Source organism: Musa acuminata, chromosome BXJ1-10, assembly GCF_036884655.1.
Source record: "Musa acuminata AAA Group cultivar baxijiao chromosome BXJ1-10, Cavendish_Baxijiao_AAA, whole genome shotgun sequence".
NCBI lineage: Eukaryota > Viridiplantae > Streptophyta > Magnoliopsida > Zingiberales > Musaceae > Musa > Musa acuminata.
Window position 1 is genome coordinate 24,482,710 of NC_088336.1, and position 136,846 is coordinate 24,619,555.

The 136,846-nt window shown below is 40.0% G+C and overlaps 19 protein-coding genes, 1 long non-coding RNA gene and 1 pseudogene across 33 annotated transcripts; 13 read left to right on the forward strand and 8 right to left on the reverse strand.

Moving 5' to 3' along the window:
* Positions 1–639: 639 nt before the first annotated feature.
* LOC135595649 (probable purine permease 11) lies at positions 640–2,461 on the forward strand. Its single transcript, XM_065086895.1, has 2 exons — positions 640–947; positions 1,157–2,461. Exons 1-2 carry the CDS (start codon positions 911–913, stop codon positions 2,239–2,241), a joined length of 1,122 nt encoding a protein of 373 aa, XP_064942967.1. The 5' UTR covers positions 640–910; the 3' UTR covers positions 2,242–2,461.
* A 781-nt stretch (positions 2,462–3,242) lies between these two features.
* LOC104000810 (uncharacterized) lies at positions 3,243–9,851 on the forward strand. Of its 5 annotated transcripts, none has more exons than XM_009422944.3 (10): positions 3,243–3,315; positions 3,390–3,494; positions 5,257–5,384; positions 5,899–5,971; positions 7,181–7,263; positions 7,696–7,734; positions 8,522–8,592; positions 8,676–8,790; positions 8,862–8,945; positions 9,478–9,851. In XM_009422944.3, exons 1-9 carry the CDS (start codon positions 3,258–3,260, stop codon positions 8,928–8,930), a joined length of 741 nt encoding a protein of 246 aa, XP_009421219.3. In that variant the 5' UTR covers positions 3,243–3,257; the 3' UTR covers positions 8,931–8,945; positions 9,478–9,851. The 5 variants fall into 5 exon arrangements, with proteins under 5 accessions (XP_009421219.3, XP_009421218.3, XP_009421220.3 ...); XM_009422943.3 differs by having other exon boundaries at positions 9,482–9,851; XM_009422945.3 differs by having other exon boundaries at positions 8,874–8,945.
* Positions 9,852–10,461: 610 nt separating this feature from the next.
* Positions 10,462–12,173, forward strand: LOC135595648 (acyl transferase 4-like). The gene is made up of 2 exons (XM_065086894.1): positions 10,462–10,928; positions 11,168–12,173. The coding sequence occupies exons 1-2, from the start codon at positions 10,509–10,511 to the stop codon at positions 12,002–12,004; spliced, it is 1,257 nt and encodes a 418-aa protein (XP_064942966.1). The 5' UTR covers positions 10,462–10,508; the 3' UTR covers positions 12,005–12,173.
* Positions 12,174–13,217: 1,044 nt separating this feature from the next.
* On the reverse strand, positions 13,218–16,127 carry LOC135583497 (N-(5'-phosphoribosyl)anthranilate isomerase 1, chloroplastic-like). 2 transcript variants are annotated; one of them, XM_065086900.1, is made up of 5 exons: positions 15,925–16,127; positions 15,448–15,509; positions 14,310–14,662; positions 14,039–14,202; positions 13,218–13,579 (listed from the first exon to the last, which is right to left on the reverse strand). In XM_065086900.1, exons 2-5 carry the CDS (start codon positions 15,503–15,505, stop codon positions 13,354–13,356), a joined length of 801 nt encoding a protein of 266 aa, XP_064942972.1. In that variant the 5' UTR covers positions 15,506–15,509; positions 15,925–16,127; the 3' UTR covers positions 13,218–13,353. The 2 variants fall into 2 exon arrangements, with proteins under 2 accessions (XP_064942972.1, XP_064942973.1); XM_065086901.1 differs by lacking the exon at positions 15,925–16,127 and adding an exon at positions 15,725–15,914.
* Positions 16,128–16,347: 220 nt separating this feature from the next.
* LOC135595647 (protein CfxQ homolog) lies at positions 16,348–20,412 on the reverse strand. 3 transcript variants are annotated; one of them, XM_065086892.1, is made up of 8 exons: positions 20,209–20,412; positions 18,984–19,094; positions 18,782–18,880; positions 18,527–18,637; positions 18,138–18,441; positions 17,503–17,642; positions 16,984–17,190; positions 16,348–16,905 (listed from the first exon to the last, which is right to left on the reverse strand). In XM_065086892.1, exons 1-8 carry the CDS (start codon positions 20,344–20,346, stop codon positions 16,657–16,659), a joined length of 1,359 nt encoding a protein of 452 aa, XP_064942964.1. In that variant the 5' UTR covers positions 20,347–20,412; the 3' UTR covers positions 16,348–16,656. The 3 variants fall into 3 exon arrangements, with proteins under 3 accessions (XP_064942964.1, XP_064942963.1, XP_064942965.1); XM_065086891.1 differs by having other exon boundaries at positions 16,348–17,190; positions 20,209–20,411; XM_065086893.1 differs by having other exon boundaries at positions 16,348–17,190; positions 18,808–18,880; positions 20,209–20,376.
* Positions 20,413–21,989: 1,577 nt separating this feature from the next.
* LOC135594784 (proline-rich receptor-like protein kinase PERK1) lies at positions 21,990–23,937 on the forward strand. The gene is made up of 8 exons (XM_065085293.1): positions 21,990–22,026; positions 22,072–22,473; positions 22,574–22,660; positions 22,735–22,805; positions 23,031–23,107; positions 23,200–23,344; positions 23,426–23,587; positions 23,698–23,937. The coding sequence occupies exons 1-8, from the start codon at positions 21,990–21,992 to the stop codon at positions 23,935–23,937; spliced, it is 1,221 nt and encodes a 406-aa protein (XP_064941365.1).
* Positions 23,938–24,275: 338 nt separating this feature from the next.
* On the forward strand, positions 24,276–28,661 carry LOC104000805 (pentatricopeptide repeat-containing protein At5g25630). Of its 2 annotated transcripts, XM_009422938.3 has the most exons (5): positions 24,288–24,483; positions 25,158–25,298; positions 26,549–26,761; positions 26,837–27,454; positions 27,541–28,661. In XM_009422938.3, exons 2-5 carry the CDS (start codon positions 25,185–25,187, stop codon positions 28,405–28,407), a joined length of 1,812 nt encoding a protein of 603 aa, XP_009421213.2. In that variant the 5' UTR covers positions 24,288–24,483; positions 25,158–25,184; the 3' UTR covers positions 28,408–28,661. The 2 variants fall into 2 exon arrangements, with proteins under 2 accessions (XP_009421212.2, XP_009421213.2); XM_009422937.3 differs by having other exon boundaries at positions 24,276–24,483; positions 26,549–27,454.
* A 478-nt stretch (positions 28,662–29,139) lies between these two features.
* On the reverse strand, positions 29,140–38,085 carry LOC135595651 (protein disulfide isomerase-like 1-5). Of its 2 annotated transcripts, XM_065086905.1 has the most exons (12): positions 37,258–38,079; positions 36,395–36,524; positions 34,951–35,116; positions 34,228–34,346; positions 32,685–32,765; positions 32,533–32,619; positions 31,710–31,781; positions 31,541–31,609; positions 30,571–30,648; positions 30,295–30,429; positions 29,530–29,583; positions 29,140–29,445 (listed from the first exon to the last, which is right to left on the reverse strand). In XM_065086905.1, the coding sequence occupies exons 1-12, from the start codon at positions 37,767–37,769 to the stop codon at positions 29,326–29,328; spliced, it is 1,623 nt and encodes a 540-aa protein (XP_064942977.1). In that variant the 5' UTR covers positions 37,770–38,079; the 3' UTR covers positions 29,140–29,325. The 2 variants fall into 2 exon arrangements, with proteins under 2 accessions (XP_064942977.1, XP_064942978.1); XM_065086906.1 differs by lacking the exon at positions 30,295–30,429 and having other exon boundaries at positions 37,258–38,085.
* A 433-nt stretch (positions 38,086–38,518) lies between these two features.
* On the reverse strand, positions 38,519–44,252 carry LOC135595652 (protein LIKE COV 1-like). The gene is made up of 7 exons (XM_065086907.1): positions 43,859–44,252; positions 42,064–42,116; positions 41,268–41,377; positions 40,927–41,094; positions 40,755–40,852; positions 39,016–39,142; positions 38,519–38,884 (listed from the first exon to the last, which is right to left on the reverse strand). The coding sequence occupies exons 1-7, from the start codon at positions 44,027–44,029 to the stop codon at positions 38,793–38,795; spliced, it is 819 nt and encodes a 272-aa protein (XP_064942979.1). The 5' UTR covers positions 44,030–44,252; the 3' UTR covers positions 38,519–38,792.
* Positions 44,253–44,532: 280 nt separating this feature from the next.
* LOC135595654 (uncharacterized) lies at positions 44,533–48,070 on the forward strand. 2 transcript variants are annotated; one of them, XM_065086913.1, is made up of 4 exons: positions 44,533–45,013; positions 45,348–45,426; positions 46,112–47,616; positions 47,691–48,070. In XM_065086913.1, exons 3-4 carry the CDS (start codon positions 47,479–47,481, stop codon positions 47,859–47,861), a joined length of 309 nt encoding a protein of 102 aa, XP_064942985.1. In that variant the 5' UTR covers positions 44,533–45,013; positions 45,348–45,426; positions 46,112–47,478; the 3' UTR covers positions 47,862–48,070. The 2 variants fall into 2 exon arrangements, with proteins under 2 accessions (XP_064942985.1, XP_064942986.1); XM_065086914.1 differs by having other exon boundaries at positions 44,533–44,994.
* A 758-nt stretch (positions 48,071–48,828) lies between these two features.
* On the forward strand, positions 48,829–62,064 carry LOC135595653 (transcription factor MYB3R-1-like). 4 transcript variants are annotated; one of them, XM_065086911.1, is made up of 13 exons: positions 48,829–48,944; positions 49,530–49,733; positions 49,937–49,991; positions 51,635–51,692; positions 52,876–52,970; positions 53,076–53,179; positions 54,453–54,581; positions 54,999–56,524; positions 56,633–56,856; positions 58,326–58,663; positions 59,622–59,739; positions 61,139–61,372; positions 61,708–62,064. In XM_065086911.1, exons 2-13 carry the CDS (start codon positions 49,627–49,629, stop codon positions 61,843–61,845), a joined length of 3,126 nt encoding a protein of 1,041 aa, XP_064942983.1. In that variant the 5' UTR covers positions 48,829–48,944; positions 49,530–49,626; the 3' UTR covers positions 61,846–62,064. The 4 variants fall into 4 exon arrangements, with proteins under 4 accessions (XP_064942983.1, XP_064942981.1, XP_064942982.1 ...); XM_065086909.1 differs by having other exon boundaries at positions 54,999–56,856; XM_065086910.1 differs by lacking the exon at positions 48,829–48,944 and having other exon boundaries at positions 48,992–49,733; positions 54,999–56,856.
* A 1,332-nt stretch (positions 62,065–63,396) lies between these two features.
* Positions 63,397–67,130, reverse strand: LOC135595655 (uncharacterized). The gene is made up of 4 exons (XM_065086915.1): positions 66,418–67,130; positions 66,241–66,321; positions 63,675–64,086; positions 63,397–63,595 (listed from the first exon to the last, which is right to left on the reverse strand). The coding sequence occupies exons 1-4, from the start codon at positions 66,797–66,799 to the stop codon at positions 63,592–63,594; spliced, it is 879 nt and encodes a 292-aa protein (XP_064942987.1). The 5' UTR covers positions 66,800–67,130; the 3' UTR covers positions 63,397–63,591.
* A 637-nt stretch (positions 67,131–67,767) lies between these two features.
* Positions 67,768–77,037, forward strand: LOC135595661 (TOM1-like protein 9). The gene is made up of 10 exons (XM_065086923.1): positions 67,768–68,232; positions 69,691–69,769; positions 71,843–71,941; positions 72,027–72,143; positions 72,343–72,500; positions 72,588–72,669; positions 73,272–73,357; positions 73,718–73,885; positions 74,271–74,797; positions 76,114–77,037. Exons 1-10 carry the CDS (start codon positions 68,132–68,134, stop codon positions 76,767–76,769), a joined length of 2,073 nt encoding a protein of 690 aa, XP_064942995.1. The 5' UTR covers positions 67,768–68,131; the 3' UTR covers positions 76,770–77,037.
* Positions 77,038–78,142: 1,105 nt separating this feature from the next.
* LOC104000977 (glucan endo-1,3-beta-glucosidase 9-like) lies at positions 78,143–81,640 on the forward strand (annotated as a pseudogene).
* A 739-nt stretch (positions 81,641–82,379) lies between these two features.
* LOC135594785 (LOB domain-containing protein 12-like) lies at positions 82,380–82,918 on the forward strand. Its single transcript, XM_065085294.1, has 2 exons — positions 82,380–82,535; positions 82,598–82,918. Exons 1-2 carry the CDS (start codon positions 82,380–82,382, stop codon positions 82,916–82,918), a joined length of 477 nt encoding a protein of 158 aa, XP_064941366.1.
* Positions 82,919–89,268: 6,350 nt separating this feature from the next.
* Positions 89,269–90,360, forward strand: LOC135595670 (protein phosphatase 2C and cyclic nucleotide-binding/kinase domain-containing protein-like). The gene is made up of 3 exons (XM_065086938.1): positions 89,269–89,296; positions 89,476–89,632; positions 89,747–90,360. The coding sequence occupies exons 2-3, from the start codon at positions 89,504–89,506 to the stop codon at positions 89,990–89,992; spliced, it is 375 nt and encodes a 124-aa protein (XP_064943010.1). The 5' UTR covers positions 89,269–89,296; positions 89,476–89,503; the 3' UTR covers positions 89,993–90,360.
* Positions 90,361–96,053: 5,693 nt separating this feature from the next.
* On the reverse strand, positions 96,054–98,366 carry LOC135594786 (uncharacterized). The gene has a single exon (XM_065085295.1). The coding sequence runs from the start codon at positions 98,364–98,366 to the stop codon at positions 96,054–96,056; it is 2,313 nt and encodes a 770-aa protein (XP_064941367.1).
* Positions 98,367–99,738: 1,372 nt separating this feature from the next.
* On the reverse strand, positions 99,739–103,778 carry LOC135595660 (protein REDUCED CHLOROPLAST COVERAGE 1-like). The gene is made up of 2 exons (XM_065086922.1): positions 101,234–103,778; positions 99,739–100,016 (listed from the first exon to the last, which is right to left on the reverse strand). Exon 1 carries the CDS (start codon positions 103,636–103,638, stop codon positions 101,443–101,445), a length of 2,196 nt encoding a protein of 731 aa, XP_064942994.1. The 5' UTR covers positions 103,639–103,778; the 3' UTR covers positions 99,739–100,016; positions 101,234–101,442.
* Positions 103,779–104,005: 227 nt separating this feature from the next.
* Positions 104,006–116,120, forward strand: LOC104000975 (protein REDUCED CHLOROPLAST COVERAGE 1). Its single transcript, XM_065086940.1, is given in 23 exon segments — positions 104,006–104,097; positions 104,216–104,277; positions 104,912–105,004; positions 105,538–105,610; positions 105,907–106,278; positions 106,397–106,464; positions 106,554–106,685; positions 106,875–106,916; positions 107,600–108,124; positions 108,294–108,451; positions 108,543–109,092; positions 109,435–109,497; positions 109,598–109,699; positions 109,800–110,117; positions 110,189–110,281; positions 110,367–110,435; positions 110,437–110,469; positions 110,565–110,669; positions 111,429–111,562; positions 113,139–113,322; positions 115,331–115,462; positions 115,571–115,683; positions 115,827–116,120. Coding segments are annotated over 23 exon segments (3,495 nt in total). The 5' UTR covers positions 104,006–104,036; the 3' UTR covers positions 115,840–116,120.
* Positions 116,121–116,295: 175 nt separating this feature from the next.
* LOC135595675 (uncharacterized) lies at positions 116,296–117,555 on the reverse strand. Its single transcript, XR_010480593.1, has 2 exons — positions 117,167–117,555; positions 116,296–116,569 (listed from the first exon to the last, which is right to left on the reverse strand). It is a non-coding gene; the product is annotated as an uncharacterized LOC135595675 (long non-coding RNA).
* Positions 117,556–126,289: 8,734 nt separating this feature from the next.
* LOC103969747 (plasma membrane-associated cation-binding protein 1-like) lies at positions 126,290–127,643 on the forward strand. Its single transcript, XM_065086934.1, has 5 exons — positions 126,290–126,428; positions 126,518–126,675; positions 126,762–126,851; positions 126,945–127,029; positions 127,113–127,643. The coding sequence occupies exons 2-5, from the start codon at positions 126,565–126,567 to the stop codon at positions 127,421–127,423; spliced, it is 597 nt and encodes a 198-aa protein (XP_064943006.1). The 5' UTR covers positions 126,290–126,428; positions 126,518–126,564; the 3' UTR covers positions 127,424–127,643.
* The last annotated feature ends 9,203 nt before the right edge of the window (positions 127,644–136,846 follow it).

The window sequence follows — 136,846 nt, forward strand, 5'->3', positions numbered from 1 at the left end:
AAATCTTCATGCTCTTTTGCTGTCTTCCTCAGACAATATCAATGGTTGACTTTTGAGAAAGTGAATTAGAAATATTAATCGAAGTTGCTTGTGATGCTTCGAGACCATAACTTTATGTGACGTTGTCTGTTGACTTACTAACGACTACCTCTCATTGATGCCCACTAACTATGATCACAATGGGTCACATTTTTATTATTTTATTTTATATCTTTTTGATTGAATTTGGATGGAATAAATTAAACATTTTTTTTATAATTACCCTATTCAGTATAATTTTTTATTACTTATTCTTCTATATATTTTTTTATTAAACGTGTGAGGCGTATTTAATGCTTAGAAATTAAATTCGGGTCGGATTCGCATGAATTCAGCACATTGCCAACCACGTGGCCATCCCTTTCGTATGGCACCATAGTTTGGTCGAGGATGAACAGTATACTTATGAGGGGACCCGCCTCAGGTACCCTTTAGGATGATTGGTCAGAAGCAAAAGGGACCCACCTAATGCACCCTCCCTGAGCGAGAGAACCTGTGCTTAGTCAAACTGCCGGAGACTGTGCGAAAGCTACGGGAAGAAGAAGATATCTATGCAGATGAGAAGGTCCAACTGAGAGCAGCAGTCGTAGCCGCTCGCCCGTCTCTCGTTCCTTGTGTTCTCCTACTTCGCTTTAATATCTGAGGACTGTGCGAAAGCTCCGTGAAGAAAACATTGCCACACATGACGGGAAAGTCCAAATGACAGCAGCATGCCCATCTCTTCTTCTTCTTATCCTCCTCCACTGACTTCCTTTCTCCCTTGGGCGTAAGTATGATCTCAAATATCACAGGGGTCAACTAGCATCTCTCTCTCTCTCTCTCTCTCTCTCTCTCTCTCTCTCTCTCATTCCCTTACCTTCCTCGCTGATCAATGGGTGACACTGGAGATGTTCAGCTTCACGTCAGAGGTCAGCTCTCTCTCTCTCTTTTTCGCGTGCAATTTTTGAACTGTTTTAGATGGAGGATAAGATGTTAGAAGATGAATCGAAGATCGATCTCGATATGCATGAGGCACCTTCGGAGGAGTCTCTGTGGCTCGAGATGGTTCCCTGCATAATCTTTATGAAATGTGTTCGATGATCGATGGATCTGATGCTACTTGTTCTGCCTTCATCAGTGGAAGGAGATCAAGGATCAGCAGGGCCAACAAAAGACTCAATTCCCAGTAATGAGACACCACCACCTTCGAAGCTCAGACACTGGCGATGGTGGCTCATGGTGGCCCTTAACATCTGCTTCCTCCTCGCCGGCCAAACCGTGGGCGTGCTGCTGGGAAGGCTCTACTACAACGAAGGTGGCAACAGCAAATGGATGGCCACCGTCGTTCAATCCGCCGGCTTCCCGGTTCTCTTCATTCCTTTACTCCTCTACCCCTCTCCGCCTGCTTCCACCGCCACCGTCGCCCGGCCCTCCATCGTCAAGGTTGCCGTCATATGCATCTGCTTGGGTCTCATCATTGCAGGAGACAACCTGATGTACTCCTACGGCCTCCTGTACCTGCCTGTGTCAACCTACTCGCTCGTTTGCGCTACTCAGCTGGCTTTCAACGTGGTCTTCGCCTACTTCATAAACTCCCAGAAGTTCACCTCCCCGATCCTCAACTCCGTCGTGCTCCTGACCTTCTCCGCGGCCCTCTTGGGATCCCAATCCGATTCCGAGGACTCCGCCAACGTCCCCAAGGGGAAGTACCCGCTGGGCTTCGTGCTGACGCTTGGCGCGTCCGCGACGTACTCGCTCGCCCTCTGCCTGTTGCAGCTCGCCTTCCAAAAGGTCCTCAAGACGGAGACCTTCTCGGTGGTGCTGTGGATACAGATATGCACGTCGTTCGTGGCGACCATCGCCTCCGTGGTCGGGCTGTTCGCCAGCGGGGAGTCGTCGGGGCTGCATGGGGAGATGGAGGTGTACGGGAAGGGGAAGGTGTCCTACCTGATGACGCTGGTTTGGACGGCGGTGGCGTGGCAGGTGTCCTCCGTTGGGGTGGTGGGCTTGGTGTTTGTGGTGTCCTCTCTCTTCTCCAACGCGGTGAGCACCCTGGCTCTGCCGCTGGTGCCCATATTTGCTGTGGTGTTCTTCCATGATAAGATGGAGGGAGTGAAGATTATAGCCATGCTGATCGCGATCTGGGGCTTTGTTTCTTACATTTACCACCACTATCTTGACGACAAGAAGACCAAGAAGGCCATTGCAATCGATGCCGAGTAGACAAATATGGTGCTCTGAAACCGTATCAAACTCATGAAGCTGCAAACCATCGACACAGCCAATGCTCTCTGCTTTTCTCGTCTCTGTTCCAAATTTGGTTAGCTTTTCCTGTCTGTTCTTGTTTCCCTGGAAAAAGGATGAAATTGTATGTCTACTCCACAAGGCATTCATTGTTCATCAATCAGAAATTTAATACAGTTGACTAGAACTGTGTGATTCATTTTTTTCTTTATATAGAAAACAGTAGAACATGAGAACAATCAAACTTCAATGACATCGTACTCATCATCACTCCAATATTCAATTACATCATCAAGTTTCATCTCTAGAAAAAAAAGGAGGTTTTGGGAGAAATAGTACATCCACTATAAAAAAAAAAGGAAATCCTGGAACAGACGCTCACCTTTTCCATCACAATCGGCAGAGATGATGCTATGCGGCTGCTGTTAAGGAAGAAACCCGAAGCATTACAAGCGGCTCCAGCAAAAGGCGCTCATCTTGACATCGAGAGATCGGGAACTTAAGGACTACCGCGACAGTGAGGGCTTGGGAAGGAGAGAGTGGATTACGGGCAAAGATTACAAGGGGAAATAGAAGGCTTCGATGGCGAATTTACAGGCTCACTGTGATGATGGAGCACGCGAAGCACGCCATGGCGGCGGCGGCGGCGAACTGGACCATCAATTTGGCGGCGGCAATCAATGAGGCTGGCCGTTGGTTCATTTCACATTGCTGCCATCACTACCGAAGTCGAGTTGACGGATGTGCCGTCTTGTTGTCTCCGCCGTTATGTTCACCCAGAAACTTTATCTACCTGCTATCTTCTACTCGAAACATACCAATCCTTTTGATTGATTTTGATGAGGGATGATACCTGGGGTCCATGTCTCCACCGATACGTTTGCAGGTGGTAGAGCCGCGTCGACGATGTGAGAGTTACGCATGCTCTCGGTTAAAAACTTTTGGTACCTACTGATTTTTTACTCGCCCGGAAACCTTCCTTCTGATTGGATTCGATGACGAGTAAAATGTGGGTCCGAGTCTCCACCGCTAAGTTTGCAGGTGGAGGTGCCGGTACGTAGGAAAAGTGTCGAATTGGTATGCTATTGGTTACAGTCGAGTTTTTGGATAAAATAGTAATTTTACAGGGATATTTGAGCGCCCCTCTCGGCCGATACCAGCCATAGAGAGGAGAGGCGGGAGTATGGCTATGGCGAGCGTGTTCTTATCGCTTCGGCTCCTCCGCCTTCCAAGTAAGCACTTCCGCTCCTCTGTTTTCCATGTTTCTTGTGTGCATGATCTTTTGAAGAGGAACATGGCCTAGAAGAATTGTGGAGCTCTGGATCAATTCCGATTATGAGACTGGACATTCAGCAGATTTAGGGTTCTTGATACTTTTCTCGCAATTACTAGACATGACTTACGTACATGCACAATTTGTCTTCAGGTTAATGCTGAGATGACGTTAATGCTAAAGATGAAATGGTTGGAATTTTTCAACCTCATTTTCTGGATGTTCAGCACGTTTTCCCTTATAATAATCCACCCAAGGATTTGGTTCAAATTTGATGATAGATCTTAGATATCTTGATGGTTAAAATTTGTGTCCTTGTTATTGGCTTGGAGTCCTTGCTAAACATTAGAGGTCGAAGATTATAAGTAGGATCTTTTCTGTTTCTCCCAAGGAATTCCACACTAATTAACAGGAAGCGGGATACAAAGAATCCCGCGAAAGGTTACTCCTCAGTTTCTCCAATGACAAGAACGTACAGAAGGTTGTTGACATAGCTACTTTCGTTGAATTGTGATCTTAGTCGTCTCATGTTCACTATCCAATCAATAATAAAAAGAGGAATTAATCAATTTTTTTGAAATCTTGGGATATGAATTTCTGATTTCATGCCATGAAGATCCTTAAACGTTTTGCAAATTACTTTTGTTAAGCATCTAGGAATGCAGATGTATTGTTATCCTTGGAAAGTGTGTTCTCTGTCTTTCCTTTAAGTGTCTGGTGTAAGGCTGACTATATTCTTGCACGTTTCTCTATGGTTGAAGCAATAGGCAAAATAGGAACTTGTTAGTAAGCATGGTTGGTGTTCAATTATGAGGTCTTTTACTTTACAGGTATAGGATTTTGAATTTCTCACATGATTTTGGATTTTGGTCAAGTCATGTATCTTGTAGCTTTGAGTCAACTAACCTTTTTAACAAGTTAAGTCTTTTCAAATTGGTCTTGTGATTTTCACATTTTCGTAATTATATTGGTAAATATTTGCCAATGTGTTCCGGTAAGTTTCAGGTCATTTGAAGTTGAAGATAGAATGACTGGTTTAGTTGAAGTTGTACATTCAAAGTCTTATCTAGTTGCACATATTTGTCAACTTTGAGTTGATGGAACTTTGTGTTATTAAATTTCCTATTTGTGATCTCAAATGATATCCCAAATCTATATAGATAAATCGTTTTGTAAATTGAAGAAAATACCAATTAATTCTCTTCCCATCTTCTTCTAGTTGATCAGACTTTATCTTGGTTCCTTCTCCCCTAACTTATTGTCCATATCACCATACACTAGTTGGCATACATATATAGTCATGCAAGTCACATTTAATTGATATACATTCAAGAGATCTTCCATTTTATAATCATGAATCATATGCATCGATTGCATATTACTTAAGTGTTCATTGCCAACAGACACTCTGGAAGTGTATAATGCTCAGTTGCTCTGGTTCTTTTTAGCTGCTGCATGCCTTCTGCAATCAAATGAATCCTGCTAATGCATAGCTAAGCATGATATCATACTAAAGTTGTTGGCAAAGTTAGCTTCTTGATACATTACTTGTTGTACATTAGATGGGTTTGGTTAAACACTATTTTATAGTTAAATTAGCTTATGCAATCAAACAAGAATTGAGTAATTCTTAAAGCAAAATATTGAAGCAATTTCAGATAACGATCTTGCTTTCTTTTGATAGTCTAATTCTCAAAGCTCTGTGTTTGTTGCTTGAGCAGGTAGAGAAGCAGTACCATATGGCACAAGAACCGAGAATCCATTTTGTAGAACAAGATTGTATAACAAAAGCTTCATTTGTAGGAAATCCATCCACATTCATGGAAGTTTTGCTGCTGTTGCATCAATGGTTCTTAAGATAATTTTTCCAAATATATAGTGTTGTTTATCATCCTTTCATTCGTTTACTTCTAATAGATCATCATCATTAGTATTTTATCCAACAGGATATATAAAGTAAACCCCTGATATATAATGAAACATGGGCTGCGGTTTTTGTAAATTCTTTACTGTTTTGTCAGTCATAGTTTTACAGAACTACATAAAACGAGTCTGATGGAATATGAATCTTGTTTTATCTGAATGGTTAAAATATTTATACATTCTCTTATGGACATTGAAAAACAGATCAAGGTTTTGGAAATTTATATGACAATTTCTCTAGAAATCACTTTGATGATTTATGTTGTGCATTGCCCGAAAATTCAAATCAACTCCTTAGGACAGTCCTTCACAGTTTTTTGTAATTGACTAAGATGAAGCTTGGTAAAAATATGTTGCAACACAGTAATATTTTGTCTGTGTTGTAACATTGTCTTTTTTGGAACTGCTATTTGATTGTTTTTTTTCTCTACATTTGGCAGCTTGGAAGAAATGCCAAGAAAAGAGACATTGTAATTCCTGAACCAGACTATAGAATACCAGTTGTGTTACTTGGTAATGCTTCTAGTCAGTTAGAGAGGATATCGAAACATTACTCTTTGTGTTTGATGGAATGCAAATTTTTTCATGCATATTTTCAGTCAAGAAGTTAATATATTAATAACGTGCATATTTTCAAGTTACTATTTGATATGATATATAATATCTACGAATCTACTTCAAGCTAACATCCATAACAAAGATGTCCGTGTTACATGACCATCATAATGAGGAAATACCGTATCAATATCAAGGCTGTAAGAAAGAAGTGAAGTTGCATTAGGCCACAGATGGTCAAAATGAGACTTTGTCAGATCTTATGAGCATTGATCTTATTCATTTTCATTAATTAGGCTAGCTAATAAGCTGAACGTAACATGAGGCCTCTTCACCATTGGGTTCCCTGAAATGCACAAGGTTAACTAAGAGGCTTCTCAAGAACGACCCATCACGTTTGGCTCTTGAATGTATGAGTAAAGAAACTAGTCGAACACCATACAATTAAACTAGCAATCTGGAATATAGGAACACTTTAAGAGAAGAGGCTAGAATTGGTAGATATGATGTTTAGGAGGAGAATTAATATGATACGTTGACAAGAAACTAAATGGGGAGGAAAAAAAATGGAGGGAGACTGATAGAATTAGATGTTAAATGTGGTATACTAGAAAGTTAAACATAGAAAGTATGCAAATAATATTGTAGGGAAGGATGTTTAGGGCAATATTGTGGAGGTTAAACTTGAGACTGATACATATTTCATTCACCATCTAAAGTGATTCAGTGTTGGTAGCCCTAAGTGAAACAGTTTTTTCCTTTTTTGGCCTAATGCAAACTTAGATTTTGGATTCATACTTCTTTCACCAAGTAATCATGGCATTTGGTTGTTGGTTGTCTTGCTTCATTCTTTTCGGAAATAGGTATGACAATTCAATTCTCAAGTCCACATATCAACTAATAGTTCCAAGAATGTTCCTCATCAAATATTTGTTCTTATGCTATAAAAATGATGTTCCAGCAAGTGTAATTAGACTTTATGAAATTATTACTTTAAGGAAAAGAATTCAGAATCCGTAGTTCAATTTTAGCTAAAGGACTGCACAATCCATTTTTGTAGATCGATGACTCTTGTATGTTTTCTCTCTCAGTGTGAAAGTAATATGATAGATGCCGTTTCACAATTTTCAATGTGTGCTAATACTGATTTTGTATTTTGAGCAACAGGAATTGCAGGTGGACTTGTATACCAGGACAATCTACTACCAGCAGCTACGATAGGTCTACTTGGATTCCTTTTACTCATCCAGGTAGAAAAGTTTGGATGGAAACATGTCATGTACATAGATTTTTTTTTTGGCTGCCCACTTCAATTTTTTCAGGCTACCTTGTTTTTATATAGCAGCTGGCATTGTTTGGCATTGACTTCCTAAAAATAGCTACAAACTTGAACCTGCCTTTTCATAATCACAAAGTTGATTTCTTATCCTTTAACCTATAGGTAAGATTTGTGACTAAATTCCATACCTTTTACTCTAATTTCATCAGGTAGATATTTTTGCATACATAGAATGCCATCTTATGAGAAATGAATTCAAAACTACACATGTCAAATGTGCTGTTATACCGCATAGTTGACCATTTGACAATACACTGTTCATTCTAGTCTTATGTCCTGAAACTGTTGTCGTTTAGTCTTCCTACTACTTAATAAAATCTATTTTTTTGTGTTTTCCTTTCAGGCAACTAGAGTACGATTTGTCTTTGATGAAGAGGCTCTGGTTAGTGATTCTAACCTAAGAAATAGCAATGAATTTCATAGTTTGAAACAAAAGCACAATTGTGTAGGTGAACATTCATGAAAGTATTCTAGTTACAACATTTATTGTGTTTAGGATGCCTAGTTTGCAAAGGATGAATGGATCAAATTTATTTTATGTGTGAGGAGCTTTAACCATATATATATATATATATATATATATATGTGTGTGTGTGTGTGTGTGTGTGTGTGCGTATATATATATATATATATATATATATATATATATATATATATATATAGCAAGCTTTCAAACTTGTTCTACTTCGGCACCATTCATAATTATGGCTATAAATAAAGATGGCCAAACCATCCATGTACTAGTGCTAGTTCCAAGCAAGTTGGAAGTCCATACAACAGATGATGGCTGACTTTGCAACCATCACTGACCAAAAAATTTCTCAGTATTGACACTTCTGCTGAAAGAAAAGTGATATGTTGACCATCTAAAACATATATGAAAACGTGTGAAGACATCTAAAACATATATGACCAACAGATCAGGAGCTCTAGCTAGTTAACATAACATCAAGAACAGGTGTCTGCCATCTGATTCATACATACACTACAGCAGAATTTTAATTTGGACCCTTTAGTGGAGTTCTCTAAAGTCAGCTTCACTGGATGTGTTGAGTAATAGTTTCCAAAAGTTAACACAATAGCGCAGATATAATCATCATGTTAACAGGAATTTAAACATTTTTTAAAATTTTCTTGACTTACCTATTCTCTTTGATGATTTATTACAGGAGGTGAAAATTGGGAACCAGCTTGAGGAGTCAGGGGAAAATGTTTTTGTTGGTGGCAAGAACCGTTGGAGGTCAGAGCGATTTGTTCTCCCATCATCTTGTCTCCTTGTGCAAGCTAAAATGATCTGAAATATTGAAATAAAATTTTTCTTAGGTACTCCACTTTTGTAAACTGGGAATTCTGGTGGCCACAGTTCCCAATTCTGATATATTTCAAGGAGACACAGACTAAACCTGAAGGACAAATTCACTTCTTTCCAGTAATTTTTGTGAGTAGATATCAGAAAATTAAAACTACATTTTTGTGTGTGCACTTCTCCCTAAGTTACTTGTTCATCAGAACGGTAAGCAGCTATATGATGTCATGGTGGAGCGTGCCGGGCCGTCAAAGACTAGTGGACCAAAATAGCTGTGAAGCCTTCGTGTAAGTGTCGCTCTTCATTATTACTGTAAGCCCTTCATGTTCTACTAAATTTCATTCGCTGCAGTCATGCGGCCAAAGCTCCCCTCATGGTTTGCCCCGAGGCCGTAAGCAGTTAATATTATTAACAATATGTCGGATGTATTGATATTCAAATGGAAATATTTTTGTAATATAATTATACATTTGGCATGCTTGATTCCTGACACAAATTACATCTTTGTTTCTTACAATTTTCACAGCATAGCAAAACTTCAAGACCATTTTTTTTCTCTCATCTAAGTGGCTATTGTTATAGTATAGCGAAGCTTTGGGAAACTTTTAGTTGGTCTAATAAATGTGACCATCGATATTCCTATTCAGCTGTCGATTTTGGTTAGTGCATCTATTGGCTGCTAACTAAGAGCTTGATCGGTGGTTACTTTCTTCATTGTTTTTGTCCTCAGAACGAATCTGAGTTCTCTTTTCATTCGGTGGAATTTTGATAGATGATATTATCATTTGTGATCCAAAGTAAACTTCTTTCAAACTCAAGGCAGGTGGAAATAAAGAGGAGGAACATCCGGATACCGATCACCTCAGAGTCATCCAGGAAGATACAATGGCTAGTGTCATCGTCACCAACAATCTCCCTGCAGACTTTCTGTAGGAGGAAGTTCACACTGGAGTTATGCCTGCAACATCGAGTGAGTGCCGTCTAGCCAAACTTTTCTCTCTAGTCGAGTCAAAAAGTCTATTTATTTATTTATTTATCTTCTGCTGTGCCTTTATGATGGTATCATAATGGAGTGTTCTACCAGAACCTGTTGACAACTACCATTTACTTCCCAATAGTCAAACTTTTCACATTGTTGATCTTCTTTGTTGTTAGACTTATTATAAGACAACTATCATAAAAGTTTTGTTGTCTGATTGAGGTAGTGGATAGTGTTTATATGTCAAAGTTTCATACGAAAGATGTAATACTCACTATTCGTTCTCAAAAGACGGAATGCTGATTTGCTCGTGATGATGGCATTCGAAAAGGGCACCGAGAAAAAAATTGAGTGATTTTATTGGGAAAAAAAATCTCAATTTTCATTTTTTTCATTGAATTTTCATCTTACTCGTAAAAAATGATCATTGGTTCAATCCAGTTTTCTTTTCATGATTGTAAAAACTGATTCAATCATTGGCTCTCATACGGTGTTAAATTCTTTTTTATCATTATCATTCCATCTAAAAATTCGAGCAAACAAATATAATATATATATATATATATGTATATATGTATATATATATATATGTATATATATATATATAGTTTATATCATTATTTATAAATACATTATAAAATGATATTGGACTTGGATACCGCCTTCTACGACTTCATCTCGTTAGGCCCATCGCCTTCGTAGCCCTAATCAGCTTGGCTATGGGTTGACGACGATCGTCACATGTATGAACTGTGGTACTAAGGAGACGGAAGAATGCACACCAGCAGTTCTCCAAGAGTATTATAAATGGAAGACGAGAAATGCCATGTAACAACACATCGCTGGCAACCACAGGTGACGACGACCCACCATGAGCTCCCCCGTCACGAAGCTGGCCGCGGAGCTCGTCACCCCCCGCGAGCAAACGCCTTGCGCCACCCTCTCCCTCTCCTCCCTGGATCACGCGATGGGCCTCAGGTTCTTGGTCGAGATGATCGCCGCGTACGGCCGCCACGGTCCGGAGGAGGAGCCTCCAGCGAAAGCCATAAAAGGCGCCTTGTCCAAGGCGCTGGTCCCTTACTACCCCGTCGCGGGCCGCCTTGTGGTCACGGGGGAGGGGGAGCTGCAGGTCGCGTGCACCGGCGACGGCGTGTGGTTCGTGGAGGCCACGTCTCGTTACAGCCTCAGCGACCTCAAGGATCTCGAGTTCCCTCTCGCGATTCCCAAGGAAGAGCTCCTCCCATGTCCTCCCCCCAGCATAAACCAACGACAAATGATACTAATGTTGCAGGTCTGTCTCTCTCGTCTTTCTCCAAAGTTTCAGGAGATCTGTAGTTTAGTCAAACCTACTGAAAGCTGTAGTGACGAATTATGGATACGTCCCTGTAAGTTCGCGTCTAACGTGGAAAGGCCATCGAAGACCCAAGTATTGAATGCATCTTTGATAACTTATCGTAAAATCTTGAGCTCGAATCTCGCCTTCCACGAAGCTAAAAGCATCGTCTTTGTCTCCGTGTTTCATGGACTCAGGTTACACAGCTCCGTTGCGGAGGATTCGTCGTTGGAGTCAAGTTCAACCACATGGTTCTCGATGGCGTTGGCGCGGGTCAACTCCTCGGAGCGATAGCAGAGATAGCGAGAGGTGCTGCGTGCCCCGCAGTTGACCCGATCTGGCTTCGAGAGGCCATCCCCTCTCCACCGAGGCTCCCACGGGATCCCCCCACGACCACCTTCAGCTTCGTCCGGTCGCAGTGGGAGTTCCCCTTGGAGAGCATCAACAAGTTCAAGGAGGAATTCGCGAGAGAGACATCCCACAGATGCACCACATTCGACGTCGCCGCCGCCGTTCTCTGGCGATCCCGAGCCCGCGCCATCAACCTGGACCTCCGCGCCGACGTCCACCTCGTGTTCCCCGCGAACGTCCGCTCGTTCCTGCGCCAGCTGCTGCCGCCCGAAGGCGGCTACTACGGCAACTGCGTGTACTGCCTGACGGTCACAGCGACCAGCGAGGAGATCACGCGCGCTCCGCTGGTGGAGATCGTGAGATTGATCAGGGAAGCCAAAGCGAGTCTGCCGGTCAAGTTAGCCGAATGGGCTGTGGGTGATTTCAAGGACGACCCCTTCAGAGTTCCCATCGGCTACGACGCCTTGAACTTGTCAGACTGGCGATCCGTGGGGTTCTATGAGGTGGACTACGGATGGGGACCGCCGCACTGCGTCGCTGCTCTCAACGACCATGCCGTCTTCGCCGGCGGCATCATTCTGAGGCGGCCTGCGCCCAATCAAGGGGGGGTGCGCTTCGTGGGGCAGGTCGTCTCTGAGGAGCACGAAGGTGTCTTCTTGGAGGAAATGGAGAAGTTTACGTAGAAGTGCCATGTAATATCGACCTGTTCGATTACTTGCATTAGTCCGACGGCTTCCCAAACACCAATGATTATTCATGAGGTGGTGGTGCTGGTGAATCCGACGGCGAGATTTAAACGTACTTGGGACTTAAGATAATATTACCACTGAATAATTAGTTCTCGATTAGTGACCTTATGCTTTGATATCATCTTTTAAGTTTTGGATGGCTTATATTGTATCTATAGATTACATGTTGAAGATAAAACCATTCGTTTATCTTCAATTGTTTTATCAATATGATGTGGGATATATCGATGATATATCGAGAGCTCGAGATGTGAGTGATGAATAAAACACTCGCATACGCATTAAACTTGGGTGAAACCGAGAAGGCCTCGAATGCTTGATCAAAAACATGTGTCAAGATCAAGTCGATCTCGGAAAGTAGGAATTTCGAGTAAAGACAATAATTATCCTCGATTAATGTATCATAATAAGCTTTCTATTATGGGATTAATTGAAAAAACATATTTTAATATTTTATATTAGGTTGATTATGTTGTCACGTGTCGAGAGAGGTGAATAAAATATTAAGTATTAGAATCAGATTCTTAAAGTAACCAAACCTTATGCGATTAATGTGCTTTAGAATAAAGTTATCTTTGGAGAGGTGAATTGGTCCACTGATCAATATTGAATTGGGTTGTGGACAAGTGAGGAGTTTGGTGAATACCATTACCATGTTAGAAGTTGATGTCACCACATCGAATCAAGTGTGAGGAATCTGTGCTCGGCATTAGATGAGAGTGGTTTATGAGCATCAACCAAAAGTAATCAACCTAACACAACCATTGACAACAAGTTGATGGTCAACCCAACAGATAATAAATACGCACAATTTTCTTATTTCTATGATGATAAAAAGTCAATTTAGGCCACCCATTGATTTGATCGAGTTCTAAGTTGGAGCTCATGTTGCCAACCCAAGGCTTAAATGGGGAGAGCAAGAGAGAAGGAGAAGATTGTTTATGTTTAAGAAAAAATAAAATAAAGCAAGTAAATGGAAGAATATTGTATAAATGATTTCAAGTCACATTGTAAATAAAAACAAAAAAAATCATTTTCCAGGGAAAGGGTAAAAATACCACAAGAACATTACTTTGATGTCAACCTTCTTGCATGATTAATCACGATACTACTAATTGCGCAAGCTACCGGTCAAACCAAAAAAACAAAAACAAAAAAACGATGATAATTTATTCTGGAATTGTCAAGAATATTATGCAATTAAAGTTAAAATGTAAATTCACCCAAGTTGCTCTTGATAATACAAGAAGGAAGTTGACATATTCTAAAGGTCATTACCAAATTCAATAGCTCAAAGATTTTACTTTGTTCATGAAGGAAGAGATTCTGGAGGGATCCTTTTGGATGCCATCAGAGCCACAAATGCCACTACTAACATCGACTCCATCAGGCATAAGAGCAGTGACTGCTTCGCAAACATTGTCAGCATGAAGTCCTCCAGCTAAAAGCCACCCATATTTGCTTCTCATGGATGGCAGCTGAAACCTTTGCCAATTAAATCCTTTGCCACTGCAAATAAGAGAAAATGTTGTGACTTCATTTGCAGGTCTTTACATGTCAACCAGTACCAATTGAAAGAATTAGGCAAAATGCTTAAGATAGAGTAATTTTTTTCTAGTAAAGATAGCCACAATAAAAATAGAAGGTAGAGTTACATGGGCATTACAACTTAACCTCATTTGAGAGTGTCTGAAAGTGGCACAATGGGTATATGTGACTACTTCTCCATTAAAATATATTTACCTTTTTTTCCCATACACTGTTCATTGCCAACTTATTAATTGTCATTATGAATCAGAGTGCAATTTGATAAACTATTTGTCACATAGATGTCATAGCCTATTCGAATTTCTAATGCCAGGTAATAGAAGTATCCAAATTTGTATCATGTTAACCTCGTAAATTGCATGGAAGTATATATATATATATATATATATAGTGGTAGTATGCACTGAAGTGATTTCAGACCTGCCACCTTGTGCGCTATCTACTAGAAGCCAATCAACTAACGAAGATTCCTCATCGGAGACATGATTGAGAAGGTTTCCATTTTCATCAACATGGAGGACATATATGATTTGGTTTTGCTGTAAGAGGATTGGGAGCGTGGAACGGGAACCATTCCCATGAAGCTGAAAAAAATCCATGAAAGAAAAATTAACAAGAAATATTTATTCAAGATGTCAATTTGGAAAATCATTAGAACTTTGAAAATGAGAAGGGTTATGCTAATTGATACCTGAACAAACTCAAGCTGAGCTGCATCAGAAGCACGTAGTATTGTATCCGCATCATCATCTACAAACACACCAACAGGCTTTGCTCCACAGTCTCGTGCAGCTTTGGATATTTCTTTTGCCACCTTTGGCGAAACAGAACGCTTTGAATTTGGCCAAATGATCATGCCAATGAGGCTAGCACCAGCATTTGCAGCCATTTCAGCATCCTTGGCTGATGTAATACCACACATCTTGACTATAGGCTTAATCATCTTCAGTCCCTCTTCAGTTGATGAACATTCAATAGCATTCACAGGACCAGGACAGTTGGTCTTAAGGCATGATATGCTTAATAGTCCAGATCTTGATTGCCCTGAATAAGAAAATACAAGGTACGGAAGAACCAAAATTAAAAATTTTCTAAATGAGGTAAAGAAGGAAACACTGCTTTAGAGAATAGAAAAAGAAAAGTGTTATTCAAAGAGTATGCTATCAGATAATCTTGTAGATGGTTAGCTCAATTCAATTCTATTTGTAATTAAAAGCAACATTACACGATTGAAAATTGATATATTGATAGAAAAAATCATATGAAAGTTAGTGACCAATCAAACACATTTTTGAAATTTATTTGGAATAAATCAACCCCACCCTCCTACACTAAATTTTGCTTTTGGTAAAGTGCATATTATGTTCAACCGTAGGTAACTGTTGTGTGTGTGTGTGTGTATAAACTAAAAGATTTTCTAAATGAGGTATCTCTAAAGACTAGAGGAAGAAAAATGTTACAACAAAGAGAATATAATTATCATAAAATCAAATCTATATCCAACTGTAACAGATTTTTCTTGAAAACAACATGAATTTTTTCCATTTGAGATAAAATTCATGATTTTATTATTTTGATTTCCACATAGAGAATCAAGAAAAAGTCATTTTAACAAGGGAAATACCAGTATGATATTCATCTTTTGCACTTTGTGATTTTCATCAGATTAAGTTAGTGAAATTTTAGCATCTGAACAGAGGAGCAGCTGTATGCTTAGTAGCCAGATGAAGACAATGAAAATTGACTTGCAGAGCATGTTGTCTAGGGATGAAAAATAAATCTTCGACACAAACACATGAAGAAGACGCAATTAAGCCCACTAAACTTACCACCGCGGTGCAACGAAGGAAGCTGCGAATGTGAACATGCGACAGCAACAGTAGCCATTTTTCTGTAAGCAAGCACGAGATGAGCACAAGAAAAAACAAACGAAAACAAAAACAAAACAAAACTGCCAAGAAGACATGATCTTCTACTCTTTATATCCGACTCGGCTTTTCAACGAACATGTGATGCGCAATGCGTTGGATGCAAAAATGAAACTACCACATGAAAATCGAAACATGAAATCCTTACATGGTTAAAATTATTATATATATTTCTTACCACAAGTCAGAATCCAAAACTCCTATTTGATATGATGTTAAAGGGAGGTGCCAAATCGAACACTCCCGTGATGACAGAAACAAAAGAACTCCTTCAATTCTCAGAACAGCATATGGCTGTCCGCAAAAATTCGAAATCAAAATTCAAGGATCAAGAAACATAGAAAACCATCGATTCGAAAGCTTTAATCTGAATCGCACCACTGTTTGGTCTCTAATCGGCAAAGTCGATCTCTGTTTGGTTTGGCTTCGCCTCTCTCTCTCTCTCTCTCTCTCTCACTTCGACTGACGATTGGATTGCTATCCCAAAGATCCGTTAACATCTGAAGCGGATGATACGATTCTGACAAGAAGCGGATCCGAGATGGATCGACCCTGATCCGATCTCGGTCTCATCCGTTAACACCAACTGCAGCATCAGCCTCCATCTGCCTTCTGTATTATTCGTATTATGGATATGACATGAAGAGCTTGTGAATGTCAATACATTTAGGTTGATGCCAAGAAACAACATTTATTTTCATGGTTTCTGATGTTAATTGCTAAGGAACACATTGAATTCATCAGCAAATGCCAAGCTGGTTTTATGGAACATAAATGAATCTACTATTACAATGTGCAACATTTGAATAATCAGATCAGGAGAAACAACATTTATTTTCATGATTTCTGAGGTTAATTGCTAAGGAACACATTGACTTCACCAATAAATGTCAAGCTGGTTTGATGGAACATAAATGAACCTACTATTACAATGAACTTTATCTAATACAACATGAACTTTACTTCCTCACTGTAGAGGAAGGAATACATCAATGAAAGAAATCATGTCTAATGAACTCTGATAGTGAGCTCAACTCTTGCAATTTAACAACCTGCTATTCTTGGGGCTGACTACAAGAAAGAGAGTTCTAAGTCATCACTAGACCATTGCTAAGAAAGCAGTCTAAGGCCTGCCATTAAATCCTCCATTGTTATCGTCACTAAACCATCAGTGTCACTGCAATCAAAATCGAGTCGAAGATCCAAATTTTCACGAGCATTTGCAAGCAATGGGTCTATGAGACCCCCATTCATCTCTCTCCTCTGCTTCTCCGTGGTCTCTCTATCGATCAGTTTCGCAACAGCCTCAACGCTACAAGTTGGGTGGAGATTGAATCCATGGAGTAAGCTATTCTGATCCTGGTGATTCATTTTAATATGCAGAATTTGAGCAAGTTCAGTTGTGCTGAAGTCATCGAAGTAAAAATACTTGGTTACCCTTCTACGGAAACCTTCGTTTGATTCTATCACTCGTTTCATTGGCTCAGAATATCCAGCAAAAATCACCACCACCTTACCGCTGTCCATCACAGACATTATTTCTTCTAGTGCCTCTAAGCCATAGTCCTTGTCATCTGCTTTTTGCATTGGAATCAATCTGTAGGCTTCGTCGACGAAAAGAATTCCTCCCTCTGCTTCATTTATCTGGGACAAATAATTAATGCCACATTAGGATGTTTGATATAACAAGTTTTTAACATCTCACAGCCACTGAAATAATGCAAGAAAATCATATTTCAACAAACTCTATAGACATTTAAACAAATAACAGGCTACCAGCCAAAATTGTGATAAGCAATATATAGTGTATGGTGCAAATGGAGGGTCCATAAAAGTAAAGAGAAGCAACTCAAGGATTTTCTAGTGCATCTACAACAAAAATCTAACATTTCTTGATGTTGGGTACATAGCCCTGAAGCAGATATCTCTTGCAAAATAAGATATGTACATGTATACCTTGCGCCTTGTCTTTGGTCCAGTGTGACCCACAAATTCGCCAACTAGGTCAGTCCTTTGCACTTCTGTTACATTATCAGTAGGTAGAATGCCTACCATGTGGAGGAGTTTACCAAGAACTCCGGCGACCATAGTTTTACCTAAAATATCATGAACATTCTAAAAATTGATTCATTCAAATCCCAAAAAAATGCAAGGAGCATGGAAGAACAACTGAAGAGAATATTGTGCAGAAAACTTTATTAAGCCTCGATTAGATGCTACCACTAACATGTAACTATAAGAAATTTCTGCAAAAATCCAAGATCAGAATTTCGAAGTATGAGTAGTCAACACAATCAAATGCATATACTTCCCCACTAAATAAGTGTTATGTTCAAGACAAATGAGAATAAGTGTTATGTTTAAGACAAACGAGATCTTGGTATCCTTTTTCTTAATAACCTATAGAACCCCATTTGAGCTAAAATTCACAACAAAGTTACAAGCAAAGGTCAATCTGATAACCAAATTGAAAAAGATAAACTCAATCAGAAGCCTTCAGTGCAGCATACCAATTTCTTGCCAACCTGGAAAATTGCATCACATGTTTTGCAATTTGTGAACAAGAGCCCATCATGTATAGTATCAAATACCTGTTCCAGGATTACCAAGGAAGGCCATATGAGGAGGCCTTCTTGGAGCTATACTTAATCCCAATGCTCGTCGCTTCTCATCAAAAAGCATACCCCTAGCCCATCTACGCAGTTGCATTTTGAGTTCCTGCAATCCCACAACATTTGAAATAGCTGCTTCAAACTCGGCCATTTTTGCTTTTGCCTCACTGCATGACTCAATTGCTTTGCGCTTTCTTTGCTCCTCTATATGCCGAAAAAGGAGTCCTTGAAGTTTCTCATTGCCAGCACCTTCTGAGAGATGACTTAAAGGGGTCATTCCCTCCTATGGTACAAAGAGTATAGTTAGATGTCTCTCTCAAAATGCTCTTTCAAGCTAATCTGATAATGCTACATTAATTAAAGCATACATTATCTTTGACACTACAATCGGCATTGTAATCTAGCAGTGTGCTCACTGTAATGCAATCTTCTGCTCGTAGTGCATGCCAAACAGCCAAATGTAGTGGAGTCATTCCATTCTACAAATAACATGGCAATAAAATAAATGTAAGAGAATGTCAAAGCACAAGGTGTGAATCAGACACATTGCAATGTGATAAACTATAAAGCTTTGCAGTCCATATTTGGGTAACAAAAAGGGCAATTCTCTTTAAAGGACTTGCATTGGCTTTTGCCTCAAGAGAAGCACCATGTGTGAGAAGTAGCCTTGCTGATTCGCTGCAACCATTTTTTGCTGCCATGTGCAGCGGTGTTTCACCATACTGCAAACAGTACACACCAATTCCAGTTAATAAAGCATTAGTTGGGATTTGGGAGGGCAATCTACTTAATACAGATAAGAACATATCATTTCTCTCAGCCTACCATGTTCTTTGCCTCCAACTCAACTTTCTCTGGGCGCTTCCATTCAAGCAGGAACTTGACGATACTGGTATTGTTGTATCCAGCAGCCACATGAAGCGGTGTTTGTGCCATCTACATCAATGGTAAATCTATTAAACATCTTGTTGCAAAAAGAAAGAAAAGTATATAATGAAACCAAAGGTTTGACAAGATCTAAACTAAGTACATCTAACTACAGGAGCAATCTGAATATCACAAATGGCACCAAAAAGGTTAAGTACCATGGCATGGGAAAGAAAAAAGTAAAAGATAAAAAAGAGTCCACGGCCAAAAGTTCATTGATCTAAGAAATGCATATGGTGCCAAAAGTGGTTCCGAATGCTTAAGGTTCCTATTTTGACGAATCAATGTCAGGAAAGGTGCAAATCATCTGAGATTGTAATTAATGGTTTTGAAAAGATATCATATAGACAGTAGCAGTAGGCAGAGGTTAAGACTTCTACCGACAAAAATTCTCTCCCAAGTCAATGATGAATATTGTTTGGAAAAATCATCCACAAAATCCAAATTGCAAACATAAATGTTTCACAATAGAAGATCCCTTTGATTTTGAGCACCTAAAACCAAATTTCATGGAAGATAAAACAGATGGCAGAATAAGAAGGTAACAGAGACAAATTTCTTTTTTCTTTTTTACCCTGGAAAAACCTCGCAAGAGAAGAAATTTCTTCCGCTACTACCTAACTGAGATCATTGACAACGGTTTCAACAACTATAAAAAGAAAGATACTTTCAAATGCAAGTATGTTTCTCGAAAAGAAATGAAGAAGGCAACAAATTTCTGGAGGAGACCTCACAAAGAAAATGCAATTTCCTTAGATCGGGTAAAATAAAGAGAAATATACATGAAAGAGGTAGAAGTATGAATCACACTAAAACCAAATCATTAAAGAAATTGCTAAAAAAAAATAGAGATTAAAGGGAGCTTAAGAACGTCAAAGTGAACCGACAAATTCCTAATGGGCATTACAAATATCTATATCCTATTTGATAATATAAAATCTTGATGAAAAGCGAGAAAAATGAGGAGCGCGACACAATCGAAGACCAAAACGAGTCGGTCGAAAGCAACGGATCTGCCGAAACAAAGAAGAGAGGAGAAGGATTTGTACGACAAGTCAACCGAGAACGACGAGATCGGAACGGGAAATGCTGAAAGTGACGAGGAGGAGAGTCAAGGGCCTACGACGGCGTTCCTCGCATTGAGGAGCGACGGGTTCTCCTGGAGCCGCCTCTGTAGGCCGAGGAGGTCTCCGGCCTGGGCGCAACCGTGGATGGTGGCCGCCCTGGCAGATCTCGACCGTTGATCGTGGTTCCCCGGCATCCCTTCTCCCGCCTCCTCCTCCTCCTCCCTCTTTCCCTCTCGCTACCACCTTTTCTACCACACGGAGCAAGCAGAGAGAGGAGACTGCTTTCTCTACCCTCCGTTTGTTGGGACCCACCACAACAACTGGAAATGAGCATAAAACTGTAGTTATTTTCGTGCAAGACGATGTATACATCGTAGTTATGTATGTCCTCGGACATGGGAGCATCATCATCATTCATACTTCCATCAATACCATCATATCATAAGCTTGGAGTCTTGATATCATGATAAATATAAATATTTGTCATTAAGATTCGGACGATCAAAATGTGCGTCATGAAAATAATTTCTCTGTACACGTAATAGAATACATTATAATATTCTCAAACGACGTCGGTGAAGCGAGTGATGTCGTTAATTTCCCGTAATGGCTTCCTCCGTGGGAGAAAGATTGCATCAATAAACAGTATGATTTCAGTATATTATATATGCGTTCCTTTCATAGACTTATGAGATTTTCTTAAATTAATTGCTTGATTTCATAAGCAAATTCCATGAAATCACTTCAAGTGTTCAAGGAACTATTCCTCCCTAATACCAGAGGAATGTGGTTAGAGTATAACATCAAATGTCTCTATCTATCTATGCCAAGAACTCTTCTACAAGTATAATGTATTGCTTGTGTAAAAGTATAGAAGCTGTATTGATGTGTATATCGCGAATGATGTCTCTAATAATCTTCCTTGATGTGGCCTTTGGCGGACATGAAGGGATGGAATCATCCTAATGAACAAACTAAATAGAATGTTTTTGTTTGATGAAATCAAAGCTATAACTCAGTCAAATGCTCAGTTCTTGCTTGCTCGGAACAATTCCAAAGATGATGCTTACTGAGAACCGATAAAAAATCGATGCTTGTTACCTTTATATCAGGGTGAGTCGGTCTGCTTGCATCTCGCAAGCTCAACATGTCAATTGCACTTCCACCCACGATTTCTTCACCACCACCCCCCACGAAGCACCCAACAGCGGCGACGCCACTGCAGCCATTACCTCCACCGTCATCCTCGTCTCCCACTCGCCAAAGCCAAGGCTTTGATGCCGTTCTCAATCCTTCCGCTTCGTCTCGACGGCTGGCAGAAGGTGTAGCGCCTGCAAATGCACCCGCAGTCCCACCGACGATAGTCGTGCCAGCTCCAATTTCACCACCGCCGCGGCCGCCTCCGTCGCCGCCGCCTTCTCTACCACCGCCGCCGCAAACTCAGCGTTCTTCGTTGGCTCCATCACCGCATGTATATATTGCAGCGCCTGCTCCTTCTTTCTGGCCGCCACCTGCGGGGTCATCGAGTTCAAGCTCTACAGGGCTGGCAGTAGGTTTATCAGTCGGTTTGTCGGTAGTTTTGCTGCTTCTCGGCATACTTTACTACTTCTATCACAAAAGAAAGGGACGTCAGATTGCCCAACCTGCTGCAGCTTCAGAGAAACGTTCGAACCTCTCTTGCATGCAAATCCTGTGCACTTCCTTCTTACCTTCTAAGATAACAAAGACCAATTAGCTTATCTTTCTTATGTGTCTTTAAGCATATACTTTGAATTTTATGATAGTAATATTATAGATACAATTTTACCATATAAATAAGGTTTGAATAATCAATGAAATGAACAAGAAAAAGAATCAAAGATATCTGCTTGGATGTCAACTCTGCAGTTGACCCTTATGTTCACTCACTAAACTGCCAGATGACACCGCCGCAGGAGAGGATCGTGGCACACAGAGGCCACCAAACTCGAGTCAAGGATCCGAACATCCATCAACTCCGCAGCAGCTCACCATCCAAGCTGGTTTCAGCTATGAAGAACTGGCAGTCGCCACGAATTTCTTCTCCGATGCCGATTTCCTCGGGGAAGGTGGCTTCGGGTGCGTGTACAAGGGGATACTTAGGAATGGCCAAGAAGTTGCCGTCAAGCAATTAAAGCCAGATAGCAGACAGGGAGACCATGAGTTCCAGGCAGAAGTCCAGATAATTAGTCGTCTGCATCACAAGCACCTCGTTTCTTTGAAGGGTTGCTGCATTTCCGGCGCCAAGAGGCTACTGGTGTTTGAATATGTTCCTAATAACACTCTAGAGTTCCATCTGCACGGTAATGCTCTCAGTTGCGCAGAAGGGAGTTGCGTGCTGTACTTTAGTTCCAATGAAATTGGCATTGGTGAAAAGAAATACTTTCTATATCGTGTTTGTAGGAAGAGGTCAACCACCCATGGATTGGCCGACAAGACTAAGAGTTGCTTTGGGATCAGCAAGAGGACTGACATATTTGCATGAGGACTGTAAGAATACTTCTCCCTCTGCTCATTTCATCTTCTTGGCTATATTTTTCTATTAATAAATGCAATATACGCAGGCCAACCCAAAATAATCCATCGTGACATCAAAGCAGCAAATATACTTCTCGATCATAACTTTGAAGCAAAGGTAGTATGTCTATACTTCTTTATGGTTTAACTGTACTCGGAAGTTGCTAAATATGATTGTTCAAAGAAAGATGATATATGTTCTAAGCAAGCTCAAGAAGATAGTTCAGCTAGATCCAAAGAACCAGATCTTAATCAACATACCCAGTATAAAGATCTCTCGAGCATAAAATTTATACCCAGTATAAAATGAAGAAGATTACGAAGAGTGTGGCATTTATGACAGGTTGCAGATTTCGGGCTGGCAAAGTTTTTCTTGGATACCAAAACCCATATTTCAACTCGCGTGATTGGAACATTTGGGTAAGAATAGCATGAACCCATCTCTAAGCTTATCTCTTGCACAGGGAATTCACCAAGTCAACTCACAGTTCTTGCTGACGCACTGGCCACAGGTATCTGGCGCCGGAATACGCTTCTACTGGCAGATTAACTGATAAGTCTGATGTTTTCTCCTTTGGAGTGCTGCTGCTGGAGCTGATCACAGGAAGACCGCCAATTTTTTTGATTCGGTCGATCGAAGAAAGCTTAGTTGATTGGGTGAGTTCGATATCGAACACCATTCCAAGGCTTTTGAACTGAGATTCCAAATCATTTTTCCACACATTCTTCGTCTTGCAGGCAAGACCTTTGTTGACTCAAGCATTGAACGATGGCGAGTATGACGCCTTTCTTGATCTGAGGCTGAGGAAGAAGTATGCTCACAATGAGATGGGTCGAATGGTGGCTTGTGCTGCCGTTTGTGTGCGCCACTCAGCGCGACGTCGGCCGCGAATGAGTCAGGCGAGTATGAAGAACCTGTGTTTTCTTCATGGCTGATGACTGTTTCTGAAGACAACTTAGGCTTAGATCATGTGATCCAACTCTTACCTCGTTGATCGAAACATACTCAGATCGTTCGTGCTTTAGAAGGACTTGTATCAATTGAGGATCTCAGTGAAGGAGCAACACCTGGCCATAGCACTCTTTACAGTTATGGCCAGCAGCACTATATGGACATGAGAAGACCAAAGAACACTTTGACAAGTCACTACAATGCTGACAGCGAGTACAGTGCAACCACCACTAGCGAGTATGATATGTACTCATCTGGCACAGCCAGTGAAGGCCGAGAGAAAGGTAGCTCAACTTAGAGTTGTCAGTTGCTTGTAAGCTATCATGAAGCTTCTTCCTTTTCCTATTTGTGCGAGCACAATAATCAATATAAATGATGACACGTAATAATGTAAATAATTCTTGAGAATGCCTACGTAATCATGTGATCAAAGTACGTGGACGCGATGTTGACCGCAACGCCAATTGCGAGATCGGGTTTGGATCAAATGCGTAATTCGGATCAGATAGTGACCCAATCCGCTCAAATTGGCTCTTTTCTTCCATCACATTCGACACCGTCCCACCTCCCTCAATTCTCAGCCCTTGGTGTGGATTTGTGGATAAGAGGGCTGCTACAAAAGGGTGCGGTTTGTGCGAGGCAACACAAGGTGAGGCGGGCAACTGAACCCAATCGATCGGAGCGCCTCTCCTCGCTCCACGCCTTCACTCTCCTCTGCGCCTCAGGATGGTCGCAGAAGGAAAGTAGGAGTTCCTTCTTCGTCAGAACCAGACTCTACTTCCTCGACTCGTCTTTCCTTCCTCAGCCCCGGCACACCTGAGAACTCAATATGGATGGCGAAATGGTATTTTGATAGGTTCTTACGGCGTTTCCGGTGCCGTCGTAGCCTTGTTTGAATGAAAATTTCATGTTGGTGGTCTGTCGTTACCTTGTACTCGATTTATTTGCCGCAAAATTTGATCTTTGTTCCTCTTGAATTCTAGTTAATTTGGGAAACAGAGATTATTGTCTTATTTGTTACCTTCCTCGAGATTGTTTGTGTTCATGGTGATTTTGGTTGCGGCGATTTTTGCTCTATTCTATCCCTGTTGGGTTTCTTAGAATATGCAAACGGATCGTATGTTCGACATATTTGACAGTGTGGCATTAAGATGAAATTTGTAAGTCCTTCCGCGATCCGGAATGAAATGTTTCTTAATGTGATTAGTTCATTTAAATTTCTGCTTGTTAGAAGAGTAACACTATTTGCTCATTGACGTTGCTTGTCGTCTCTTAAAGCTCTGTCCCTAACAGAGCAAGCATCATCTCTCCATTGTGGTGTCAGCTGCAAGAATGTGTTTATTTGTTTTCGAAGTTCCTTATATATTTTTTTCATCTTCAGTGTGGATGTGGTATGATATAAGTAATTTTGTGTATACATATGTTCTTTCCTCCACATGTAATCAGATTTTTAATTTTCAACATTATTTATCTAATCCTAAATGGTATAATAAATGGAACTCACCATGGTATTTGCAGTTTAAGAATCTTTAGAGAGACCAGGCAATGAAGCTTGTGGCAGGATGTTACATGGGGAGTGCTCTCTTAGATGCTTCAGCTAAGAATCTTGACAAACAAAGAATGAAACAAGAACAGTTGTTTGATGGCTTGCCTTCCAAGGTACTCCTCAACTTTCTCCTGCACACCGTTGCAGTTATACTTAGTCACTTTCTTCACTAGTAATAGCATAATACTCAGTTATACTCGGGTACTATGTTGCCATTTTATATATCATTGTAACTTTGGAGACGTACTAAGCTTTTAATCCTTCAGTTCTGTGTCCTCTACTCTGCAGTTGTTGTCAGCAAGTGCTATCCCCTTTTCTATGTTTTTATACACACGGTGGCTAGACTCCCAAGGCATTTCATGTTACTGAACTAGAACACTCATGATCGATCCATTTAATCTCTGTTTACAGCAAATGCAGTAATTTTACTTATGTTTCAGATGGTTTTCCACAGTCAAATCTCTTTTACATTCTTAAGATATAAAAAGCTTTACGAGCAAAAGTGAACCATCACAGCACAAGCCATGCAGATATGAATCTCAAGCATATAGTTCAGGTTATACGTTGACCTAGGTCAACACAAGAGATTGAATATCTTGGCTGGGACCTGATCTGACAAGGCCACCAACCAGTGGGGCCAGATTAATCAGGTTTTCCAAGTCAAACATGGAAGCCTAGATATTTTAACTGTGAGAACGAAGCTTGTGATAGGATGGGTTGTGGTTCTATACATGATTGATACAGGGCCGAGCAAAGAGAAATGTGGTGCATGCATGCATGAGCCAGACCAGATTAAGAGAGAGGTACCCATTTGTCTCAAGGCTCTATTCTGGAGGGAAAAGCCAAATACTAAAGTACTAGCAATAGCAGTCAAATTGCAAGAGCAAGGAGAGAACAATGTTCTTGTTCTCCGATGTTCCCTGGTGAGAGATGAGTGTGAGTAGCAGAATGGAGCACCTAGTGTTGCAAATTTAAGAGATAGGATATTCCAATGAGGAAAGGAAAAGAAGGACAATCTTCTTTTGGTAGCCTGTGGCATGAAATCTTCACCACCAACTATCACCATGTGATGAATCAGTGGGGACAATAATTAATGAAGTTTCAGCTATGATGTGTAATTTAATGTGTAAAGAAATTCATTTTTAACTATCATCTTTACAATCTCTTTGTAAAACCTCATTTCTCAAAAATGCCTTGATCATAAATATATTCTACTATCACCTTTGGATAATAAGATCTGTAAGACAATGATTTTTTTGTTACATATTGTTTCATATGAAATACTATTATGTATGAGCAACATAATTTCTTTGTTCCCAACAAAATTCTATATAGCTTAAAGTTTTCTCCTTTAATATAACAGGAAAGTCGCAGATGGGACACAAATGGACGGCCAATTTCAAGTTCTTCCCACTATGAGAAGCATCAAATGTGTGCTATCTGCTTAAAAGGAAACAGTTGTCGAACAGTTCGTACACGAACAAAGCAGATGGGTACTCTAATTGGTGAAAATAAACCTCATGAAGCGCAAACATTGTTTGATTGCTTGGTAGAAGAGGGCCATAAACCTTCTTTGGTAACATATACAACTCTGTTAACTTCTCTGACAGATCAGCGAAAGTTTAAGTCCATTCCTTCACTTATCTCTCAGGTAGAAAACAGTGGCTTGAAACCCGACTCAATTTTCTTCAATGCCATTATAAATGCATTTTGCGAAGCTGGAAAGATCAATGAGGCTATCAAAATCTTCTGGAAGATGAAGGAAAGTGGATGTAGACCAACAACCAGCACTTTCAACACTCTTATAAAAGGATATGGCATCATAGGCAAGCCTGAAGAATCACAAACTCTTTTGGATATGATGTCTCGTGAGGAAAATGCAAGACCTAGTCAGAAAACATACAATATACTCATCAAAGCATGGTGCGATAAGCAAAATCTGACTGAAGCTTGGAATGTAGTTCATAAGATGCATGCCTCTGGCATTCAGCCTGATGTTGTTACCTATAACACCATCGCAAGAGCTTATACCAAAAATGGAGAAACAAAGAGAGCTGAAGAGCTAATTTTGGAGATGCAGATGAGGTTGCGTCCGAATGAACGCACTTGGGTCATTATTCTTGGTGGCTATTGTAAAGAAGGAAATATGAAAGATGCATTGAGGTGTGTGAATGAAATGAAGGCTGTTGGTATTAGGCCAAATATTGTTGTTTTCAATACTTTGATCAAAGGATTTTTAGATAACCAGGACATGGCTGGGTCAGATGAAGTGAGTAAGAGCATTTATTTCCATAACCTTTCTTTTGTTACAGATTCTCTCAGTAAATAAATTGACATAGACTTTTAATTGAGCAGGTTTTGGCATTAATGGAAGAACTTGGGGTCAGGCCAGATCTTGTAACATATAGCCACCAAATGAATGCTTGGAGTGCAATGGGACTCATGACAAGATGCATGGAAGTCTTCAATAAGATGGTTGAAGCAGGTATCAAACCAGATGCTCAAGTATATAGTATACTTGCTAAAGGTTATGTTCGGGCACGGGAACCTGCTAAAGCTGAGGCCCTTCTGGTGACTATGAATGAACTGGGAATCCAGGCAAATGTTGTGACCTTCACAACAATCATCAGTGGTTGGTGCAGTGCAGCAAGCATGGAAAATGCAATGAGAGTCTATTCGATGATGTCTGAGTCTGGTGTTTCCCCTAATATCAAGACCTTTGAAACACTTATATGGGGATATGGTGAATTGAAACAACCATGGAAAGCAGAAGAACTGCTACAAACAATGAAAGAAACTGGAGTAAGGCCTAGGAAAAACTGCATTCGCCTGGTTGCCGAAGCCTGGAGAGCTGTTGGGCTGCAGAATGAAGCAAATAGAGTACTGGATTCTATAAACGATAGTCATAGAAGCTCTCAACCAGATGATTCATGTATTCTTTTGGAGCGAACAGATGAAGTTAATCAAGGACAAGTTTATGGTTCAATGAACTCAAACCTGCTACGAGCAACCAATGGTTCAGCAACCCATGGGATTAGAAAGGGGCAACGATGTACTGAACCGAGTTCTGCGACCATCCAAATTGCCACTAAATCAGCATTAATCAGCCCCTCCTTCAGATTTGGAGTTAAGAGCCCAGTCATGTGCTGGAAACAATCCCTGCTACAACCCGGAATTTATGGCCAGGTTATGAATTCATGCAGGGCTGTGTTCCTACAGTGAGGAAAGCAGATTCATGCTGTCAAGAGCTGGAAGTCTTCAGTTTTAGTCATTGAGGTATGATGCAAATTGATGAAGGAAGCTATTATCAAGACCATTGTTTAGGAGGAAAGCAACAAGAGATTCTGTGAATTCCGAATCTTAGATTCTCCAAATTTCTTTGATTATTATCATGATGTAATATCTTTCAGTACAGAAGAAACTCTTATCTTCATTAATCAAATTGTGCCTATCGTTCTCATCGTGTCTGGATACCAGCATTTTGTGCTTTCTATCAAATAATTGTTCTTTCATGCAGCATGAGAAAATTTTCTATCAAACCACATTAGAAGCTGCGCATGTTAGATTGAAGGTAAATACTCGAAGTCAGCAATGTACAATAAAGCTTTTTGCTTGCTTCATCCAAATAGAACGCCTGTTTACTTTGTCTTCTGGCAACGCATCACCTTTGTGATTGATTATGTGCTGCTTATAGTCTCTTTCTCCCACCGTCTTCTTCCCGCTGCTCTAATGAATTGTGCTTCTTTAACAGCCATTTTAGTAGTTCTGTTGCTGCTGCAGGTTTCTGAAAACTCTGTTGTCATGGGTGATAACTGTAGCAACAGTTAAGCTATCAAAGATGCCAATCGTTTTCACCGATTGTTAATTAAGCCTCTCCATTACTACGTTGCTCGGAAAATTCAGTCACTCTTTCAGGGCCATTTACCAACAAAAGCAGTAATAAGTCAATATCAATTTCATGAAAAGGCATTCCACATTATGCAGATCAACAGATATGTTTACAAGTCTGTATAAGTCAGGTCCCATTTTTGTCATTGTCGGGGAGAAAAAAAAAAGATGAAGAATACATCACGTACTGATTAGTTTACAATCAAAGCCTCTGGTGAAAGCACTATTCAAAATTTGGATAATTAGCATGTATTATAGTTCATCTTTCTTGTTGTGATCACTATCGGTGATTCCTCTGCCATCGTCAGATCTAATATTCTTGTTGATGAAGGCTATCAATTCCTTCAAGCTCGATTTCTTGGAAACTTTAATCTGTAAAACAAGACGTATTTAGGATAAATACAGAAACCAGTGGCAATCAGAAAAAAGAAAGTGGTCGTGATTGGCTGTACTCACAGGATTTGACTTGTCTCGAGCAGGATAGAATAGAAGTGTTGGGTAGTTGTTTATCTGCAGTATAACAGTAAACCATTGTTAGAATAGCTAAGATAACATACCAATGAATAGCAGAATTTTCTTGCTACGAGCAAAATATATGAATCCCATCTAGTACAAATTTGTTAAGCATGTCCTTGAGCTCATTACTTTTACATGTTTCCATGAACAAAGACATGACCACATTTTATAGTATCAAACAATCACACGATGGTGACCCGGTACATAGCTTAAATTTACAAGCCAGGAAGTTATTTAGATGAGTCAAGCACAATATAACTAACAACGACAAGCTATCATGTCCCGAGTATTACTCAAAGAGTGACTACATAGAATTTTTCCTACTATTGAGCTCCACGAAATGCAATATCACTATCAAGTTAAAGGCGCTCAAGATCAATACAATTGCATATATAGATCAAGAGATATTCCTCCAGAGAACTTTACCGTGAATTCGGCTTAGCACCACTCACTAATAATTTTCTAAGACAAAAATCCAAAATTTGATTTGTTTTTGGTTATTTTGATCAAATTATCAACTTAAATGAAGTGGCGTCAATGCTCTTTATGGAAAGAGAATAAATGTCAAAATTCATTCACTCTTCTAAAATCAGTAGAGGTCGAGGTCATAATCTTTTTTTAAAAATAATAGAAAAAGCAATTACCAACAATTCACCTTTTTATTTTAAGAGTTATTTATTATTGTCCTCAATATAAATACCATACCTGCAGCTTTGGATGCTCATTTGAAGAAGCATCTATTCTGGCAAATTTTAAATTCTCCAGCCCTTTAAAATGCTTGGCTAATTTTTCTATCTGCTTGCTTGTGGCCTCACAGTCAAAGCACCAGGGTGTATACACCTTTAGTTTAAAACAAAGTATTTTACGAGTCACATGCAGATAAAAATTTAACAAGCAACTAAAGAAGAAATGATAAAGCACCAACAAAAACATCTAGCTACAACATCATTTGCTAAATCAATGACCAAATAATCATCGTACCTCTAGAAATATATTTTCTGAACTGTCCAAGACAGAAGCATCGAAAGTCTTACCAACAACTTTCTCAATCAACCCTTTCTGCAATATTCATGAGAAAAAGAGAAAAGAATTCACATAATATGAGTAACAACAAAATTGTTCTGAATATTCATCTCAAATCAACAAATGGCAATGTGTAACAATATTCATCTCGTTGAAGCTTCACAATAATTGAAAAGAAAAATAGTTATATGATAAATTTAATTACTCATTTTACTTAGCAGTTATCATCCTAAAGATTACCTTAGTAGCAGTTGTAAACTTGGCAACAATGAATGTTAGGAATATCACCTATCTCTTGGTAGCCTGTATCCATAGTTATTAATGCTAAGCAGATATCAGCTATCACTGCCATCAAATATGATGATCACCAGTGTGGTGCCATCAATACTGGATCATGCAGTAGTGAACAGTCAAAATCATAAAGAAAAATTATAGAAGAATAAAAACAGCTGCATACAAAGCAACATTAACATTTCACAAAACTGAACACCAATTTCATTATACAATTGTAAATTACTTTCCAAACAATTAATCTCCAAGGAAGTCCTGTGCTGGAAAAACATCAACTATAAATCTGCACCTGGGGTCAATTAAATTGTACACTTAAGTGATGATCACGGATCATGAAGCTATTGTAACAAAATTTGTGTCTCATTAAGCTACTCAAAGATATCATGATGACAAAGATCTCTTTGCAATCAACATTGTCGTGTGCCCCATATTAACAATTAGAAAAACAGATATCATGGACATGTATCATGAGATATGAGATAATGAAAACCAATGATACATTTTATCATGGAGGCTGAGGGTGTAGGTGTAAAATTTTAACCAATAAATCATTAGCCAAGAGTAGCAAATCATTTTTTACCAGGTCATCACAACTTACACAAGTTATCAAACTAACACAATTTAATTGTGTACATACCTCATTTGGTATTGGTTCTGACTTGAAGTAGGGTGGCAAATAACCATGAAGCAGCCCAGAACAAAATTCCTGAAAATATATTAAAGAAAAACAACAATTCCAACCTACAACATTCCAACTATGGATGTTCGTTCATAATTTATGCAGAATTATGCTGAGTAAAACGTACTTCTAGGGTGTTCCTCGTGAGATCTGACTCCAACAAGTACTTGGAACCAATCCTATTATCAAATGCAGTTACCTGTGAATCAAAATAATAATATTATATAGAAAAAAAAAGATGACTACAAGACATGCCTAGATTCACATGAAAAGAGATAAAATACTGTAATAAAGTGGAGAAATGAATGAATAGATGACTGGACATTGTTCAACTGTATTTCACGAGATTTCAACTACAATGCCAAAAATAGATACTGAATTGTAACACACTGTGTATAGTCATAAAATAAAAAATTTAAGTCCTACTGTAAGCATCTAGGACACACGTTATGTGATTTTGAAGGGAGGAGGAAAATATTAAAAAATTGCAAAAGCAAGGGGGGAGACTCCAAAAGCATTCCAAAAGGAAAAGAACACAGTGAAAAGGCAACAGAAGAGAAGGAAATGAATTGGAAATCATATGTTTTAATGCATGTCTTGGTGGAACAAGATCAGATTGCAAACTTCAAGAATGCAAACCAGGAAACACTGAACATAATACTAAACCTGGAAAAGAAAACTCTTGATAATTTTTATTCATAAGATTCAGTTCTGTCTTGATAATTGCATTAGAATTTACATTTCTGCTTCAAACTAGATAAAAAACATTCATTCCTCCTCAAAACCATTAGAAACATAGAGTTCCAACTAAGCTGTTGAAACTATGAAAATTTATCCCATTCATAAAATGACTACCTGATCAATGGTTAAATGCTAGGAAATTACAAAGTTGTTTAGAAATAATGATGATAGAAAATAGAAATAACATAATAAATTACTAGCAAACTTACAATGGGCTTTTCAGCTTCAAGTCCATATAAAGTCAAAAATGGTTTTGCAAGATTGTCTTCAGCATTGTCTACATACACAAACATTATCTGCAAACAATCAAATGTCAGAAACTGCCTAAAAACAGTAGATAACTAAAAGCAGCAGGACTTACATTTGTCTTATAAGGCCTTGCAACATCTTGAAGAAGTGGGTAAAGATCCTTGAACTCATTGGCAGCTGCAAAGATAAAAACCTAAAAAGAAATTTGACTGAGGTTAACATTCTCAGACAAATACAATTGTACACATATGCAGACATATCTTCACTAACTAAAGAAAACCTGTAAAGGGCTGCATGAGCAAGTCTAGGAAAAAGCAAGGCCAGGCAGCATTTAGCTATTTATAGAGATGTCTTGTGGATACTTTAATGTGTGCATGTGATCATGCATTGTTTCTCATTTTTTATTATGCCCTTCTGTTCACTAGGATTTCTCTTTGCTTTTTCTTTTCGTATGAGACATGGTCCTAAGGGGAGTGGAAAATAGCTAAAGAGGGGCCATCTAAATATACAGGGAGCACGGATGCATTGGTGGGAACAAGTATAATTTCTTTTGTAAATGGAAAATTTTTCATAGGACCATCCTTCTTAAAAGAAATTAGATGCAAATCCAATGTTTTCAAGGAATTATATTCAAATGTAAATTCTACAAAGTTAGTAATGCCTCTCGGTACTTCCCTTTCGTCCTTATTATAGCCAAATTTCATACTTTTACTGTCATGAACAGACCCAATGGGAGAATTGGCCCATTAATTTGAGATGCCTAGAACAGGGTGACTAAAATGCTTAAATTGTGGCTATGGTGGTGTAGTTCTATATTGTAGTTGTGGCCGCTGCCACTGTGGCCTTTGTGACATTTTTAAGCCCTAAAATTCACACAACGTATGAGGTGATGCAATATAGCAGAATGAGAGTGATGCAGATGCATTAGCACCACAGTGGCCGATATTGTCAGCTGCAATTTAGCAACCCAAAGCAAGCATTTCAGCTTAATCCTCATTTCCTTGGTGCACACTAAGTCCAGTTCCATTCTTAGACAAAATGAGTTGGTTGGCCAAACTAAGTTGTCCCAAATATTTTATCCTAGAACTGATTGTTTTAACTTCGATGTATTTTACTCACTCATTTCATGACTTTTCACCTTCCAAACTTTTCTCACTTGTTTTACCTTTAGACAAAGGAACAATGTGGAGTATTGCTTTCTCCATTCATCAAGCGCATAACAACTTAACAGCCTTTGTGAGTTTGTTCCTCCTCGAGTACTTGACTTGTTTAATAGTATAGTTTCAATTTAATATTAGTGGTCCGCTTTAAACTCATGGTATCACAGTGGCATACACAACTACAATTGTCCTTAATACCCTCCATGGCACTGTCCTCAATGTGAATCATATATAAGATTGATAATGATGACATCATTACAATATTTTCATCTTTATCCAAAACCACGTTGCTCGACTGCCATATTCCAAAGAAATCAAATCTAAACAAGATAAGGGAACTCAGATTGTGCCTGAATCACAGATAGTTGGGCTTTGAGTGGAGTTTGTTGTCATTGTCATCTTTAATTTGCTTAATGTCAAATACACACATAGAGTTGTTAAGATTTATCACTTACATAAATAAGGAAAAAAATGCAACAATCAATTAGAGATAACCTGGAGTTTGATGGCGCTGGAATAGACTCTAGCCGAATTTAGTTCTGTCAATACAGTAACTAAAGGAAACTTATTATAATCTACAAATTGCAAGATCTTCTGTTCCTCAAAATTGTCCACTGCAAGAGCAAAAAGATACATCACTAGATTTTACTTTAATAAAATATTGTTATGGAACTTCATGGAGCAAAAGCAAGGTAAAGAAACTAAGAGCACCAACAATAAGCAGAATGAACAATACATAAGCTAACAACAGAAACATACAAAAAATAAAGGTTACCAAAATGCTAAATCAGGTGGTTATCAGAATGTGAACTGTTAAATATTCATGCTTCAGAAGGACTTAAAATATCTCTAAAATTAAAGTAAGTACGGTAGAATTAAACTCATCTAGAAGCAGAGACAAGCTTGTGGAAGATGAAACAGGTCCAGTCTGATGTTAAAGATAAGAAATCATCAAAATCATCAATGCTTTAATGAAAATAATGAAGTATAACTAAATAAAAGATCTAACCACCCTTAAATACTAATTAGCACTCATAACTCATGAAGAATATAAATCAAATCTCTAGTAGATACAACCTAGGAACTAATTTGACTGAAACACTAAGCTACTAAATCTGAGCTACATCACATCAAGACAAAAACAAACATATTTCTAAAACCTGAAGTAAATAACTTACCAAGAAGTAAATGCAAGAAGTAAATATAACACCAACTTACCAAATTTCTCATATCTCTCAGGTTCACTTTTAACAAGTCCGATGAACTTCTTTTCAGTTCCAACTTCTGGAAACAAAACCTTAGCTATGTTAATATCATTGGTTTCCACAAACTGGATTTCATTATCTGTAGTAGCTGCTTTTACAAACTCTACATGCTCAGGTCCCTGCAAAAGATAATCGACTTCAAATAGCAAAATTTGTGACAAAAGAGATAAATATGCTCTATGATCACAAAAATGCTTACTAATATATACATCAATTTTTAAGTTCCGAAGGCAGTGGAAATACACCCAACTGGGATAAAAAGGCAAGATTCACTATGATAAAAAAAAATGCTTGTTATACATCAGTAATGGCTATGCCCAGACTGGGAGAAAAATATTTCTAGAGGTACAGTCCTATAAGCCTAAGTGCAACCGGACCAGGAATTGCAAGCAAAGGTGTATAGAAAAAAAGAGAGCCACAAGGTTTCTTTATAAATCATACACATTTTTCTATGGGATCCTGTGTGTTTGGCCTTTCTGTAAACTAGACTTTGATAGGTTGTTGGGAAATCAATTAAGAGGTTAGGAGAGGCACAAGAGAAGGCCTTCTACCTATTACAACCTCGGCTATCTGATCCTTTGCCACCATGAGGTTCCAAGATGATGTGGGAGAACTCATTTAAAATGCCTGAAAATGGAAACTTGAAAAACTTATTTAATCTTAATTGCAACTTCCTTAATACCAGAAGGAAACATTTGCAGCTTTAGTGGTATATTAAGAAAATAAGGAAGTAACTAATTCCTTCTTTATTTGTTTCTTTTTCTGTAAAGTTTTGGACAAGCATTTATGACATAATCAAATAGATTTTTTGGAGGATATTTGCATATTATAAATTCCCCAATATTTTAGTGCAAAATTTGCAGTCCAGCAGAATCTTTTAGTTCCTCTACTTTTACTATTTATACTTTGTTTGAAGATTACAAAAGAAGAGCCTTAATCATGACTTTTAATTTTTTATTATAAAGGAATTTACTTTTAGAACATAAACCATTAAGTTGAGAGTTCTTCGTGTATGCTGTGCATCTGCATGATAATATTTCATGTGACGAGTGAATGACTTTCAAACTGCGGCTCATATAGTCATTATACCTTTATGAAAACATGTTTTAGTTCATTAATTGAAAGAACTAAATGCTTAGCTGGAACTGTATGAGATATAAAATATAAAAAGCAAAACTGGAAAAAATATTTTAGGTGTAGAGAAAATCCACAGCTAAAACCATCTCCAGTCTCCAATTACTTATGCTATATTCAATCATCGTAATACCCCTCTCATTTTGACTCAGACACTATATCATGCCTATAATGCTGGCTCTTCATCACTTGGGCTCTCGAGGTTATTTAGAACCTAAATTTATTTGGTTTATATATTTTAGTTGCATGAATATATCACATACTTCATATTTTTCGAAGAGACCAACGATAAATATCTGGTGCTGTCTCAGGAACTCCTCAGCATCATTTATAGAAGATAGCCTTATGACAGGTACACCAGTCTTTTTTCTTGCCCAAATCACAATCTCCTCCCTGAATATAGAAGAAGACAACGACCATTTTAAGTTAATGAAACAATTATTAAGCACAAGATTTAGATACTTCTTCAATGTAGAGCTACAACAAGTCTGACTTTGTTCAGCAACACTTCCGGAAACAAGAGAGCATAATTAAAATGTGAAACAAATCCAAATGAACTGGAGACTGTGAACGTATCAACTGCATTATGTATTGGGCACATTACATTATGACCTCTCACATCACCCTCTTAGATGGATAAAAAAGGACTACTAATGCGCAGAGAATGTTGCATTCTAAGATCATATGATTACATCAAATTCGGCAAAATCATCCAATCTTCCAGGAAAAAGTTTGGTAAAAAGTATGAAATGGACAAAATGAAGCAAAAAATCTTAATTATGTAAAGCTTATAACACAGTATGGAGAAGTGACAATCATAATCTATCAACGCAAAGAACTAGCAAATCAAGAGATTGGGCAGACTAAGGAGAGATCCAACAATCAAAATGTCAAGGAAAATAACAATGTCATTGAAAAACAACTCAGTCAAACACTTCAATTCTTCAGGACTACAAAGCAAGAACTAAATGTAGAAGATTCATAGTTGTCAACGCTCCCAGTGCTAAACCACATAAAGAACTAGAAGTATGTTTCCCTAATCTGCAGTAACTATCAAGAAAGAAAAGAAGGTAAGAAGATGATATCAAGAAAATAAAAGTAGAAAAAATTGTGAGATTATTTTTACTTCGTAAATCCACCCCTATAAGCCAGCGCGGTCCCGTTGGCGAACAGAAGTATCGTCGGGAAACCCTTAATTCCGAGAAGGGATGCAGCCTTGGCGTGCCTCTCGGCATCGAGTTTCGCCACCACGAGACTGCTCCCCATCTCCCTAAGCGTGGTCGCGGCCTCCGCGAACCGGGGCATCAGCTCGGCACTCCTGGGGCACCAGGGGGTGTAGCCGAGCAGGAGAACGGCCTCGTTGGAGTCGACCACTTTCTTGGCATTCTCATTGCTCAGCTCAAGAACGATCCTCTGGGCTCGGCGGAGGAGCTCGGCCTCCGACGACCTGCTAGAGGCGCCTCCACCGTCGCCGCCGCCGCCCTTCTGCTCCTCCTCTTCGTCAATCGCCAGGAGCTCTTCGAGCCCCTCAAGATCGTCGTCGGCGTCGTCAATTAGGGTTATGGAAGCAACAGAAAGACATCGGACCAGGAGAAAGAGAAGGAGAGTGACTCGCAAAACTCTCCAAGAAGTGGCCATGGCGGAAGGCGGATTGGAACCCAAAAAGGTCCCCTTTTTGCGCAATGATCTGGAGAACAAAGAGAAGGATCTGGTGAATGAAGCGACGGGGCACCCGAGCTTCGATCAAGATTTAAGATTTGAAGGGAGTTCGGAAGGAAAGATGCACCATTGACGGGGCTTTCAGATCGGAATGCAGAGGGCAATGAGATTTATAAGAGGGGAGAGAGGAATCGTGTTTCCTTTTTGTTTCCTTCTTTTATTATTCACAGTGAGATGCCGACGGCCGTCCTTGCCATGTGAAGAGTCTGGACGGGCATGCACTAAAGGACATGTCCTCAGAAATCTTGATGTGGTTGTAATCGATCCATCAAATGATCATCGTGACTGCAAAGCAGAGGCCGACATGTCACGTTGCTCTTCTATAAACAAGGAAGAATCAAAGCAGCGTAATTGGAATTGTTTCAGTGGCTGTGGAAGCTCCGCAACAACGGAACTGCCGGTCTCTTAGTGTGCCAGCGAACTGCAAGGTAAATTGGTCGAACACTTGGTCTGCGGATCCAGTTCTACTACGGCTTGCTATGCTTGTCGAGCCACGCTATCGCACTACATTCCCATGTAATCAAAATAACAACAATAATATCATTAAACAATTGACAAGAAGCAGATGCTCACAAAGTTTGCACATGGAAGAACTTGATGTCAGGAAATGATAAAAAAGAGGAGGAAACAATCGCGTATCTGTGAAATGTCTCAGTGAAAAATGGGCAGAAATGAAAATTTCTGATGCATAAACAATGTCATACTCAACAAAACAGAGTAGAACTATAATCTACATCAATCTTTACATATGACTGTAAAACTGGAAAGGAACACCAAACCATTCTCCAATATCATTCCTCTGAGCTCTTTAAAACTTTACATAGCAGTGTGGAAGTTGAAAACCTAAGAGTGGAAGAAAGTTTCATGACAGCTAAATCTGATCAAACTGCAAATCTAACCATCTGAATGGTTAAGAAAAGAAAAACACCATTGGTCTTAGTTTCAGGGAAATCCGGTTTGATCCAATTGTATTGAATGTGATTCCAGTGTTGACAGATTTTGAGGCATTGACATGCCCCCTGACACCACAATCTCTGCATCAAAAACATTATTGATATTGAAATTGACATAATGGAAGACATAAACTAAGAATATAGAGCTGCAGAGATGAGAAATAGGACTCAGAATCTTGCATGAAATTGAACCCAAGAAGTTTGCAACTAACCGATTCCTTCTCGGACAGAGAGGTTTGGTCTAATAACATCCCTCGAGTTGATCATAAAGACGTCACCAATATAGAGATGGTTGGTAGGAACATAGACACAGAATAGCTCCTCTTCACCAGTGTAATTCTGCAGATTAAGGTGGTAAAAAAACATCATAACAAAAAAAACTCCAGTTAAATAAGAATGAATTTGCAAGAAACTAACATAAAAATGAGAATTCATGATTAATGATACCAATATGAATGTGACGAAATTTCTGCAAGGACATGTATATATGATCAATCATGTAAGAGAACATCAATGTTCTATTTGACTCACAGTAATGACAAGTAGGTTGATGACTGGATTATCTGGCCTATCATTTTCTTTTTTGCTTTTGTTCCTAAAGGCTCACTACAATGGCCATGGAGGAAATGCCAAGCCCACTTCTATGCATAATTAGATGCCTCTAACAATTCTAGCACCTTCACCACATTATCCATGGTAACTTCCCCCTTCCATATGACAAACAAAATTGGTTTTGTATTTGTCATTCTCTAGTCCCAACAAATTGATAGGTCTCATCTGCTCGATGTCTCTAATGTTCCACAGGGCCTCCAGGGAGACTTATTACAAGGGAGCAGAAGCAAGAGACCAACTATGGGAATAATATGTGAGTGCAGAGATAGTTGTTATGGAACCGATTCCACCACATCCAGGAATTTCCTCAAACTGCCAAATAAGTGAAATAACCATTTTTCCAGCTATTCAGAAGCTCTTAGCCATTGACTACATGTATCTGTCAAGTCCCTGCTCTGCTCCTGTCTGATCCTGTCCCCTCTCCCGTTGAAGGACGAATGATTTTAGTGTAGAAAATGGATTTTCTTAGTTGATTGAACATCTGTCTGAGATCCCTTCTCATTCAATTTCCCCAGCTTTTGTCCCATCCAATATATATGCTGCAAGTCTTTTGCATTTTCCAGCCACTGATGCTGACTTTTGATGCAGCAATATGAAAAGCCAATGAAGCATCATCATCCATATAGATTTTTACCAAAACCAATGGAGGACAAAGCATCATTAATATGTGATATAGTCGATGTCTTTCCAAATATGATCTTTGCCAAACCTGATGCACATGCAAAGTATCATCATCCACAAACTTTTTTTTACATCACCTAGTGCAAAATGGAACTCCATAGAACAGTGAGGTCAAAATATTTTTTATCCAAGTCAAAGTCTGTCCTCCCCATATAAGCAAAGTTCATCATGTTTCGCTACACCCAATTAGTTTCCAATATTTGAATTTCTTTAAACTAACCTGCTCCCACCTTGGAAGCCGTTGACAATATACAGAATAATTGGTACTGAGAATGATGCTTATTCTAAAATTGAAACCTTATTTACAAATCTGGTACACCACAAGATAGAAGTATGTTGTTCCATTCAGTCAGTCTCAAATAAAAACCTCCAACATAGCTCTCCATTCTCAGTCTTTGATCTGAACTCAAGCCATCCTCAAAACCTTTGAAAAGAACTTTAGGTTTGTAGAAACAAAAGGCCACTTCTAAAGATTTTATAAGGAATATATTAAATACTGAGCAGCATAACATCAATGCCTAATGAGAACTCAAAAAATAGGAATAGGTTCGTACATAGAGAACCAACAAAAAACATGTAAGAACATAAGCTATTAAGACTAGATGTTTTAAATATTACAAGATTAGGAAAACTGATGGAATGATGTTTGTTTTCAGACCTGAAGAACAACAGTTGAAGTGATGAAACCAAATGCATATTCACCAATTCGAGGGTGCCTTATAATGACCACTTCTTTGAAGGCTTGAGAGTTTTGATCTGTAGATAGACATCGTGAGTAACAAAATATAGTGTGGATTGACAGAACCATCAAGGTAAAAAGAATGTATTACCAGGTGATATGGCAGTACTAATTTGTTTAGATGCATTGTAAATGTGGCGAACAAAAGGCATCCGCTTGATAAGCCACTCACTGAGGCTAAGAACAGATGTCCCTAGCCAAGAAGACATGAAAACTCCAACCAAAAAGATGAATGTGATAGAAGTTATAAAACCAAGCCCTGATAAAAAAGAACAAAAGCAGTGAGCTCCACAGCAGGAGAATGGGAGAAATATAAGTATTTGAAAAAAGATTGATCTCCCTTGGCAGATCAAAGAATACAGAAGAGAAAAATAAACCACATAAGAACATTCTTAAATAAAAAGAACGCTTTTAGAAAACTTTTACGCATACCAAATATGTCAATTCCAAGTTGGGCATAGATTGGAGAGAAAAATCCATCCACAAAACGAATAAACCACCAAGTGATGTAGAAAGTAATTGCTATTGGAAATAGGATAACACTGCAAGAATAAAATTGATGTCAGAACAGCAAAAGACAAAGAAATCTCAATAAATTTACTTAGATCAGAACCAAAACAAAAATGACTTTCTGTATATCTCCAAATGCTCCTTTTATGTGAAAGACTATAAATGCATATGGTGAATGTTCATGAAGGCAATTTTCCTAATTAAAGCCTTTTGTGTTTTTTTTTTTCGAAAACTAAGTTCTCCTATTGCAGAATACTTATCCTAATAACTGGATTGTACAGCATCTTTAACAATATAATGGCATATTGGGGTAACAAGAAAGAAGAGAAAATAGGTAAAAGAACAAGGTTGAAAGATATTGCCAATTTTGAAGAACCAGTTTAAAAAGAAAATTTTGTTTTATAGAACTAATGAGAAACAGATGGTTCTGAATCTCTTCTTGCTTACAGGTCAAAAAAGTTAGTTAACAGAAGCATTCATTCAATAATTCAATACTCTTGTTACCAATATAAACAGTAACTATTACCCTTGTACAGTATCATAAAAATGAGCAAAATAAGCAAAGAAAAATCATGTATTAAAAGGGTCGGTACCAATAACAGGTTCTTACAAATGAAACAACATATAAAATAGCTGAAAATTAAATAGCATCATAACAGTGAACTAATACTTAGCTCAACATTGCGAAGAAAGTGCAAATCATTCAGGAGAAAATTACCATCCGGTCATGAACTTTTTTGAAGCCCAACTACGAACAACTTTGTGAAATGCCTGTTCAAGTAATACTTTTCAATTAAAAGGATATGACAAAGATTCTTATGATATGTCAATCAATGTAAAATAAATTACAGAGTTTAAGAATATCTATGGAGTTGCATGGAAGAGCATCAATCATAAATCAAGTGCAGTATGAAATTACACTGAGAAAAGAGAAAATGAAAAAAGTTGTAGCAAGAAGAAAAGAAAGCAGAAAATTTGTTAAAGCTACTTCAGGTTCCAGCAAACAGAAGTAATAGCAATTACTATAAAACTAGTAAAAGGACATATACCTTCCAATGTAACATATGCTGGCCAGATATATATAATTTCCCACAAAAAATAGATAAAGAAATTAAGTGCACCAGTAGATTGCTTGGGAACTTACTCTGGTGATTTAAAAAAAAGGGGAAAAAAGAAAAAACTAGCCCAAAACAAAGAAAGAAAATAAAACTAATCTGAGGGTCAATTAAGAACCACGACAACAAGTCATATTTGTTCAGTCACAAATATGAGCAGAAAAACCTACAAGCTCCCATAAGTTTGCCGTAACTTCTATTTTAGAATTTCATCCTTCCTTGCAGAAGGAAGATCTGTATTACTTCCTCAAGTAATGCAGACTCAGAACAAACGTAAATGGAGTGGATATGTGAATATACCAGGAAACCATAACAAGGACTTTGGGATGTTTTATCGTGTACATTCTGATGGTCATAGTATAAGGACTTCTTCCTCGATCATGCTTAGTATGTATGAACAAGATCCATCCAGTGGCAACTCTTTAGCACCGAGTTATATAATTTAAATTTTGGGATTTGACCTATAATGTGTTACTTGTATAATTAAAGTTCAGCTTAAAGCTATTTTCACGAAGCCTTGCAAATTTGAATTTCACATCCTATTGAAGATTAATGTTAATTGCTAAAACTATAAGCAAGTTAGAATTTCACATCCTATTGAATATTTATGTAGTTATTTAAACATACAGTCAAAACAAATGCTAGGAGCACATCCAGAAGAAAAGGCAAGCCAAGTCATTTCTGATCCAGTTTCCGAAAAGAAAAGTACTACATACAAAAAGAAGGAAGTTGATACGTCTACTTTATGGTGCCAGCATCTCATCAGCATGGGTTCATAATGGCCCAAAGGGTAGACCATGCTCATTGCCCGGACATTCCTCTCCAAAATATGGAATTTAACCAGATTTAGTGGGTAAAATTAGACTAGTAATCCGGAATTGTGTCCTTCTATCAGACAAAAGCTATTCACATAAAAAAGATCAGATGGATCTCTACAAGGCAGCACAAAGTCTATAGTTGTTTCTCTCGACATAGCCACTGAGTTAGCTAAGAAGACTGACAAAACGTGTATAATTTTCGAGTTCCAGATGCACAGTAAAGCAAATTGTGGAGCAAAAGCCAGAAAGGGTGTTTTTGTAAGAATATATAAAAAATGAAAGAATTTGGTGGCAGAAAAGGAATGACATTAATTTCTCATGCGACTAAAGTTTGACTGGTTGTTAACTAGCCAAAAACCTAAACTTAGTACACTATTGGAAGTTAGTCTCCTCTAATTACTGTTCGATATTACTAGGAAAACCGGAGCCATGTAAACCTACAAGCTCCAAGATAGACGGTTCGAACAAAAAAGAACTTATCTTATAGATCGAGAAGGAGATGTCCAAAATCAATCTTGACGCAACAAAAAATTGAAACCTTTCACGGCCAATTAGATAAATAGAACAGGGCGAGTCTGACCTCTCTGCCGGAGTGGTGGCGGGAGGGGGAGGCGGTGGCCGCAGCGGCGGAGGTCTTGGAGTCACCATCATCGGCGGGATCCTCCCCCACCGGAATCAGCAGCTCCCGATCTCTTTCTCTGCTCCCCATCCCTATTGACGACGGCGACGACTTATCCTCGCCCATCATCATCGCCTTCTCATCTTTCACCTTCGTATCTCTCGATCTTCTCTTCGCGAACAGGGAAATTATTCGCCCTCCTTTTACTATGCGATCGAATCGAAGTAAAAACCTCTCTCGAAATCGATCGCTTGAAGGGCTTCCGTTCGTTTCAGTTTCTCCTCTCTGGCATCTGGAAGGATCATCAATTTATGTAACTACCCCGTCGGGGCTCACCCGTCACAGCGACCTTTTAACCGGGGTCCATCGACCCCTCGGATCACATGGCAGGAAGGATGAGACAGGTAAGACCGCATCGGACGAGTTTGATCAGTGTTCTTCTCTCGGAGAGGTGGACCCAACGAATGTCCAATTGGATTCCAGCGATATCGAGTTGTACATATGATCATTTATTACGACTAATAATCACTATATGTTAATATTAAGATTTGTAAGGGCATATATGATATATTGAGATTGTTAAGGAAAAATATGATGTTTCCAAACGACCTTAAATACGTAAAAATATGAACGGCCCCGCGAGGGTCAACCGGTCACGCTGAGCCACCACCGGCCAAAACACCAACCCCAATTCTCCCGTTCCATTCTCACTTCGACGGCTTCGATTCATTCGATTTCTTGCATTGTCATGGATGCCCCTTTTCGATGAAGAACAAACTCCATCATAAATTCGATCGATTTGGATGCCCCTTTTCGACCAGTGGTCGAATTCGCATCGTCGTGGGAGGGTCGTAGGTAAAAAAAAAAAAACCCTACTTTTATTGGTTCCAAAAACCCTAGATTTTGCTCTGTTGTTGAAATCTCTGCGTGGAGACTCTCCATCGGAGCGCACGAAACCCTAGGTTTCCTGGCCACCGGGTTTTGCGGTCAAGAAGCTAGAGGCGGAGATGATTTTCCTACTTCAAGCCCCTGCCAGGAGCGGGCGACTGACTCATCTTCATGAAGTTGGACAAGCACGAGAACAAGGAGCTTATCAAGTATGGGTTCCCCGAAGATGTCAGTTAATTTCTTTTTCCTTAAAGTTGGTTCCTTTATCTTGACTGGTTCCTTCTGCATCTGTTTCTCCTATTCTAGCCAAATTTGTTGCTGGTTAGCCAAATTTATTGTTTCTCGTCCTAGTCGATGTAAAACCGTTGTAGAAATAATTCTATTGTAGAAATAATTCTATTGTAGAAATAAGAAGTAAGATATGCTCTCCTGGAGGCTTCAGAACAATCGAATGCTTACGTATCGCAGCATGTTAACGTGTTTGCAATAACATGTTCACTTGCTATTATGTCAACTTAGATCACGAAAATTTCTGACGTAACTTCTTTTGGTGTGTTTACAGAGAACAGTCTGCAGCAGATATCAGGAATCCTGAATGGACAAAGGTTTCTCTCGAGGGTGTCAGATCATTATAAAAATAGGTTTGTTTGTCTGTTTACTAGATAATTTGAAGAAGTGACAAGTGAGCACTTTCACATAATTATTTTGTTGTCTAGAATGAGTTGAATCTGCCATTGTCAATGTTTTTCATCTAAAATGTGGTCTGGTCAAATAATTTTGCATGCTTTTAACAATTTTTTTGGGCAATGAGGCTTGTTCCACTGTTATTAAATGAAAGCATCATAAATTTTTAATTTTCTTTGTTGCACTTGTGAGAGAAGCTGTCGATGCAGCAGAAAGAGCAGAGAGGAAGGCCCAGTTAAGAAATGAAGTCCCTTATTTGCCTACCGAAAACATGAGGTTATGAAGCAGACGGACGTGCAAAGTTCAGAAATGATAAAGATATTCAAGACATGTAGTCTCCTTATGAGAAAGAATAGCAGGAACAAGTTTGAAGTAACTCATGTCCAGTTTTCAGTCACCAACTATGCTTATAGTTTCATGACAAGGTTCATTTACATCAGTAGGTTGTCTTATCTGATCTTCTAACATTAGTCAAGTATCATAAGAAGGTTGTGAATCCATCGGAATCTTTGTCGATTGTTTTGAACAGCCTTCTTCCTCTAACTTTGTTCCCCATCAGTCCCTGCTTTTATTAAGGAAAAGCTTGCTATAAACTTGAGTTTCAAGGTGGGCGAACTTTTGTCTCTGAAAGCCTTGGTTTAGATGGTCTTGCAGAAAAAGAGGAAAGAAACGGAGAGGCTCGAAAGGATAAACAGGCAGGGATGAGGAGCTACAAGAGTTTGATGTTCCAGAGAAGATGATGACATCTAATGAACAACTTACTTCCGCTAATAAATCCCTGCAAGAACTTGAAGATGACACAACTTCATGTGAGCATCGGACAAGTTATCTGATGGTTGGTAAAGATGGTCAAGCTTTCAAGAATCTGCTTGGTGATAATGGTAAGATAAAATTGTGATACAGGTTGCTACAGGACCTTTATTCAATTACAAATGATGTTACATTGTGAAATGCGATAAAAAAAAGGAATGGAACCATATATCAGTTATCCACAAATGTATCTCATGATATGAATGTTATATACTGCAATTCAGTCTGCAATTTGTACCTTAATGTAATGTTCAGTTTTCTAACTTATATTAAATGTGAACTGCTGCATCTTTGCCTCGTATCCAGAAGTCAATCTGAGCCTGCATGTTGCTTGGGTTTGGGAAAAAAAAATTCTATATGCTGACTGCAGAGAACATACTGTGGCAAGACTTGGCCTCATATTGGCATGCAGCATTGTTAATGTTCACAGGCAAGAAAAAATTTAATTGAAATAGCATGAGAACAGAGATTTTTTGGAACAATGGAATGGGAGATTGAAAGTCAGATTCTTAGCCAACTCCATCATTTGAGTACTGCAACTTAAACATTGTTGCATTTTATTTAGGATTGAATTTTACTTGGTGATATGTGGAGATTACAAATGTAAACTGCCAACCAGTCAGATTAGAAGTGTGAAGAAAACCTAGTTATGCTTTCCTTTCTAACCTGTATGATAGAGATGAAGTTTTGGATTGGTTCCTCGTTTAGAAGATATCATTCAACGTGGAAATAGCAGCTTCAACCTTGATTTGTGTAGGGGGGAGTCCTCTGTCTTCATTAAGGATGCAGCATCACTCGAGGCATCGGCTTTATCTTCTGGCATAAAAACCAACTCTTTTGCCATCACAATCTTCTCATGCATACAAATGGTGAAAGAGACCCGCCGTCGTGATACCCAGATCGAGCTGGCACGCGGTCTGCACTGGCCTAATTCGCCACCGCTAGAGACCAAAAGCCACGTCTTTGCTTGAATTAGAGATAATAGCAGTGACAACGCCATGACTCGGCGGTCTTACCAGAGGAGAGACAGAGAAGAAGCCAGACTGGTTCTCCCCTCATCGTGTCAGCATACATTAAATAGCAGAAATGAGCTCCGGGGAGAGAGAGAGAGAGAGCTCACATCCAAAGCATCCTTCTATTTGGATTAATTCCGAAGCGATAGAGAAGTAGAACGTAGAGACGACAAGGCTAAGAGCAGAATGTTGGAAGGAAGGGCAATAATCCAGGACACAGACATGCCTGTGAAGATGCAGATGCAAGCCATGTCCTGTGCCTACGAAGCTCTTGACCTCTTTGATGTCCTTGACTGCACGGGAATAGCTGCTCACATCAAAAAGGTTTCCACCCTCTTCTTCTCTCTCTCGTTCTTGTTCCTCCATATCTTCCCATCCTTATGCTTGTGGTGTTCCAGGAATTTGATGTGAGGTATGGCCCTGGATGGCAATGCGTGGTGGGATCCAAGTTTGGGTGCTTCTTCACCCACAGAAAGGGCACCTTCGTCTACTTCTGCCTGGAGAGGCTCAACTTCCTCATCTTCAAAAGACCTTCTGCTATGTCAACTCCAACCACAAACGCAAAATAGCTGTTCTGACCTTGTTCTAATGGTTCCCAACTGTGACCTCCATATACATTCTTCGGTTGTTCTTTGCTCTTTCTGACTCCTCATACTTCGTCTAACGAAATATGGAACATCTCCATACTGATCAACTCCATGCTTGGCTTTCTGATCCAAACTCTATTATGGTTTCTCTGTCTCATGTTCTGAAGATAAAAAGGATGAACTTGTTCTTATCTCTGAAGAGCACATATCTGCAGAAGTATCAGAGTGATTCTTGATAATCCGATCGAGCCACATTAAATAATGGTTCGAAGTGGCCATTAAACCATCGCATCAAGCTGGATATCCAAAGAATTCGAGAATTCATGACCACAATTTTGCATCAAATCGCAATGTGATATCCCACCACCTCATGTTCCAGGTGTATTTGGTTCGTCTGTTCTCCAAGCGATCAATGCTTGGCAATAATGTCGATAATTTTCCTTGGATAAAATCGATCGATTTGGGTGTTTTAATTCATGCAATCACATCAAATTATATGACTTCTATTGTAGGATTTCAGTTATCTTAGAATAAGAATTCGCTATTACATCAGTGCACAGAAAACATTGAATCACAGCCGTTCACTTGCCAATCATGAACAGCGGGATCATGCGTCGGACAGGAAGTTCGGAGTTGCACGTCTCCCTCACCATCGTAGGAGTGGGTCCCGCTGGGGCCCTGTCGCCGTGTCCTTTGCCAAAGAAGGTGGGTGAAACGGTAGGGAGGCAATTGTTCGTCGGTAATAACCACGAGCCGGTGGCCAACCGGCCTATTGACCGGCAATATCCGGTAAACAGCCGTTGGGATTCAAAATGGCGAAGCGGAAGAATGTCTACTGCAAACGGACGGTGATGATCTAGTCCCGATATTCGTACTCGGGCTCTGGCCCGTCGGACCGCCCGATGGTGGCTCGAAGTTTAAACGTAGGGTTCGAAGCCGCTCGCATACGCTACAAAGAAGAAAGAAAAGAACCCAAGAACGCTATAAAACAAATCTCTCTCTCTCTCTCTCTCTCTCTCTCTCTCTGGCAATTTGAAAGAGGAAGCTGGTGGACATCTGAATCAGGTGCGTTATAGCTTCATCGAGTCGTCGACTTTTCGATTATAATAGTTTCTTTTCGGAGCGGCCGTTCTTGATAAGGGTTTCGGTTCGGGCACGAGCTCGTTGTGGATTTTGATCGCTTCTTGATGGAGATTGTGGAATCTCGATTTTTGGATGGGAGATCGGGAATCGGTACTTTGTGGTTCGGTGCTTGCGATCGAGAGGTTGACTGTCGGAAGAGGTTAAGGTTGTAGACGATTAGGCTTCTGATAAGGTGTTGTCTCGCTTCCTTGCGAATTTTTGGAACGGGGTTATTGATGGGTGATTTCGAATTCGTTAGCTCAACACACCACTGGCTTGTCAATTTGAAAATATAATCGGGTGTTCGTAATTAAATTGCTAAAATTATTCTTGTCGTCATCTATTGAGTGAACGTTCTTGAAGTTATTACGCTAGATTGGAAATTTACAATTGAATCTGAATACTCAAGATAGTTTTCCCCTGTTTTCTCTGACAAGAACAGTTGGTTTTCATTTGGTTTATTAACGTTCTTTCTCCATTGCTTCTTCAGTCTATGGTTTTTCCTTTTCTTTACGAATCTCTTTTCAGAGTCTTGGGTGCTTGATGATGCTTTGCAAGTTGTTCCTGAATCAGTGCTTATCGATTTGGGATTGGAACATAAGTCTTCGTTCATCAGTCGGTAAAAATGACAAGTGACAATGGAAAAAGTGCTCCGAAAGGCGAAGCTGTTGCTTCCAGGGCTGCTCACGGAGCAAGTGGCGATGAATTTCTGAGGCAACGATCCTTAAATGGGTAGTAACTCTGATGTTCACTGCTTCTTTGATTTCAACTCTTTTTCTTTATGATCATGGCATTTGGAATCTTATGTTTGAATAAGAGTATTTCAATTAGACTCGTTGTTGAAGTTGCATCTGAACGAATCAATGTCGAAAAGTTAGTCTGAATTGAAACATGCGAAAGCAAATCTGATGTATTACTCTATAAATCAACTGTAGGAGGATCACTGGTCCAACACGCCGTTCAACCAAAGGACAGTGGACGGCTGAGGAGGTAATATTCAGATGCAGATAAAATGAGTCAGATATGCTGCTTTTGTTAATTTAAAACGAGTCATCTGTTGAGTGCTATGGGTAATTGAAGAGACATAACCAAATAAATGTTTTTTTTCTCTCAATTTCTGCAGTATATGGAGTCAAGATTTGAAATTTCTGCAGTATAGTTTTCTTTTGGACCCTATGATTTGATCGTTACCGTTTGCTTCACCTTGTCTTCTTTATCAAATATTAGATAATATTGCAAATGTATATGCTCTTTGTTATATTTCCCATTTGTCTTTGCTCTTTATCACACTAGTCAACTGCTCTGTTCACATTTCATTTCACTTAGATTGTGGCAAATCATCCTAACTGCAGATTCTGATGACTGTAAATTGTTTAACCTTATGGTTAGAATTAATTGTAACATGTGCTTTCAATTTTTTATGTTAATTTTATTCATTGATGCCATATATCATTTTCCATTTTCCCCTGCAACCTCTAAATAAGTATCCTGGAACAGTTTATAAGGATAGAAGCTTTGTCACTTGTTTCATGCTAGCATGTATGTTTTCCTTGATTGATAATGTTCCTCTGTTGAACATAGAGACCGATTTTAATTCATAGTTCACGTAGTTACCTTCGCTTCCTCCTCTTTTGCTTATTATTATCAAATTTTAATTCTTACTCAATGTGTGTGTTGATTCACTTTATTAGTATCTGATTATGATTGATGTGCGTTGGGAAGGATTAATAGGTTATGAGGTTATCGAATCGATAAAAAATAAATAAATGATAGAAAAATTATAAAATAAATATAAAACGATTTAATATAGGAGAAAAAAATTCCCACGAATGAACCTGACAAAGATGGGATTCACAACAGGATGAGAATCTCTCCCGGGTTGAATAAAAACTTGGCCAAATCTAACAAAAACAGAGAATAGTAAAAAATCATAATGAGGTTCGTTGACCAAAAGTGAGACCAAAGTTGACCACTCAACTTTGTCTTCTTCCTCTTCTCCGCAGCTGCTGCAATGAGCACAGTGACCGGCCGGCGACGGAGATCGGCGACCGGACGTCGGAGTCGGGGAGGACGAGAAGCTTTGGTCGGATTTGGGTAGAGAGTGTTCTTCTCCCTCACGACTTCACCCTCACCCCTTTGCTGCCCTTCCCCAAAGCTCCATAGGAGCGAGGGACTCTTTCACCCTGTCTCGCTTCTTCTCCTCAAAGCTCCATTTATAGGAGCGAGGGAAGGAGGATGGCGTGCAGCACGCGGCGGCAGGCGATTGCGGGCGACTGCGGCGAGGGCAGCGGCGGCGCGGTGAGCGGCGAGCGGCTGCAGATTGGGGCCCCCGCGGTGAGGAGCGCGGTGAGAAACCCTCGGGTGATGAGGGCGCTGCGTGGACCGGAGACATGCGGGGGCCACAGTGGGGGCCGATGAGGAGTTGCGTCGGTCAACTTCGCTAATTTATTCGCCCAAATGGGACTCGATTTTGAGTCAGTTCTCACAATGTGCTTTTTGATCTCACCAAACATAATTCCTTTTTTTTTCTCTTTTGCAAACATCAGCATCGTATCTGGCTTTAGGCATCTTAACAATAAATATTTTATGTTGGTTATGCTAGTTCTTGTATATAAAACAGTGTATGTGTGCAGGATGCCATATTGTACAGAGCTGTTCAGAGTTTCAAAGGCAAACACTGGAAAAAGATAGGTACGTCATATCAACAGTTATGCTAGAACCGTGTCTTTTCATTTTACCCTTAAGTTTCTTTAGAGTATTAATGTACTACATTCCAGAATGTGAGTCTCAATCGTGCCCCATGGGATTTGTTAGGCACTTAGAGACATGACATTCTTTTTGACTTCCAATAATGTGATACTTCCCTTGGCAAAGTTCAAAGAATCATCATGGATCTCAGGATCAGTGATGGAATATCTGATTTATTAAGAAGGATTGACCAAATAATATTGTCTGACTAACCTTGCAACCAGAAAAAGTAACATGAGAGATTAAAAGAAAACTAAAAAAGGGGAAAAAAGGAAAATTTTATGAAGATCTAGAAAATAATTTAAATGATATATTTTCCTCAAAACTACAAAGTCGGTAAATAATAAAGTATCCTCCCCATATTTCTTGACCTTTTACCTTGATTATGATGATTGATCACATTTATTCTCTTTGAAATTTTCTAGATTTCATTTTAGCTTCTGGCAATTTGTTCCTTAATTGTTAGTTGACTGGGTCATTCGATAACTAAAGGCCTACTGCTAATCTCCTGAACTGCATCTTGAATTTAGAATCCAGTAAGATCACATGCCATCAAAAGGTGCATATATTCCTTTTTAACCAGCACCACAATTGCAGGGGTCTTAAATTTCTGTACTTCCTTTCTTTGTCTATTTTAAAATTATTTGAACTGTTACATCAGCTTACTTTGCTGATGATATTCAGGTAGCAAGAAACTGAAACAAATCTATCATTGTCCATTCATGTGTGTGCTTTTATTAAGATTTGCTGGTTCTCATTCAAGATGTTTAGCTAAATGGTTTCTCTGACTGTTTGAGACCTTAATGGTGGAATGCTTTTTTGCTTTATTGAAACTTTGTTGGAGATAATTCCCATGACATATTCAACTCTTTTTTTTTTTTTCAGTTTGCTGATCTTCTCATTTTTTCCTCATGTGTTGGCCTTTTTCCTTTGTTTCTGATTTTAATGAGATGACAATGTTCTAATGTTTTTCTTCTCTTTTTTCAAAGTAGGTGGACATAATTCTCATGTCATGACATACTCCACTCTTATATTTGTTCAAGTGTTGTTCTCTTCCTTTTTGTGTTAATATTTGTTCATATATTAAAGCAAACATATGTTTTCTTCTGTTTTTCTTGAGTTGCAGCTGAATGTTTTCCAGACCGGACTGACGTTCAATGCCTACATAGGTGGCAAAAGGTTTTAAATCCAGAACTTGTGAAAGGGCCATGGTCAAAAGAGGTGAGCTTATGTTGAAGTTGAATAATTTAATAATAAAAGTTTCTTTTGTCCTTTTCTTTGAATTTTTCTCTGGGGCCTCATTTGATTTATGCAACTCTTCGATAGGAAGATGAAATCATAATCGACATGGTAAAAAAGTTTGGACCAAAAAAGTGGTCAGCCATTGCACAAGCATTACCTGGGCGCATTGGGAAGCAGTGCAGGGAAAGGTAAATCACTAAGAAACATTGCTAAATTGGTTGATAACTTTATTCTTAGCTTGACATCGATTACAAAGTGTACAATTTATCTTCCAGTACAATAAATTACTAAAATAATTTCCAGCTATTGTGAAGCAAATGAAGAAGTGAAATTCATTACATTTACGAGACCAGCACAATATCTAAAGATTTGGAACACGTGGGTTCCTTGACATAAACTAAGAAGCTATACCAGATAACCAAAAATCACAAACCGTATCTTTGGTGTTAAAATTGTTTCTATTAAATTTATACTGAAGAAGGGATTTGCACTAGCTGCAGGCTAACTATTTGTCGGAACAACATACTTTGAGGTTTCATAGAATATAGCAATTTCATTCAGATAATAATTCTTGGTTTTTGGAGAAGTGGTGCTAACTCATTTCTGCAGCTTTCTTTTTTTTGAACAGAGAGCAGTAACAAATAAAACTCCATTTTATTCTGATGTTTAGATAGTCACACAACATGACAAGTGAACCCTTCAGTGATTGTCAAAGGCAGAATCAGCTTCCTGGTGTCCCATCAGCAGTTTTTAGCAAACAAATTGTTGGAAGTGGGTGACATTTGTCCTAGTAAAGACACATACTAATATTGTTCTAGCATAGGACATTTACTGTCAGTTGTTCAAGAGTTCTCTTGCCTCCTTTGTATCTAAATACATCATGTGAAGAATGTGAACATGATTGTTGTTCTAGCATAGGACTTTTAGTATCAGTTGTTCTAGCATGTGAATTGTGATGTTTGTTACTTGGAAGTAATAAGGTAGTTGTTGTCAACAACTTGTACATGCAAAATTTCTTCTAGTAGTTTTGCTGTCATGATTTCATAAAGATTTAGGCATAACATGAGCTTCACATTTGCCAGTCAAATTAATTTGCAGTACACTTCATACTCACAAGAGACCATTTAGCAAACTTTTTTTTACTAGTCTTTGATTTGTGGTACCAGATGGTTTTAGGATTCTAGCTATAATTGGGTAATTAATTCTTTTGGACTATGAATTTAGTGATATTGTGAAATCACTGATAAACATTTCTTTTGTAACACAACTGATTTTGTCATGATGATACTAGAATAATTGCCTAAACTAATGTTGTCATTTGGTTGATGTTATCAATTTTTAAACTTGTGTTATTATTTAGTTGGCCATTTGTACATATTTCTCTTCTGATATCATGTTCTTATGATTTTGTAATTTGTTATTTATGAAAAAGTTTACAACATTTTAGTGAATATATTGTAGGTGGCATAATCATCTTAATCCTGCCATAAATAAGGAGCCATGGACTCAAGAAGAGGAAATAGCACTGATTCATGCTCATCAAATTTATGGAAACAAATGGGCAGAGTTGACAAAATTTTTACCAGGCAGGTGAGAATAGAATGATATAATGGTTTTTTTAAGTGGCACAATGTCTTCACGTGATTCAACTGCCATGATGGTGCTATATGTATCTGAGTTTTTTGTCTGTCTAATGATGCTTGTTGACAATCAAATGGGTACCTTACCTATCTGGTACCCTTTCAACTGTGTTTGTGTCCATTGAGACAGATTCATAGTACCATGTCTTCTTCTTTTAGACATCAGTATACTTTCTTGAAAAATAACATATCAAAAGAATTGTGATGATTCAATATTCAAACTACAGTACTCATATGCTGCTACAAATTACAATATTATTTTGTTGACGGGGATATTATGGATGATTCTGCCTTTATATACTGTTCTATCACTTAATGGCATTTGCCAACATGATTATTTAGATATTATCATGATTTGAAATATCAGGACAGACAATGCAATAAAGAACCACTGGAACAGCTCAGTAAAGAAGAAAATAAATTTGTACCTAGCATCAGGACTTCTTTCAGAGTTTCAAGGCCTTCCTCATGCTAAAAGTCCTGCTCAGGTAGTCAATAGACAAAATGGCAGTGCTAATGGTTTAAAGGACAGGCTAGAGGTTGAGGATTCAACAGAATGCAGCCAAACTTCAACAGCCAATGTTGGTTGCTCTCAGTCTGATGAAAATGAAAAACTGGCCAATGCGGCTTCAGTGGATGATGACATGAATCTAGATGGGGATATTAGTAGAAAAGATATTCAGGATTCTCATTTGTCAATATGCATGAACGACTATTATGCCTATATGGAGGATTTTGCACGTGCTGTTCCCGAAGAACAATCTAAAGTTTCTGCATCTGCAAACTTACTACTAACTGAGGAGGTATCTGAAAAAATTGCTGAGCAAGCAAGCAAGTATGATTTGCCTAATAATTCTACAGTAGAGATTTCCCAGAAATCACCGGGGTTAACGGAAGCATCGGAGTACCATAGTGTCTGTAGAACAAATAACGAAAATGGATCTGTTTCATGTTCAAAATTTTCAGATCTTAAATTTCCAAATTTTGTGTCAGATAATGATTCAGCATATGAGAAACAGAGTGATCTTTTGGTATGTGAAACTGGTTGCTTCAGCAACTATCTTTCTGGGTTAGATGTTCTTCAAGGAGGTATCGAAGAATGTCCTATTGAATTTGATGATTCAAGCTTTGGGAATTTGGATTATTACTCTGGTACAATTTGCCAAAACTCCTTTAGTTCTGAGGCTTGTAAAAGTCTCACTTCATGTCCAAATCCTGTCAGCTCATCAGGTATGCTTGGAATTTCCTATGATGACAATTTGGTGGCCGTACTTCCTCATTCATGTGGTAGTGATGGAAGATTATACAGAAATTCTACTCTTGAAACTAGAGATATTTCTGTTGAAGCTCATGATTCAGATGTCATTATATGTTCATATGATGGCATTGCTTATTCCAGTTGCTCTTCTCTTTGTCCCAGTGATAGCAGTAAATCTAAATTTTTTCTCCCAGAAGATAAGAGACAGGAAATTGGGGCTCCAAAACAAACAAACACAGTGATGATGGTTTCTGCTACTCCAAACACCAATCACAAGGCTATGTCATCAGATGAAAATCTATCTGTGCAGTCTGCAGACTTGTCAGATTCTGGAGCTCTGTTTTATGAACCTCCATGTTTTCCAAGCTTAGAGATTCCATTTATCAGCTGTGACCTCATATCCTCCGGAGATCCTCAGCAGGCATATAGTCCCCTTGGGATTCGTCAACTGATGATGTCCTCTGTGAATTGTTCTAAACCGTATAGTCTGTGGGATTCACCTTCTCATGATGAGTCACCTAATGCTCATTTAAAAGGTGCTGTCAAAAGTTTCATGTATACACCATCAATTTTGAAGAAACGGCAACGTGAAATGTCATCACCTATACCAGAACAGAGAACTGACAAGAAACCTGGTAAAGATATGGCTCGTGTGTCATTATGCTCATCCCCTGTAAATGATGCTGAGAATTCTTTCATGGTTAATGTGAACGATGAAATCATTTTTAATGAAATTCCTCCAGGTTATGCTGAGGGAGGATTTAGTAATCCTTCAGATAAGCAGCATAAGGTACCTGTTCTTGGGGATGAAGACAAAGAAAATCTATGCCAATCGTCTTGTTATGCAACAGCTGGAAATGTTGTTATGGAAGCAAAGACCCCAGCTAACTCATATGGTAAAATGGCATCCTTTACATCAGCTACTAGTGCAGCAAGCAAAGTTGATACTGGTGCTTCAAAATGGAGAGTAAGTTTTCATTCATCAAATATGTTTGTACCTTATAAGGGATAAGGTGTTTCAAAATGGTGCTTCAAAACGGTGTTCATGGAGTTATCAGTCTTAATTAAAGGAATTTAACTAACAACATTCTTGCTTGAAAAAGATATCCTTTAAACAAATTTCTCAGTTTGATGCAAGTACATTCACCAAAAGCTTGCTCAATTTCCAGGTTGTTTCTATCAAGAACTCATAAATCAAAATTAGAAAAGAATATGATCATAATTTTCTAACTTGTTGACATTTGCCAATGGCTGCAAAGAAAAAAAATATTATTCAGATCAGGCAGTGTAAATTTGCTAATTTTTAAAAATTTCTCGTCTTGTGCTGGTCTCTTAAATTCTTTGATCATTGATGTTTTAGCTTTTAACACTTGGCTTATACATTTACTTCTAAAGTGAAAATATCAATCAACATGTGATGTGATTGTTTTAAATATATCTGTTCCAAGCCTCAGTTTCAGTTTGATTTGTCCAATATATTGATCTTCTTGCTAATGCATGTTCTTATTCAATCCCAGTTCTTGATCTGCTGACAGAATTTGTCGCTGTCTCTAATTTTGTCTAGGTCATTCCATCTGAATTGAGAAATCATCCATATCGCACATCCATTTCTTTCATATATATTTTTTATATTCATGGGTATATGACATAATTCCTTATGTACTCTGGTCAACATAATATCTCTTGCTATATTGCAAGAGTCCCTCATTATGAGGTTATAAAATTGTCATGACTTTGACACTTTGTGCTATTTGCCCAATAACTTGAAATAAATTGGGCCTTCTGTTTGACCAGAAATTTTTAAAGCTGAGTTACTGGTAGAAGGTCATCTAGTTCTATATATCAATCCATTTGGATGTTGGGTTATTCCAGAACCAGAATCTTCCATACTGCTTATCCTAGCCAAACTTCAATACAGCACATTTAGTCCAAAATAAATTGTTAAAAGGCAACATGTGGCAAGAATGATTTGACTTTTGGCTTGACACTATGGCATGCTCCTTTATCACCCATAGGTAGCCCTCCCTTACCTAATCCACTAATTTATATATCCTTTTCAATTTTCATAGGTCCACTCTGGTGTGAGTTGTTATGATTTGGGAGCTGTTAGCCCATACCATTAGAGGAAATGGACGTTAATTATGTGCATTAAAATGCTTAAGCTCAAGCTACCATATGTGGCCCATTTATCTAGTCCTATATATTTATCCAACCTAATACCAAATTTCAGTGTCGTTCTGGTGGGGCATCATAGAAAGTCTTAACCATGACTGTGCATCAATCAATAATATTGCTTTGTTGTGTTAGAGATATAGTTGAAACAGAAATAGTCAGTCTTTTGAAGTGCTAAATGCTAATTGTGCCATTTTAATTTTTTATCGTTTAACTAAATGCTGATAAGAAAATCATTCTTCTTTTGTGGTTATTGTCCCGCAGCCACCTCGGATTCTCGTCGAATGCAATGCTAATAACAAAGTATTCTTTTCTCCACGTGGCACCAGATATCCTACGAATGGGTCATTAAACGTTGGTGCTAAAGCTTTGAAAGTTCACACTCTCAGGAGCTCAGAGAATGCATCAAATTTTGGTCAATTAGATGATTGTGCTGAATCTCTTTTTGATGTCTCTGCCTTCTTTTCTCCTAGAGTCAGTGAAAATAAGGACTCACATTGTGTCTCTATTATATCAGTACAATCTGATCCATCAACACATCCTTCTTTTGCGGTTGAAAAATGCAGTTCAACAGTTGATGATGACATTAGACACTTAAACATGTAAGAAAGTAGATCAAGAGATGATTGTGTTTTGGCTCAGTCATTTAAATTTAATTTCAGTTTTTGGTATGATGGATTTCATAATTAGAGATATATTTTGTTGGCTCTTTACTGCATACATTCTTCATTGTGTTCTTTTCTTACTGTAGTGAACTTTGAAATTTTAATTGGGTTTTTTTTATGTTGCTTGAATTCTAGGATTGAGGATTGCTAATGATTAATCTTCTTTTATTGGGCCCACTATTATCATAGATGAGGATCACCCAAGTGACATTGGATGGCTGGATGTTGGATGGTTTTCCCTACATGCATGCATAGGTGTAGCATCCTTCTGTAGGAATAGCCTCACATGATGTGAATGCTTCTAATGAATTATAATTTTATTTGGACAACAGTCGATTCTATTTTATAATTCCATATGCAGCTATTTTTCTGTGGGATTCTCCTGTTTACACATTCTATTGCTTTTCTCTACCTAGTTGAACCATATCTTGACTTGGCAAAATGGAATTAGCATGTATAAAGTGGCCCTGGATCATATTACACTTCCCATTTGAAATGAAGAGCTAGAACCCAACCTTTTTTATATAGCCTTGTGTTCTAGAACATCCAATTTTGATGCTTTATCCGCATATTTTTTCCAAAATAATTATTTTGTTATTCACTTCTCAATCTTTTGGAAAGTCAAAAAGATGAATGGAAACTCTTATGTAATGAACAAATTTGATATTTTTCCCTTAATCTCAACTTTTATGTTTATACTAAAACTTCTATGTTGGACCAGTTCTTTCAGAAAGAAACCAACAAGATAGAACTTTGATTAAAATGAGTAATTTGGTAAATAAACATCATGATGCAATTCTTGTCCTCAATTTATTCTGCTTTTGTTGTGGAGAACTGAGAACGATTTATTCTTTATCTTGTGTTCTCTCTAACGCTAATATCTTTCTCCTAACAGTTTTGTTGATACCCCTGGTGTTAAAAGGGGAATTGAATCTCCTTCGGCATGGAAGTCACCCTGGTTTGTGAACTCTCTCCTTCCAGTACATGGAATTGGCACTGATACAGCATTTGAGGTTAGACAAAATCATCTTTTTGATAATTATGTATCTACTTTTGTTTTGTTTTTCTTCATACATTCGCATATTCATTTTCCCATGGTACAGTATTTATGCAGGCTTATTTGGATTAACATATGGAGAGTTGATATATATATATTTTTAGTTGGATCAAGCATAAGAAATTTCATATTGTGCATTAGGTAAATTGGTCTCTGTTACCAAGAAAGATATGTTGAACAAAAGTCTTGTTAACAATATGACATTTGCAAACAACTTACACATGAAACTAATTTCAAAATACAAAATGATTTTACAGGCTTTTTAGTGCCAATTTATAAGCTAAAGGTAGATATTCTAAGCTGCCATAATTATAGAGGAATTAAGTTAATGTCACATTATGAAGCATTGTGGAAGGGAGATTGAAAGAAGAATAAGATTCAAAATGAGTATTTCAGAGGATCAATTTGGTTTTGTGCCCATAAGATTAAACATAGATAACAAAGAATATAAAGAGAGAAGAAGACGGAACACATGAAATGTGCTTCTAGTAAAGAATGCGGATGTAGTTGACGTAGACAAGAAGTTTTGTAAATAAAAGGTTTAGGTGTTATGGATCTATTATTTGGTAGAAAAAAGGATTGATGAATATATCATGCATAAAGAAAAAAAATAAGATAATTTAGGTGGAGAGGGGCATTGAGCTTTTCTATGATCATTGTGTCTCCTTGGATAAAAAAACTATAAAACAGTTGTAAGGTGAACTTTGCTTTATCAATTGAAGTGTTGGCAGTTAGAAGTAATAGGCACAAAACTTTAATTAGGATGGACTTGTGGTAGATATGTGCAATTACTATAAGTAATATACTCTGAGAACAATTAGGTGGTGCAATTACTATAAGTAATATACTCTGAGAACAATTAAGTGGTGCCCTGATAGAGAATAAAATGATATAATGTCATTAAAAATTGTACGAACTTGTTCAAAAGAGACTTAAATATTCCACGGATGATTAAGAATAATGGTGTGAGGAGAGATAGAAGGAGACTTAAAAAGAATTTACTGGAAACATTAAGATGAAATTTATGCACTCTTGATTTAACTAGAGATGTTGCATTATATAGTGCTCAATAGCAGAAAAAAATATCTATATAGCTGACCCAAATAGATAGGCCGTTGTAGCTTGTCGTTGTCAGATTGCTCTTGCAAAAGAAAACTTGAGGACTGATAAGTGGGGCAAAAGAAAACTTTATGGAGGCATCATCACATGTCCAGAATGAAATGTCTTTCATGTTTAGATAACAGCCATAGGCAGCCTTCTTAATTGATCAACTTCTAATTTTCTATTATGTGGTCGAGTCTAACTTACATTGTTTAATGCTATGTAGAACAAATTTCTCATTCCTAATTTTACAGGACATGGGATATTTAATGAGCCCTGGCGATCAAAATTATGATGCCATTGGGCTGATGAGGCAGTTAAGTGAGCACACTGCTGCTGCAGTTGCAGAGGCCCAAGAGGTACTGATAAGTGGAAGCCCCGTCAGAGCATGCAATGAACCACAATCTGACAACAAGAAATTCTCAGATGAAAATGCTGATCCTGCTGACAAAGAGCTGGGAAATTATCATATGCCATCAAAAATCATGGTACTTGTCTTTTTTGTCCTCAAAAAAGGGCTTTTAATATGGATCTGTGTTATTTGTTTGTAGACACATACCTGAAAAGCATTTGGCCAAAGTAGACTTCCAATATGCACTTTTGGACATGCAAAATGAAACACGACATTCTTCATGATTCTGAACTTTTAATATCATTCACTTGGTTTGACATTACATACTTCACGGAGAAAAATTCTGTATTTATTACTCAGTTTCTAAATTCAACTAAAATTATATATCTGGAAGCATATTTCATGAAATTATCTACAATTTTCTGCATTGATTATACCCTGCAGTTTCATCACTTTTATCATCCTGTACAGACGGAGGCTCGAGTTCTTGATTTTAGTGGATGTGGCACACCTGTCAACAAGAGATCAGAAAATGTGAAAGCAGGTAACACAGAGACATCCATAAGCTTGTCAAGCCAGTCCTCGTATCTTATGAAGGTTTGCAGATAGAAACTACCAGGCATCACAGTAAAAAAGTTTGCATCTTTGCCATCTTAATATGTAAATGCCCCTCGCTGTGATTGCTTTCCTGATTTATTTTATCTCAGTTTCTTCTTTTAGGTATATTCATTTTTATGGATTGTCAATTTTAATTGCAACCGAAGAATGTCAGTGAATATAAATCCAATACAATCAGTCCATCGAGTCATGTCATTTTGAATTGCGTAAGTTTGTATGTATTTGTTCCTCTCCTGTCAGCTAATTCATATATTCATCAAAAGTAGTGGGAACTTTTTTTGTGTTTGTATAGGGGGGAGGCAGCAGAGTTAGGTATGAGTCTTCATGATTCATGTGAATGGCTGATTCTGATTGTTCTTCTTCTGATGCTTGTAAATACAGCAAGCTTTGACCAAAGAAATCTGGAAGCTTTGCCGATAGATAGATAGATGTCTGCGGTATGTAGCTTCACTATTATATCCCAGATGGAAGTATACATTTTGATGCTCATTCTGCATTGAATACTTTGGAATTCATATACACTCAGTTTCTCTTTTTCCGGTGAATATCTCGGTTTCATAGTTCTGCTCTCTCTCTCTCTCTCTCTCTCTCTCTATTACTTTACCAAATTGTTTGTTAATGCCTTGAAAGAAGCCTTCCTTGTAGCTAAGCTGCGTTGTAGGATAAGTACACTTTATTTCATTGAGAGCAAGATTTCATTTGCACTCTTCAAGAAGAGTGCACCGTACATGGGTACTTATTCTAACTGAATGCCGATTTATCCTCTCAATGTTCTATTATTAATGCGGGGCGGGGGGTTAAAAACGAACTGTAAATAACGAACACGAGAAACGCTTTTGTGGTCTGTCTTGGGATGTATGTCTAATACACAATGCTGACAGACCCATAAAAACATAGACAAATCACAAATATGGGTTGGTTAAAGCCAAAAAGGCTTGAAACTATCCGAGGCCTGAAACTTAAACCTGCAGAGCAACCAGCGTGGATGCCTGAAAACGAGGATGCAATTAGATAATACAGTCAGTTAGATGTTGATGAACACTGCCGTGGGAAATAGAACACTTCAATATCACAAGGATGCAGTTAGGATGGCAGATATAACAACACTTAAATTATCACAAGGATGCAATTATACTGGTCAGGAGTTGCCATCTTCTCTGGACCTAATTTCCTCTCATTATACTGGTCATATTACTCTAACACAAGTGTCATCCTCAAAAACTACACATAAAGCACATTGCAATCTCCCAAAGAAGAATAAGCTTTTGCAAAATCGTAAGAAAATTTTGAGAGACCACTTGCCTCTTGAATAAAACCACACAAGCACAAGGATCAACTTATGCACAAGACAAGTTGGCCTGCCAAACAAGGATGTTTGATGCAGCAAGGGGCATAACTTAAAAGCTTCAACCGGATTTCAAAGAATAAGAATTACTTTTGGATAACATAAATGTTCTACTACAACCATTCGGATACCTTGAACTGAGAATGAATGAATGATCCATCTACAATATCTGAATTTGCAAAGGAAATTAGAGAAAGTGAGAGAAAAAGTACGCGAGTCTTTGCTTAAACATGATGTCTATTTGTTGTGTACTGAAAACAGAAGTTAAGGAAAGAAAATTACAGAAAGACTCACAAGCTTCATGCATACAAAATTTAACTTCCAAACCTGATCATTTATTTACATCGCAAACAATGTAATTCCAAATTCCACCATTAAGCGCCAAAGCGAGTCTACCTGAAAATCAGTAATGTGTACATCTCTTGAGAACGTATAGTTAGAGAGGAGGTTTCGCTACTTCATGAATCAAATTCACCTTCTTTGTTGATCAGCATCTGCTAAAGCTGGATGACCCTCCTCTATATAGTCATCAGGGCCATCTTCTTCGTCGGAGGAAAGGAGGGACGAACCCATCCAAGCCTTGAAGCCTTCATTAAGTCGCCTCTCTATCTCAGGAGACACTTCTGTTGCCGGTTCCAACATCTCCAGCCCAAGGTTGTGGCCGGCATAGTCACCCTCATCAAGGATGACAGCTGCTTTTCTTCTTAAGAAGAAGGCAGTGCCACCATACAAGATGACCAAACCCCATGAAGCAATCTCATAAGACCAAAAGAGTGGAATAAAGCAGCTATTACCCATCGTCAGTAGGCTTGATCCGAGAAACAGCGCCATAAAACCAAATATTAGAGCAAACACAACATTAAGAATGGACAGACAGCGAACTCCACCTGCAAAAATGCATTAAACAATAAGGCAATCTACACACAAAGAAAAACCCTGAAAGAAAAGGGGGAAGAGCCAACGCAATGAAGTCTCATGCTATTAAATGATGAACTGCCAATTGTCAAAACCACTAATCATGCTTTACGATTACTAGCTACAATGGTAGACAAAGATATGACATGCAGTGGTTTTCCTTTGTTACCAGATTTCTGGATTAAAAAAAAGCAATTGATTCAAGTTGCAAAATTACTTTCAACATGCTCAGGTTTTGCCCATTCATTTAAGATCAAAATTTGATTTGTGACAAGCTTGAATCAACTTAACAAATAAAAGTGGAATACAATGACACAAATAAAAGGAATTACATTGATATACATACATGCATATACTGAACATAGACTCGTATAGTTTCTTTTTATTCATATGATCCCTAAACATCATGCGCTTGACTAATGTTTTCATGCGTGCTTGTAATAAGCTTCTACTAAATTTAAGATTGAGCAGGACCTCAAGATTGGTTTGATCTGCAACAATCAATCTAATAAAAGTAGGGTCACATACTTGGCACCACCTCCAGCAATGATTTAATCAGGACTTTTCTTGGAACGGCAAAAAAGAACAACAAGATTTCTGGATATATGGCTGTATTTAGAGGTAACAAATCTTATATTTATAGATAGTTCAAAGTGCTTCAGTTTGTTCACCTACAAGACATCACATGTATATAACACTTTTTAACAGCAAATATCCCACAAGTTATATTGTTTCATATTAGGAAGATTTTGTCATTAGAAGCATTAACTACAAAAGTCCAGAGAAAGATCAATAAAATTCGATTGACTAAGAGAAGCTATAATTCCTTATAAAAGGAAGAATCCCTTTTTTTTTATTTCAATTGAGTTTACTAATTGATTTTAATAGCTTGGAGGTCCTAAAATCTTGTCATAGCAAACTAGCTTTCTAAAAGAGTCTGTTCCGTTGGCCTATTTGATTTTATTAGAGAAATCCTAAAAGCACTCATATTCCTTTCAGAAAATCCAGTGGGGTTATCAAAAAGTTCTAGTCAACCAATACTCTAAAAGTTTCCTGTTCGAATAGTTGTTAAAGAGAACCAGATTGCTCCCAATATAACCTCACTAAAAGATGAGGCACCCCACTACTAAAGTGTTAGTAGAACAATGTACATGATTTCAGTGAAATAAAATGGTCTCTCTTGAATTTGTTGAGTTTTACCCTGGTTCTCTTTCTTTTCTTCATTCTGTCATCTATTATGCTCTTCCTTTATCCTCTTTATTTCTCTGCCGCTGTAGAAGTTAAGAAACAGATTAATCTCTTACATTAGTTTAAGCCGATCTGCATTGAAATGACACTTGTAGCTAACTTTTCCTGAATTGCCAGATAACAAATTTGTACCAGAAACTATCACATATGTCACGTACAAATCAGGAAGCAATCTTTTCACATGTATACTCATCATTTTTCTTCAAGCAAATATTTATCCATGAGTAAGATAATGCAGAAGGTCTTAACATGTTTTTAGTCTATAGCTAGTTCCTACGATCTAGATTTTTCCCTCCAGAATCTTTAAACGCAGTCCATACTCCCAGTACAGGCAAAAAATATACTTAGAACTACCAATTTATCCTCTGTATTGTCACATTAGAGCTTGTGGTGTGGATTCTGTACACAACATGAGGTGCATAACCCACATTACCCTTTTCCTTCCAATGACAAGCATGAGCAAGGTAAAAAGCACATTCACTGGAGACATAATAAAGGTTCTCAAAGCCTTGCAGCCCCATGCCATAGAACTTAATAGAACTAGGAGAAGATACGACATCATTCTTCTTTAAGTCAATTTATTCCACAAAAAATGTTACTACAAGTTCCTGTTTAAGGTACATATCTATCAAGATAATTAATTTGATGTGAAAAACAAGGTTGCATGACTCTTCCCCAACCATCTACACTATGCCTGGTCACTTTTCTTTCTAACATACAATCTTAAATCTTCTGTACTCTACATTGTTCACCTTAATAATGAAAGAACAGCACACAGGAAAAACCAAACTAAACTTCAATCACCACTTCAAACCGGCAAAAGCCTAGCAAATGTACAGGTATCTGAATCTTGTAAGTGAGAAGAGGAATGAACTTACCCCTTTTAGAAGCGCAGAAGTTATTCTCAACAACCTTGAGGCATGGATGTCTTCTCGGAGCAGCATAAGCCACGGCCATTCCTACATCACAACAACTAAGACTTGTTGAAGGCCAAAACTAGGGTAGACAAAGGACTAATACCCTATGCACCACTACTTTCCCTTATCCAGTCAAACCTGCGACGAGGTAAGCAACGGAGACCACGAAGACGACTGCGGAAGGCACGAACACCACCATCCAGTAGTAGTCCACCGCCTCCTGGTCCGTCAGATAGAACGCCCCGCGGTACCGATGCAGCTCCGACTCCTGGCTCACGTTCAGCTGCAAAGCCTGGAGGACCTTCCAATCGCGGCAGAACGGGCGCTGGCTCGCCTCCCTGGGGAACACGATGCTGAGGTTCACGACAACCGCGACGAGGACGGCGAAGCCGACGGCAGCCGCGGCGGACGTGACGAGGGGCCTCTGCAGGCGGCCCCACGCCCGCTCCTCCTCCCGGAGCCTCTCGTACACGCGCTTCGGCATGAACGCCTGGCGAAGGGCGTCGCCAAGGATCGCCATCGAGAAGAACGAGGCTTCGCTTTCTTCGACTCAGATCAAGATCCTTCGGACATCGATTCGACAGAATCGCTAACCCTAATCCTCACCTCGACCCCAACAACTCTAGAAAGGTTCGATCGATCGGAAGACTGACGCGATGAGGAGAATTAGGGAATCGAATCTTGAGAAGAGAAGAGAAGATGAGACGAATTCAGGTGGGAGGTATACCAAACAAACCCTAATTTTAGGGGCACGCAAAGGGAAGGGAGGATCGATAAATCCGGTGCGGTGCGGTGCGGAAAGAGAAGAGTGACAAAACACACTTTTTAGTTTTCGGTTTGCTTTTCGCAATATTAACCCCTCAAATTAGTCGTTTCATCGGACCTCAAATTAATCCTTTTGTAGACGAATACAAAAGTTATTGTTGAAATAGAAAAATATTATATTGTATGACTTCCCATTCGGTTTACCGTTTAGTTTCGATGTGTGTTCAATAATAATGTTGGAGTTATAAATTTTTACTATACTTAATAATAACGTATTGTAAATATGGAAAATATGTTGTTACATTAAAGAAAAAAAGATTAACAAATATAATATATCTATTAACCATCGATTAGCTACTGCGGCAAACAATCCCAATGTCATCCCTAATCTCGTATTAATCGAGACTTCCCTGACCTCCACCTAATTGGTTAATGAGACTATAATTGGTCCATACTTGAACGGATATTAACACATGTGTCATCAAAATATTTGGAAGGTTTTATACATGTCATAATAAAATGTGGAGGAGCAGATATGTTATTTTCGAACTTTGGAAGGACGGATGTGTAAATCCATAAAAGATTCCGAACACGGGCCTGATATGAAAATAAGTGACACGCGAGGGACTCCTACGAAAAAACCCACCGGGGGGTCCACCAACGGTCACGAATGGCAAGATGCCATTTCCTCGCTTGGGAGCGCTCGGCCGCGAAAGTTCAGCCGTTCGCCTAACGTCAACCCGAGCGTTTATACGTGTGATTTCTCTTTGATTCATCCGTCCGCCTTCCGCCGGGGTAGATTTTTAAGAAGCAGGGAAGAGAAAACACGACCGACTCCTCTCTCTCTCTCTCTCTCTCTCTCTCTCTCTCTCTCTTTCTCTCTCTCTCTCGCACACACACACACAGATAAGGGGACGCGAATTCGAGTTGGGCGCACGCGCTTTTCCTCCATTAGGGATTCCCTTTCTTCGCCGACCGTCCAGCTTCGATCTCCCGTGGAGGAGGGCTACCTGTTGTTGCATTCTCTGGAATTGGATCGGAGCTCCCCCGAGGGATCCCATCTTGTTAGGGTTCCGTGCTCGCGGCGATGGCGGGCGCGCTGGTGGAACGTGCCACGAGCAGCATGCTGATTGGTCCCGACTGGGCCATGAACGTCGAGATCTGTGATATCCTCAATCGCGACCCGGGGTATGCGACTCTGCTCTGCCTTCTCCTTCCCTTCTATTTTCACGTTTGTTTCCTGAGCAATGGTGATGCTGCTGCCGATGCTTCTCATTTTGTGATTTACAGCTGAGGTGATTGTTTCACGGGATGTCTTTGTGCGATCATCGCGTCTGATCGCTCATACCTTCTTTTGTTGTTTATGGAGGTTTTACCTCTTTTTTTTTTTTTAGGCAATTGTTAAGCATAAAATGGTCTTTCGTGTTGCAATTAATTATACACGTTGACGAATGTTGCGGAATTCTTATCCTAGAAGGCGAGGTGGGAGCTTTTGGTGAAGTAATTTAACCTGTTTTTGGATCAGGAATATTTTTGGATGAATTAAACCGTGTTAAGCTTTTCCTGGTATCTATCCAATAAGAAATCTTCGGATTCATTCATATAATATTGTAGTTAGCAAGAATGATTTCCTCATTGCACGTAGGTCCACATGTAAGTAAAAGTAAAGGCGAGAAATTAATTAAGCAAGCTAAAAACCTTTAGGCACAAATCATACATTTCAAGGTAGTTCCTTCTTTGTTCGTTTCCTTCACTTGATTGTGAAAAACTTGTCACAGGATCATGGAACATGAATCAATAGTTGGCATGCAATCTGCATCCCGTTGATGAGATATAATGTAAAATGCAGGATATGATCGTCTCAGATTTTTTAAAATTGTGATATTTAAATAATTCCTTTGCAATATTGTTCATGACGACAGAGAATGATATGGAACTATTCACACTGGAAACAAATGAAACCTTATCTGGCCTTGTGAGATTGATCAAAGTAAGGTTCGTCGTACCATACCGTATTGATGTTTCGACCTGGGCTCGGTACGGTACGATACCGGTGTACCGGGTGGTACATCAGGGCGTACCGAGAGGTACACCCTGATGTATCGAATAATTTTATACATTTCATACTGTAGCACTGTAGTAGTGCCATAGTATAATACTGTAGCACTGTAGCGGTACCCGGCGATCCCTGTAGCGGTACCCGGCGATCCGCGTACCGGTAACCTGTCGGACCGGTACATACCGCCCGGTACGGACGGTACGCTTCGGTATGGCAGACCTTGGATCAAACACACTTGGCATGTGATTCATGCCTATATGTCTTATTGTTTCAGAAGTTAACTTGGGGTTTTCGTATCGGTAAATGGCACTATGAAAATCAGAACTATCAGAGGAACCTCGGTCTAAAGAAGAGGCTCAAATAATTGGGGTCAATTATCTATGGGACTTTTACTTCCTTTGCAATTAAGTTATATGGTCTCTTTCTTGTTATATTTTCTCCTAGGGTCTTCATGCCAACTTCATACTTGACCATATTTGTTAATGCAATGACATTTGCATTCTTATATGATGGGCCACATGCAACTTACATGCATTAGTAAGGTTTTTTTTACATTGATTTAATTTTTTGTTTGCTTTGGTTACCAGGCAAGCTAAAGATGTTGTTAGAGCCCTCAAAAAACGTATTGGGCATAAAAGCCCGAAGGTTCAGCTTCTTGCACTTTCAGTAAGTGTATCAAACAGTTTGGCTTCTGGCTGTATGTTATGGCTTTGTCTAGTTGTGTGACTTGTGTCTTATTGGTTTGTTTTCAATTCTTGATGTGACAATTTGTTTAGTGTATTTTTGTTAATCTACTGCACAGTGTATCCTTACCTGAATCTGTTTTTTTATCAGTTCTCTTGTTTTCTAGTGCTTCTTTGTTAAGAAGGATGATGGATTTTCATTTACTTGAAGACATCTTAGATTGCATTTGTTTCTATTTTTTTGTCAATGCTCCATATTTTCTGTTTATGAATTTCATTTTAGTGGCATTATTCAACTTCCATGTTAGATCCTAGTGATTTCTTGAAACTCGATTATTCTACTCGTCTTCTGTGGTAATGTGGCAAAGTGGGGCTTTTAACTTATGATCTTGAAAGCTATATTGCGACTTACATGAATGAATTTTCTCAGGCTTTTTCCTCATGATTATCTTCTTAGGCCTGAACATTTTCTCAAAAACAAGATGCGATTTTTTTAAAGAAGAAAGGGACATTAGATTTGTGCTTGTTGGTCATATGTCAGTGTGCCATTTTATGATTTGCTTCTTTGTAGTTCAGTTAATAAACTAAAAGATAATAAAACATTGGATTTATTTTGTTCTCTCTTCGAATCTGGAGGTTTTTTAATTTGCTCGTATCTCAAAGCCTCTTGATCTACATCCTCTGTCACAAAATATTTTAAACAGAGTGCCAGTGTTGCTTTTGCTAATATTAGCAACATTGAACTGAATTAAATGTGTATCTTATGCACTGAATCACTTTGAAGCTTAAGTCTTAATCTTTAGTTAACTCTGATAATAATATTCAAACTCTCAGCCTATTCTCAGAAAATTTATCTGTGCTTTTGTAGCATCATTTCGATAGAGATTACAGTTTATTTGCCGCATATTATACATTCTGTTGTGCTTTTAGATTGCTTTTTATTTAGGCTTAATTTTTGAAAAAATTTTGGATGTTGGACAATGTTTTTGATGTCATCAAACTGTTAAAGCATACTTTGGTCGCTCTATTCGAGATCCCAGATCCTCTCTTTACAAGCTTATTTGTTGCTTGCCAAAGTACCTCTTGTGGACCTGTTGCTCTATGGTAAGATCAAGGAACCAGTTGTTAGTTGAACTCTGGAGATCTTTATCTTTTTAGATGAGAAAACACATTTTGCAAACCGGTTGCAGTGATTTTTTTTCGAGAAGAGATTAGTTACATGTTATGCTAAGAGGTTGTTGCAGTTATCTTCACTGTTAGAGTTGAAATAAATCTACCAATTTGAAGAGGAAACTGAGAGATGGTAGTTCTAATTTCTACGTTTTGTTCGACAGGATATCTTTCTATGGGTTGCAACTTACAGGGGAAGGTGCACTTCTTAGGCTTGAGCTTAAGTCTGTGTGATTGAACCCAAAATCTGACATGAACAGATCTCCTTTTATTTTGGGCTTAAGTTCACTCTGAATCTTTCATTTTTGACTCTCTTGACTTTATCCAAAAACTCAAGCCTCTGATCTGAGGTTGGACCAAGCCAAAGTCCCTGACCTCTTTAAGAAATCCAGTTCCTTTTGTCAATAGGCTATTGGTAATTTAAAACTTTTCAGCTTTTGGAGACGAGATGTTATTTCCAACAGCCTCATTCTTGTTGGAAAGTTCAAGATGACAATAAGTTCTATTTTTCAAGGTGATGTCAACAATAGTAGTCACTACTACCATGGCTGCCTATGCTCATATACCTTGCCAATCCACTTTTGGCATGGCACTAACACCAAAAAATGCATTGGTTAACACCAAGTTAGTTATCCCAATTGGAACCTGCTATGCTAGAAGGGAGCTACGCTCACAATGCCAAGTTATACCAGAGGCGCCAACACATACAAAGGTCAATTTATGGCTTGTGTGTGTTGGAATAGAGGCATGCCAATTAGAGGCATGTTATGATATTTTTTTGGCTTGACACTACTAGAAGGATAATTAGTTTCCTCTATTGCATGTTGGATTTAATTTTCTATAGATTGTTATCTTATATTAATTGCAATTAATTTATTCTCTGCAGCTATTGGAAACAATGATAAAAAATTGTGGGGAAATAGTTCATATGCATATTGCTGAGAAAGATATGTTACACAAGATGGTCAAGATTGTAAAGAAGAAGGTTCTAGTTTTTTTCACTTTAAGATGTTTTCTCATTTACTATCTTTTACTGGATGCTGAACTAAGTTCAAATTATTTTCACACAGCAACCTGATTCTCACGTTAAGGAAAAGATACTTACATTAATAGATACATGGCAAGAAGCTTTTGGTGGTCCACAGGCAAGATATCCTCAATACCATGCAGCATATCAGGAACTGTTGGTATGTGTTTGTGCATTTTGTATTTCTTCAACGGCCTTACAGTTTCAATTGTTATTTTTTCTGTATGATTTTTCAATTGTTGGTACATTTCAGAAATAAAGTGCTAATTGAACCAATTAATTTTTTGATAAAATTATTGTCAAACTATGATTCCATTGTTCTATATTCTCTGATATTATTTCTAATTTTCCTCCATCAGAGAGCTGGAGCTGTATTTCCTCAGAGATCTGAGAGGTCTGCACCTGTATTTACGCCACAAACACGGCCTCTGGAATCCTATCCTCTGTCAGTGCGAAGTCCTGATTATCAAAACGAAGCACCTGAATCTTCAATAGCATCTGATTTTCCTGCTTTGAGGTGTTTCCCTATTCTCATCAGTTATCTGCAATGAACTTCAGCACACCTAAGCTTTGGTTCTGATACAAAATTTATTTAATTTTTCAGTCTCACAGAGATTCAGAATGCCAGTGGTCTCGTGGATGTTCTTGCAGAGATGTTGAATGCCGTAGACCCTGGAAACAGGGAGGTATGTTCTACTTTGAGACTTGTTATCTTAATACTTGTTAACATGTCATTGTCAAATATGATCTTCTAACTTAAAGTTGGATATTAAATTTGTGCTTATGAAAATGTGGAATGTAATATATAGACCTAAGTGAGTAAGAGGTCTTGGCTGATAATGAATCTTTGTTGTCTCCAAGGTTTGTCATACCGAAGCGTACCGCCCATATCAGGCGGTACATACCGGTCCGACGGGTTACCGGTATGTGGACCGCTCGGTACCGCTACAGTGCTACAGTATTATACTGTAACACTGCTACAGTATGAAAAAGTATAAAATTGTTCGATACACCAGGGTGTACCGCTCGGTACGTCCTGATGTACCGCCCGGTACACCGGTACCATACCGAGCCCGGGTCAAAATACCGATACGGTACGGTACGGCAAACCTTGGTTATGGTCCTCTCCCTGAACTCAATTTTGAGAACTACATATTCATGGTTCAATTTATAATTAATAGCACTCTGATTTTCTATTATGATCCATTTATGATCTGATTTCTATTACCAAGTTAGTATATCCTGTTATTTAACAATTGCTCAGCCATTTTTTGGTTTCTATATGCAGGGGCTCAAAGAGGAAGTAATTGTTGACCTTGTCAGTCAATGTCGTACTTATAAACAAAGAGTGGTGGATCTTGTTAACACAACCTCGTAAGTCCTTTCAGCTGTTCTCCCCATGTTTCATAAATCTTTCACAGGAATGTGGGTGAAATTTGGACTAAGTTAGTCTCCTTGTGCAAAAACCATGATCTGTAACCTTTAATTTATTTTTTAATGTACATATCATATTTCAAAGAATGATTAAAGCTTACCACATTTCATTCACTTGAATTCAAGTGATCATTCTCTGAGTTCTCCCTCTACTTCTTTTATCTTAACTGCTTCTGTCATCTTTTATGCTCTTCAATCAGATGTAAGATGCAGTAGTTAACTTGCATATGCCACTTGACTGTGCTGATCGCTTATCAATATTGAAGCCATTTACACTTTACCTTATTCTGTTTGTGACAGAGATGAGGAACTGCTTAGCCAAGGACTTGCTCTGAATGATAATTTGCAGAAAGTACTAGCAAAGCATGATGCTATTGCTGCAGGAATTGCTGTTCATGTTAAGAAAGAAAAATTTCTTCAGGCACTTGTAGATGTTGATTCTTCAACTAGCAAAGAGCAAGATCAGAGGTAGGAAGCTTTTTCTTCAAGTAATTTGATATTTACAAATTATGCATCGAAGTTGCTACACTATAAAATTTAGAGGACTTCTGTATCACTTCAACGAGAAAAACACATCTTGAAGTTTAAAAAACAACATTTCTTTTGAGTTCCTTCTTTCTTTGTGTGAATGTGTACCATATTTAGCCAATTTGAAGATAATCTCTTTGAAGTCATTATCCAATGAGATTTAATTTGTCAAGGTTAACTGTTTATACCTTATGTGCTTCATGAGTGGAGCTTTGAAGAACTTCATCGATAGCATTAAGTAGTCATTGGCTTTCATCTATAATATTTAGTGATGTTTCCTCTTCTTGATCCGTTAAAATTATGTGATTTTGACATGATGACGTAGGTTGTCAGCTACAAGCACAAGCTCAACAGACCAGCCCCCTCTTCAGCAACTATTGCTGCCCGCACCACCTGTATCTGATGGTTCAGCAAAGTCTTCAACAATAATTCATGCTAATATGGACCTTCTCAGTGGCGAGGATTTTAATAAACCTTCAAAGGAGAATTTATTAGCTCTTGTTCCTGTTGGTGAACCACATACCAATTCTGCCTCTGATCAGAACATGTTAGCACTTGCAGACATGTTTTATCCAGACAATGCTAACAGTAACAGCAGAGGTCCTGCAAATGCTTTTGATGTGGATTCTGCATTTGCAACACAACAAACATATGCCACTGGAACGAACCCTCAGCTGCCCCAGCAGACACAACAGCTTGCTCGTTTTAATGATGGAGGCAGCCCAAGCTCAGGGGCACCTCAATTTGGGCAGGCAAGCCATGACACTGCAGTGCATCTAAACCAGGCAAGCACTGCATGGAATGGTCAACTCGCTTCAGCATACAATCCACAGCAGCAGGCACTCAGTTATGGTATGATTATTGACTTTTTCCTTGTCTTTTCAATTCTTGGAATCATTAAGCTTTATAGTTTTCTGGATACCTATTATTCATAGAATGACACTGGAATGGTTAAAGTGAAGTGCATTTGCCTGTTCTGCAATTCTCATAAACCTGTTCCATTGAAAAGAAAATTGCACCAAGATAAGACTCATGTTTTATGGACTAAGTGCTGAGTGCTAAAGAATATATATCATATTTAAAATTAGTGCAATATAAAGAGGATGTTCAGTCTGATTAATTACATTATACAGTAAATAGAATAAGAAATGATTGTATTTTTAGTTGTTGTGGATAGGCGATACCCAAAGCAAGTCTTTAACTCATAAAGAATAAATGTGATTCAGATTTGGATGTTTAAGTAGAGTGGAAAACCAGGGTAAATTTGCTCATTAATATATAAAAAAAAACATGATGGTTGTTGGGCTATCCTTAATAGCAAAAAGCCAAAAATATTGCATAAGCACTAACAAATCCTCTTTGCAACCTCCATAATTCAAAAGCCCTATCCTAATCATGATTTCTAATATTTGGAATCATGATTCTTAATATCTGGGATCATCTCATATACGTTGAAGTTGAACCATATTCTATATCCTCACTTAATCTGTGACAATCAACATAAACATAGTTTAGAGTTTTTTATTTCTATTTAACTTTAATTTAAAAGAAACAATAAAAAGTTAGTTCATATAAAAGATTGCTTACACTTGCGCCTTTTTTTACTAATGCAATATAAGTGTTGCGTTTGATGAAAGATACACGTCATACATGCACAAACACATATATGCATGTCTATATATGTATATATGATTATAGTGGAAGAACTTCTATGTATGTATGGCCCAAGTCATTTTCATAGAAATCCAGACTGTTCAATTGCAATGGATGGTTTGCATCAACAGGTAATGACTTTGTTTCACAATACCCATGTGCCCCTGGCAAGACTATTATGTCTGTGCACATATGGATATGTGTGTGTGTGTTTGTACGTGAACATATAAACATTTATTTGCACATAGAGGCTACTTAAGGGTACTTAAGGGGGATACTGAAACATGGTATTAATGGTAGGAAAGGATTCGTATAGCAAACCAAACAGTTTGTACAGAATATGTATGTCATAGTTGTTTTCCAACACAATTTGGGTTGAGAAAGTATGTGAAAAGTTGTTTTATGATTCTGTTTAACTGTTACCATAAACCATTTCTTTGGAAACCTTTATCTGCTAACATGTCTTGACCTGATACTTTTTATGTTTTTTGTTTGAGTAATTTATTCTTTTTCAGGTCCAAATGATCAAGATGGAGCTCTTCCCCCACCGCCTTGGGAGGCGGAAGCTGTCCAGCACGAATCGCCTGGTTTTCAGCCTCAACCACATCAAACTGGGCAGCTTATTGGTATGCACTCCTTTCCAGCACAAACCAGCCAGCATGCAGACATGCCACCCAATCCTATGGCAGGTGGTCAGCTGGGAGGCATGCATTCACAACATATATTGGGTGCCCAGCCTACAGGGCTGCAACCTCAACTGATGCAGAGCAATCAGTTTGTAGGCATGCATCCTCAAATGCAGAACAGCCACATTCCATCTACATTTCCACAGCATATGCTTGGAGGGCATGTGGTAGGTGTGGGTCAACAGGCCATGCAGGGGGTTCAGCTGACAGCCTATGGATACGGGCAACAACCGGGTGCCCAATTCTACGATCCAGCGAGACCTGCATACCCTTATTCTACTCCAAATGAGCTTGCACAGAGAATGTATGGCCTTTCTATGCAAGACAATAGCACATATGCGAGTCAGTCCTCTTCCTATCAGATGCCTACCTCCTCCTCATCCTATCTGCAGCAACCGAACAAAGTGCCAAAGCCCGAGGATAAGCTGTTTGGCGATCTTGTTAACATCGCCAAAACAAAGCAAAATAAACCTACTGCTGGTTAAGTTTGAGAGCAAGTGAACTCGGTGCGAGGAACTATTCTTCATATGTATTTTTTGATTTGTTATTGTTGGTTTCTGTTGCTTCCCTTGTATTTTCTCTTTCTGCCTCCTTGTTTGTATTTTTCCCTTTGTTATTGGTCATGTACATTTCTGTCTACTAGGGTGGGGGGTGGGAGGAATAATATAGGTTCATTATAGAGTTTGGAGATTTTGTGTTGCTTATGTTCGAGTCTGATGCTCACAACTACTGCTGAAGTCATGTCTTTACGTATTTTTTTTTGTAATACTGTAGCTTTAATGCTGACTTTACTAAAAATATAAATATACAAAAAAACATAAATATAGAAGAAAACCAGAGGAAATTTGTTCATAAATATATAAAATAAAAACATGATTATTATTGGGCTATTCCATGATTCAGAAGCTCTATACTAATCATGAGTCCTAATATTTGGATTCTCGGTTCTTAATATTTGGGATAATCAACATAAGCATATTTTAGAGTTTTTTCATTTTTATTTAACTTTAATTCAAACGTAATGATAAAAAGTTAGTTCATGTCCGATCGTACCTAACACTTTTCGTCTTTTTTGACCACTGCAATATAAGTATTTTGATGACTATTTAAAATTTTATTTAATATATCTTAAATATTAGTTTGATGGTATAACAGACTAACTTACCAAAGTCAGAGTTCGAAAGCTCATTTAATATATTTTTATATCTTAACTATTTTTAAATATTAATTTAATTATAATATATTTTAAATTATTAAAATTATTTTAAATATTAATTATAATATATTTTTAAAATTTTAATTATAATATATTTATATTTTAAATATTAATTTATATCTTAAAATATTTTAAATATTTTATATTTTAAATATTAAATTAATTATAAAAAATATATATTAAATTTATTTATAAAATTTTAAGAGTTCGAAATTTCACGATATAAATCCAAAAGGCGTAAAACAAAGGCACCACTAAGAATACCGAACTGGAACAGCGGTGGAGTAGGTTAATTAAACTAGTTGTTCACGAGTCCCACCGTCCCCGCCGCTTCCACTATGCGACAAACCACTTTGCCGGCCTTTTACACGCGTCCGGCTGTGGACGCCGCAGGCGACGTCAGTGACGTCGCCTCTTCCACACGCCTCGCGGCGCGCGGCGGAAGGCGCAGGTCACGCTGTCGGTCGCCCACGTTGCCTTACGTTACGCACGCCTTTTAACGCAAGGAAAATAACGGCCGTTACGACCCTTCTACCTCTCTCCCGCCTTTTCTAGAAGTGCGAAGAATACTTGTAAACCAGAAACTTGATGCTTAACGGAACGTTATAAACTTTATTATAACGGTTTTGAGAGAAAGAGAGAGAGAAGAGGCAAAGAATGCGGTCGAATCGCCGTTCGATCCTTTTCTTGCGTCTGCTGCTGCTGCTGTTGGTGGCCTGGTCGCCGGCCTCATGGTGGCGGGGGTGGGCGTCAACTGGGGGACATCCTCCTCTGCCTCCCACCCTTTCCCGCCGTTCGTGGTCGTGCCGGGGCTCCTCCAGGCCAACAGAGTCTCCCGGGTGAAGCTCCCCGACGCCGACCGTTCCGTGCTCGCCAGCCTCGCTGGCTCGGGCATCGCCGTGGCTATGGGCGTCCCCAACGAGATGCTCCGGTCCCTCAGCTCCTCCAAGTCCGCTGCCGTCAGCTAGGTCCACGACAACGTCACCCGCTACGTCTCCAGCACTGGCGGCGGCAGTGTTCGAATCGAGTAACTCGTTTCTCTCTTTTCTTCTCCTTTTTGTTTGGGGTTTATCATTGATTTTAGGGTTAAGAAAAGGAAACTTGGCGATTGTAATTGCACACTCGTTTCGAAATGAAATAATGTTTAGGTATTGTCTACTCGATCCTTTTCTTCTCAAAGTTAGCATTTTGCTTTTAGAACCCTAGCTCGGTTAATGGGTTTATGCTCAGAGTTCGTATTAAGTTGTGGTAACTCTTATGCTTGCGCAGATCGATTGATTCTTTGTTGTCTGTGTTGCATTATGCTCTTTAATTCTTTGTCGTGTTTGATTGTTGATTGTGATTGTGATTGTCCATCCACTATGTAGCTTCGCCATTTGAACGAGACATCAGTAAGATATGCGCCCAAAGTGATCATGCCACTGCAAATTTTCCTTGTCCTCTTCGTGGCTGTTTGTCGTCATACACGATAAGTTTATGCCCTGTATTTGGTTGCAGTATATGTTTCTCTTGCATTATGATCTGCATTGGCATCTCTATAAGGCTGCGCTGAGGACGAGAGTAGCTCAACTGAACTGGAATTTACTGATATAAGACACACTACCTTCTTAACGAAAAACAACTTTGAAATGCCACTAGGAAACTGATAGGAATTCAAGCATTTCCCTGTCTTATAAACTTCAAGGTATTTAGATGCGTATCTTGTGCAACTGGGTGCCACTTGAAAGTTGAAACAGCGTCGAACTAAGATCTTCAGATTTTGAAAATCTTAGGCATTATTTGTTATGATTATTCCATGCCCCTTGTTGTCCCTGTACATATGCATGTGTCATCATCTGGGACATATCTTGAGGTACTAAAGCTTGAAAGAAGATGAGAAACGTGGCAAAAGGGATAGAGCTTGATTTAAGTCTGTTTGGAAGCTTTAATAGTAGGAGTGCCGTTAGTCTTGGATGACCTTCTACATCAAGAACTCAAGAGTGGCCTTGGATGCCTTTATAAATTGCAATGATAGTAGTGATAAGTTGCATTCGGATTCACTTCTCCTTCAAGTATATGAGCTACCTAAGGTGCATATGAAGAATGTGTTTTGGGTACTTTAGGCAAGTAATGAGAATCATTTGCTGTTGTCTTCCACGTATAAAAAATTCTGCAGTTCGAGTAAAGCTAAATGATATCATGCGCTATTAGATGCAGCAACTCTTCAAGGTAAACCTGTTTTGGCACACTGTCACATGCTACCAAATAATTGCTGGATTTCTTGGTCACAACATCTGGCAACTTCGATAATATCTTTGATGGAAAGCTGTTTGTGTCCTTCCCCTGCCCTACTATGATTGGACGCTAGCAGATTTCGCTCTTTCCTTAGCTAACACTGCTGCATTTACATTCGGTTGATAGATTGTGTAAGAACATAACTGATGAGGTGAAATTGAACTCTCTGTTTATTAAATGCACTAATCTGCAATGCACTAAAGTTGACAGTGAATTATGGTCAAAATTAAGCAGTCAAGCAGTGAGCTGCTGAAAGTTAAGTTGTTTGTTTGGACTCTTGGAAGGGAAAAAGTTTGTCGACTTCCAGATTTATGTCAGTTGGTATATCAAGACAGCTTATGTTTTGTTGCCAAGAAAATCTGGTCCAAGCAAAATTTGGGTTTAGTGATTGATTTTATGGCCCTATGAGAGCTGATACTTTTTTGATATTGTCAGTGGTTTTAAGCTGAAATTATGGATGACAATGTTGACTTGTCATCTTATGTTTGTTTCCTCTTGCCCATATCTTCTTCTGCTAAGATATACTATGTTATATTGCATGAAGATGTTAAAATTGGCATATTAGTATGTAACCACATTAACTTGGTGCAGAAAAGGACATTCACAAAGCCTACCTATGCGATATATTGACAAGACTATAAATTGACAGGTTTATTGCTGTCGGTGATGCAGCATTCCTCCTCAGTTATGGTCAAACATTCCAGCCCCATGTAGTTGGTGCAGCAACAAACATTCAGCGAGCCTTGACTGCTGCAAATTTAGCAAACACGGTAAAAGTCATTGTTCCTTGCAGTTCTGATGTATACCAATCTGAGTCTAACCTACCTTCGAAGGGTCACTTTAGGCCTGATCTCAACAAGACTATGATTGAGCTCCTCTCTTTTCTTGACAAGCATGGTTCACCCTTTGTGGTTGACATCAATCCTTTCTTGACCTTTCAACAAAAGAAGAACCTTTCCCTGGATTTTTGTTCTCTTCCAGACAAATTCTCATGCATTATCTGATGGACCGAACAAGTATAGAAACCACTTTGATATGAGCATCGACACGTTGGTTTCAGCTTTGTCAAAGGTTGGGTATGCTGAAATGGATATAATTGTCGGGAAGATAGGATGGCCTACAGATGGTGCAATGAATACCACATCTGCTGTTGCCCAGATCTTCATGCAAGGCCTCGTTGACCACCTGCAGAGCAAAGCTGGTACTCCACTTAGACCAAAGAGACCACCAAGAGAGACGTATATCTTCAGTCTACTAGATGAAGATCAATGGAGCATTAAGACTGGGAATTATGAAAGACACTGGAGCATTTTCACATTTGACGGCCAGGCAAAATACAATGTGGACCTTGGCCAAGGCTCAAAAGCTCTGGCAAGTGCTCATGTTGTGGACTACCTGGCGCAAAAGTGGTGTGCGGTGAATAACAAGAAGGACATATCAAATGTTTCCGGCAGTGCATCGGAAGCCTGTTCCGCTGCTGATTGCTCTGCTTTGTCTCCTGGTGGCTCTTGCTCGGGGATCGGCTGGCCCAGAAATGTGTCATATGCTTTCAACAACTATTTCCAGCTTCATGATCAGAGCGCGGATAGTTGTGATTTTGGCAGCCTGGGATTGATAACAACTGTGGACCCATCAGTAGGTGATTGCCGGTACACTATTGCACTCCGCACATCATTTTATACGTCTATTCATCAAACGCTGGTTGCACCGTGGAGCATGATGATTCAAGGTGTTACCTTTTTTGCTTTCTTGGTCTTATTTGTTTGGTGTGTTGATCTGCTTACTTTGAGGTAGTTTTGTATAAGACAAACTAGAATTTTGTACTAAAACTTCCAGAGGATGTCTAAGCACTTCATGAGTTCAATCCTTTGAGCCTGAATCATTCTGAACTTGTTCTACGAGAAGTGAATGATGCTAAGATTTTGGCACTTACATTATTTGTGATGCCAAGAATTTAGCACTGCATGGTTTGTGGTTGGATTGGTTCTGCTTGCTTCTTCTCTTGCAATAGAAAATAATATCCTGCATATTGGTGTTACATACTTGAAACACTTCTGCATGAAAACTACTTGCTCTTGCTGATCAACTTACCTGCTCTCGCTGCACCAATTAGGAACAGGAAATGATGAGGACCAGTTGTGGACAAACACTGCATTAGGTATGCACTGCAATAATAGTTCCTTGTTGACATCATATAAAACTAAGACTCAGCTCTGCACTGCTTCAAGCCTTCCATGTCAACTTAGCATCCCATCAACAATGGCCACGGACGGCAGGTAGCTTAATGTAATGTGACTGTGTATTTGACCGTATGTAGAGTATGTCCTCCAGTATGTTCACCACATGATAACATGCTCGAGGGACAAGCGTGTACGCTGTAGCCTAGTTTTATATGTTATCATTACCAATAGAAACATCCTTTCCTATCTTTTTGATTACTATAATCTATGATTGTTAAAGGTTTTAACTTAGGGTTCGATCATAAATAGGCAGTCCCATCTCCATATAGTTTCAGCTCATCTGAACCTGAGAGGCAACCTTGCACTGTACCATGTGTATTCATCTGCAACCATACACCTTCGTTCTTCCTTTGGTGGCCTAAGCAATGGGTAGCCACTCGCCTTGCGCTTCCTGCAAGCTTCTACGGAGGCGCTGCACGCCGGACTGCGTCTTCGCGCCCTTCTTCCCCTCCGATGAACCCCACAAGTTCGCAATGGTCCACAGGGTCTTTGGTGCAAGCAACGTTAGCAAAATGCTACAGGTTTCTTCTTCTTCTTTGTTCTTCTATTTTGTCTACCGATAGTTTACGTTGGTTGGCTACAGGAGCTTCCTCTTCATCAAAGAGCGGATGCAGTGAGCAGCTTGGTCTACGAAGCAAACGCAAGGATGAGGGATCCAGTTTATGGTTGCGTCGGAGCCATCTCTTACCTCCAGCATCAAGTGTCTCAGCTCCAGATGCAGCTGGCCTTGGCTCAAGCTGAGATGCTTTGCATTCAGATCCAGCAGGCGCAGCTGATGGATGCTGATGGCATGCAGTATCTCATGCAGAGTGACCTCAGCGCCATGGCCCAGTTGACGAACTATCCATCCTCCTCAAGCAATGTACCCCATGAGCCTCTCAAGAGAGAGAATCCATGGACATAGAAGCCATGTTCCTGTTCCCAAGCGTTTGCTTGGAACGGAGCTTCTTTGTGGATTCAGTGCTTCATCCATGTACATGTCCCTATCATTGTTATGTTTAGGTGAAGACACAAACTGGAAGATTCCTTTTGTTCTCCCTAAGACAATTCCTTTTGTCATCTAGCTGGCTGTTATATATACATTGTTGTTGCTGTAAGAACATGAAGTCATCCAAAAGCTTGATTAACATACCTTTCAAACTCCTGCAGACAAAACAAAATGACACTTTGTTGGCCATTTCCAATCTACATATAAATCACAGATCAAGCTTTGACTCTTCGATCATCCTTTTCCTGTCCAACAGAAGGAAAACAAGTACAACTTTTGTAGCTTAACTCTGCATCTCAATGATGATTCTTTTCCTGGTGTTACTTGCTGTTTGCTATGTGGGTTGGTGAAGTGTTCTTGGTGTTAGAGGAGTACAGAATGTGCTCACATGCAGTGTAGTTCTTTGCATTAAGCTATGTTGATGGACCAGCCAACAAGAAGTTTTTTTGTCTCTAGCTTGGGATTTAGTAGTGGATGAGACTGCACTAAAAACAAAGGCAATAATTACACGAACTGAACTAAGCGATAAGAGAAAGAGAAAGAGTCAACAGTGTCATGAACTAGATTTTAGTATGTTGGATTAGTACATGACAAGAGAAAGAGTCTCAACCATCTACGATTATAATCCATATCAAGTTTGATCTCCTGCAAGATAAGACACTCCCACATGCTAACCTCCAAAGGATTGTTAGACTAAACTTTATAAGGATCGTAATCCTGGACTTGTTCTCTTGGCATGTCCTAATCCTTGATGAGGATTACAAGAGAGAAAGTGGAAGAGTGATTACAAGCAAGAAGTAATTGAAATCTTAACACGAATAAGAAAGAAGTCAGACGTGACTAAAAGAAAGAATCGAATGCTCACTAGAGAGTTGACGGAACTCGGGCACTTGCTTCGAGATCTATCTACAAGAATAATAAGATTGGATGAGCTTTTAATGTACATGGCCATTAAATGATTTTAGTAAACAATAATTGATCTTGTTGATTTATAATCGTAAAACATAATAAGTACTTCTGTTTGGATATTGATAACATTCATTAAAAAATACAATGGAGGTGGATATTCTCCGGATCGAATACATGGGGAAATACACACGCTAAACAAGATGATTATTATCGTTTCATCGAGAAACATAAGCTCGTAAATGAAACGACACGTTCTAAGCTTCTTGCTTGTTTCAATAAGTGAAAGAATGGACGCTGTAGATGTGAAAGCAATGGAGATTCTCGTCGTCCTCCGATTACGTTGATCTCAGCTGTGACGCTCTCGGCAGGCTTTAGATTGACTCACCACTAAGAGATCGGAGCGACACGACACCAAACCGTTGTAATTAATTTTCGAGATTCTCTCAAAATTTAGAAATAAGTGAAATGTGAGTTACAATATTTTTTAATAGAGTTGCATTGTTTTTGGATAAAACCTAAAACGTGTAACCTCGTTAAAAAATAGTATAACTCGAGTCTTCAAGAAAATTCTTTTCATAAAACTTCAAAAAGCCTTCTTTGAATATTATCAAGTGGTTTTTGATCCAAAATGATTGTAAATTCACCTTAGATCGGGTAATTGTAAAAGATTACCGTAACTAAGGTTTTCAAAAAAATATTTTTCTGAAAACTTTAGAAAAACCTTCTTTGATAATATTTACATAGTTTTTTTTTCTTCAAAAGTGGTTGTAAATTCACCTTAAATTAGGGGAAAAAATTATAAAACATAAATATAATCAATGATAAAATCCATTAACATATTTTATTTTAAAATAGAATAGTTAAAAAAGTCATTTATGCATTTATAAGTCATTTTCCAATTTTTTTCTTAAAATTTAAGATTTTTTTATTATTAGTTATTTAAAATATATTAAAAATATTATTATATTACGTTTTAATTTATATAAATAATTTAAATTTTAAAATTTTTTATACTTAATATGTATGATTGTGTCCGATGCCAACTCATTTGCCATCGAGGTCGACACCTAAGTAAGGCTCCAGGTCACCAACCTCAAAATTGTACCATGGTGTGTTCGAATATGCCCCACGTAATGATTGAGAATAATTTTTCTATCTTACATTGTTGTCTTCTCCCTTTCGTTGACTTAATCATATAGTTTACATTGTTGTCTTCTCCCCTTCGTTGACTTAAGCATCGAAAAGGTCACGTTGAGCATCTGGATGAGCCAACCCCCAGGGAGGAACCTTGCAACTAGAAATATCTCAGTTTGTCTACCTGGTCATCTCGAACCGGGTTCTCACCAAGAGAACGACATCTAATCGGATGATTTAGGTCACTTTTGTTGGACTAAAAAAATAGGAGCCAAAAATAATAATAATAATAATAATAATAATAATAATAATAATAATAATAATAATAAAAGTCATCTTTTCTGCACCAGTGATCGCCTGTTGTTTGGTTCATTCTCCCATCGACAAGCTTTGGTGTTGGATGCCGATAGGAGGGAATGGCATCGGAGGCCGAAAGCTACGGCGACCCAAAAGAGTTTCCATAAATATCACAGATGAATCATGTTGGTTTGGCCCAGCGTGTTAGATTCCTTATTTTGTTCTCGGAGGTTCATTAGGTGCATGAACGTAGGCTAACCCTCCTCCTTAGGTTGATCTCACAGAGAAGAGACTACAAGAATAGACGACGAAAAAGTCTCTCAAACTCTTAATGTGGTTGGTTCTAAAGTCCCTGCAAACTCTCTCAACCAAAACAAGCCTTGTTTAATGCTTACTTAACCACAAGCTTTATTTACTCGGAGCCTCATCACGTCACCTCTCTCTCTCTCTCCAACTTTCTTTCCGGCTACAATTCAGGCGCATCGTGAAAACTTAGAATTGGTTTCCATCAAGACTCGTGGTGGTATCAGCCACTTCGTGAAGAAGGTATCAGCTCTCCATTACATGCCGATAGAGGAGACCGGGCGGCTAAAGTTCAACCGAGGAAATGAGATTGACCCATTCACTCCCAAGTTCAAGGGAGACTTTTGCTACGACTAATGTATTGGAGCTTGAGCGTAATGTGATGCGCCTGAATTGTAACCCTAAAGTAAGATGAAGCCATGGCCCTTCGTGAGGAAATATACAGGCCGGAAAAGAGACAGAGGTCGCGCGATGAGGCTCCGAGTATATAAAGCTTGTGGTTACGAAGCATTAAATAAGGCTTGTTTTGGTCGAGAGACTTTGCAGGGACTTACGAACCACGTTGAGGGTTGAGATGCTCTTTCGTTTGTTCTTGTAGTATCTTCTCCGCGAGGTTCTCAGATGGCTGAGGAGAGGGTCGGCCTTGCTTCATGTGCGTGCCCTTCGTTCATGGTTTTTATAACACCAATCCGATACCAGGAGAACAACATCGAGGGTACACCTTTGGCTCCTCCTTCGCCACCCCACGTCCGCTACGGTACATCCGAGCAACAAGGACGATGGCTCTCTTTGCGTTGCCGCAAAGAGACTCCTGTCTTATCTATCAAAAATTACGTCGAACATTCTCTTCGCGTTGCCGCTCCCTTTTGTGGGCAAGCTGCTCCCAGATCCGAAGAGCTTCGAGGACGTCGCCCGCTTCGCCGCCGACAGGATCCGGAGGAGGAGAGTTGCCGAGCCCCCCGCTTCGACCTCTCGCGTGGAATAAGGAGACCACGACGACATCCGTCATGGACTTAAGTGTCAGTATCTGAGAACAAATGTTAAACCATATTAAAAAAATAGCATAAATTATTTTTTATTATTATAAAATATTTATTTTTTAAAAAATTGAAAATGAGTTATAAAGACGTAAATGATTTTTTTTTTCATTTTTAAGCTTTTAAATGAGTATTTGTATTAATTTTACCCCTTAAAAGGTTGAATTTATATATTTTTTTCTTAAAGTTTAATCAATTTAAGATGAATTTACAATCATTTTGGATCAAAAATCACTTGAATATTATCAAAGAAGACTTTCTGAAGTTTTAAAAGATAATTATCTTTTTGGAGTTTAATACGATTACATTATTATTTTTTTGGTCCTATTAAAAACCCTTTAAAAATTTTGTAACCCACCTCTCACTTTTTTCAAAAATAATTTAAATTTCAAAAACTTCTAAAATGAATTACAAAAGTCAAAATGTTTTTTTTAACTATTTTAAAACATATATTTTTAATGATTTCAATCTTTACATGGCTCAAATTTAAAGATAAAACCATCACCCTCATCTCCCCAAGCAAAGATTCATCCTAACTAAATTAGTGTTGTAAGGGGACTTATCTGCTGGCTTTATGATAAAAACATTATCTCTAATATATTTTTTATGTAAGAACTCTTAAAATTTTGAGTAATTATGGTGATATAATATTGAACATAAGAATACTGGAATGAAATACTTCTCATGGATAGACATCTTAATTTAGTCCATATCGAAAATGAAAAGAAATCAACTTATTATAGAATCAAATCTCAAATAGCATTATGTCATGCAACAAAAACAAGTTCTCAAAAAGCCTTTTTCTTGAACATAATATCACTTTAACATATTAAAATTCCCACTAATAGAATAAACATTTTAACCTAACCAAGATATCATCAATTTGTGATTCCATACCTCTATGATTTAGAAATAATGATAAACGAGTTCAAAAGCTCACACAGCTAAATCAATCAAGAGGATCAGAATGCATTTCTGCAACAGTCTTCTGAAACATTTTTAACTTAACTGAACATTAAATCAAATATTCGAGAACTTTGATACTGACTTGATTCAAAAGGCTGCATGCCCCTAATCTACCCATGAAGATTTCATGCACTCTCGGTCACAGGGTGCTCGAAGACAACATCCTTTCCACAAAGCTTTCTCTAGACCCCCGTGAATGTCTCCAACTTGTACTCTGTGTTGTTGCGTTCCTTTGGGTCCAGGAAAATCTGATTCAAAGAGATTAACAATTTGGTAAACCATTTGGTTTCTGCAGCTTCATAAAATGAGATAACATAAAAAGTGATCATGGCAGATGGTGATATGGTTTAGTGCATAGACATCTTAGAATATCACTGTCAGTTGCTTCAAAAAACATTATAGATGTGAACTGACGAGAAGGCACTAAACCTGTAGTAAAAGGTAAAGAGTCTCTGATCACAGGAAACTCACCTTCATGAGCTTTGAGCCATCGAGACGATATCTTATGCGCTTCCCAACAATCTCAGCAGGGTACACAACATCCTCCAAGATGGCATCATGAACTGCAGTGAGAGTCCGGCTGCGAGGGCGCACGACAGCAGAACCTTTCTTTGGAGGTCTCAAAATCCTCCTTGTCGCAATAAGAACTACATCCTGTTTAAAAGAATAACAAAAAATGAGGACCATAAAAGAAAGGAAATACAAGTACAAACAGGCATCTGCATATGTGAAGTAAGTATGACTGGTGACAGTGTATGGTTACTTGATACAGCAACATAAAGATCAACACTCAACATGAAGAATCTTACAGTGTAAACCATACCTATGCCGATTAGGTTTATTATTCTAAAATACCTACACATATGATATACATTTGATATGGACAAATGAGACATTAGTTCATCTTCCAGCAAACAGACCTGAAATTTTTCTATGATACTGGGCGTTTGCCACCTAGTAAAGTTGCTTTCTAAAAAAATATTCCTCGACTCGTATCTTTAAGAAACATCAATATGACTTTTCCAAGATTGTGGATCTTAATCGACTATGATGATAAGAAAGGCCAATCGCACAGTCCAGGTCCAAGATAAGCTCCAATGAATTGAGTAACATGGATTTAGTAAAAACTAAAGAAGGCACACTGAGAGAAAATATTTTCACCAATCACATTCTGTCAAAAAATTTCTACTTCTGGAGCTTGCCCATTTCCTACTTAATCAAATGTAAATATCTAGGAGCTCATGAGATTACAATTTGATTGTCTTAGAAATATTAAAGAAGGATCAACTCAATCAGTGACATTTACTCAACATCAGTGCATCTTAAAGCATTGCAAACAGTTGCAATAAATATTTCCAACAGGATCATTCATGCGGAAGAAATATGATAACAACAAGCACTTTCTGCACTTTCCAACAGGATCATTCATGAAGAAGAAATATGAACACAACGAGCACTGAGAGCAGCAGGCGGTGCTGTTTCTTGGCCCTGTCGCTCTTGGTGATCTCCTTCTGGAACACACAAACTGGTCGGCAATGGCGTGCAGCGGCAGCAGCGACGGAGGGAGTTGAGTGGGGAATTGGCAACGAAGACCAGGAAGGAAGTCGCTGTACCTTTTGGGAAGAGGACATGGCTTTGCTGCAGACTGGTAAGATACTTGTGTCACTCTCAAATGCTGGTTTTTAGGGCATTCTATCAATATTCATGATTACAGCAATGTGTTGGATGTGGAATCATGAAAAGGATTCTTTTAGTTTGTCTCATAACCTGTCTTTTTTTAGTCATGTTTCATTCCATGCTTTGACCTAGTTCTTGTAATGCAATTAGGTGGGCCTTGGGTGTTTTAATCTATTTCATGCTTCAAGCTGAAATGCCATTTGGCTCATGGAGAGAAGGTGAACTAGAGACATTTGCAAAGATTGCCAAGGGACATCTTACCTTACCTCAGTCCTTCAGCATAGAAGTGGTTGACCTTATCACCAAGGTTTCCTCCTCTTTTTTTTGCTTTTTCTTGTACAAATCAAGTTATTTTTTATGAAAGGGTCTCCTTGTTGAGCTCACTAATGTAGATGTTTATATAATGAAAGCTTTCCACCAGTTACTCGAAGTTGATGAAGCTGCACGACTGGGAAGCCAGGGTCCAGATTCGATAAGAAGTCATTCATGGTTTGAGGGCTTCGACTGGGAATCAATTGCTGATGGCAGTTTTCCTGTTCCAGCTGAAGTCATTTCTCGCGTAGATATGCATGTCGAAAATCATGCAGAAGATACTGCACTCGCCATCTCCTCTCCCTCTAAAGATCTAGCTGTTCTTGACACCCCAGAATGGCTCGAGGACTGGTAAAATTTTCGCCAGGTTTTGGCACAATGCGGATCTTCTTCCAGTCAGTTTCATCACGCCTGATTTCAAATCCATTGGCATCAGCAGAACACGTCCTCTTCGCCGTAGTGAATTATTTTGCATGTTGTTAGCATCAAGCCTTTAGAGGCAGTGAATTCTTTTTTGGCTGTAAAGTTTTGCTAGCATTTCACATCCCAATCTCCACCTTTGGAACCAGAGTTCACGAGACCCAATGTTACACACTGGTCTTACATAAATCTTCAGAGTGATTCATAACGGAGGAGTTGTTTTATTATTTTCTATTACACTGACTTCAGTTCTTAACATATATAAATATTCATATACAATATTTTCGTTGCATTTAAGGTCGATTGTGCTGTGTGAATTTTCCATTCAGAATGCTGTTGACAAGAGAAATACATTAAGATCCCAAGGTTTCAATCTGTTATTATAATTGAGGACGGTGCTTATTATTTTAAGCATTAATTTCTCTTAAAATTCATACTTTTTATTTATTTCTGCGACTGCAACTTTAATATCTATTTATTCTTCTTTTTTTTTTCTCCTTCATTTTTTTTGTGTTCTAACATTTTAGGGATATATATCGCCGAGTTGGTTTACAAGAATAATCGTCTAATCGATCATCGATTTGATGACATAGATTTTATCGAGATTTTTTGTCTGAATTTGTAGTTCTTCTTTTCGACGAATTATCCACTGGATCGGAGCGAATCCGTGCGATTGGGTGATTTCATTAGGGTTTTGGAGGAGGGATGTTTCCAGTCTCGTCGATGTGAAGGAGGAAGCTTCCTACTAATTTCTTCTTGACCGGTAGAGTCGTTCCAACGACTCTGCCATGGAACAAATGCTCCATCTTAGTCGGCACCAGTCGCAAGTCAACTAAGCGTGATCCGACCGTGGCGGTAACGTCAAGCGTGAATTGGGTTGGAAGAAGAGGGCGTCAAGGACGTGATGTCTCGTTCTATATCAAGCAGCTGTTCTTGACACCCTATAATGAATAGACTTTTCTGATCGATCATCGATTTGATGACATATAGATCTTAACAAGAGTTTTTTTCTGAATTTGTTGTTTTCTTTTAGACGAATTATCCACTTGATCGGAGCGAATCCGCGCGATTGGGTGATTTCTTTAGGGTTTTGGAGTAGGGATGTTTCCGGTCTCGTCGATGTGGAGGAGGAAGCTTCCTATTAATTTCTTGTTGACCGGTGGAGTCGTTACAACGACTCTGCCGTGGAAAAATGCTCCATCTTAATTGGATCTTTCGTTTTCCGTTCACCAGTCCCAAGTCAACTAAGCGTGATCCGACCGTGGCGGTAACGTTAAGCGTGAATTGGGTTGGAAGAATAGGGCGTCAAGGACGTGACGTCTCGTTCCATATCAAGCAGCTGTAGGCGTCAGCTCATTACTCTGTTCTCTCTGCAAGAATTCCATGGCTTTGATTCCACTCTCCCTCCTCCTCCTCCTCGCTTGCTTCTCCACCTCTTCCTCCTCTTCGCTGTACGCCGACCACTGCAGCTCCGTCGTCCCCGAATCCGAGGCTACCAGCCTCTTCGTCGACTCGGACTATTCCTTCCGTATATCGAAAGGCTATTTCTCGGGCGGCGGCGGACGGCTCTTCGACTCGCCACGTGCCTCCAATTCCTCCGCCTTCCCTTACTTCCACTTCTATGCCAAGTACCTCCACAAGACGCGGTCACCCGACGTCCTCCAGATCGAGGGAACCCTAGTCCTTAGAGTTGGTCATCCGACCGTCTTCCACGGCATGACGTCTCACCGCAGGCGTCCTCCTCGGAACGTCACCTTGCAGGAAGAAGCCGCCTTCGACTTCTCCGGTTTCTGGTCTGAATCAACCGGCAAGCTTTGTATGGTTGGTCACGGGATCTTCTACAAGCCCTTAGGTGATCCTCTTCATCTTTCTGCTGTCTTGAAGCTCAATTACCCCATGACTTCCAACATCTCTACCAGTCTGGTGAGCGGGACTGTCGAGAGCTTGGGTCCCCACCACATCGATCCCATCTCGCTTGTGGCCTATGCTCAAAAGGAGTATGATTTCACGATGATCCCCCAAGCCAACCACTCATGCTCCTCTCTTCCATTCCAGGAGGAATCACTAAGTTTCGGGCCTACTTCAGTTTGTAGAATAATGAAATCAAATAAAAGCTAAGAGGTCACAGTTATCAGTATATGTTGTTTGAGACTTGCATCTCTCTCTCTCTCTCTCTCTCTCGAAGAGGCAGCGGGAACCACAAGCAGAAGACATCCAAACTGCAGCAGGCTGGCATGGAGCAGACCATAATAAATGCCAATCAAACTCCATCCAAGTCCACAAAAAGGTGGATTTGCACAAATAATTCAAGAGGAAGTGTGAGCATCAGCCAACCTTGGAAAGATAAAAGCTTCATCTCTCAAGTGCAATCCATTTACGATGATGATGACAGACAAGGCTGACTGTCATGCAGCCCCATGCATTATACTCTGATGAATCACTGAAGGACTAATGGCTATTTTTAGCTGAAGCTTACATATCAACATCACGGAATTATGGATGACAGCCAGACTTGCTGGACCAGTCACGCTGATATCATCATTCGAGTTGATCGTTTCCTCCTCACGTCACAAAATTTTTTCACTCTATTTTTTTTGTCTTCGTTATTACCGTGAAAATGGATCCCAATGTTAGATTGATATATGTATATCTGCAACTTCATAAACTAAATAAAGATATTATTACTTCGATGATCAAATTAAGTGTGAGTTAAAACCAAGAATTTAGTTTTTTTTATATACATAAGTACATATACATATGTTATATCAAGACATGAATTAAAAATGGTTACTATAATTATCGGGTAGTTTAGACTTTGATAGATCATTAGCTTAGCTTTAATCATAACACCTTGCAGATGTTGAAGAGATAGATTTTATAACTATTTTTAATTTTCTGCAACGATAAATATGGACATATTTCTTAGAAATAGGCAGCGTTTGACCCAAGTCGCCGAGGAATCGGACGCGGCTGAAGTGTATCACCGATCGGGACGGGTTTGCTTTGTATGATAGCCTTCACCTTTCGCTAAGGCCAGCGTCGATGACGACCAAAACACGTAGTCTACAGCGATAGCCACCACCTTCCCCACCTTCTATTAATTCCTCTGCTTCTTCTTCGATCCCCAACCCCCCTCTCTCTCTCTCTCTCTCTCTCTCTCGCTCTGTTAACTCTTTGGTTCTATCGCACACGCAACGGTGTTGGGGAGAATCACATTAATTGGTGGAGGAGAAACAGATGAAAAGAATGGTTTGGTCTCGAGAAAACGCTGTCGATGGTTGCTTAGACACTCTCAAACCGGTAATCTTTCCACTTTCTTCTGTTTCTCCTGTCGATTAATATATATAAATATTATGCATTAATTTCAAGCAAATCGACCGTGTGAGTTTCTTTGGAAACCAATCTACCTTTATCTTTCTTATTGCATACAACTTTTTCTTCTTGGATCAAACATCTTCTGCAACCATTGATCACTCGCCAAGAATGTAGGGAAATCAAAAGTACTCTTTTGTCTGTAACAGTAAGTTTATGTGACCTTCCATCGGACAAAGCATATATATAAACATATCTTTCATTGTTCACAAGTTTTGATGTAATTTAATAGTTCACAGTCTTTAAACAAAGATATATTTTGTAAGAGCACGAAATCAGATGTATTATTAAGATCGTAAAGTATATACTCCAAGTTTGGGTGTTAGATATGGTCGGAAATACAAGGCATTTAAATCAACCTATGAACGAGCTAAATGCGCTAGTTTTCTCTTCCTTTTCTAGCTTTCCCGGGACAGTGGAAGAAGAAGAAGAAGAAGAAGAAGAAGAAATGATGGTCATCCATCAGCGGAACCTGCGAGCGACGAGTTCGTATCGGCCCTGGCGGCCGGCATGGGTGCCAAGCTAATAGTACAAGTCTCACCGGAGGCATCCCAATCCACGGGAGCACTCGCCGCCGCAGCTCGACAAACCGGAGGCAGACTCGTCTGCATCATCCCGGAGGAGGTGTCGCTCGCTCCCACGAAGGATGTCGTCGAGGAGTCCGGCGTGGACGACGCGGTGGAGTTCAAGGTGGGCGACCCGTATCACGAGCACATCGGCTGCTCTCTGGTGGGCTGCAAGTCCGACCCGTACGCAGGCCTGCTCGAGCTGCTCCGCTTCAATCCGAGGAGTTCGGTGGCGATCGCTAACTGTCTGCGGGGAGGGAGGAGGGGCCGATAGGCGAAGATGGGATGGAGGTGACGATGATAGGGAAGATTGAGGAGGTGGGAAGGACGGGGACGACGGCAGGCGGCGTGGAACGGCGGAAGAGCGCGAAGGGATCAGGGCGGAGGAGGCCGCGCAGCAAAAGCAGATGGGTGAGGAAGATCGATGAGAGGGGAGAGGAGCACTTCTTTAGGTTACCCATTTCCCTCGAACCTGTACGCGTATCGGGTGGCGGCAGAAGTGGGTGATGCGGCCGAGAAGAAGATGATGACGGTGATGAGCCATGAAGTACTACTACTGGTTGATAGATATCTCGTATGCCTAATGCTGCACCACTTACTTCATGGAAATCTCATCATATCAACAGTTCTCGTTCATCGGATCACCTCATGTTGGATCTGATCCTCGAGGGTTTCTTATGCTATGGGTTGTGATCATACAAAGAGTGGATAGAATTCTGAACCACGAGAGATGAACATTATAAATTTCGCGTCGACTGTGTCGTCCGCTGATGGCGATCTCTCTTTGCTGATAGAATTCTACAAGAACTGAAGAGGTGCTGAAACCATTTGTATCTTCCCAAGTACGACTACCTTGAAGACATGTCAAACGTCCAGATTCATTGTTACCATGTTGATTATTTGTTATTGTTATTATTTTTTCAAATTAGAGTATTTGAGGTTATCTTAATCTTTATAGATAGAATCTTGTCCGTACAAAGCTTAAGAAGAATTAGAAACCTAATGAGAACAAAAATGACAGTAGCAATGAGAAATAAAAAAGTCTGCTAAATGTATTCTTATTAATTTTTAACTTAAATATCAATTAATAGGTCAATAAAATTAATAAATCAGTTAACCTATTAAACTTGATTCGTGATATTTCATATCGGAATCTATACTATTATCAATTTTGACTGAAGTATTTTGATCAAAGAGATGGAATCATTAATTTACCTCTTAGATCATTTGATTATTAAAGAAAAGAATAACAGCATCCTAAATGCATTGATTTAAACAAATTAGAATATACTGATTTCTGATGTTCATCGTTTCCAACTCATAATCAAGTCCATGATCAGGAATATCAGGTTTTAGAAGCAGCTAATTAAGCTTAAAATTTTCACTTTGAACATCACATCATATAAAAAAACAAGAGAAATTTTCCAACCCTATCAACGACTGAATGATTTTAATTTTGCAAGCATGAAACGCGTACACGAAAAGAATATATTACAGAAATTACAAAAATTATTTTGATGGGCAGGAAAGTCGAGGTTCACAAAATCCCATGACTTACAATGTTGTCGGCTATAAATTTCAGAATCCTCAAAAGCGGAGGCTGACTCAGACGGGAATTGAGTTTTTTTTCCCCCTTCGCATAGAATTATTCTCATACTTATTGCTTATCCTCACTCATAAAAGTATTTTTATGGTTGGATTTCTTGTTCTCTAAGTAACTTGGTTCCTATTTTCCAAAAATACAGGACCGAGGTGTCAACATTCTCGTCTGCATGAACTGTACGTAAAGACACTTGCCTTGTTGTCTTTTGTTTCTCGGAGGTAATCCTCCACATTCTACACCCTCAATAAAACGATGAATCTGAAATCTTCTTAGTCTACGAAACCCTTATTTATATTTCTGTGGAAGAAGAACAGTCTTCATCACACTTGATCATGGCGTGGGCAAGTCGACGCATGAAGAAAGCTACCACAGGAACAACACAAGACTTGACTTACTACTGCACTATACTACTACATTTCATGGACTTGCTGCAATCTGGTCTTCCACAAGAAGGGCTAAAGAGCAACCACTGAAACTGCCTCGTACTCCACACGCTTTCTGAATCTTTGGGGAAGAAGACAATAACCACCAACCCGCTGCTGAAGGTATATCGCCGCTGCAAAAAGCAAACCTTCACAAGGAACGATGACATCCCACACCAGCGAGTAAAAATCTCCGTCTGGACTTGCGTAGATGTACGATGAATCAATGCGACGGTTATAACTGCGAGAGCGATAAGCGTCGTACAGATGAGGCAAAGCTCGGGTGATCGTGATTCCGACGTAGAAGAAAGGCGTCAGGATCTTATCTTTGGAGTTCCGACAGACGTTAAGAACGATCTGAGGGAGCAGAAATCCGTCGAGCACTAAGCCAGCATAAGGGACCAAATCCTCCCAGCGAGAACCGTATCGCTGCCTGCTGAATTCCGACCTCTGCAGGTGGTGCCTTGAGCTGATGAGCCAAGTGAGCAGCGCCCCGGCGAAGTAGAGAGGCAAGCACAGCTTGAGCGTCGTCCACTCCGCGACGCGGTGCCCCTTGTTCTCGTCCGATGACCTCGCGGACCACGCCATTTGAAGCAGGTGGAAGGAGAGGAACAGTGCTAAGCCGGATAAGATCCTCACGATGACCTCATGAACGTCGAGCCACCCACCGCTCCGCAGACTTAGAAAGCCAGACCGACTGCGGTTCGCGAACAAGGCTTCAAAGTTCAGCACCAGAGGAATCACGTAGCCAAGGATAAGAACACCGAGCATGGTGATCGACATGGAAGGCAGGGCGTCACGGTGCTTCTTGGCGTGGAAGGTCTGCAACCCAATGCAAATGCACGACAACGTGAGAGAGATCATGACCATGACGATTTCGACATCCATCCTCCAAATCGCTTCAGTTACTTCTGCTGCGTAAATTTGCTGAGAATACAACTTTATAGGGTCAAAGTGCAGAGGGTCCTGCTTACTCCTTGTGGTGTTGATGGTGCCACTGATACGATCTCCCATCTTCGAGTGGAGAGGGGGAAACTGGATATTGATTAAGATCTCACAGTCAATTGCTGTTTGGTTTTTGGTGGGCAAACTCGGAGATCGACATCCCTTCATGCAGAGTGTTCCACTTCCAGCATCGTATATCCCCTCAGCAGCGATGCCAAACTGTTCGCCCCCCTCAGCGGAAGCAGAGTACATATAATAGCTTATGGCATAGCTTACGTTCCAAACACTTTGATTCTTCGCGACCCAGTCAGCTGCAGGCACGAAGCTTGCCGTCTCCGACGTCGTAACGAAGTCATAATCATCACAAAACTCGTCGCCCATAGAAAAGACATTAGCTTCCCCCCATCCACTTCGGCCGCCGGCATCCTCCACCGCGATACTGAACCGCATGTCGCGGGAACATCTTCCATCTGGATACCTTTCCTCGCTCGACTGTGTGCTGCCACTTCTCACCTTGCAAGGCCCGCTGACAGAATCTATTAGGGTGTAGTTATATCTCAGCCCAGGAATCGTGACCATTCGCCCACCCGACCGGTGGAACGAGACCATGCTGAAGTAGCCAGGGTCTCTCTTCTTCTTGTTACTCCACATATGACCGACCACGTCCTTTCTTCTCAGCGTCAGGACAGTTGGGAACCATAAGCTCAGTCCGATCGAGCAATCACCAACAGAGGGACTCGCCTGTGAACTCCCTTCAAGAATGTGACAGGCTATGAGACAGAGACGATTCTTAACATGGTCCCAATAGCCTTCACCCATCATGGACTTCTTAGGCACCATCGGGACATCATATGAAAGATAACTGGAATTGGAGAATTCGATGTAGAGATGCAACCGGCCGTTCTCCGAGCACTGTATCATATCGAAGGACAAGAATCTAGCGGAGAACCCAAAGCTACTACTTAGAGTTCCACAGTTGCTACCGGTGCAGCCACTGCCGTAGTCTAGCTGAAATGTTCTACCAGTCATATACCGGAGGAGATGACTACAAACAGAAGTAGGCCCGAAACTTAGTGATTCCTCCTGGAATGGAAGAGAGGAGCATGAGTGGTTGGCTTGGGGGATCATCGTGAAAACATACTCCTTTTGAGCATAGGCTACAAGCGAGATGGGATCGATGTGGTGGGGCCCCAAGCTCTCGACAGTCCCGCTCACCAGACTGGTAGAGATGTTGGAAGTCTTGGGGTAGTTGAGCTTCAAAACAGCAGAAAGATGAAGTCGATCACCTAAGGGCTTGTAGAAGATCCCGTGACCAACCATACAAAGCTCACCGGAGGCGTCCCAATCCACGGGAGCCCTCGCCGCTGCAGCTCGACAAACCGGAGGCAGACTCGTCTGCATCATCCCGGAGGAGGTGTCGCTCGCTCCCACGAAGGATGTCGTCGAGGAGTCCGGCGTGGACGACGCGGTGGAGTTCAAGGTGGGCGACCCGTATCACGAGCACATCGGCTGCTCTCTGGTGGGCTGCAAGTCCGACCCGTACGCAGGCCTGCTCGAGCTGCTCCGCTTCAATCCGAGGAGTTCGGTGGCGATCGCTAACTGTCTGCGGGGAGGGAGGAGGGGCCGATAGGCGAAGATGGGATGGAGGTGACGATGATAGGGAAGATTGAGGAGGTGGGAAGGACGGGGACGACGGCAGGCGGCGTGGAACGGCGGAAGAGCGCGAAGGGATCAGGGCGGAGGAGGCCGCGCAGCAAAAGCAGATGGGTGAGGAAGATCGATGAGAGGGGAGAGGAGCACTTCTTTAGGTTACCCATTTCCCTCGAACCTGTACGCGTATCGGGTGGCGGCAGAAGTGGGTGATGCGGCCGAGAAGAAGATGATGACGGTGATGAGCCATCAAGTACTACTACTGGTTGATAGATATCTCGTATGCCTAATGCTGCACCACTTACTTCATGGAAATCTCATCATATCAACAGTTCTCGTTCATCGGATCACCTCATGTTGGATCTGATCCTCGAGGGTTTCTTATGCTATGGGTTGTGATCATACAAAGAGTGGATATCTGAGCCACGAGAGATGAACATTATAAATTTCGCGTCGACTGTGTCGTCCGATGATGGCGATCTCTCTTTGCTGAAGGAATTCTACAAGAACTGAAGAGGTGCTGAAACCATTAGTATCTTCCCACGTACTAACTTGAAGACATGTCAAACTTCCAGATTCATTGTTACCATGTTGATTATTTGTTGTTGTTATTATTATTATTATTTTTTCCAATTAGTTATCTTAATCTTTATAGATAAAATCTTGTCCGTACAAAGCTTAAGAAGAATTAGAAACCTAATGAGAACAAAAATGACAGTAGCAATGAAAAATAAAAATATCTGCGTATTTTGATCAATAATTTGAGTCAAACGAAATTAATACATCGGTTTGCCCATGACAAATGCTTTTAGAGATGGAATCATTGATTTACCTCTTTGATCATTTCAGATTCAATCGAGGGATTATTAAAGAAAAGAATAACAGCATCCTAAATGCATTGATTTAAACAAATTAGAATATACTGATCTCCGATGTTCAACGTTTCCAACTCATAATCAAGTCGATGATCAGGAATATCAGGTTTTAGAAGCAGCTAATTAAGCTTAAAATTTTCACTTTGACCATCACATCAGATAAAAAAACAAGAGAATTTTCCCAACCCTATCAACGACTGAATGACGTTAATTTTGCAAGCATGAAACGCATACCCGAAAAGAATATATTAGCAGAAATTGCAAAAGTTATTTTGATGGGTAGGAAAGTCGAGGTTCACAAAATCCCATGACTTACAATGTTGTCGGCTATAAATTTCAGAATCCTCAAAAGGAAAAGGGGAAAAAAGAGAGGAGAAAAATGCTCGTACATGTCTCTTCAATGGAGAAGAAAAAATGGGTTAATAGTTTCAACCTAATTCTAATGATTTGGTCAAAAGTTCTACGCTATTTCCATCCTCTCTAGACTTGGAACTTCATAGCCTTCTCAACAATCTATGTTGTGAACCTGCAGACGAAATGGTCTTCATCAGCCTGTACGGAAGAAGAAATGAAAATACTAGGAATGATCATGCAAAAATATTTTTGTGAATGATCAATCACCCAATTTCATTCAAACACCACAAATTAACCCCACACTCTACTCAGAAAGCATTTAATGTTGAGTTGAAAAGATGGCAAATGATATACATACATCTAGAAAGCTATGACAAACAACATACAAAAAAAAATTATATATGTTGTGCAAGTTGAAAACTCGACCACACATAAATCTTGCTTGAGCGTCACTACTGAATAACAGAGGCATACATTACAATTCAAGCAATCTACCTAGTCTGTACTGGAATGCCAAAAAGGTAGTGTGGCAGCTATATTACAAGTCTAATTTTCGGATAAATCTGCTCTAATTTGAGAATGCAAGAAAATGGTTGTAGATAATGTCATAAAAACAAAATCATAAGAGGTAGGATGCACAACCCAGCTTTCTAATCGGATTTAACATCATTATTAAATGTTGTACTGCTTCAACAAATGAACTGATAATCCCTGGTAGACTGGAAATCCAATGAGCCCAGAGACTCAAGACGTGTGATAGATGATTAGATCAACAGCAGTAAACATAGCAAGTGGAAGACTTAACTAAAAGGAATTAGGTTGGATTTGATGGTAAGCCATACCCTGGAATTTGCAACAGATGAGAGGTAATTAGAAAAAACAACTTAACTCCAGCAATCTGATTATCAAGATTGCAAATTAGAGAAAGCTACAATAGAAGCAAAAATCTGCGCCTCAAAAAGATGTTGATACTAGTTTCATGCATATCAAAACATCTTCGGAAGCCTGAAAATATCCGCTCAGTCTGTCTCTCTTGACCGGTTGCTTGGAAATTGGAATGGCTAGACCGGAACTAAAATATCGAGTCAGGCTTATAAATTACATGCATGATGGTATACTATGAGCTTTTTGATTGTGTGAGATATCAATACTGAAGATACTCGAGGTTAAAAAATTTGGGGATTTCAAAGGTGAATCATGATCAGTTCACAAACAAAGTTTCTTCCTAATAACTTATGTTAAACAGGATAAATTAATTGTATGCTTGAGAAACCAACACAAAATTAAAGCAAAAGAGATGTTATTGACAATAAAGTATATGGAGGTGCATTGATGAGCAATAAATCTGCAAGTTATGTAACATTGTCAAGCTAATTAACAAAGAAATACCTGGCTTGGACCATGAGGAGATTTGTCGCTTACCTTCCTGAACGTTCAATCTTGGCTTCTTAATAAAAAATATCAGTTGCCTGAAAAATAGCAATAACTAAATTATCAACATTGCTAATTTTTCAGTCACGTCCTCCTGGATGTGGCTTGAACAATAAAAAAAATTCTTTCCTGCCCATTTTGAAGTTTGTAGTGTTCTTTGCTCGTGACTAGTCGGAAGTAACATTTTCACTGGAAGATATATCTGTTGCACTTATAACATCACTTCCTCTTACTACTCTGCTATATATAACTTTAAATGACTGTGATCCATATGGCCTATTGAGCAAACTTATAGGCAGCTTTAGTGTCTGTTTACGGCGATTTCTACCCTTGATGTATATGCTAAAGCTTCCCTCACCCTCATACTTTTTGCTACTCCTGAAGACATGCCTTCCACCACTATGCTGTGCATCTTGTCTGAAAACCGTCTCAGATTCCAAGTCGGTAATTTTTGTATTATTTCTGTGAGATTCTTCAGATTCCCGTTTCTCTAACCAGTTACCATCCAGCGGTTTACAAATGTCTATAATCTGGGATATCTCATTATTCTCTTCTGTTTTGGTCCCTTCTTCAGTATTGTTATCCGATGGAAGGTCTAGACTCACATCAGTTCTTAAATGAGATGTTATAATTGGTTCCAACACGGATTCAGAAGTTGGACTAATGATGGGTGGCAAAGATGAGAAGTCCACAGGATGAGAACCAGACCATACTGATCCTGGCGCAAAGTCAGGAACGTTTGCACCAATGTTGCACTGCCATGGATAATGGTTTCCATGAAATATGTTACCGTTCATAGCAAAAGTGGTATTTGGAATGACTTGAGGTTGGGTATATGGTGGATATATAAATGGCAAGGGACGTAGAATGTGCGAAGGCCTAGGTGAAGAAGGATAAGGATGATGCGGTGAGGTACAAATAGGAGGCACCATTGGCATTACAGCCGTGGGTGAAGCATGCAGACTGGAACTCAATGGCCATGGTGTAACTGCAGAAATTGTACCATTAGGAGGAAGACCAACAGTTACAGGAACAGGACCAAGTACTGTAGCAGGGAAAGGGCTAAACGGTGCAGCAGATGCAGACAGCTTCTTGCTAGATACCTCTCTCCCATCATAATTAGAAGGTGGTAGTTCCATCGTGGGATAATCACCACCTGTTTTCTCAGGGATGAGAACCTTCTTGAAATTGAATTGATGGAGACTAGAGTAAGAACTGATACCAACATTGGTACATGAGGCTTCGTCATGATTATCTTCTTTGCTTTCTGCAGTGATGGGACACTCAGATTTTTTCCTATCAGATGTATTTGTTGACAAATTCTGATCATGATTCTCATTTTGCTCAACTCCTTGAACCTCATTGCTAGATACACAATTGTCAATGATATTCTTGGTGAGCATGCTACTACAAGATGCCACTTCCAAATCAGAAGATGATGGTTCTAGTAATTGTTCTGTTTCACAATCTTCCTTTCTTTCTTCTTCATGATCAACTTCAACTTTTTTATCTGAGTCTAAAAACGCATCCTGGACAGTGTCCTTATCTTGGGTTATGTTAGATATCTCAGATAGCTCTGCAGCATTTTCTGTATGTTCCTCGGCCAAAAATGATTCCTTTATTTCAGATGCATTGCCACCAATAGACAACTCTTGTTCCAATGGCATATTCTCCTGAAACTTTCGGCTATGTATCTTGGCAATTGTTCCTGGAGGTGCCAGTGCTACATCTTTATATGATGGAGAATTACTAAAACTATGAACCAAATTGTTGCGAGGCTCAGAGACACCACCTATTAGGTTCTTCTGATTCTCTAATACCTGGCTATCATGGCGATAATAGGGTGCATGAGCATCTAATGGGGAAGTCGTTCTTTCGACAGCACTCCAAGAGTTATGACTGATCTCAGGATTGGTGGATGAAGGCACTGACTTCACCCGATAAGTTACAGCCTTATACGCCTTCTGACCAGATCTGGTGTCTGGTGACTGAACTTGCATGTTAAGATTGTCATTAAAGCTTCCAGGAATAACTATCTTTTTCTTAAGCAAATAATACCCATTATTTAAATAAGAAAACTGTGGCTTGGATTGAACAGTTTCACTAGGAACATCATTCATCTGATAGTTGTAGGTTTTCCAGGTGCTTGTGCGTTGATGCTTGATTTGCTGGCTTGAACCTCCGATGGACCTTGGTCTTTGAACAGGTTGCCAACCATCTTCTGCTTCTGTATTTATCTCTCTTACATCTTCACTAAAAGAAGCAACCTTTTGCTCTGCTGTTCCTTTAGATTGTTGAGAAACAAATAACTGCTTTTTGGCAACAGCATCTTCATGTTTTGACTCAACACCTGGACTACTCATGTTCTCATCATCTTGGGTATCACTACCATCAGTCACTTGTTTCACTTCATCTGAAATAGTAGCTACTGAATCCTTGGACAAAGAATCTGCCACATTCAAGTTTTGAGATGACTGCACTTTCACCTGAATCAGTACAAAAATGATTGCTTGGTTTTTGCGATAAAAGGAAAACCAAGTGAAGCTCTTCCAATTAAATTTTTTTGAGAAACTTTAAATTCAAAAATAAAAAGGTTAGCATTCTTATGTTCATTAAATTGAGAGAAAAAATGAAAAAAGAATTCAACAAGCAGAAGAAAAGGTAACAAGAATTGTACAAGCATTAGTACATTAGTGGTCGAGGAATACTAATAAATTGACGATGCAGAGATAAGAGGAAGCGAGTGGAGCGGGGCGGCCGCATGGCACCCAAGGGCGGTCGAGGAAAGGGCAAGGGCGACAAGAAGAAGAAAGATGAGAAAGGTTTGGATTGTGGTTGCCGAGAGAAAATCTATTTTGAGCTGCTATTTTTGTTGTCATTAGTTTTCATTCTTGTCTGACGACTAACTCGTTGTTATTGTTGTCGTTGCTGCTCTGCTAGTTCTGCCTCTGGCTGTGGACATCACAGTAATGCTCCCGGATGAGTCTCATGTCATCCTCAAGGTCTGTGCATGTTCTTCTCATCTATATCTTTCTCCCTGTTGCCTAAGATAAAGACTCAGAGGAACAGACAGACAACGTTACATGAAATCTTTGTGAAAAGGAAAAGAAATGAAGAAACTGGCATGCATGTGAGACACAACGGGAATAGAATTTACTGTTCTGTGAGTAAAATTTAAGAAAGGTTGCATCCAGGAAGGAGCCATGGGAGGCAATGTTTTCCTCGGGTGTCCATGGCTTTTGATTCCCCTGGGAGTAATAGCAGTACTTGCTCTCTACCTCTGCTGACATGATTACTATGGTCCCTCATGAATACATTAGTTTGGTGGGGAACAAAATCAACCTCCTGCAGTTCCATGAATGCAAGTTCCCAGCATTTAATGAGAACTGGCGCAGAACTGCTTGTTGCATCACAAGGGATGACTCATGAAGGGGGATGTCCATTCTTTTGGATTCTGTTCAATGATTGAAGCTTCTCTTTCCCATTTTAGGTTCAGAGTGTATATCTCCTCATTCCTCATCCTAATCTGGCAAAACCATGACAGTGATGATGGTCTTCACCATGAAAAGCAATCTACAAGCTTTTCTTGTGCTGGTTCCTTTGTTTCTGCTATAACTCGTCAGTGGAAATTTGCAGGGGATATCGACCGACAAGATCATCGATGTGCGGCGGCTGCTCTGCGTCAACACCCTTGCGTGCCATATCACCAATTACTCCCTCTCCCATGAGGTACACATGACCTCCCTAACCCCTTTGCTTCTGGAGTTGTGGTACTTTCTCTTCTTGACTAAGTTTAAGCAATGGAGAATTAAGAGAAAAGGAAAGGTTGGAATTAGATTGTCCACTCTGAACAAGGATAGGGACTTCAGAAATCGAATGGTTGATGAGTTCTTGGAATGAGGGTGACATGATCAAGCAAGCCAAGAAGGATTGACCTGTGGCTCGCAAGTTGTGGCGATGTCGCACTTGGAAAAACTGGGTGTACCGACGAGCCTTCGTCGGTAGGACGGTGAGGTTTAGTCGCATTTAGCTGAGGTTTGGGTGGAGAAGAGAAACACTTCGTTCTCCGATGTTGACGTTCATCGAGAAACACACCCATCTCCACCTTCCAACTCCTTTGTCTTTGGTTTTCAGGGAAACATCAGTTAAAACCTTTTATATTATTATATGTATCTTTGTTGAAATAATTAGATGATATACAAATAAACTTCTGCTCTACAAAACAATAATAATTTATAAACATTTTTGGCCTTTTATTTCAGGTAAGAGGTTCGAGATTGAAAGACTTCGTCGATGTCACGGTGCTGAAACCATGCACTCTCACTCTGGTTGAAGGTAAACATGAAATAAGTATTGATAGGAAAAAAATTATATTATCAATCAAAAATATTATTTTTTTATTCTCTCAAATTTTGTATTGATGAGTCTCTTGTGCATATGTTTTTCTATATTCATTAATAGGGTATTTGTACTTATAAATTTAAAATAATGAAAAATGGTATATATATATATATATATATATATACACACACGCACAAATTTGGTGAAGTATGCAAATGCTAATTTTACAGGGATATATATGTTATTTTACTAAATACAAGTGTTTTGTTGAAATTTTCTTGCGGGAGAAGAGGACTACGACGAAGAGCGTGCGGTGGCGCACGTGCGGCGCCTCCTCGACCTCCTCTCCTCCACCACCTGCTTCGGTCATCCGCCGCCTCCGACTCCGCAGCCAACGTCGCCCAAAGATGCCCCGTCTGAGTCAGCCTCCGCTGCGGCCTCGAAGGTCCGCAAGAAAAGCGGCGGTGCCGGAGCCGGCGGGAACCGGAAGAGCCCGCCGGATGACCAGGGCCAGTCCCAGCCGAAGTCGCCGTCACAGTCGCTGGCGGCGGCGGCTAAGGATTCGACGGCAGACCTAGAGGCGGAGATGAGCGGGGCGTGCCCTCGGCTCGGGGCCTTCTATGAGTTCTTCTCCCTCGCCAATCTCACCCCTCCCATCCAGTGTGAGTCCAATCTTACCCTTCCCTCTCTTTTCGATCATGTTTCTCCTGAATCTTGGTCGAGAATTTCGATTGGATCCTGAATCTTACCCTGTTTTCTTTATCGATTCGTCTGCTGCAGTTATGAGACGAACAACGAATCTTAGGCAAGATGAGCGTCCATCCGACGATCATCTCTTCTTCCTCGAAGTAGGTCTTACTATATTCTTTTTAACGTTTTATCCGTGAATCTTATCGCTAATTGTTTCTTTTGGTTGATACTGGATCTGAAATTGAAGGTGAAGCTATGCAATGGGAAGCTTGTGATCGTCGAGGCATGCTCCAGGGGATTTTACAGTCTTGGGAAGCAATGCTTGCTTTGCCACAATCTTGTCGATCTCCTGAGACATCTCAGTAGAGCATTTAATAATGTCGGCCTCCAATTCTTGCTATGTTTCGTTTCTTACATTAAATCTTTTGCTATTTCAGAAATTGTTAGAAGTAACAAACCTACAACATTTTGATTTCGATATTTTTCAGCATTAAATTTTTTTTTTGTGGCATTATGCATTGTTGCTAAGTTCTAGCAAGTGCTCAACTCTGTGCTGTGTGGTTTACAGGCTTATGAAGATCTCATGAAAGCTTTCATGGAACGGAACAAGGTTGGTTTGTTCTTGTTTAGTGTGGTGGATTCAGGAGCTTCTAATATGTTTCCATGTGGTTGATTCTTACTGATGTTTGCTTAGTTATTCCTTATTTCCTTCTTTGGCTGAAACTATGAGCTTATTGGTGTTCCTTGTTGACACTTAGTGTTGAAAATGAACTAGTTTTTTTATAATGACAACTTGCTTCTGTGATTAATATGGATCATCTTTGGCTACTCTATAACTTCTGCATTCTCTTCATGCTTAATCTGAAATATTTGATCATGTGCATCTTGACAAATCAAGTGAATCTTACAGAATGTCCAACTTATAATATCACAGGATTTTTTAGATCAAGTTCTGATTAATTTAGTGTTTCCTTTCTTAGGCCAAAGTAGCATGTCTTAGTTGGAAACCTTTTCAGTTGCTTAAAAAAGAAGAAAGCTAGGGCCGATATGTGTTTGCTTACTTAAAAAGAAAGTTGCAAACAATCTTTGGTGTTGTGTTTCTTGATTCTGTATTGTAGTCATGAGCTCCTTGGTTCAATCTTGTAGGTATATTAGTTTAATTTGCTTAGAATGTGTCATTTTATTCATTTCCACATCTAAATCTTGGGCTTGTGCATATCTTTGTTGTGGTACAGTCTAGCTAGTTGGTTGTTGAATGCATTCGGTTGACTAAGAGTGCCCTATTATTTGCAGTTTGGAAACCTGCCTTATGGATTTCGTGCAAACACATGGCTTGTGCCTCCAGTTGCTGCTCAGTCACCAGCCACATTTCCTTCCCTTCCTGCTGAGGATGAAACTTGGGGAGGCAATGGAGGTGGATGGTTTCAGGACAGTAGAAGTGATATGATGCCTTGGGCAAATGAGTTCCTTTTTCTTAAGTCCATGCCATGTAAGACAGCAGAAGAGAGACAAATCCGGGACAGAAGAGCTTTCCTGCTTCATATCCTATTTGTAGATGTTGCAATACTAAGAGCTGTTGCAGCTGTAAAGCAAGTTATGGATGAAAGAAAAAATGCAGCTACAGTCGGGGTAGATGAAATCTTGCAGTTTGAGACAGTGGGGGATTTTAGCATCACTGTCACTAAAGATGCTTCAGATGCAAGCTGTAAGGTGGATACAAAGATTGATGGAAGTAAAACAACTGGTATTGATGCCAAACATCTCGCTGAGAGGAACTTGCTAAAAGGAATCACATCAGATGAAAATACAGCAGCTCATGTATGGAATTTTGATCTTTTAAAGAAACCCTACCACAAAAGTGTCTTGTCTTTGTTGTTATGTCTTGTTTTATATGTTTAACGTCAGTTGACAAATTTGTGGCTTGACATTAGTTTCTGTTTTTTATATTTTTATTGTTAGTGAACAAATTTGTGGCTTTCAACCGCAGGATATCGCCATGTTGGGGGTTCTTAATGTGCGATACTGTGGTTATATCGCTGTTGTGAAAGTCAAGCATCATGAGAAAAGCGAACTGGATTTACCTTTGCAAGGTGTTGAAATTAAGGATCATCCTGAAGGTGGTGCAAATGCTTTGAACGTTAGCAGGTAAATAGCCACAATTACATACTCTGATTTCATTCATATAAAATAGTTTTTGCATACTTCATTTCGTTGAAGATATTATTTGTTATTCCAGTCTGAGAATGCTACTTCACAAAAGCCATACACCAAGAGAGAAAAGATTATATAATCATCTACAGAGTTCAAGGCATGAGGAACTCTCTGCAGCAAAAAAAATTGTGGAGAAATTGTTGAAAGATAGCCTAGTGAAGCTTGAGGAGGAGGAAGCTGAATGCAATGTTTCAGTAAGATGGGAATTGGGAGCTTGTTGGATACAACATTTGCAGGATCAGAATAATGGTGACAAAGACAAGAAACAGGTTGGTGAAAATGACAAAAAACAAATCACGACGAAGACAAAAAGTGAGATAAGAGTTGAAGGCCTTGGGAAGCCTCTTAAAATTCTTAAAAACCCAAAAAAGAAACCAGATTCTGATGAAGAAAAGACTTTAACCATTGACAGGAAATCATCTGATGAGATGCATGAAAAACAGAATACAAAGTTGCCTATCAAGGAACCTAAGGTAGAAAGCAAAGAAACTGAGAATTCTTGCAAGCTCAAAGATTTGTTGACTGAACCTGTATATACAAGGTTGCTAGAATCTAATACTGGACTTCATTTGAAGGTATGCACAAGTCACATGAATATATGCAGGTTATGCCTTATTTCAGGTGTATGTTCTGATTTTTCTACTGCTATCTCAGGTGTTGATTGTCAGTTGCAAATTCATGTCTTACTATTACAGAATTAGTAACTTTGTTTGTTTATTCTAAAGTTTCAGTTCTGTTGTACATATGTACACTTATCTGGGCTATGTATCATTAGTTAATTCCTGTCTATATCACAATTACTACTAAATAACATGTAAATTTATTGTCTGTGTGTGTATCATCTTAACTTACATAGAAACATATATTAAGATTACAATTAATTTGAAGATGAGAAGCTGATCTATTCTCATGATCAGTCTCCACAGGAATTAACTGAGATGGCAATGAGATATTATGATGAAGTTGCTCTCCCAAAGTTGGTATGCCTGAGTACAATTTTTTCATATTTAATTCATTATTTTCTGTTTTAGTATGGAATGATGGTTAATGAGTATTATTTGTACCTTGGCATGTATTCAGGTCTCAGATTTTGGGTCATTGGAGCTATCACCTGTTGATGGTCGTACTCTAACTGATTTCATGCATACAAGAGGTCTAAGAATACGCTCTCTTGGGCAAGTTGTGAGTCACCTTTAGCTTGAAGAGGCTGAATATATCTTTACTTTCACAAAGTATTTTTCCTAATTATATTAAATGCAATATTATGTACAATATCTGTCAGGTCAAGCTTTCAGAGAAGCTGTCTCATGTTCAGTCACTCTGTATTCATGAGATGATAGTAAGGGCTTTTAAGCATGTTGTACGAGCTGTGATTGCTTCTGTTTCTGATACTGGAGATTTATCTATATTGATGGCTGCAACACTTAACATGCTCCTTGGGCTTCCTGATTCTGATGTTTCACATTCTGCTATACGTGTGCACTTTCTAGTCTGGAGATGGCTTGAAGTATTTCTAAGAAAGCGATATAACTGGGAACTTACAATCTCAAACTATAATGATATAAGAAAATATGCTATTTTAAGAGGGCTATGTCACAAGGTAATGATCATTTTTCATTTCTGTAAATGATATTTAATTTTCCTTTCATCTTACATGTTCAATTTTCTTAGGTGGGAATTGAATTGGCACCCAGAGACTTTGATATGGATTCAAATTTCCCCTTTGACAAATCAGATATCATCAGCCTTGTACCTGTGCACAAGGTAAAGCTGCTAAGATGGTCTTATTTGAAATATGGTATCTACCATAATGTATCTTACATTCTTAGTGCTTTTGAATCTTTTGCAGCAAGTTGCATGCTCATCTGCAGATGCACGACAACTTCTAGAGTCTTCGAAAATGGCACTTGATAAGGGTAAAACTTGAAGACGCAGTCAACTATGGAACAAAGGTAATTCGTCATAAGATACTGTACAGGTTAACTTCTTTGTAAAGACCTTTTTTCTCTTTCATTTGCTTTTGGTATGAAGGTGTAGTTGGATGCAGGCTCTGGCAAAATTAATTGCAGTCTGTGGTCCTTATAATCGGATGACTGCTGGAGCCTACAGTCTTTTAGCTGTTGTTCTCTACCATACTGGTGACCTTAATTAGGTAGCTTTCAGATATTTGTGTCACTGAAGGCCATGGTTCTTATGATATGGACTTATGGAGTATCTTACGATCTGTTATGTGCCATGGTTCTCTCTTTTCTGATATCTTAAAAGGAACCTTGTTAAATGGTCTATTTGAGTAAAATTGAGCAGATCAATTATGTTTTTACCAATCCAATGTCAAAAATACACCATTATGGACAATTTAAATTTGCCAAGTCCAACGATCTGAAATTTGGAGAATTGTAATGTAAAGTTTGTGTCATGGGTGATTATGTTCCGAGTGATTGAAACCGTTTTTTGTAATTCATATTTCATAATATTGACATGTAATTCTGTTGGAAATTTAGTTGGTAGCTAATTTATGCCTTGAATAAGTGCATGCAGGACCATTAGTGGGTCATGAGGTTGAAACAGATCAAAGAGCGATAAACCACAGTTCAATATTTTAATACAGCATTTGTGTTCCTGACTTGTGTCCTCTTTTAGTAGATCAATGTCTAATTCTAATTGGATTTATCTGTTTTTTAATGGCTTTTGCAAAGATCTGAATCGAGTTAAACCATGAAACAGTATTCTACCACTATGGTTTCTTACGCTAAGATGAATATTATAATATGCTATATGGTGTTTTTTACTATTTAAAATTTTATATATCACTTCAATTATTAGGGATGACTTTTAGGAACTTTCTGTTATAAATTTTGAACCTGTGCTCCTGTCTTTGGCTGGGATTATACTAAATTATTGCAACTTTTAGGCCACAACTTATCAGCAGAAGGCATTGGACATAAATGAGAGGGAGCTTGGATTGGATCATCCAGATACAATGAAGAGCTACGGCGACCTAGCTGTTTTTTACTACAGGCTTCAACATACTGAATTGGCTCTAAAGTAACTTCAATTCTTATTTGTTGTAGTATCAAATCTTAGATAGTGTTCTTTTGATTGGGAATTCTAATATCTTGAATTATTAGATATTCCATCTTTTGTTTTTATAATGACTTGAACATTGGTACTGTCTTATAAGATATTATTGCAGTATAATATATTAGGATTCGAGGAGATATAAACTTAGAATTAGTGCCTCTTCTAGATAGAAAAAAAGAAGAAGACTTCTGGCAGGTAACGGTCAAAAATTTTTAACTAGGTTATTTGCATGAAATGATCTTGATGAATTAATACATAAAAGTAGAAATTTTAGTCTTGAATTCTAGATTACCAAACTAAAAAGATGGTTTCACTTAAAACAACATTCTTAGCATAATACTTGTAAAGTTAAGGAGAAGCCTTTCTTCTACTATAAGCATTGAAAAGAAGTTTGTAAGTTATTCAGCATGAATGCAATGATTGAGATATTTGTACAATTTGTTCATTGTATATCATGCTTCCCAGCACATGTAAAAAATGTCTACATGTCAGAAGCTATTTAATAATGTAAATCTTCTAACTATGACAAAGAAAGCTTTATGATATTAATTAGTGAAGGATAGAGCTTTAAACATACAGAGTTTGTCGTAGGAGTACCATGGTAACAAAGTATTTAGAAAAAATTGCATCTATATCTTTTCTTATGTTATTCTTTAAAAGCTTAAAGAGTGACAAATGGTTTATCAAACTTATCAGCATTGTAAAAATTCAGGTTCCTCCGGTCCACTGTGACCATCTTATGAGAGAGAAAGAACACATCGGAATTTTGGTTGGAGAAAGAAGATAGCTCCATTAATATCACATGATTAGTTATAACATGGATTTATTAGCCAAATGGTGAAGAGGAAACTTAAAAATTTTAACACTTAGTCTTGTGGAAGGAGATTGAATAGGTTCTTGTCATAGGCTTGTCAAGAGACCAGACAAATTTCATAAAGTTTCTCCCATTTTTCTCAGTCTAGTCGGGGAATAAATTTTTATGGCCGTTGACAAAGGCCATTGTTCTATTTTAGTCTCATGTGTGACATGTCTTGAGTGTTTTCTCTGTTTGGTCATTGCTCATTTTTAGCTTGTGTTTTGAAGCACTGAGGTTTATATTCTTGATGTGTTATCATGAGGGTTGGTTGATATGACCGGTTAAACAGAGAATTTTTTTTTTACATGCCAATGCAAAACTTAATATTAAAGCTTCCATGACACATATCTGTCTTATGGTTTTGGTTATGTCTACTCTATTATTATGCATATTAGCTAAAATATGCAAAGATGACATTTTCTTCGTTTTTTTGCCACAAAGAATGCAGCTTAATTTGAGAACAATGGCTTTCTAGATTTAACTTTAATATTTACTTCGTACCTGAAAATTAATGTGTGCATAAAAAGTTGAAGAACAGAAACTAACAAAAATTAAGCTTCTTACTTTCCAGGTTAGTATTGTTATGTTTTGGTGTTTGTATTGGAAATAATAAGCCAGGACCATGCTTCCATTATATGTTATTTACCATCACCCTTAATTTTTCTCCTGTTACTTGTTAATCAGGTATGTGAAACGTGCGTTGTATCTTTTGCATCTTACTTGTGGACCATCTCATCCAAACACAGCTGCTACATATATTAATGTGGCTATGATGGAGGAAGGCCTGGGAAATATACATGTGGCACTTAGATATCTTCATAAAGCTTTGAAATGCAATCAGAAGTTGCTTGGTCCTGACCACATTCAGGTTTGTTTTTGTTCTCAAATTCTGTTTCTTCTTGTGTCTTTTTATTTCTGAAGTAGTCATAGCATTCTTTTAAGATAAGCAGCTGATGCTTATTGTAGTTCGGTGTTAGAAATCATAAATTATTACAATAATTGGTTAATGAAGTCCCACAGAAACATTATTAATTACTTTGAGATGATAAGGCATGTATTACAGAGTGACTTCTAGCTAGTTCACCCCTAATCTGCTCACCTAGTGACCTGGATAATTAGGTGATCTAGAACCCCTTATCTATTGACCTTCTGCTGTGTGGGAGAGGGCTTTGCCAAAGCAGTATAAGTTAGCAGGTTCGACTTTCAGCAATCCATATAAATTAGGAGCATCATTGGCCTGTTATCAAGGGGTTCAGTTATATGCTTCATTAGACAATCTCTGGAACCCATTAGCCAAAGTTTGCCACACACATTATTATTCTGCCCTAACAAGAGTATACCATTCTCGGTCATGCAACCAAGATTTGTTATACATAAGAAAATGGGACAGCAATTCATTCCTTTTTAATTTGTTAGTTTGGGTTTGAACAAGTACATCAAGCAAAATCAGATGAGCTTAAAATCTATCATGTGGTAGAGTACAAAAGGTTTTGGGATCTATAAGAAAAGGATTGCTTTCATATCAAGGTCATCTGGGATGACCTAGTCAGCTTAATACCTAAGCGAACTCCTTCACTCTATTTTCTCTCTAACCTCCTCTTTCTACTCAACATGAGAAAACAATCATTTCCAAGTTCAAAATGGGCATTCCCTTTTGGATACTCTATTATATTTTGAAACACAGGTTACTTGACAAATAAAAAGTTCAATATCTCTAGATGCATTCCATATCCATACTCTAGTGGGACATCTAGTTTGGCTCCTTTGTGACCTCTGAAATGTACGAGCCATACCTTTCTACTTGTGGGGGTTAAGGCTGCGTACATTGTCCCTCCCGGATACTGAATTAATGTGCAAGTGTTAAGAGTGTTAGGCTGCCACTTTGTATACACCTCCAATATTTATTAGAGCTGACTATCTTCTAGATATGTCCAAGGGTACTTCTCGAACACTTTGTAAGTCACTAGTTTATATTTTATTATCGATTGGGAAGAGCTCATTATTTTATCATCTTTAATAGTTCATTGTTCTAGAAAGTAGATGGGGATCCACAAAGCATAGTCTATGGAATATAGATTTGATTTTGACTGTTACCTTTTACATTATTCTCTTTTCCTTACAAGTATATCAATATAAGATTTTGTTCTAAAAGGTGTTTTACAATGTACTGCACTAAGATGCTTGTCAACACTTTTTTTCTTCCCATCTTTTGATTCAGAACTATATATTTTCTTAAAGCAAAAATATGAGATTTCATTGTATACATGATTTTGCTGCCACATACACTCTGTCTCACTCTTTCAAAATTTTACTTGTTCCCATATCTTCGTCTTGTTATTTTCATTTCATTGCAAAACCAACACCAATTGTTTCCAACTATGTAAGGGAAAAAATTGCATCTCTGTTTTCTTGTGTTCTTGTATGGAGATGGTACACACACAGACATGATGTAGCTGGACATACATAGGAACACAAAAATAATGGACACTAGCTGCATGTGTATGTGGAATGAAGTGGTTTTTTTTGTCTCAAAACAGTCTCTTTTTCAGAAAAAGAGCTTCTGATACTAACTTGCCTTTTCAAATTAGTCCTCTGATTGGCTCTCTTATGATAACATGAAAGTTAATTTTTGGCAGATAAAAAACCTATCAACTTTATAGTATAATGATAATATCTTTTCCAGGTTTGCCTGTGATAAACCAGATTTATAATTTCATTGAATGATCTCACACTAACTGTCTTTTAACTTTCAATGTCTGATGTAAGTAGTTCCATTATTATTTTTTTGCATTGGATGGTAGACCTTATTTTATTTTTATATGAAGAGTATTAGGTATATATATAATATATGTATCTAATTTTCTACATTACATTAGACCGCAGCAAGTTACCATGCGATAGCTATTGCACTATCCTTGATGGAAGCATATCCTTTGAGTGTTCAACATGAGCAAACAACATTACAAATACTTAGAGCAAAGCTTGGTCCAGATGACTTGCGTACTCAGGTGATTTATGCATATCTTTATATGGAGAGACATCAATAAAACTTTTTTTTTCTTAATTCTGCATCGATTTAGTTTCTTGACTCACAGAGTTGCCATTTGATTTCGCAGGATGCTGCTGCCTGGCTCGAGTACTTTGAGTCAAAGGCTATTGAGCAGCAAGAAGCTGCTCGAAATGGTACGCGGAAGCCTGATGCATCTATTGCCAGCAAAGGCCACCTGAGGTACAGCAATAATTGCAGTGATTAGGTTTAACATGCTTTGGGTCACAAATACTGTGAGCATGCTCACTCTGCACTTATTGCTGATATACGTGATCTATATAACGTCATCCTCGTGCACTAAAATTAATATTTTCATTGACTAGATGTGCCAACTGAATTTTCTACTTCCACTAAAATGATGAATATCCTATGCCTGATCTCCTTGATTTCATTGATTCCAACCAAGATGGTAGAGGAAGAGATGCTGAATCCCTGAAGAGGAAGAATCTGGGTTTAATGGTATGTTGATAAGCCTTTATCTTGTTTAAATACTTCTGAGAATCTAATTGTGTATTTATGTTTGGTCATGTTGGCTTACATGTTTAATATATCCGCTTGCTACCTGAATGATTTTTTAAGTGGTAGATCGAATAAATGTCAAAGACAACATTTATAGAGCCAATAATTTCATGCTAACTTTGGTGGTGAATTAGGTCTTAGGTAGTATATAGTTTAACAGAATAACCTAATTTATAGCAAATATCAAGTTAGTCACTTGAAATAATTCAACTTGTACTTAATTTTTGCATCTAAATTAGTGGTAAACTGAATAAATTTTGAACTTAACACTCATAGAGCCAATTGTTTCATGTAAATATTGGCAATAAATCAGGTCTAACATAATATAGTGAGCAAACTATGCTAATTTATAACAAGCAACTAACAAGTTACTCACTTAAAATTTTTCAAATTGTACTTAGTTTTTACAGCTCTTGCTGCCTGCTACCAATCACTTGATTATAGGCATGCATTTATTTTACCTTGTCTGCCCTGCTTCTGGTTCAAGAAGATACTGCCTTATTGCTATATAACCTGTCCAAGTATTTGAAAGAGAGTCCAACTGAACCTAGAAAACAGAAGTAGATCCTCACTCTTAATTGTTGTGCATGTGGATAATCAAAATACTCAAGCTTTATGTATCAGTACTAGAAAAATATTTTTTGAGAAACATGTCCTACATCCAGCTAGTCTTCAAAATCATGATGTTAAATGAGAATTCGCTGCAAAGGCCATACTGTTTTTGCATAACAGTGTCCTTTAGGTATTTTTTATTGGTTATGAACAATATTTTCATAGTTTCAGAATTCTTTTAGTGTTTGATACTTAATTGCAACACAAACCAACTTATATTAACTAGATGCTTGTGCACTCTTTAATTAAAATCAAAATGTATTCCAGATTATTTATAGTATTTAAAAATATATATTTTTGTGTTACTGGGCAGTTTTTCTCTCTGTACTAAGATGCTAATGTAGTTGCTGAAAGAAATTGATGATGAATCAGACACTTAACCTATAAATGGAGCCAATAAAAAGTATTGAACACCAACCCATTAACTTCTATGAATGGAGGGCGGTGTTCTAATACCAATAATAAACAACACCCAACACTTTCGACGAATACTACGATGCCAGTATTCTCAAGCTCATGAACAAATAGGCACCTGGAAGAACAGAGGGGCTCCACGAATTCACAAGAGCAGCGTTCGTTCCGCCGATAGAAAAGAGGCTTTGCTCTTCCTTTTTGGCCCGTCTACTGAGACAAAGAAGCGAAGGTCGCCATTGGAGATAAGAGAGACAGAGGAGGAGGCGATTAGAAACGGAAGCAATGGGAGGATAGCGAGAGGAGGAGAGAGGAGCAGCGAGTGGGCTATGATAAGGGACGAAGGGCTGAGATCTAACCATCACAAAGGCCGTTGGCAGCTTATGACCGCGTCCCCTGCCCCGAAACCAGTCATCGCTTTTTCAGTCTCGTATTCACGTATTCTCCCCACTCGTGTCTCTCATGCCTGACTATATCACCGCAGGCGTCATTGTCACCGCAGTGACGGGTCCCACGTTCTCGAGGCAGGCGGGTACGCGATCGGAAAACTCCTGCTCTGATCTGTATCGCCCCATGTCTACGTAGAAATACGTATTTCGAAAATTTCCCCGGACCCCATCGTGGCCCTTGGATCGATGATGGAGGGTGAGGATGCGCCCACCCAATACGGGTCGGACGACGGGGAACGGAGCAGTAGCTCCGGACCTGTTTGGTCCATTAATGGTTTTGGGTTGTGGGAGGAGCACCCTTTTTGGGCTGCTCCGATGCTTGGGGGCTTAAGAGCTACAAGTCGGATCCGGGTCTGCTAAGACACCACACTATTGTTGGCCTGCGGCAGCTTGTTGTCACGAACGATCGTCGCGCACCCGCAACAACTACGTTCAACGAACCGTTCGTCGCTCACACCCGCATGTACAGCTGCTCGACAGCATGTTTCCTCATGGTTTTGGGTCATTTTGCTTGTAAATATGTAAGTTCGAACAAGCTGCAGCGTTGCAAAGCGACCGCTCACCGAACCGAGCAAAACAGCCCAAAACGGCTCCGTTTTCGCGTGCTGCGGGAGGTGAGCGGAGTGCTGCCTCCGCTCACCAAAATGTCAGCCATCTCAGCACCCAGGAACCCCCCGGGTGGCACATGGCTGGATGGGGCTTCGGTTATATACCGGGCGTTGAACACTCTTTCGCAAGTTCGCACGTGACCTTTACGGGAACTTGGTTTTGCGCCAGGGACCAGGTGAGCGGCTGTTTGTGGGCTTGCAGCTGTTCGTTCATCCTTGAAAGCCTTGTTTTTCTCCCTCTCCCTATTTTCTCTTGTGCACACAGGGTGTTCGTCGAATTGCTTGTAAAGCTTTCCTTTTCGCGAGACTTCGGGACTTGTCCGTTGCTCGTTCTTTCGATCTAACTTTCTTTCTCTTTTACAGGTCCTTCGGGACCTGCGAGAGGTTACAAAGTGGCTGATCCTTGCGGAGCAAGATCGCAAGGGCGAAGCGCGACTTAGGCAACGCAAGCTAAGTTCGCGTCTTTGCGACGAGGGTGACTCGTGACTTAGGCAACCCAAGCTAAGTTCGCGTCTTTGGCCGCAAGGGTGCATCACGCCTTAGGCAATTCCAGCTAAGGTCGTGACATTGTGGTATCAGAGCGGGCAAGCTCTTCGACCGAACAGCGAACGAACTTCGCAACTTCGCCATGGCAAAGCATCGTGGCGAATCAAGCAAGACGGGGCAGGCCGGACCCTTGCCCCAAGCAGCCGCAGGTGGGCTGCATGTGCACACTCGCTCTCATGCTGTTGGAGCCGCTCACGAGGATCGTGGCAGCGAACAGGATGAGCGAGAAGTTGGCAACTCTCCGCGAGCGGAGGAAGCGCAATCTGGTGCGCTAACTGGGAAAAAGAGTCATAAGGAGAGACTCACGACGGCGGAAACCCGCCTGGATGTTCTGGAAGCGAGCATGGAGGAACTCTACCATGGCCAACAAAGACTTGTTGGGGTAGAGAGCTCGCAAGAGGAAGCGGAGTCCAGGATCGACAAGGTCGAGGCCCTAGTCGACCGACTGTCCGATGACACTAAGGACTCCGTGCAGCACTTACAGGATGTTGTGGCGGAACTCACGGCAAAGGTGGCTATGCTCACAAGAACGCTAAATGCGGGAGGAGGCAACACCCGCGTTGCACCGCCACAAAACTTGAGGGCACCTGAGCCCCATGGATACGGAGGGGCCAGAGATGCCAAGGAGCTCGAAAACTTTCTGTTCGACATGGAACAATACTTCCGAGCCACGAGGCCCGATTCTGAAGATACCAAAGTTTCCATAGCAACGATGTATCTGAATGGAGATGCGAAACTTTGGTGGCGAACTCGTTGGGAGGAGATCCAACAAGGTTGGTGTCGAGTCGACACATGGGAGGACTTGAAGTGGGAGTTGAGAACTCAGTTCCTACCGGAGAACACAGAGTTCGTCGCAAGAAGGAAGTTGAGACAACTCCGCCAAAGTACCACCATCCGAGACTATGTGAAGCAGTTTTCTGCACTGATGCTGGACATACAGGACATGTCCGAGAAGGACAAGTTGTTCAGCTTGTCCTTCTCGGACAAGCTGAACAACTTGTCCGCGAGCGGAGGAAGCGCAATCTGGTGCGCTAACTGGGAAAAAGAGTCATAAGGAGAGACTCACGACGGCGGAAACCCGCCTGGATGTTCTGGAAGCGAGCATGGAGGAACTCTACCATGGCCAACAAAGACTTGTTGGGGTAGAGAGCTCGCAAGAGGAAGCGGAGTCCAGGATCGACAAGGTCGAGGCCCTAGTCGACCGACTGTCCGATGACACTAAGGACTCCGTGCAGCACTTACAGGATGTTGTGGCGGAACTCACGGCAAAGGTGGCTATGCTCACAAGAACGCTAAATGCGGGAGGAGGCAACACCCGCGTTGCACCGCCACAAAACTTGAGGGCACCTGAGCCCCATGGATACGGAGGGGCCAGGGATGCCAAGGAGCTCGAAAACTTTCTGTTCGACATTGAACAATACTTCCGAGCCACGAGGCCCGATTCTGAAGATACCAAAGTTTCCATAGCAACGATGTATCTGAATGGAGATGCGAAACTTTGGTGGCGAACTCGTTGGGAGGAGATCCAACAAGGTCGGTGTCGAGTCGACACATGGGAGGACTTGAAGTGGGAGTTGAGAACTCAGTTCCTACCGGAGAACACAGAGTTCGTCGCAAGAAGGAAGTTGAGACAACTCCGCCAAAGTACCACCATCCGAGACTATGTGAAGCAGTTTTCTGCACTGATGCTGGACATACAGGACATGTCCGAGAAGGACAAGTTGTTCAGCTTCCTTGATGGTTTGAAACCATGGGCTCAACAGGAGCTGAATCGAAGGAATGTTACCGACGTGGTCGGGGCAATTGCAGCTGCAGAAAGGCTCACCGACTTCGTTTCCTCGGAAGACCCAGTAAGAAGGAAACAATCTTCAGGCAATATCCCTCCAAAACATTCTCGAGGGAAGGAGCTCGGAGGCGAACAGAAGAAGAAGAGCTCCCACAAAGGGTCGAACCCCAAAGGCAATGCCTCAAAACCTGGAGGATGCTTCTTGTGCGGAGGACCGCACATGGTAAGGGAGTGCCCACAAAAACAGGCACTCAATGCTTTTACGACTTCCATCCACCCTCCCCGATCGGACAAAGGCAAAGCTGTTGCTCCTAGTTCGAGCAGTTCAGAATCCAGCAGCGATGACGAGGAGTCGCAAGGACCCCGAATGGGAGCAATGCGTTTGTTGAACGCTATGCGGGGTCAAGTGGGGGAGAACATAAAGACAAAGGCACAAAAAGCAGGAAGTAGTGAACTGATGTATGTGGACATCAAGCTGAATGGCCAAACGACCCGTGCCATGGTGGACACGGGCGCTACCCACAACTTCATAGCCGATCGTGAAGCACAACGACTTGGGTTGACATTGGAGAAGAGCCCAAGCCGAATGAAGGCGGTGAACTCGGAGGCCAGGCGAATCTCCGGGTTGGCGAAAGGAGTTCCCATCAAAATCGGGACATGGAGCGGGAACACCAACATGATGGCCGTGCCATTAGACGACTTCCAAGTGATTCTTGGAATGGAGTTTATGCACGCGGCGAAGTTGGTGCCGATGCCGTTCTTGAATTCCCTATGTATGATGGGAGGCGATGACCCCTGCGTGGTTCCCGTCTCTCGGAGAGGAACCAAGGAGCCCCAACACATTTCGACCTTACAATTGAAGAAAGGGGTGCGAAAAGGCGAACTGACATTCGTGGCTGCTATGAAGCTAGAGCCACTCAACGAAGAGGCCATTCAAGAACCTGCTGTGGTGGCGAACGTCCTGAAGGAGTTCAAAGACGTTATGCCACCCGAGTTGCCGAAGACTCTCCCACCACGCAGAGGCGTGGATCATAGTATCGAGCTGGAGCCAGGAGTCAAGCCTCCAGCGAGACCACCCTACCACATGCCCCCACCAGAGTTGGCAGAACTCAGGAAGCAGTTAGGTGAACCGCTAAGCGGTGGTCTCATCCGCAGCTCAAAAGCACCTTTCGGAGCTCCAGTTCTCTTCCAGAAGAAACAAGATGGGAGCCTCCGATTATGCGTCGACTACTGAGCCCTCAATAAAGTAACAGTGAAGAACAAGTATCCCATCCCGCTCATCGCGGACTTGTTCGACCAATTGGGCAAGGCGAAGTATTTCTCAAAACTTGACCTTCGGTCGGGATATTGGCAGGTGCGCATTGCTGAAGGCGACGAAGCAAAGACAACTTGTGTGACCAGGTATGGAGCGTTTGAGTTCTTGGTGATGCCTTTCGGCTTAACCAATGCTTCGGCCACATTCTGTACTCTCATGAACCAGCTATTCAAGGAGTATTTGGATAAGTTCGTGGTCGTCTACTTGGACGATATCGTCGTCTACAGCCAAACGCTCGAGGAGCACGTCAAGCACCTTCGGACAATTTTCAAGGTTCTCAGGGAGAACACGTTGTTCGTAAAAAGGGAGAAATGCTACTTTGCTCAAACTGAGATCCTATTCTTGGGGCATCGAATCGGTGATGGCTCCATTCGGATGGATAAGTCGAAGGTGCAAGCAGTTGCGGAATGGCGAACTCCAAAGAAGGTGCCAGAGTTGAGATCCTTCCTTGGTTTCGTCAACTACTACTGACGCTTCATTGCGGGATATTCGAAGCGGGCAACCCCACTGACGGAGTTGCTGAAGAAGGAGCAGCCTTGGAAGTGGTCTGACAAATGTGAGATAACATTCCAAGATCTAAAGGCTACTGTTCTAGAAGAACCAGTGCTCAAATTGCCAAACTATGGAGAGCCCTTTGAAGTCCATATAGATGCTTCGGACTTTGCTATTGGTGGAGTACTCATGCAAGAAGGTCATCCGGTGGCCTACGAGAGCCGCAAACTCAACGAGACCGAGAGGCGGTATCCAGTGCATGAGAAGGAGATGACAGCGGTGATCCACTGCCTACGAGTTTGGCGACACTACCTCCTCGGGTCACGATTTGTGCTGAGGACAGACAACATCGCCCTGAGCTATTTCCAAACTCAGAAGAAGCTCTCCCCAAAGCAGGCACGGTGGCAGGACTTCCTGGCTGAATTCGATATGGCAATAGAATACAAGCCCGGGAAGGCGAATGTCGTGGCCGATGCACTGAGTCGGAAAGTGGAATGCGTGAATGCTGCACAACTGGAGGGCAGAGGCCAAGCAAGTCAGTTACACTCCAACTTCCTTTCCCGAATCAGAGATGGACTGTATAGTGATCCCCAGGCAGTTATCCTGATGCAGCTCATCAAAGAAGGCAAGGCACGACAATTTTGGGTCCAGGAGGGACTTGTTTACACAAAAGGGAATAGGATTTATGTTCCCCGAGTGGACAATCTAAGGCGTGAACTCTTGAAAGAGTGTCACGATTCCCTTTGGGCTGGACACCCCGGCATTCACAGAACGTTGGCTCTCGTGGAGAGGGCCTTCTACTGGCCAAAAATGGGGATTGATGTGGAGGAGTATGTTCGAACATGCCTTACTTGCCAACAAGACAAGGTGGAGCAACGGAAGCCGGTGGGACTTTTGGAGCCGTTGCCCGTACCAGAAAGGCCATGGGAGAGCATTTCCTTAGACTTCATATCAAGTTTGCCACCTGTAGGGGGACTCGGATCGATACTCGTGGTGGTCGATCAGTTTTCGAAGTATGCAACTTTCATTGCTGCTCCCCTACACTGTTCAGCAGAAGAGGCGGCCAGACTGATGATGAGGGATGTAGTGAAGTATTGGGGAGTCCCACACAATATCATTAGTGATCGAGACGCTCGGTTTCTGGGACGATTCTGGACCGAGCTATTCAAATTGTTGGGATCAAAGTTATACTTCTCTACAAGCCTCCACCCCCAGACGGATGGCCAGACTGAAAGAATAAATTCGCTCTTGGAGCAGTATCTTCGGCACTACGTGAGTGCCAATCAACGAGATTGGGTGAAGCTGTTGGACATTGCCCAATTCTCCTACAACTTGCAGCGGAGCTCTGCATCCAACAAGAGCCCCTTCGAGATTATCACAGGACAACAACCGTCGACTCCGCACACCATGGCAATTGGGTATACCGGGAGTAGTCCATCAGCCTATCATTTCGCAAAGGAGTGGCATCGAAATGCAGATATTGCGCGGGCATACTTGGAGAAGGCGGCAAAACGGATGAAGAAGTGGGCAGACTTGGGAAGGCGACCACAAGAGTTCAAAGTTGGCGATTTGGTGTTGGTAAAGCTCCAACCAGCATCACTCCAATTCTTCAGGAACAGAGTCCACAAAGGATTGGTGCGTAAGTATGAAGGGCCCTTCCCAATTATCAACAGGGTAGGCAATGTTTCTTACAAGTTACAGCTGCCGGCGTGGTTCAAAATTCATAACGTTCTTCACGCCAGCAACCTAAAGGCATACCATTCAGATCCGCAAGATGCTTCTCGAAGTGTTCCAACTCGGCTACCTCCCATCACAGCCTCCTACGAGAAGCGAGTGGAAACCATTCTGGCGGATCGCAAGATAAAGCTACCCAACGGAGCGGAGCAGACAGAGTACTTGGTGAAGTGGCGAAAGCTTCCCCGAACTGAAGCCAGTTGGGAGCCTGAAGACGCCCTGCGACATGAAGAAGAAGTCATCAACAACTACCACCAAGCGTCGACGAGGGCGTCGACAGTTTAAGTGGGGGAGAATGTCACGAACGGTCGTCGCGCACCCGCAACAACTCCGTTCAACGAACCGTTCGTCGCTCACACCCGCATGTACAGCTGCTCGACAGCATGTTTCCTCATGGTTTTGGGTCATTTTGCTTGTAAATATGTAAGTTCGAACAAGCTGCAGCGTTGCAAAGCGATCGCTCACCGAACCGAGCAAAACAGCCCCAAAACAGCCCAAAATGGCTCCGTTTTCGCGTGCCGCGGGAGGTGAGCGGAGTGCTGCCTCCGCTCACCAAAATGTCAGCCATCTCAGCACCCAGGAACCCCCCGGGTGGCACATGGCTGGATGGGGCTTCGGTTATATACCAGGTGTTGAACACTCTTTCGCAAGTTCGCACGTGACCTTTACGGGAACTTGGTTTTGCGCCCGGGACCAGGTGAGCGGCTGTTTGTGGGCTTGCAGCTGTTCGTTCATCCTTGAAAGCCTTGTTTTTCTTCCTCTCCCTCTTTTCTCTTGTGCACACAGGGTGTTCGTCGAATTGCTTGTAAAGCTTTCCTTTTCGCAAGACTTCGGGACTTGTCCGTTGCTCGTTCTTTCGATCTAACTTTCTTTCTCTTTTACAGGTCCTTCGGGACCTGCGAGAGGTTACAAAGTGGCTGATCCTTGTGGAGCAAGATCGTAAGGGCGAAGCGCGACTTAGGCAACGCAAGCTAAGTTCGCGTCTTTGCGACGAGGGTGACTCGCGACTTAGGCAACCCAAGCTAAGTTCGCGTCTTTGACCGCAAGGGTGCATCACGCCTTAGGCAATTCCAGCTAAGGTCGTGACATTGTGGTAAATATTAGCTCAGGTGAAATGTAAATCCAAGGAACCAGCGGTTGGGTCGCGGCCTGACTCGACCCATTGAGCGTAAGGGAACAACAATTCTTTAAATATGCACTATAATTTATTATTTCATTAATTCTACTTGTTCATGCAATTTATGTTCATAATTAAGATAGAGTCAATGGAGTTGCCCATCCGATGTGATTGGCACTACCGTCAAATTACGTTGGTGAATGAATTGGATTTGACGAACATGGGTGACTCTCTTTGCAATGCAATAAAATTGGTAGATATTTCTTATATCACGACACATTATTGCACGAAAAGTAAGTAATTGGGGAAAAGAAAAAGGAGGGGGAATTTGTTCGGGCAAACACCTAAACATCACCCATCACAATGATTCGAAGCATGGTCTCATTCATTTGGTGATGATGACAAGGGCTTCTTCCTCGGATTCTTCCTCGGATTCTTGCAATGTATCGGGTATAAGTGGAGATATATTATTATCTGAAAAGCCTAATACATAAAATAAAATATTCCATGATAATTAGAATTCTTTGTGGAAATCTAATAATTATTCGTTACCATAGTTAGGTGGAAGTTCTTTCTAATTAAAACCTCCCTGGGAGACCATTAAAAAGCATAATACTTAAAAAAATCATAATCAAAATCTTAGAATATCTCAAAGAAATTTCTTCCAATTTAATCTATATATATATGTTTTTTGTTGATAAGGGGTCCTAAAGGTTTTGTTGATAATTAAAATAAATAATATTTTCGAGGAACACACAAAAAAACCCAAAAAAATGACACCCCAAAAGGGATTTGAAAAAAAAAAGTATTTAAATATTATTTTAAGTGGGATAAAGATGACGGAGGGCGGATCTGTGTGCCCCGAAGCCACGTGGTCCTTAGGAGACACCAATACGGCTCCCCAACGGGCCCCGCGGCCCAAAGCGACAAACCCCGGTTTCTGCCACCCCTCGATCCGATTCCCGGTTCGCGTCGCCTCTTTCCGTTTCCCACGGGGCTCGGCGGACGGCGGTGGCACACGAGGACAATAGGCGACTGCGACCTCCAGCTGTCACCTCCCCACTGTAACCTTCTGCTGAGCCGGCGATCCTTACTTTTAGGACGAAAATACCCTCCGCATTACATATACGCGGTCGTTTTTACCTGAGCTTTAGGAAGGGTTACACCGTAATTTCATAACAGTGCAAGGGTGATTTGGTGCGTTGTCCTTGTATATTTCCCTGGCAAGCACATGGCTCCGCTCTCCTCTTTGTTTTCGTGCATACTATACATTGGTGATCGTAGGCATAGAAGAAAGGCAGAGGAGCGGAGTGGAGAGGAAGACGCAAGTTTCATAGTACGTCTTCTCCTCCTTTCTTTACCGATCATTTGGTCTCATATAGTTTAGTCGTGTGGTGATGTTTGCTTCTTCTTTTGGAGACACAGGTGTTTGCGATTTGAGCTAACAGGAGAGCAAGAGGAAGAGAGCAGAGATGGTGAATTACTGGAAGTCTAAAGTCCTTCCGACGATCAAGAAGGTGTTTGACAGGAACGGCAAGAAGGCTGCCGCCGCCGAGGCATGCAAGTCCTTCGACGAATCGAAGGTGCATGGGGTTTTGCTTCGCCTCTTCTTCTTCTTCTTCTCCCTTCTACTTGATCTGATCTCTACTGGATCCTTTGTTTGGTTCAGGAGGACGTCAGCAAGGAGTTCGAAGAGAAGAAGACTGACCTGCAGCCCAAAGTTGTGGAGATCTACGAAGCTTCTGCCGTTGAAATCAAGGTTTATCGATCTTGACCTCATCCTCATGTTATTCACAAACTCTGTATCAAATACTTACAGCCTTCTGCAAATACTTGCTTTGGACGACGACAGACTCTGGTGAAGAAACCGACGGGGTCAGGACTGAAGAAGAAATCAACTGTTGTGATCAAGTTCATCGAGGAACTAGTGAAGATCGGTAATGCTTTCTCTGTCACAGACGTTATAGTTGTTTTGAGGTGATAGCGGAAGGGCTTGTGATGAGATTAGATGCTTGCGCAGAGTTCCCTGGCTCGAAGCCGGTGAGCGAGGCTGCCGTCAAGTACGGCCCCGGCCTCGTCTCCGGTCCCGTGATCTTCCTCTTCGAGCAGGTGTCCACCTTACTCCCGGCAGAGGAGCCGCCTGCTCCCGCCGAACCGGCCGTCGAGAGCACCAGCAAGGATATTACACCGGAAACCGCGGAGGAGATCAAGAAGGAAGAGGCTGAGGCTGAGGTGGAAGAGGCACCTGCTCCGGCCGACCCGGCTCCCTCGGACCCCTCCCCGGAGACGGAGAAGCCGACCGAGCCAGCGGCTGAACCCGCCAAGGCTTGATATAAACCACCAGCCTCCCGAACCGATCATTCCACCGCCACCTCGCCACCACCGCGCACCCAGTGTTTCCATGATTTATTATTCTTTCTCTTGTCTCTTCGTCAATTTGCTTCTCTTTCTCCTGTACGTAACTATGTCTTGGTTTCTCTCATTTTGCTTTCGGCAAGGGGACATGCAGGCCATGTAATATCATTATTAAGTGCAGTGTGGTGTTATGTTATATTTGGGATCGATAACTTCATTCCATCTCTGTCAAGTTTCCTTGATGGAAGGCGTAAAAGAAGAAGGGCAAGTGTGTGTGTGTGTATATATATATATATATATATATATAGAGGAAGACCGAAGCTTGACGACGAAGAACAGAACGTGGTATCACCGACTGCAGTGGGCTCCATGCATCAACGTTCATCGATTGGTCATAATGTAGTGAACGTTCATCATTCAACCTAATGACTCCAACCATTCAACTTAAATTACCAATAATAAATCATTAATTCCTTTGATAATTGGTTGATATGTTACAAGCTGTTAATTGGGAATTGGGATGGAGTCCAATCCCAAGAAAGTCATCCACCTTAGCTTAACTCGTGGAGATTAATAAAGAAATCATGTACAGTTTTTGCAAGTGGAATGCCATTTCTTTTCGTAATCTCCATCTAATTGCGTGTCTTTTCCACGAGGAATCATCATCGTCGTCCCTCGTAATTGCATCCCGTTCACGTCTCTCGTCTTCCTTTGCCTCAACATATTATTGGGGCTGAGTTCATGGAGAACGCGTAAAGATCGGTAATGCTTTGAAGGATCTTGTATCCACTCCATAAAAACACAAGTATAGAAATAGATTAATCTAATACGTGAGACTTCGATTAACACGAAATCTAATAACATATTACTCCCTCTGTGCATTAACATAAGAAACATGTTTCTCGTGAACAAAATCAATCATAGTCATAGTATGATAGACAAAAAAAAAAAAACAGAAATGACAGCATGGGAAGAGTCATAAATGAGATGGAGACAATATCTTGCATGTTATGGCTACCACAAGGGATGACAGTTAGGTCGAAGAATTCTTTAGAAGAAGAAAGTGATGCAAGAATGCAATGTAATATTAATAGGGGTATTCAAATCGAATCAAAAAATTAAATCAAACCTAATCGAATTGGTTTCGAACCGATTTAATCTGAATCGGTTCATCAGTAATTTAGTTTTAAAGATTATAAATAATTTTAATTTGAAAAGATATCTTGTTTATTTGATTAATCGATTCGAATCAAGCTCAGTTAAAAAGTAATAGTTTTTTAAGTTTATAATTTTAACTTTTTAATTGTATCGTTAAAATATCTAAACATTTTTACAAGTATGGATCAATCAAGCACAGTTAAAAAGTAATATTATTACCTTTACTCTTCTTGAGGCTTGATGATTTTGACAGTAGCTTAATCCATACGTAATCGATTACTTAGGTTCCAAATGATTTTAGTTTGAAGTACCTTCCTTTGAACCGAATCATTTTTTTTATTTGATTTAATTTGACCCTTGATGCTTCGATTTGAACGAATTTGAATACACATAAGAATTAATTTAACATGTGGTATTGTCGTATGAATTTAAAGAAGATATATCACAAACATCATGTATATTATGGAAAGAGAAAACTTTTAAAATTAATGATAAAAAAATAAATTAGAAAACTGATGCAAAATATATGATTCCACAATTCTTACCTACATCCATAAATCAGATTCTTCACAGCACAAAAAAAAAATAAAAATCTCTTTTGAATTAGCACAAATCCAGATTCAAATTCCTTTCTCGATCCTTTGTGGACTCACTTGCAAAACGTTGACGAATAAATAGTATTATTTAAACATATCCAAACTCATGAAAGGGTGTTTTTCATAATTACATTTTTAACGGATCGAATAATTTCAAATCTAATTTTAGGACTCTTAAAATACTTATCATCGAAGCATTCGAGTGCAGCGGCAGATTGAAGGCGCCCATGGGATTCCAATGGCTACGGGTCGATGCACGACGCTCGGTGGCTGCTGCATTCTCGCCTCAGGTTTACTTACCACATCACACCGATTTCATTAGTAGCGGGCGATGTGATCCAATGCTCCGCGCCACAGATTAAACTGGGAAAAGCATGGCATCGTCGTGGTCGGGAATGCCTCAACACGGTGCCGTCATGAGAGCAAGAAGAAGAAGAAGAAGCAAGCGAGGAGGAGGAGGGAGAGTGGAAGAAAAGAAGAAGAAGAAGCAGCAAGCGAGGAGGAGGAGGGAGAGTGGAATCAAAGAAGAAGAAGAAGAAGAAGAATAATAATAAGAAGAAGAAGAAGAAGAAGAAGAAGAAGAAGAAGAAGAAGAAGAAGAAAAAGAAGAAGAAAAAGAAGATGAAGCAAGCGAGGAGGAGGGAGAGTGGAATCAAAGCCATGTAATTCTTGCAGAGAGAGCAGAGTAATGAGCTGACGCCTCAACCTGCGTGATATGGAACGAGACATCACGTCCTTGACGCCCTTTCTTCCAACCCAATTTACGCTTAACGTTACCGCCACGGTCGAATCACGCTTAGTTGTAGAGCCACGGTCGAATCACGCTTAGTTGTAGAAGAAGAAGTTGAATGTTATTGACATATCCTCCGTCTTTATATATTATTTATTTTAATTATCAACAAAACCTTTAGGACCCCTTATCAACAAAAAACATATATATATAGATTAAATTGGAAGAAATTTCTTTGAGATATTCTAAGATTTTGATTATGATTTCCACAAAGAATTCTAATTATCATGGAATATTTTATTTTATGTATTAGGCTTTTCAGATAATAATATATCTCCACTTATACCCGATACATTGTAAGAATCCGAGGAAGAAGCCCTTGTCATCATCACCAAATGAATGAGGCCATGCTTCGAATCATTGTGATGGGTGATGTTTAGGTGTTTGCCCGAACAAATTCCCCCTCCTTTTTCTTTTCCCCAATTACTTACTTTTCGTGCAATAATGTGTCGTGATATAAGAAATATCTACCAATTTTATTGCATTGCAAAGAGAGTCACCCATGTTCGTCAAATCCAATTCATTCACCAACGTAATTTGGCGGTAGTGCCAATCACATCGGATGGGCAACTCCATTGACTCTATCTTAATTATGAACATAAATTGCATGAACAAGTAGAATTAATGAAATAATAAATTATAGTGCATATTTAAAGAATTGTTGTTCCCTTACGCTCAATGGGTTGAGTCAGGCTCTGACTCGACCATGGGCTCTTGGGGAATGAGTCGAGTCAGGCCGCGACCCAACCGCTGGTTCCTTGGATTTACATTTCACCTGAGCTAATATTTACCACAATGTCACGACCTTAGCTGGAATTGCCTAAGGCGTGATGCACCCTTGCGGCCAAAGACGCGAACTTAGCTTGGGTTGCCTAAGTCGCGAGTCACCCTCGTCGCAAAGACGCGAACTTAGCTTGCGTTGCCTAAGTCGCGCTTCGCCCTTACGATCTTGCTCCACAAGGATCAGCCACTTTGTAACCTCTCGCAGGTCCCGAAGGACCTGTAAAAGAGAAAGAAAGTTAGATCGAAAGAACGAGCAACGGACAAGTCCCGAAGTCTTGCGAAAAGGAAAGCTTTACAAGCAATTCGACGAACACCCTGTGTGCACAAGAGAAAAGAGGGAGAGGAAGAAAAACAAGGCTTTCAAGGATGAACGAACAGCTGCAAGCCCACAAACAGCCGCTCACCTGGTCCCGGGCGCAAAACCAAGTTCCCATAAAGGTCACGTGCGAACTTGCGAAAGAGTGTTCAACATCCGGTATATAACCGAAGCCCCATCCAGCCATGTGCCACCCGGGGTTCCTGGGTGCTGAGATGGCTGACATTTTGGTGAGCGGAGGCAGCACTCCGCTCACCTCCCGCGGCACGCGAAAACGGAGCCGTTTTGGGCTGTTTTGGGGCTGTTTTGCTCGGTTCGGTGAGCGATCGCTTTGCAACGCTGCAGCTTGTTCGAACTTACATATTTACAAGCAAAATGACCCAAAACCATGAGGAAACATGCTGTCGAGCAGCTGTACATGCGGGTGTGAGCGACGAACGGTTCGTTGAACGGAGTTGTTGCGGGTGCGCGACGACCGTTCGTGACATTCTCCCCCACTTAAACTGTCGACGCCCTCGTCGACGCTTGGTGGTAGTTGTTGATGACTTCTTCTTCATGTCGCAGGGCGTCTTCAGGCTCCTAACTGGCTTCAGTTCGGGGAAGCTTTCGCCACTTCACCAAGTACTCTGTCTGCTCCGCTCCGTTGGGTAGCTTTATCTTGCGATCCGCCAGAATGGTTTCCACTCGCTTCTCGTAGGAGGCTGTGATGGGAGGTAGCCGAGTTGGAACACTTCGAGAAGCATCTTGCGGATCTGAATGGTAGGCCTTTAGGTTGCTGGCGTGAAGAACGTTGTGAATTTTGAACCACGCCGGCAGCTGTAACTTGTAAGAAACATTGCCTACCCTGTTGATAATTGGGAAGGGCCCTTCATACTTACGCACCAATCCTTTGTGGACTCTGTTCCTGAAGAATTGGAGTGATGCTGGTTGGAGCTTTACCAACACCAAATCGCCAACTTTGAACTCTTGTGGTCGCCTTCCCAAGTCTGCCCACTTCTTCATCCGTTTTGCCGCCTTCTCCAAGTATGCCCGCGCAATATCTGCATTTCGATGCCACTCCTTTGCGAAATGATAGGCTGATGGACTACTCCCGGTATACCCAATTGCCATGGTGTGCGGAGTCGACGGTTGTTGTCCTGTGATAATCTCGAAGGGGCTCTTGTTGGATGCAGAGCTCCGCTGCAAGTTGTAGGAGAATTGGGCAATGTCCAACAGCTTCACCCAATCTCGTTGATTGGCACTCACGTAGTGCCGAAGATACTGCTCCAAGAGCGAATTTATTCTTTCAGTCTGGCCATCCGTCTGGGGGTGGAGGCTTGTAGAGAAGTATAACTTTGATCCCAACAATTTGAATAGCTCGGTCCAGAATCGTCCCAGAAACCGAGCGTCTCGATCACTAATGATATTGTGTGGGACTCCCCAATACTTCACTACATCCCTCATCATCAGTCTGGCCGCCTCTTCTGCTGAACAGTGTAGGGGAGCAGCAATGAAAGTTGCATACTTCGAAAACCGATCGACCACCATGAGTATCGATCCGAGTCCCCCTACAGGTGGCAAACTTAATATGAAGTCTAAGGAAATGCTCTCCCATGGCCTTTCTGGTACGGGCAACGGCTCCAAAAGTCCCACCGGCTTCCGTTGCTCCACCTTGTCTTGTTGGCAAGTAAGGCATGTTCGAACATACTCCTCCACATCAATCCCCATTTTTGGCTAGTAGAAGGCCCTCTCCACGAGAGCCAACGTTCTGTGAATGCCGGGGTGTCCAGCCCAAAGGGAATCGTGACACTCTTTCAAGAGTTCACGCCTTAGATTGTCCACTCGGGGAACATAAATCCTATTCCCTTTTGTGTAAACAAGTCCCTCCTGGACCCAAAATCATCGTGCCTTGCCTTCTTTGATGAGCTGCATCAGGATAACTGTCTGGGGATCACTATACAGTCCATCTCTGATTCGGGAAAGGAAGTTGGAGTGTAACTGACTTGCTTGGCCTCTGCCCTCCAGTTGTGCAGCATTCACGCATTCCACTTTCCGACTCAGTGCATCGGCCACGACATTCGCCTTCCCGGGCTTGTATTCCATTGCCATATCGAATTCAGCCAGGCAGATTAAGTTTATAAAAAGGTAGCAACGAGACAGATCTTAGAGGCCACGGGATTCCAAAGAGAAGAAGGAGAACAAGGTAGAAAAGGAAGAGAAAGAAAGGGAAGAAGACAAGGACAACGCAGAGAGATTGTTCTCAATCATCTAGCAGTGTTCTCATCTCAGGTTAGATCAAATCTACAGTAGGCTCTTGCTGTGATTACTTGGGAGGTTTTAGATATTGTGGGCAGTGACGTGATCCTTGTATCCCAGTTATTCTCTTGTGGTTGTTGCTAGGGTTTTGGGCAAGAGATTGAGATTTGTATATTCATTATTCTCATAGTGGATTATCTCTAGTTTGCCCCGTGGTTTTTACCCTTCACATTGAAGGGGTTTTCCACGTATATCTTGGTGTTCTGTTTGATTGTGTTTCAATTTTATTCCGCTGCGTATTTTGGTCTTTTAGTATTTGTTCCTATACAAAGGTTATTCCTCTCTTTTTATCCCCATCAATTGGTGTCAGAGCGGGGTTTTGGTGAATTAATTTTTGTATTTGAACATGGAGGCCAGTAATATTTCTCGCATGATTAGTTTAAATGGAAATAATTGGATGATATAGAAACCAAGAATGGAAGATCTCTTGTATTGCAAAGATTTGTATGGACCTTTGCAGGGGGATAGTGCAAAACCTACAACTATGACAGATGATGAGTGGAAGAGGTTAGATCGAAAAACAATTGGGTTTATTAGACAGTGGCTTGATGATAGTGTCTTTCACCATGTTTCTACTGAAATTTCTGCATATTCTCTTTGGAAAAAATTGGAAAGTCTCTATGAAAGAAAAACAGCTGGCAACAAAGCTTTTTTGATCAGAAAACTTGTGAACCTAAAATATAGAGAGGGTGCTTCTATTGCTGAGCATTTGAATGAAATGCAAAGTATTACTAACCAGTTATCCTCTATGAAAATGTCTCTTGATGATGAGTTGCAGACATTGTTACTTCTCAGTTCATTACCAGAAAGTTGGGAGACACTGGTGGTTTCCCTCAGTAATTCTGCACCAGATGGTATTGTCACTATGAGTCAAGTAACAAGCAGTTTGTTAAATGAGGAGTTGAGAAGAAAGAGTTTAGCAACATCTCAGAATGATTCACAGGCACTTATCTCAGAGAACAGAGGAAGGTCAAAGTCCAGAAGCAGTTCACGTATGGGTAGGAGCAAGTCAAGATCAAGAAAAGATATTGTTTGCTATAACTGTGGTGAGAAAGGACATTACAAGAACCAATGCAAGCAACCTAAGAAGAGCAAGAAAAAGGGGAAAGAAGTAGAGTCTATAAAGTCAAAAGATAATATCACAGCTACAGTGCAGGGTGGTGATTATTTGATTTTGTCTCCTTCTGATGATATTTTTTCTTGTGTGTGTCAGGATCTTGAGTGGGTGATTGACACAGGTGCTTCTTATCATGCTACACCTCGGAGAGAGTTTTTTGCTACATATAGGTCTGAAAACTTTGGTGTTGTCAAGATGGGCAACTATGACACAGCAGACATCATTGGCATGGGTGATATCCATTTAAAGACCAACCTTGGCTGCAAGTTGGTGCTTAAGGATGTGAGGCATGTGATTGACTTGAGGCTGAATTTAATTTCAGTTGGAAGACTAGATGATGAAGACTATGAAAGCAGATTTCATAGAGGGCAATGGAAACTCAGTAAGGGTTCTCTTGTTATAGCTAGTGGAAAGAAATGTCATACTTTGTACAGGTTGCAGGCTAAAGCTTATGGTGAGCAGTTAAATGCTACAGAGAAAGACTCCAGTATGGAGTTGTGGCATAGGCGATTGGGACACATGAGCGAGAAGAGGCTGCAAGCTCTTTCCAAGAGAGAGGTATTACCATATCTCAGAGGTATACATCTGAACCCTTGTATTGATTGTTTGGCCGGTAAACAACATAGAGTTTCATTTGCTAGTGCTGCTTTGTCTAGAAAAATGCATACCTTAGACCGTGTTTATACAGATGTATGTGGTCCTTTGAGGACAAAAACTCCTGGTGGATCTGTTGATGTTCTTGGTATAAGTGGTGCACTTTATTTTGTCACTTTTATAGATGATTTTTCCAGGAAAGTTTGGGCCTATGCTTTGAAGACCAAAGATCAGGTTATTAATGTCTTTAAAGAGTTTCATGCCAGGGTTGAAAGGGAGATAGAAAGGAAATTGAAATGCATAAGATCAGATAATGGTGGTGAGTATACAGGATTGTTTAATGACTATTGCAGGTCACATGAGATCCAACATGAGATGACAGTTCCTGGTACACCTCAGCATAATGCAATTGCAGAGAGGATTAACCGCACCATCATGGAAAAGATCAGATATATGCTTTCACAGGCCAAGCTACCCAAAAGGTTTTGGGATGAGGCTTTGAGGACTACAGTTGATGTGATCAACTTATCACCATGCACAGCCCTAGATGGTGATGTTGCAGAGCATGTATGGTCAGGGAAAGATGTTTCCTATAGGCATTTGAGAGTGTTTGATTGTCGTGCATTTGCACATGTTCCAGATAATGAGAGGTCCAAGCTGGATGGTAAGTCTAAAGAATGTATTTTTCTTGGTTACTCACATGATCAGTTTGGTTACAGGCTTTGGGATCCAGAAAAGCAGAAGGTGTTCAGGAGCAGAGATGTGGTCTTCTTTGAGGATCAAACCTTTGAGGATTTGAAGAAGAAGGCACCAGCCAAGACTTCTGCAGAAGGATTAGCAGATTGTGACCCAGTTACTCCTCCAGTATATCAGGGTGATGGGGGAGATGTGCAGGAAAATAGTGTAGAGCCTAATGTTGATTTACCTGCAGGACATGTTGAGCAAGAAGAAGTACGAGAGCAAGTTCCCGCAGAACCTCAATTGAGAAGATCTTCTAGACAACGTCAACCTTCCAGAAGATACTCTACAGATGAGTATGTGGTGCTTACTGATGCAGGTGAACCAGAGAGTTACCAGGAAGCAGTTGAGAGTGAGCAGAAAGAGAAGTGGTTAATTGCTATGCAGGAAGAGATGAATGCTCTTCAGAAGAACCACACTTATGATTTGGTGCTGCTACCAAATGGAATGAAGGTCTTGAAGAACAAGTGGGTTTTTAGGTTGAAGACTCAAGAATATTGTTCTCAACCAAAGTACAAAGCTAGATTGGTTGTGAAAGGCTTTGGTCAAAAGAAATGTATTGACTTTGAAGAGATATTTTCTCCTGTTGTTAAAATGTCTTCTATTCGTGTTGCTCTTGGTATTGCTGCTAGCCAGGACTTGGAGGTTGAGCAGTTAGATGTGAAGACAGCTTTCCTTCATGGTGATTTGGAGGAGGAAATTTATATGGAGCAACCAGAAGGCTTCAAAGTCAAAGGTAAAGATAATTTTGTCTGCAAGTTGAAGAAGAGCTTGTATGGGCTAAAGCAAGCTCCAAGACAGTGGTACAGAAAGTTTGATTCATTTATGACAGAAAATTGATACAAAAGAACGGCTTCAGATCATTGTGTGTACATCAAATGGTTTGGTGAGGATTTTATTATTCTCTTACTTTATGTTGATGACATGCTTATTCTTGGGAAAGATATGTCTAAAATTGACAGGTTGAAGAAGGAAATGAGTGAGTCTTTTGCAATGAAGGACATGGGGCCAG

Bases quoted from the DNA above. Each gene is read 5' to 3' on its own strand.
- LOC135583497 (XM_065086900.1), bottom strand. From the start codon at position 15,505: ATGGCTACTGTTGCTGTCGCATGTTCACATTCGCAGCTTCCTTCGTTG. The intron at 14,203-14,309 runs GTATCAATTAGC...GATTTTTTTCAG, and splicing joins CTCAGCTTGAGTTTGTTCAG to CTTCATGGGAATGGTTCCCG. The intron at 13,580-14,038 runs GTCTGAAATCAC...TCTTATTTGCAG, and splicing joins GATAGCGCACAAGGTGGCAG to TGGCAAAGGATTTAATTGGC.
- LOC135595670 (XM_065086938.1), top strand. From the start codon at position 89,504: ATGCTTCAAGCTGAAATGCCATTTGGCTCATGGAGAGAAGGTGAACTA. The intron at 89,633-89,746 runs GTTTCCTCCTCT...GCTTTCCACCAG, and splicing joins TGGTTGACCTTATCACCAAG to TTACTCGAAGTTGATGAAGC.
- LOC135595660 (XM_065086922.1), bottom strand. From the start codon at position 103,638: ATGAGTAGTCCAGGTGTTGAGTCAAAACATGAAGATGCTGTTGCCAAA.
- LOC135594786 (XM_065085295.1), bottom strand. From the start codon at position 98,366: ATGCAGACGAGTCTGCCTCCGGTTTGTCGAGCTGCAGCGGCGAGGGCT.
- LOC135594784 (XM_065085293.1), top strand. From the start codon at position 21,990: ATGAACAAGAAAAAGAATCAAAGATATCTGCTTGGAT. The intron at 22,474-22,573 runs GTAATGCTCTCA...TCGTGTTTGTAG, and splicing joins TCTAGAGTTCCATCTGCACG to GAAGAGGTCAACCACCCATG. The intron at 23,108-23,199 runs GTAAGAATAGCA...CACTGGCCACAG, and splicing joins CGCGTGATTGGAACATTTGG to GTATCTGGCGCCGGAATACG.
- LOC135595661 (XM_065086923.1), top strand. From the start codon at position 68,132: ATGGCGGGCGCGCTGGTGGAACGTGCCACGAGCAGCATGCTGATTGGT. The intron at 72,144-72,342 runs GTATGTGTTTGT...TTCCTCCATCAG, and splicing joins CAGCATATCAGGAACTGTTG to AGAGCTGGAGCTGTATTTCC. The intron at 73,886-74,270 runs GTAGGAAGCTTT...ATGATGACGTAG, and splicing joins AGCAAAGAGCAAGATCAGAG to GTTGTCAGCTACAAGCACAA.
- LOC135595652 (XM_065086907.1), bottom strand. From the start codon at position 44,029: ATGATGATGGGCGAGGATAAGTCGTCGCCGTCGTCAATAGGGATGGGG. The intron at 41,095-41,267 runs GTATGCGTAAAA...CTTTTTTATCAG, and splicing joins ACTTGGAATTGACATATTTG to GGCTTGGTTTTATAACTTCT. The intron at 39,143-40,754 runs GTCTGAAAACAA...CTTAATCTGCAG, and splicing joins CTTCAACTGTTGTTCTTCAG to AATTACACTGGTGAAGAGGA.
- LOC135595653 (XM_065086909.1), top strand. From the start codon at position 49,627: ATGACAAGTGACAATGGAAAAAGTGCTCCGAAAGGCGAAGCTGTTGCT. The intron at 54,582-54,998 runs GTGAGAATAGAA...TTGAAATATCAG, and splicing joins ACAAAATTTTTACCAGGCAG to GACAGACAATGCAATAAAGA. The intron at 61,373-61,707 runs GTACTTGTCTTT...CATCCTGTACAG, and splicing joins ATATGCCATCAAAAATCATG to ACGGAGGCTCGAGTTCTTGA.
- LOC135594785 (XM_065085294.1), top strand. From the start codon at position 82,380: ATGGGTAGCCACTCGCCTTGCGCTTCCTGCAAGCTTCTACGGAGGCGC. The intron at 82,536-82,597 runs GTTTCTTCTTCT...GGTTGGCTACAG, and splicing joins ACGTTAGCAAAATGCTACAG to GAGCTTCCTCTTCATCAAAG.
- LOC135595648 (XM_065086894.1), top strand. From the start codon at position 10,509: ATGAGCTCCCCCGTCACGAAGCTGGCCGCGGAGCTCGTCACCCCCCGC. The intron at 10,929-11,167 runs GTCTGTCTCTCT...TCATGGACTCAG, and splicing joins AAATGATACTAATGTTGCAG to GTTACACAGCTCCGTTGCGG.
- LOC135595654 (XM_065086913.1), top strand. From the start codon at position 47,479: ATGTTGGAAGGAAGGGCAATAATCCAGGACACAGACATGCCTGTGAAG. The intron at 47,617-47,690 runs GTTTCCACCCTC...GTGGTGTTCCAG, and splicing joins TAGCTGCTCACATCAAAAAG to GAATTTGATGTGAGGTATGG.
- LOC135595649 (XM_065086895.1), top strand. From the start codon at position 911: ATGGGTGACACTGGAGATGTTCAGCTTCACGTCAGAG. The intron at 948-1,156 runs GTCAGCTCTCTC...TGCCTTCATCAG, and splicing joins TGTTCAGCTTCACGTCAGAG to TGGAAGGAGATCAAGGATCA.
- LOC135595655 (XM_065086915.1), bottom strand. From the start codon at position 66,799: ATGGCGATCCTTGGCGACGCCCTTCGCCAGGCGTTCATGCCGAAGCGC. The intron at 66,322-66,417 runs GTTTGACTGGAT...GTTGTGATGTAG, and splicing joins CGTTGCTTACCTCGTCGCAG to GAATGGCCGTGGCTTATGCT. The intron at 64,087-66,240 runs GTAAGTTCATTC...GCATTTTTGCAG, and splicing joins CTTCTGCGCTTCTAAAAGGG to GTGGAGTTCGCTGTCTGTCC.
- LOC135595651 (XM_065086905.1), bottom strand. From the start codon at position 37,769: ATGGCCACTTCTTGGAGAGTTTTGCGAGTCACTCTCCTTCTCTTTCTC. The intron at 35,117-36,394 runs GTATGTGATATA...TATCTTTTGCAG, and splicing joins GTCTCTTCGAAAAATATGAA to GGACCTGAGCATGTAGAGTT. The intron at 30,649-31,540 runs GTATGTACACAA...TGAATATTGCAG, and splicing joins CAGAACCAATACCAAATGAG to AAAGGGTTGATTGAGAAAGT.
- LOC104000805 (XM_009422937.3), top strand. From the start codon at position 25,185: ATGAAGCTTGTGGCAGGATGTTACATGGGGAGTGCTCTCTTAGATGCT. The intron at 25,299-26,548 runs GTACTCCTCAAC...TTAATATAACAG, and splicing joins TTGATGGCTTGCCTTCCAAG to GAAAGTCGCAGATGGGACAC. The intron at 27,455-27,540 runs GTGAGTAAGAGC...TTAATTGAGCAG, and splicing joins ACATGGCTGGGTCAGATGAA to GTTTTGGCATTAATGGAAGA.
- LOC104000810 (XM_009422944.3), top strand. From the start codon at position 3,258: ATGACGAGTAAAATGTGGGTCCGAGTCTCCACCGCTAAGTTTGCAGGT. The intron at 8,593-8,675 runs GTCAGAGCGATT...AATTTTTCTTAG, and splicing joins GGTGGCAAGAACCGTTGGAG to GTACTCCACTTTTGTAAACT. The intron at 8,791-8,861 runs GTGAGTAGATAT...CTTGTTCATCAG, and splicing joins ACTTCTTTCCAGTAATTTTT to AACGGTAAGCAGCTATATGA.
- LOC103969747 (XM_065086934.1), top strand. From the start codon at position 126,565: ATGGTGAATTACTGGAAGTCTAAAGTCCTTCCGACGATCAAGAAGGTG. The intron at 126,676-126,761 runs GTGCATGGGGTT...TGTTTGGTTCAG, and splicing joins AGTCCTTCGACGAATCGAAG to GAGGACGTCAGCAAGGAGTT. The intron at 127,030-127,112 runs GTAATGCTTTCT...ATGCTTGCGCAG, and splicing joins CGAGGAACTAGTGAAGATCG to AGTTCCCTGGCTCGAAGCCG.
- LOC135595647 (XM_065086891.1), bottom strand. From the start codon at position 20,346: ATGCCGGGGAACCACGATCAACGGTCGAGATCTGCCAGGGCGGCCACC. The intron at 18,638-18,781 runs GCAAGTCCTTTA...TGTTATTTGTAG, and splicing joins CTCTTGAGGCAAAAGCCAAT to AATGGAATGACTCCACTACA. The intron at 17,191-17,502 runs GTATACATGTAC...TATTTGTCCCAG, and splicing joins GACCAAAGACAAGGCGCAAG to ATAAATGAAGCAGAGGGAGG.